At 53.9% G+C, this 138,183-nt stretch overlaps 6 protein-coding genes and 1 long non-coding RNA gene across 16 annotated transcripts in view; 4 read left to right on the top strand and 3 right to left on the bottom strand.

Annotated features, from left to right (window-relative positions):
* Positions 1 to 20,383, top strand: part of IL2RB (interleukin 2 receptor subunit beta) — a 25,334-nt gene extending 4,951 nt beyond the window's left edge. For both annotated transcript variants that reach the window (XM_082351416.1, XM_082351415.1), the window contains 6 exons: positions 2,650 to 2,755; positions 4,221 to 4,369; positions 5,710 to 5,875; positions 6,433 to 6,553; positions 7,981 to 8,065; positions 11,062 to 20,383. In XM_082351416.1, coding sequence (XP_082207542.1) covers positions 2,650 to 2,755; positions 4,221 to 4,369; positions 5,710 to 5,875; positions 6,433 to 6,553; positions 7,981 to 8,065; positions 11,062 to 11,820 — 1,386 coding nt within the window. In that variant the 3' untranslated portion in view covers positions 11,821 to 20,383. The remainder of the gene's footprint in view (positions 1 to 2,649; positions 2,756 to 4,220; positions 4,370 to 5,709; positions 5,876 to 6,432; positions 6,554 to 7,980; positions 8,066 to 11,061) is intronic.
* Positions 20,384 to 32,206: 11,823 nt separating this feature from the next.
* On the top strand, positions 32,207 to 64,609 carry TMPRSS6 (transmembrane serine protease 6; the record flags this gene model as incomplete). Its single annotated transcript, XM_082350812.1, is given in 18 exon segments — positions 32,207 to 32,224; positions 32,227 to 32,443; positions 37,232 to 37,365; positions 38,588 to 38,655; positions 39,228 to 39,412; positions 39,681 to 39,722; positions 42,717 to 42,921; positions 45,690 to 45,826; positions 47,180 to 47,292; positions 47,596 to 47,705; positions 56,172 to 56,317; positions 56,688 to 56,786; positions 57,744 to 57,857; positions 59,214 to 59,330; positions 59,658 to 59,826; positions 61,194 to 61,465; positions 63,144 to 63,280; positions 63,799 to 64,609. Coding segments are annotated over 18 exon segments (2,442 nt in total). The 3' UTR covers positions 63,958 to 64,609.
* On the bottom strand, positions 62,321 to 63,234 carry LOC309609394. Its single transcript, XR_014233413.1, has 2 exons — positions 63,119 to 63,234; positions 62,321 to 62,761 (listed from the first exon to the last, which is right to left on the bottom strand). It is a non-coding gene; the product is annotated as an uncharacterized lncRNA (long non-coding RNA).
* Positions 64,610 to 67,225: 2,616 nt separating the features above from the next.
* On the bottom strand, positions 67,226 to 78,192 carry KCTD17 (potassium channel tetramerization domain containing 17). 5 transcript variants are annotated; one of them, XM_082350814.1, is made up of 7 exons: positions 77,846 to 78,137; positions 76,550 to 76,658; positions 74,151 to 74,242; positions 73,095 to 73,190; positions 71,204 to 71,329; positions 69,735 to 69,822; positions 67,226 to 68,099 (listed from the first exon to the last, which is right to left on the bottom strand). In XM_082350814.1, exons 1-7 carry the CDS (start codon positions 78,086 to 78,088, stop codon positions 67,657 to 67,659), a joined length of 1,197 nt encoding a protein of 398 aa, XP_082206940.1. In that variant the 5' UTR covers positions 78,089 to 78,137; the 3' UTR covers positions 67,226 to 67,656. The 5 variants fall into 5 exon arrangements, with proteins under 5 accessions (XP_082206940.1, XP_082206943.1, XP_082206942.1 ...); XM_082350815.1 differs by having other exon boundaries at positions 67,956 to 69,545; positions 77,846 to 78,143; XM_082350817.1 differs by lacking the exon at positions 69,735 to 69,822 and having other exon boundaries at positions 77,846 to 78,123.
* Positions 78,193 to 94,830: 16,638 nt separating this feature from the next.
* Positions 94,831 to 102,066, bottom strand: MPST (mercaptopyruvate sulfurtransferase). 2 transcript variants are annotated; one of them, XM_082350374.1, is made up of 3 exons: positions 101,929 to 102,066; positions 97,651 to 98,275; positions 94,831 to 95,417 (listed from the first exon to the last, which is right to left on the bottom strand). In XM_082350374.1, the coding sequence occupies exons 2-3, from the start codon at positions 98,243 to 98,245 to the stop codon at positions 95,119 to 95,121; spliced, it is 894 nt and encodes a 297-aa protein (XP_082206500.1). In that variant the 5' UTR covers positions 98,246 to 98,275; positions 101,929 to 102,066; the 3' UTR covers positions 94,831 to 95,118. The 2 variants fall into 2 exon arrangements, with proteins under 2 accessions (XP_082206500.1, XP_082206499.1); XM_082350373.1 differs by having other exon boundaries at positions 101,833 to 101,971.
* On the top strand, positions 98,332 to 109,886 carry TST (thiosulfate sulfurtransferase). Of its 4 annotated transcripts, none has more exons than XM_082350366.1 (3): positions 98,332 to 98,571; positions 102,966 to 103,581; positions 109,417 to 109,886. In XM_082350366.1, exons 2-3 carry the CDS (start codon positions 102,987 to 102,989, stop codon positions 109,713 to 109,715), a joined length of 894 nt encoding a protein of 297 aa, XP_082206492.1. In that variant the 5' UTR covers positions 98,332 to 98,571; positions 102,966 to 102,986; the 3' UTR covers positions 109,716 to 109,886. The 4 variants fall into 4 exon arrangements, with proteins under 4 accessions (XP_082206492.1, XP_082206491.1, XP_082206489.1 ...); XM_082350365.1 differs by lacking the exon at positions 98,332 to 98,571 and adding an exon at positions 101,678 to 101,807; XM_082350363.1 differs by lacking the exon at positions 98,332 to 98,571 and adding an exon at positions 102,212 to 102,308.
* Positions 109,887 to 121,934: 12,048 nt separating this feature from the next.
* Positions 121,935 to 136,415, top strand: CIMIP4 (ciliary microtubule inner protein 4). The gene is given in 5 exon segments (XM_082350382.1): positions 121,935 to 122,577; positions 122,579 to 123,125; positions 124,983 to 125,127; positions 134,135 to 134,245; positions 134,441 to 136,415. Coding segments are annotated over 5 exon segments (975 nt in total). The 5' UTR covers positions 121,935 to 122,497; the 3' UTR covers positions 134,533 to 136,415.
* Positions 136,416 to 138,183: the final 1,768 nt, after the last annotated feature.

Genomic DNA, 138,183 nt, shown 5'->3' with positions numbered 1-138,183 from the left:
GGGCCGGTGGGTGCAGAGGGGCGTCCTTCCAGGGGAGGAGCTGGGGCCCAGCAAGCCCAGTGCCCAGGGGCTGCGGCACAGCAGGCTTCTGGGACTGAGGAGGCAGAAGGAGGGAGGTGGCATCCAAGGAGAACAGAGGCCTGACCTGGGGGTTGAGGGATCCGAGGTACGTGAGGCATCGGCCACTCTGCCTCTGCTCCTGCTGTGTCCCCCATGCTTTGTGGAGCCTGTGACACTCCTGTGTTCCTTATCAAGTGGGGAGAGCACCTACTAGTCATAATAACCCCCATATCCGACTCCTCCCGAGGTCTGGGCAAGTACAGGGTGGGGTGGGGTTAACAGTGTGGATTGCACAGCTGGACGGTCCGGGTTCCATCCCTGGCTCCATCCTATACCAGCTGGGTGACGCTGAGCATCTTCTGAGTCCCAGTTACCCCTTCTGTAAAAGGGAATAATAACGATCCTTACCTGGTAGGGCTGTTCTGAGGATCAAGCGCTTAGAATGCCACTCAGAACAGAATATGCACTTGACACGATTGCCAGGGGATCCTTACGACTATGCGTGGGTACCAGCACTGTCCCCTTCTTATCAATGAGGAAACTGAGGCTCAGAGAGGTGAGGTCCCTGCCCAAGTCACATAGCCAGGGAGAGGCAGAGCTGGGATTGAACCCAGGTCTGTGAGACCCCCAGCCTGGGCCTTTCAACCTTACACTAGGCTGCCTCTCAAAGAGCAGGAGGCTGTGTCCATGTGGGTGTGCATCAGATTATTGTCTGGCAAACCTTTCTTGGCAGCGGTGGGCACCAGGGATGCCCAGACCACATTTTCCAACCCTTATCAGGTTCTGTACATTCTCCAGGAGCAGGAGAATGTGGAGACGGGCTCACATGACACAGCGTAGCTGATAAAGGCAGAGCCCCTCGAACCAGATTGCTGTGCCTGTCCCCTTGAGCTCTGCAGATGGTCTGGCTTCAGATCCTTGCCTCAGCTAGCTGTGTGGCCTTAGGCAAGTCCCTCAGCCTCTCTGTGCTTCAGTCTCCTCAGCTGTAGGATGAGAATAGCAATTGTGCTCGTCTCATTGGGTACTGAGAGAATTAAATGAGATAATATTCATGCGGTGCTTAGTAGAGTGCCTGGCACAGGGTCAGTACTCAGCAGAACGTATTATTGGCATCTTTGCAACAATGACAATTATATTAATAATAATACAGTAAGTCCCCTACATACGAACCTTCAAGCTGCAAACTTTCAAAGGTGTGAATGTGCGTTTGCATGTCCAATCGTGTAAGTTAGTTCACGTGTCTGGCGTACATTGTCACATGCGTGCATCCTCTACAAGTGGTTGTGCTTTTTGCACTTTACTGTACAGTACTGTATAGAGTACAGTAGTACAGTGTCTTTATTTCAAGCCCGGGACGCCTGGTGGAAGCAAGTGTAAAAGCAGTGGTATATAACCGATTGTGTTAGTTGGGTACCTAAGCTAACTTTGTTGGACTTACGAACAAATTGGACTTACAAACGTGCTCTCGGAACGGAACTCGTTCATATGTAGGGGACTTACTGTAATAATGTGATGATACTATTATTATCTGGGAAAATCTGGCCCCCATAGCAGCTGGTAGGCGGCTGGGGCAGGGTCCTCGGGGTGGAGACGAAGCAATTGTTCTCCGCTCCAGGAACTCTGATGATCAAGTTCAAGGTTTGTTCACAGTGGGCCCTGAGGCAGGTCAGAGGGGCTGTGCCCGGGGTCCTGGGCCTGAAAACACCACCCCGGACCCTGGAATGCAGATGCTAACAGGGTCTGCACCAGACCCTCCTCCTGCCGGGCTGCAGGGCTGCCCTCCGCACAGGGAGGAGGCCGCCGTAAGCTTTCACTTGGCCAGGGCTACAGTCTCTGTGGGGCTCTGGATGCAGAGGCCTGAGTTTGCATCCAGGCTCCCCTGCTGACCAGTTGTGTGATTTGGGGCAAGTCCCTTAACCAATCCCAGCCTCAGGTTTCACACCTGCAGTGTGTGGATGGGCAACTGTGAGCATCAGCCAGAGAAGCGCCTAAGGTACCTGAACAGTGCCTGCCCACAGGAGATGCTGGTTCCTAGCCATTTCCTTCCAGAAAAGTGAGGATGCGGGGGTGGAGAGAGATGGGGGAGAGGAAGCTTTCACACTCAAAGCTATAATGCAAGCATAGGTCCAGACCTGCACCTTCTTGGGGGCTCATCCTGCTTGCACACCTCTTGTGACGGGGAACTCCCTCCCTCCCAAGGCAGCTCACTTCACTTGGATCAGGGATTGACAAATTACTATGGCCCATGGGCCAAAACCAGCCTGCTGCCTGTTTTTATAAATAAAGTTTTATTGGCACACAGCCAAGCGCATTCGCTCTCATGTTTTTTCATGGTTGTTTTCATATGACAACGGCAAAGTTGAATAGTCGTGACAGAGACCATATGACCTGCAAAGTCAAAAATATTAACTAACTGACCCTTTTCAGAAAGCTTGCTGGGCCCTGCCTTAGACGGAGGGGCCCAGGGAGGGGGTCCAGCTTGTCGCGGTCGTGGTCTCCCCTCCTGTCCTCCCCCGTCCTCATCCCAGCAGCCTCCCCCTCCCCGCACCAGCTGCCGGCAGCTACATCCCTGGCCTCCTTCCCTTGCAGTCTCAGAAACTGACCATAGTTGACGTCATCAACTTGACCGTGATGTGCCGCGAAGGGGAGAGGTGGAGGAGGATGATGACCCAGAATTTCAAGCCCTTTGACAACAGTGAGAGAGGACTCCAGGGTGGGGCTGGGAGGGGGTTGGAGGGGTGGGCACTTCCCTCCCTGTCTCCCCCTCTGGGATCACCCTGCTCCAGTCTCTCCCCATCAGCTTCCATGCCCACATCTGACCAACCCACTGCCCGCTGAACTTGGGATGAAGTCCCGGGTCCCTACCCTGGCATTCAAGGCCACTTGGCCTGGCTTCCCTCTCCAGCATGCCTCCTCTCATGGCCTATATTCCTGCCACACCAAAGCCCAGTTCTCCAGATTCAACTTGCCCATCCATGCCTCTGAGTCCTTGCACGCGCCGGCCCCACTGCTTGGAAGGCTCTTCCCACCCGGAAAATTCCCACTCACCCTTCAAGGCTCAGTGAAGAGTCACCTCCTCCAGGAGTCCTTCCCAGACTCCCCCACCTCTTTCAGGGTGTTTATGTCCTGGGTCTTTGCTGCCTGATTATGGGTCTGTCTCCCTCATTGGGCTGTGAACTTCCCTGAGGGTAGAGCCTCTGCCATCCCTATGTCTCCATTCTGAATACTCAGCATCAGGCTCGATCTGGGCAGTGCTCTGGGCAGGTTTGTTGAACGACTGAGTGCCCTGCCCCACCCCCAGGCTTCACCCCCCTCCCTTCCCGAACTTGGAGGTCATCTCTAGGGAAGAGATGGGGGCAGAGGGTGAGACCCAGGGTTCTAAATGCAGCCCTGCCTTAATCGAGTGCAATCTGACTGGCAGATCATTTAACATGTCTGAGCCTCAGTTTCCTCATCTGTAAAGTGGGGATAACCAATTACCCACTGCCCGTGGTTGCTGTAAGTAGTCTATAAGCCAAGACACAGAAACTGCTTAGCACGTGCTCAATAAACATTTGCTTATTATTATTTGTGTGGTTCTACAGAGTCTCAGATGTATAAAAATTTAGAACAATTGAACTTCAGAATCATACAATCTTACAATCATATAAGGTTGATGAAATAGAATTAAGTAAAATAAATGAGATGATCCAGGTAAAACTCTCTGATCAATTCTGAGTGCAGAGAGAGGCTGCCTTGATTCATTCATTCAGCAGGTATTTAATCAAGGGCCTACCACGTGCCAGGTAATGTTCCAGGCACCAAGGATACCCGAAAGAATCAAGTCATTGCCCTCAACGAGCTCAGAGTCTGGTGGGGGAGACAGAAAATGAATAAAGGACCAGAAGTAGATATTTAATATGTTGGGTGTTGATAAGTGCTAGGAAGAGAAATGAAACAGGTGAGGGGGACAGAGAGTGGTTGGTGGTTGGGGAAGGCTTCTCTGAATATGTGATATTTGAGCAGGGACCTGCCAGTCTCCGGGGAAAGGGAACGCAGGGAGGGAGGAGCAGCACGTGCAAAGGTGGAGGTGGGAGCCCGGCACGGCTTTCTCATCTCAGCATCAGCCTCCGGTGTCCCCCAAGCTTTTTCTCTCCCCTTTTATCTCTTCCCGTCTCCAGTTCGTCTGATGTCCCCCCACTCCCTCCAAGTCGTCCACATAGGGACCCACAGATGCAACATAACCTGGAATGTCTCCCAGTTCTCCCACTACATTCAGAGCAGTGTGGAGTTTGAGGTCCGGACAAGGTCCCCGGGCTGCAGCTGGGAGGTGAGTACCTAGCTCCACCCCGACCTGCCCTGATTCCTTCCTGTCCTCGTCACCCTGGCTGTCCTTCATCTCAGCAAAGCCACAGAAGCCCCTAAGCAGCCGCTGCCGCTCCTCTGTACTGCCTGCCCCGCTTCCCCCTCCCTCCGTGTGTCCCCTGACACCCCAGGGGTCCAGCTGGTGGTGGATTCCAGTCAAGATTTACAAAGCCAAGAAGCAGGCGACTACCCTCTCTGGAGATTTCAGAGGCCCTGGGCAACCACCCTTCCCTCTTCAAATCCAGTGTGGTCCAAGTCCACGGGAGCTGGGACTTCCTGACGGTCCAGTGGTTAAGACTCTGCCCTTCCCCTGTAGGGGGCGTGGGTTTGATCCCTGGTCCGGGAAATAAGGTCCCACATGCCAAGGGGTGCTGCCAAAAAAAAAAAACAAACTATAAAAAAATAAGTCCACAGGGGTTGGTTGCTTACTCATTCACTTATCCATTCCTTTATTCTCTCACTCACTCACTCACTCACTCAACAAACATTCACTGAGTACCTACTTCGTGCTAGATGCGGGGAGAGAGTGGAGGGCGGGCCTGATGAGCTGCCTGCTCTCAGGAAACTCACATGGGGGATGGGGGCAGACAGCCGGTGCCCAGAAACAGGAGACTATGGGATGTTGATACATACTGTCATGAAAATTAAATGTGATAACGCAGTTGAGAAGGGCTGGGCCAGGCTACTTCAGACTCAGGTGACCAGGGAAGGCCTTTCTGAGATCTGGGGTTCAAGCAGGAGCTGACCTTTTGAGGATCTGGGGAGGGTCTTCCAAGCAGAAGAAAGAGCCATTGCAAAGGCAAGACATGGCCTGTGTGTCTAGGGCACCGGAAGAAAAGCAAAAAGGGTGATGCAGAGGTGGGAGAAGTGTTTGGGAAATCCCTCTTTCTGGTCGAGTGGAGAATAGACTATAGCAGAGCACGGGGTTGGGGGGAGGGGAAGCAGGGGGACCTTGTATGGTGCCCAGAGGTGGTGGGAGCTCAGACCTGGAGGAGGAAGGAGTGGAGAGAAGGCGGAAGGGTGCAGAAATAGTTTCCAGAGGCGGAACCAGGTTCTGGACGTGGAACCAGCTGATTGGCAGATGGCTTTGGATGTGGGAGGCGTTTAGGATGACCCTGGAGTTTTGGGCCCCAGCAACTGGGTAGTCAGGGAGCCTTTCTGTAGGATGAGGGGACAGTGGAGGGCAGGTGGCTGAAGGGAAAAAAGGAAGGTGTTGTTCTGCTCGGCGTCTCAGCCAGCCCTGCCACGGGAGGTGAGGTGGGCAGTGGGGACCCCTCTGGTCTGACAGCCCTGTTTCTGCCCCAGGACACCCTGCCGCTGACCCTCAGGCAGAACCAGCAATGGATCTCCCTGGAGATGCTGGCTGCAGACACGCTGTATGAGCTTCAGGTGCGGGCCAGGCCCCAGCTAGGCCACCACGAGGCTTGGAGCCCCTGGAGCCAGCCCCTGGCCTTCAGGACAAAGCCTGCAGGTACTGATGGGGAGCTGGGGTGGGGATGCAGCTCCGGCAGGAGGCAGTGGCTGGTGCGGGAGGCTTGGGGTGTAGGTATGGAGCCCTTTGGCCATCATTAGCTCACTTGATGTGACCCACAGGGTGGGCAACATGGGCGTGTTTTACAGATGGGAACAGGGGATCAGTGAGGGGGTGGGACTTGCCATTGGCCTTGTGAGTTAGCGGGGAGGCCAGCGAGGCGCCTTCCACTCTCTCCACCCTGAAACTTCAAACTCTTGGTTTCTGCCGAGGTCAGGGGTGGGCTGTTTTCACCTGTTAGCCTGTTTCCTCATCTGTAAAGTGGGTACCATGGTAACGAGGCAGGGATGCTGTGACGAAGCATGTCGGCCGCGATGCCCCATGTCGGCTGGGCACACAGCAGGACTGCTGGACCAGCTGGGACCCTGTAAAGGCCTTGGGTCAGAGGTCGGCCTGTCCCTCAGCACCAGGTCATGGGTGGGGGATGCTGGATTGAGCCAGGGTGGGTGGGGGCACTTCTCTAACCCCTCCCCTTCTCTTCCTCCCACCCTGGGCAGCAACCAGGAAGAAGACCCCGACCCTTCCTTGGTTGGGCCACATCGTGTTGGGCCTCAGCTGCGCTTTTGGTTTTGCCCTCTTGGTTTACTTTCTGATCAGCTTTCGGTACAACAGGCTGTGGTAAGAGCGCTCCCCTCCCTGTCCTTCATGCTCCTGTCTGACATGACCCCCTCCCCGCCAGGTCAGGTTCTGGGCTGAGCCCCCTGCTCTCACTCTCCAGTGCTCCCTCTGCCCTCCCAAGAGCCCTCCCTGCCCAACACCTGGCCTTTCTGCCAAAGATGGAAGCGCATGGAACCAGCCCGAGGGGAGTGGGGCGGGGAGAGCCCCACGGGAGCCCTGCCCAGAGCATCATTCCCAGGACTTGAGTACGTGTGTGTGCACTTGCCAGCTGCCTGTGTGTTGGGGGGTCCTCATGTGTCTGGGCATTCATTTGTTTATTCCTTTATTTACTGAGTCCTAGCTCTGGGCTGGGTACGGTGCTGACTGCTGGGAACGCAAGGGCAACCACAGGCATGTCGTCCCATCTTCATGGACCCACAGTCCCATGGGGGAAGGCAGATACATCTTAATCATGCACGTTTATAACGACACACGTGATTAGGCTGGTGAAGGAAGGAAGGTACCATATGTACTGGAAGCAGGCAACAGGGAAAGGAACCTCAGCTAAGGGGTGGCCGGGGGTCGGGGGGGTGCTTCCCTGAGGAAGTAATGATTGATTCCACTGAAATCTGGAGGAGAAGTGAACCAGTCAGGGAAGGGTCGGGGAGCACATCTCAGGAGGAGGAAATAGCTTGTCCAAAGATCCTGGGTGGGAACAAGGCAGGAGCATTCCAGGAACTGAAAATGCAGGGAGGTGGGTGTGGCCAGAGACCAGAAAGGAGTTCGGGACCCGAGCATGGACCTCTGGGTGGCAGCCAGGTTTTCTGGGGGTCTTGAGGCTGTGGCATACAACTTGAGGCAGATGCACACAGATACTGGGGCACTCAGCTTGGCAAGCAGAGCATGGGCTGGAATTCAGCCTCCATTCACCACCGCCCCCCCCACCCCCCAAAAAACCCCAGGTGCCCTTGGGCAGTGCACAGCTTGAACCACCGTCCATGGCAGCCTTGACTAGGTGGCTCACCATCTGGTGTCTCTCCTACCTCCCTCCTCTTGGTTCACTCTGCTCTGTTAGGGCTGATCAGAGCCCTTTCCTCTTTGTCCCCTACCGCTCTGGCTTGCATGGTCCCCCACCCTCACATCCTTCTCTTGCATGGTATTCTGCCCTCTGTCTCCTCATTACAATGAATGGTAAACTTGCACACTTGCTTCACTGTCTGGCTCCCCATTAGAATGTCAGTTCCTTAAGAGCAGGGACCTTCTCTGTTGGCTATTCTTGTGTCCCCAGTGCCCAGCACAGTACCCTCCCTTACTGGGCACACGATCAATACCGACAAAATAAATGAACAGCTCGGCGCCCTGCCCTCAGAGCTGCAGGGCTGATGGCAGGACACTGTGGTCCCCTTCCCTTCTCACCCTCCTTCCCTCCCTTCCTCTCCCCTGTCCAGGCTGAAGAAGGTTCTGAAGTGTCACATCCCAGACCCCTCGGAGTTCTTTTCCCAGCTGAGCTCTGAGCATGGAGGAGATTTCCAGGTAGGAGTCTGGAGGTGGAGGACAGAGTAGGCAGTTGGCACGGGCTGGCCGGAGGGTGGGCAGTGGTGTGGAATGGATGGGGAGGAGGTGCAGGAACAGCGGGGTTTTGCCCTTTGTGGAAGAAGAAATGTAAAGTGAGCTGCCTCGCGGATGGACACGGGCCCCTTTCCCCAGTGTTCTCAGGCTGAATGGCAGCTCCCATCTGAGCCAGAATGCCTGGGCTCTAACCCCGGCTCCACCACTTCCTGGCTGTGTGGCCTTGGGCAAGTTATAGAACCTCTCGGTGTCTCAATGTCCTCACCTGTAAAATGGTGGGTGGTGGGGGGATAATGTTACTATGTGTACGGTCCCAAGGACATTGCCTGGCACACAGCAAGTGCTCACGAAGCTCTAGCCAGAATTACTGGCACCAGGCTGTTGATGGAGCAGGATTTGCCAGGTGCAAGTTCTCTCCACCCCGCTCCCTGTGCAGACCTGCCCCGTGGGGCTAGTGCTTTCCCTGCTCTTGCAAAAACTCCCTGGCCAGGCTCCGTGACTTATCACAGACGTAAGCAAGGCCTCTAGGCATTTCTAGTTACAAAACACAGATTCATTTTAAAAGTGCACACCCACATGTCAGAACACTCAGCGCCATTTAAAGTTTAGTCGTCTCCCCTCCCTCAGCCCACACATGCTTCAGGAAGGAAGTTTCAAGGGGGTAGGGGGATGTGGTGGGCTGCTTCTACCACCCCACCCCCGCTCTAGGCTCCCTGGATTGGTGTTGGTGGAGGGGGGGGTGAGGTGGGGGCGGAGAGAAGTCAGGAGGAATGTTGAGGGGCTGGAAAGCCATGCTGGACCAGAGCTGTCAGGAGCTGGCTTTGGTGTTCTCTATCAGGGCTGATCAGAGTCCCTTCTGGAATTCTTCGGAAAACTCCCATGACTGGGGGTAGCTTACCTACAGCACTCTTGATGAGGGGGAATGTATCTCCTTAAAATTCCTCCTTCAGCCCTAAATGTAGTGAGCTCCCCATCAACAGAGGTATTCAAGTCAGCCTTGGCTGACTATGTGTCAGCCACATGGCAGAAGGGATTCCTACATTGGAACCGGCTGGAGGCAGGACTAGATGCATCCTCAGACCTCTTCTGCCTTGAAGTCCTTCTCATTCTATGGGCTTAGGACATTTTGAGGTGGGACTGGGGTCCTTTCTAGAGAGTTGCAAGCCACTCCATCTTCCCACGAGGTCATCCCCAGGTCTAGATGCCTGGCCCAGGCCTGCTGTGTGGAGGGGGTATCCTGAGGAGGCCCTGGGGATGCATGATGTGACTGGGGGCTGGCCAAGAGGGACCCCACCCTCTCCTCTGCATGTGGGTGACAGGCCAGCTGCTCTCTCTCTCTCTGCCCCAGAACCCCCGGCTCCAAGACCGCAAGGCCCACTGCCCTGCCTGTGGGACCTGGGAATGCGTGTGCCAGTGTATATGAAGGGGGATGAGTTTCTTCCTGTGCCCCCCGCCCATCTGCGCTTCAGGGCATTGTGGATGGAGGCCTAGGCCCAGGAAGTGCCTGACCACACACACCTCTGAGGGCGGCCCAGCGAGGCCCAGCACACCAGTGCTGGCCCCAGGCCTGCCCTCTTTTTCTTCTGGCCCCTGCTCAGCACTGCTGCCTGGTCCTGCCCTCTGCTGCTGCTTCTAGCGTTGGAGCCACACCTGACCCGGCTCTTTCCCTGCCTCCCTAGCCTGCTATCCCTCTTTGCCATCCTTAGCTTGCCCTCGCTCTCCCTCTCTCTCGGCCTTTTCTCCTGTAACATGAACTCCTGGTTTGGGGGAGGGTGTAGATTTTGTCGAGTGGCTCAGCCCCGGGAACTCACTCCGGGAACGGAGAACCAGGATGTTTCTCTTCTGGTCCATTAATTCATCTGCAGAACATCAACTGGGCCCCTAGGCCCTGTGCTGGGCACAAGAGTGCAGGGGGCCTGGTCCCATCAGGCCTGGTCCCTGTGCTGGGGGGACCACAGTCCAGCTGCAGAGGGCTCCCAGGACAGAAGGCTGTTGGGGGTTCTCAAGGGCACCCTCTTGAGGCCCCATCACCCTGCCCTGAGGGGTGAACACTCCCCTACACTTCTGCTGGGTAGTGTGCGGTTTACCTGTGCCAGGTGTTTCCACCTTCATTTTCTTCTTTAACATCTCTCTGCTGGCCCATAGTGAGGAAGTCAGGAAAGAGGCAGCTAAATGTTGTGGAATTGAGGCTCAGAGAGGTGCAGTGACCTGCCCAGGGTCACACAGCTAGAGAGTGCCAGCGCCAGGGCTGGAACCCAGGTCTCCCTGTTCCTTGCCAGGGCTCTGTGGACTCCAGAGCAACTGAGAAGTGCTCTGATGGGTGCTTTCCTCTCTCTGTGCATGGGGGGTGGAGGGCTGCAGGGCACCAGGAGGGAGTGGTCAACTGGGGGACAATTAGCTCCCCACTGGAGATGGTTCCATGGCAGTGTGAGTGGGGAACCTGGGACCCAGCTCTTCCACCTGCTGGCTGTGTGATCAGGGCCCGGGCACAGGCCCTCTCTGGGCAGCTGTATGGTGACTGTGATGTGCTCTCGGGACCCTTTCTGCTTCAGCAGTGGTTGGTTGGTTCACACACTCTCACTGGTCCCCACCAGACACTCTGAGGATTCTACCAATTGCTATGTTCCCGGGACCGAGAGCGGCACCAGGCTCACAGGAGCTGCTTGATAAACAGTCACACATTGAACCAAGACATCCCCTGGGCACCTACAGCGAGCCAGGAAGGCCTGTGCTGGGCCTGGGAAACAGCCACACCCCCTGGGCTGATGCAGAGGGTTCCCCAAACCAGTGGGCAGGGTTTGTGTGTGTGTGTGTGTGTTTGGGAGGTGGGGGCTACAGTCAAGGAGGGCTTCCCGGAGGGGGCAGCCCTGAGCGGACTGCTGAAGGAGGACAAGTTAGGGGATGTTGCTGAGTCTGGAAGAGGTGGCCACTCACCCTCCCGCTGCTCTTTCTCCTGGCAGAAGTGGCTCTCCTCGCCCTTCCCCTCATCCTCCTTCAGCCCCAGCGGCCCACTGCCCGAGATCTCCCCACTGGAGGTGCTGGACAGGGACTCCAAGGCCACGCAGCTGCTCCTTCTGCAGCAGCAGGACAAGGGCTCGTCATCCTCAACCGAGACCAGCGGCCACTCGGTGACCAGCTGCTTCACCAACCAGGGCTACTTCTTCTTCCACCTCCCAAACGCCCTGGAGATTGAGGCCTGCCAGGTGTACTTTGCCTACGACCCCTTCATGGAGGAGCCCGATGAGGGTGGGCCCGGGGTGCCAGAGGGGGCTCTTCTCCCACCCCTGCCACCTCCGCCAGGGGAAGAGGATGCCTACTGCACCTTCCCCCCTGGGGACGACCTGCTGCTCTTCTCCCCCGGTCTCCTCGGTGGCCCAGGCCCCCCGAACACTGCCCTGGGGGGCATTGGGGCTGGTGAAGAGAGGCTGCCCTCTGCCCCGCAGGAGGGAGTCCCTGGAGACTGGGCCCCCCAGCCCCTGGGGCCTCCCACCCCGGAAGCCCCTGACCTGGTGGATTTGCAGTCACCCCCGGAGCCTGCGCTGGGAGAAGCAGGAGTGGAGGTGTCTGTCCCCAGCCCGAGGGAGGGGGCCGGCTTCCCCTGGGCCAGCTCTCCTGGGCAAGGCCAAGTCCGGGCCCCCATCTCCTGCCTGACCCTGAACACCGATGTCTACCTGTCCCTCCAAGAGCTCCAGGATCAGGACCCGGCTCACGCAGTGTAGACAGACGGCCAGGGCTGGGAGGCAGGTGGCCTTCCGCTGCTGCACCAGGCCCAGCTGAGGACTCTCTGTTTGTGAGGCTTGTCCACTGCTGATACGCGGTGTCCAGCTGCCCCCGGTCATCTCTGGCCAGAGGGCCCTCACCCAGCCCTGCACACTCGGCTGTTCACTTCCACACCTCATTTGCTGCTCCCTGGTCCTACGGCCCAAGCCAAGAACTTTGCAGGGAGAGGCACTTTGACTCCCCACTCCCTCATCAATCGTGGAGTCCTGCGGGTTTTGCCTCTGAAGCGTCCCTCCTCTCCAGCCCTGCAGCTACTCTTCAGGGAGAATTCGTGGTTCTCCACGGGCCTTCACCCTGGGCTCCTCACAGGGCTTCCTGCCCCAGTCACACCCCCTCGCACCCACCCACCACACGACAACCAGAGTGCTCTTTCCAGAACGCAAATAGGGCTACGCTACTCCGGGTTTAAAACCCTGCCTTGGCTCCCACTGCCCTCAGCACCACTTCTTGGCCCTCCCCTTGCCCCTCCAGCATCGTGTTGGGACATTCCCTTCTGGTAGCCTCCCAAGAGTCCTACTGAGCCACTCGGAGCTCCCTCATTCCCCCACACCTTTACACATGCTCTTCCCTGTGCCTGGGGTGCCCTCTCCTCCCTCATCTAGGTGACAAGCTCCCTTTATCCTGCAAGTGTCAGTTCTGCTTCCCTGGGAGGGAAACACCACCTCCTTCAATGTGCCCAAACTTTGAGATTTGGTGCTGGAGGGACAGGTTCTCAGGGTGGCTGGACAAAGTGGCCCTGTCACTTCCCCTTTGGGATCTCTTGTGACCTTTGAATGCTTGGCTACAGCATCCTTAACACTGTGGCCCAAGTATGGACACAAATGCCCCAGCAAATTGGACACCGGCTGGATCTTTCCACAATGGCTTCACAGTAGCATGCGGCTGGAAAGTAAACCCCTCCTAGTGGCAGGTCCTGATGCTGTCACAGGGAGCCCTCCCTTGGGCCCCTCCTGCTCCACCCTCCACTGGTCTTTTCTGCAGCTCAGGGGCTGGCACACCGCCTCCAGATGGCAGCTCCACTCACTACACTTGGCACAGTGCACTTGGCACTCCATCATATTCCCTGGGTGAATTGATGAACTATCTGGCATCACCTTGCCTGGGCTCCCTGCGCCCAGCTGCCTTCATGCAGGGGGTACCATCCACCTCACAGGAGCACCCCTGGCGCCTTGACATTTCTGAGGTCAAGACTTGGAGAGGTTGTGATCCAGGCCCATTATATTCCAGCATGCCTGCTTCAGCGAGAGGCTCATCCCCTCACGTGGCAGACTCCCCCGCCACACACAGCTAGCCCCTTCCTTCTCGGTGCTCCCCACCACCCATCCACTTCTCTTCCCTCTGTCCCTGGCACTGATCACACCTGTGATGCCTATCACAACCTCCCTTCTTGACTGGAGTTCTTTGGAAGGCAGGGACCCCAGCAGGTCCCAGCTAACCCCAAGGTGTGAAAACACAGTGCCTGCACTTATAGGCCATGCTTGCAGCTGATTGGGCACCTGACACAAGCCCACCCATAGGTTCATCAGCAGCCTATGAGATGGCTTAGAACAGAAGCTCTGTCCAATCAGGGAGGCTGGGCCTGAGCTGGCCAATCAGGTGTCTCTCATTCTTGGGCATTTGAACACAGGGCGGGAGGGTGGCCCCAAGGAGCAGGTGCATGTGGAGAAGAGCCCCAAAAGGCTAGAGAGGAGTTAGCAGAGGGGCCTGGGCTCCTATTACTAATACTCCTGCTCTCCAGGGGGTTACTGCATTTCACTCAGGATTCCTGTTTCTTCTATGTCCAAAATAAACTCCCTTTTCCTGAGGTTGTCTGAGTCTTGGATCCTTACCATGGAATAGCTTAATTACCGGGCCATCCCACTTCCCACCTCCTGCCATATGATGCTGTGTGTTCTGGGCCATAAGTCTCCTCAGTCCTGAGGAGAGCATCAGACCCAAGCTCAGTGCCCACAGCTTTGCTGTGTGTCCTCGGGCAAACCAGGAAATCTCTCTGCAAGTGAATTTCCACTTTGTAGAATTCTTGGGAGAGTTACATTTCTCAGGCTTTGGTCATGTGTGTGTGTGTGTGTATATATATATATATATATATATATATATATATATTTTTTTTTTTTTTTCTTTAATGATCTGTGTGTACCATCTTTGTTATTGTTTACTTAATATTTTTCTTTAAATCAATTCACTTTTTGTTTAATACTTTTATTTAAAGAAAAAATTTTATATTGGTTCTGTAAATGGGAAAACTGATATTCACTGTAAATAAAAGGTAATGATACAAAGTAAGTACAGTAAATCAAAATGTTTCAATATATTGCCTCCTGGAAATCTGCTCTATCTCTTAGTTTAAAGGGGAGATAAGCAAGTGCTGGGAAGCTGATGAAGACATGCCAGAACCAAACAGAGACTTCTTCCTTGAGAAAATGCAGAAGGATTGTAAGGGAAATATCTTTTTCACTAAAAGGAGTCAGATTTATCTTATTCGGTGTCCAGGCACCATCTGATATGGTCTCATGGGAAAATATTGCTCTTGATTTTATATCTATCTATCTCAAGTATCCTTGACTCTGAAAAGTTGGACCAGATCATGAATAGCAATATCTGGCATTCATAAATCTGCACTCACGGCAGACATTGCTAATCAATTGCAGTGGTGCCTGGCAGACATTGCTAATTGACCATACTCCTCCTTTCTCTGGAGCTTGGATGCAGCCTTAGTTTCTGTAGGCAGGCCAGATTGATCACAGCTGGTACCTGGTGACATGTCTAGGCCAGATAATCCCTCAGGTTCTTTCCACAACAGAAACTATTGTTCCTGACTCCGATTTTCTAGGCAGGGAAAACTGAGGCTGATATGGTGGAGACTGGAAAGCTGAGAGGGCCCTATGAGCAGGTACACCCAGGGAATCCAGCTGTCCTTATTGTGTCTGATGGGAGACCTGAGCTGGTAGTGAGTGGCATAAGGGACTGCCTTACACCAAGTGGAGATGGACTGATGGGCCAGAAGCCACAGTGTGAATGTCCAGTGTGGATTAGAGTATGGGCCTTGGGAGATGGAGCAAGGAGGGAGCAGCTGGCAGGGGTGGAAGGAATGAAGGAGAGACAGGCTTGCCTGGGTCAGATTGCAGGAGAGAAGAGTGGCACCAGCTGGGGACCAGGCAGCCTAGGGCCTTGGAGAGCTGTCAGATGCAGAGCAGGAAGCAGGAGGCAGTCAGGGCAGATCGGGGTATAAAAGAAAAGGGAGGAGAGGTGGGAGGGCCTTCCAGCCCCTCAGGTCTCCAATTTCTTGAGCTGTATTTGTTCCTTCACTTCCTCAATCCCCCACTATCTCTGCTCTCCTCCTACCTCTCAATTCCCATTCTAAGCAACTTCCAATGTCTGCAGTTACCAAGCAAATTACGGTGAACCAGTTCATAGCTAGGATGAATAATTTACCACTGGCCTCCTAATTATTGGGGACAACCAGGATAACTTCAAAGATCATCAAGAAGCACATTTAAAAAGTGGGAAGAAAGCTAATATTTATGTTCCAGACACTTTTCAAGCATCATTTCATCACCTGACAAGGACCTTGTGAGGCAGGTGTTATACTCCCCATTTTGCAGATTAGGAAACTGAGGCTCAGGGAAGTTAAGAAATGTAGCTGATTGTTGGTGGATCCAGGATTCAAGACATGGTCACATCTGGCCATGCCACACCCTTGCCTACATCCCCAGGGAAACCCCCAGTGACTCCCTAAACCCTCAGGACACTGGCTGAACTCCTTAATGAAATAGTCAGTGCCGCGGGGACCTCAGGCAGGTCTCATCTGCTTTCATGCCTCAGTCGCTCCATCAGTGAATGGGGTAGTCAGACTGGGTGATTTCTAAGTGCTCTCCTAGCCCTGATAGTCTGTGGTTTCAGGTGCCACATGGAATGTGGCTTGTGGCCATATTTCACTTCAAGAGTGGGAGGCTGGGCCTGCGGGGGGTGGGCATGAGAGCAGGGACCGCAACTGACTCATTTGCTTTGGCACATGCTGCTCCCTGGGTTTGAAACAGTCCTGCCACCCAAACAATCCACTCCCGGACTCCTACACATCCCTCAAGACCTTCAAGCATCCCCACTTGTCGGAGGCCCTCTAATTCATTCCAATTAGGGTTAATTACTTCCTACTACTGTCTCCTCCTGAGACTGCTCTTTTCGAACCATCTTTTGTGCTATGGGCCAGATCCTGTGCTAGATTCTGGGGATACAGGGGTGATAATAATGGCTATGTAAGAAAATCAGCCAGAGCCCCATTAGCACAAGCTTTATTTGGGAATACCAGGCGTAAGAAGACTCTGAAGGAGCTTGTAACTTGGGGAAGGAAGACAAAATTTTGTGCAGGGCTGTAGTAAGGGGCAGCCAGAGTTCGGCTTGTATTGGAAATAATTGTTTGAGGATGGTTCTTGGAAGAGAGAGAAATTGTTCTTACAGATCAGTAGCCACCGTTTGGCAATTTGGATTTTATCAACAGGCAGTGGGGGAGGGACAGCTATGGGGACGAGGACCTGTGAAGGCCACAGTAGAATGTTCTCCATCCTTCAGAGTCTCTTCAAGAGGGGCATTTGAGCACTTAGCAGGCATCCGGCTCTGCTCTAAGTGCATTGTGTTATTAACTCACTTGATCCTTACAACAATGCCACAAGGGAGGGGCTCTTCTTACCCATTTTACAGATGAGGAGACTAAGGCACAGAGTGGTTAATGACTTGCCCAAGGCCACACAGATGGAACACAGTGGAGCAAGGATTTGAACCCAGACAGTCTTTAGCACTCACGGGGGCAAGCTCTTTACTGCTTTAAAGTGTGGTCATTCAGGGATCTCATACAATCTCTCAGCGACCTGGCAAGACAGGAATGACCAAGATTCTGGGTTCTGCGTCACAGATCTGGACAGGCAGCCCTGAGAGGATGGCGCCCTGTACAAGGCAACACAGTAAGTGTGGGTGGAGGGATGACTAGAAACTTGGGGTCTCACCCCTACATCTTGCTGTCTCATGGCCACTGTCTTTGGGGGCAGGGAGGGGGGGTTGGGTTGTTGATTAAACTTGAGCTCAGCACCAGCAGCCTGGGCCTGGCCCCTGTGACAGCCCCGGGACATCCCCTTGGCTGGCTCTGAGACATTTTCCACCACCGCAGATATGACACACATCCCATCGCAGAGCCCAGGAGGGAGGGTGTCGGACAAAGCTGTGAGAAAGCAAGGCCGGAAGTGCTGAGTGGGGGGAGAGTTGCTTGTGGGGAAAAAAGGTACCCAGTCTACAATTCCAGGAAGTCAGGATGCAGAGGGGAGGGAGGAGCTGGCGGGAGATGCATCATCTTCCATTCCTCTGTGCACCTGGCTACACGCCAAGCCCTGGCCACAGAGAGGAGGCTGGCAGCTGCCTGGTCTGCAAAGAGCCCCCAGCCCTGTGGGGGAGGGCATGACCACGGAGGACACAGATAAGCCAACTGACCGTCACAGCCTCCTGCCGCGGAAGGCAGTCAATCAGAGCCTCTATTGAAAATGGTCGACCTGGGAAGGCTCTGGAGTCTCCTAACTCAGGCACGGAGGGTGGAACGTTGTACGGGGCTTTAGCAAGAGGGGCTCAGCCGCATTCGACTAGTTTCAGATACACACATAGTAGTCTCTGCTTATCCGAGAGGGACACAGTCCAGACCCCTAATGGATGCCTGCAACCGAGGATAGTACTGAATCCCATATATACTATGTTTTTTTCCTATACCTACATATCTATGGTAGATTTTAATTTATAAATGAGGCACAGTAAGAGAATATCTGAACTGCCAGCGTCAATAGTCTTGAGTTTTGGGGCCATTACTAAGTAATATAAGGGTTACTGGACCACAGCTCTGAGATACCGCGACAGTCCATCTGATAACCAAGGTGGCTATGAAGTGACTGACAGGCAGGATATGCTGGACAAAGGAATAATTCACGGCCTGGGTGGGGCAGAGCACAATTGGAAATTTAGGAATTGTTTATTTCTGGAATTTCCCGTTTCATATTTTTGGACGGAGGTTGACCGCGGGTAACTTAAACCTCAGATAAGGGGGGATTTCTGAAGTTGGTCGAGGTTGGCTCTTGGAAGAGGGAGGAATTGTTCTGAGATTCATTCATTCACTCATTGTGCATTTACTGAGAGCTTATTATGGGCAGGGCACGGTGCCAGTTGCCTGGGATGCAGCAGTGGAAGAAACACCATCCAGCCTGTCCTGAGGCCCCTGCAGCCCCTTTGGGACAACCGGGGTGGTGGTTAAAGCACTAACTCTAGACCTAGTGGCCTGGATTAAATCCTGTTTCTGCCACCTACCAGCTGTGACCTTGGGCAAGTGCCTAAACTTCTCTGTGCCTCAGTTTTCTCATCTGTAAAAAGGGAGGAGTACCAGGACTATGGTGAGGATTAAAGAAGTGAGTGCCTATAAAGTACTTAGGAGAGACGAGCTGGCTTCAGGGGAGATGGGACAGGGACAGGGCTGTGACCAGGGGAAACCCAAGGGCCGCAGGTGTGAAGGCAGCTGGCTTGCTGGGCAGCGTCTCAGATGTTCTCTGCTGTCTTGGTGGTGCTGTTCGGGGCGGGGCTGAGCTGGATGCCGCTGCAGTGTCTATCTCCCCCCAAGCACCTGCGTAGGTCTCAGGGGATAGTGGTCTAAAGCGTGACCCTCCCTATGGGTACTCAAATGCCCAAAGGGATGAATCTCTGACAGGGGGATTCCGGGAGGTGTGAGAAAGGCAGAAGGAAAGCTACTGCATATTCTGCCTGCCTCTCAAATCCATCCATGTGAGCTGCCACCAGCCTAGTCCAGAGCCAAGGGCACTCAGGCTGTCCCACTTGTCCCAACTCTGAGCCACTTGTCCCCTTTGAGGCTCAGTCTCTTCGTCTGTAAATTGGGGTGAAAGGTGTGGGCGAGGGGAAACTGTCTTACCTTGAAGCTTCCTTCTGGCTGAACCAGTCTGTTCTGTGGCCTCCGGAAGGATTGGGATGGGGTCTCCACTCACTCGGCTAAGATGACCCAGAAAATCTGCCATTGCAATTTTCCTCCCCGATCCCCACCTCAATTTTAAATGCCTGGCGGAGCTACTAATTAGGTAAACCTCATGTGACATGATTGGTAGCCCACTCTGCAGCAGGCAACCCATGCCTCATGCATTCTGATAAACTCGTTGAGCTCCTCCTGTGTGCACGGCATTGTTCAAAGTAGACATTTGGATTGGAGGGAGTTGCGATTGCTTGGGTCAGGGCTTGCTGTTGGTCAACCCCAGTGTTTGAGAGGGTGCCCCTGGCCGAGGGTCCAGTGACTCTTGTTAAGATAGGTGCAGGAGAGCGCCAGATGCGGCAGGCAGAGCAAGCAGCCAGGAGCTAAGTCAGCAAGTGAAGTCTGTTGCTTGTGATTTATGCAAATGTGAAACTAACAATGAAACCCATTACCGCTAGGATCCCAACCCAGATGCTGATGTTGATGTGAGAAGGAGAGGGGGGCAGATAATAGCAACAGTAAAGAAGATGATGCCAGCAAAGTGCAGTGAGCACTTAGTAGGTGCAGGCACTGTTCTAAGTTCCCCAAGTAGGTTATCTCTTTCAATTTTCACACCACTATGGTTATTGTCTCATTTTATGTATGAGGAAGCAGAGGCACAATAAGATCCAATAACTTGTAACTCAAGGTCATGTGGCTTATAATAAGAGTCAGAGTCAGGACTTGAACCCAGGCTGCTGACTTCAGTACCTGTGTTTTTAGCCCATACAGTGGAGACAGTTGAGAGTGGTGGGGTCTGTGCTGTACTGAAATCGCTCAGGGCAGCCACCGCTGATGGCTGCCACGTTGGGAGGTCGACCAGATCTTCGAAACATTTAAGGGAAGCTGGAAATTCAGCTTTTTATGTGTAGTGTCCTGATTTTTAAATATTGGCAACTAACTTTTAAAAAAATTTTAAACACAAGCAGGCCAAGCAAAATGTGTCTGCGTAGGAGGAAGAAAGGAAAGCCATCCTCTGGGATTTATGGCAAAAGGTCGCTTCCCCCTGACCTCGACGGGGCTGGGTGCTCCATCCTCCTGCCCCTGTGCTCTGAGCCACTCTGTGAGCCTTTGCTGGCCCTGATCCTCAAGGTCCCATCCATCACGCATCCCAGCACCTGCCACAGGATGTTCCTTGAGTGAAGGTGTAGACTGTGAAGGGGAGAGGGGAGGGAGGGGCAGTTACATAGAGGTTCCAAGAACTTGGACTTGCATAGAAATCAGAAACCAACGTGGATGGCCAAAAGGACAGAGCCCACAGGCATTAGGACCTCACGCAGCCCCACCAGCACGAACAGCTGCCCTGATGACATGGAGTATCAGAAGAGAGGCACCATCCAAGGCCGGAGCCAGTGCTGGGGCTGCCTCTGAAGGGCAGCAGGAAAGGGGCTCCTTGGAGAGCAAGGTCCGGACCCTCAAACTCAACTGCCTGTAGGGAGGAGCTCCAGCTGCAACAACATTTGAGGCAAAAAAAAAAAAAAAAAAAAATATATATATATATATATATATATATATATATACATACACACACAGAAAAATATATACATAGAAATATATATATAATATATATATAATTGGAATTCTGTGTGCCTTGGCACTTTTTGTTAATTCTCCACCTAAGGACATGCATGTTCAGTAATGATATTGCCCTTCGACTTTATTTTTAAACGTTTAGTTTTGGACAGGATTCAGGGAGGAGCACAGGACTGGGAACCTGGTGATGTGGGTTCCAGCCCCACCCCTGCCTCAGCCTTGCCACATGACCTTGGGTAGTTCCCCACAACCCCCTGCCTGGAACCCCTCCTGCGGGGACCCCACGGTGGAGGAGGCCAGGCTGAATGACACATGGAGAGTTTCCATTCTGGGTCCCCAGCGGCCTGGCTTGAGGCGGCGCTTCTCAAACCTCAAACCCCCGATAAGAAGCCACTCCCCTGATGGCCCGCTGCGAAAGCAGCGAGAGGGCAGGCCAGGGGCCTGTGAGTTCTCCGCCAGCAGACAGAGGCCAGAGGCCAGGGCCCAGGAGGGCCGGGAGGGGAGGGGTGGCAAGCAGGGAGGGACACACACCCAGAGGGGATGACGTCAGAGGGCTCTGAAGTCAGGGGGTCCTGGCTGTGTGACCAAGAGCAAATGACAATTGCTTTCTGAGCCCCACTTTCTCACCCGTCAAATGGGGTAAATGGGACCATTTTTCTTATTAGGGGACGAGACCAGCCCTGTGTCTGGTTAGCAGTAGCATAAAGTCACAGAGTCTTAGCCTCTGTAAGGGTCTCGGAGGCCCTTAGGACCTTGAATCCTTCTGCAGGTGAGGGACCTCAGGCCACCGAGGCGGTGACTCCTGAGAGGTCTCGCATTTGAATAGATGGTAGCCCATCCTGACAGATTCTCCTTCCCTGAGGCACTAAGGAGCGTCCCTAAGTCTACCGAGGACCCTGTCCTCCGTCTACTGCTGTGATGACAGAGTGTCTGCCGTGTGTCCCACTGCCTGTGTCCCCCCGGGCTGGGCTGCATCCCTCATGGGCAGACACTGAGACTTGCTTGTTATCATGGCCTTGGGGTCCACATAGGCCGGCACCGCGTAGGTGCTTGACACCTGTTTAAAGAAGGAGCAAGCGAGTGGACAGAGGTGACAGAGGGTCCCTGGAGGGACCTGCCTGGGCAGCCTCTGAAGGCTTGGTCAAGGCAACGGGAAAGGTGTGTGCAGCTCACGGGGTTTCCTTTCCTCCCAGCCACATGGAGTCTCCAGAGGTCGCACCTGTGTCTGTGTAGGAGAAGGGCGAGGAGGGTAGGAGCTCAGGCGTAGAGAGAGAATAGGCTTCGGAAGTGACGTGAGGACTCAGGGTGACTCGGACCTTTGGAACAGCAGCCCACAGCATTGTCACTAGCCAGCTGGCTCCCACCCTCTCACCCTGCCTGTAATAGGCTGAACTGTGTCCCCCAAAAGATACGTGGAAATCCCAAGCCCCAGTAGCTCTGGATGTGACCTTATTTGGATATAAGGATCTTTGCCGCTGTGACTAGATGAGGTCACTAGCGTGTGCCCTGATCCAATATGACCGGTGTCCTTGCAGGAAGAGAAGAGACACTGAGAAAGATACACAGGGAGAAGCCCACGCAGTAAAGGAGGCAGAGGTTGAAGTTACGTGGCCACAACCCAAAGCAACACCAAGGAGACCAGCAGCCACCACAGCTGGAAGAGGCAGGAAGGGTCCTCCCTTAGAGCCTTGGGAGCGAGCGTGTTCCTGCCAGCACCTTGATCTTGGACTTGTAGCCTCCAGAACCGTGAGAGAATGAATTTCTGTTGTTTTCAGCCACCCCGTTGGTGGTACTGTGTTAGGACAGTCCTAGGAAACAACTACTCCACCTCGGGGCCTAGAAGAGCTTGGTTTTCCTAGACACTGTCTAGACGGCGTCTGGCAGGGGCACCCGGAGCCCGCCCCTCACCCCTCACCGCAGCCCCAGGGCTGTGAGCCCTGTGCTTCCTCAGAGGGTTTCAGGGGAGGCTCAGCTGGCTGAGATCCTTCTCCAGGGTGGGACCAGAAGGGGAGCTCTCCCGCTGTCTCCCAGCCTGACCCCCCTGGAACAGCACCATCACCCCTGTGCTGGATTGAACAGTGTCCCCAGAACCCATGTCCACCGGGAACCTGTGAACATGACCTTGTTTGGACGCATGGTCTTTGCAGATGTAAGCCAGTGAAGATGAGGTCATCCTGGATTAGAGGGGGCCCTAAGTCCTCTATGACTGGTGTCCATATCTGAAGAAGGAAATTTGGACCCAGAGACACTGACACACAGGAAAGAAGCCACATGACGATAAAGGCAGAGTTTGGAAGGATGCTTCTCCAAGCCAAGAAACGCTAAGGATTGCTGGCAACAGCCAGAAGCTAGGAAGAGGCAAGGGAGGATTCTTTCTTCCTTCAGAGAGAGAATGGACAGACATTTGATTTTGGCCTCCCCTCCTGAATTGTGAGAGAAGAGATGCCTGTTGTTTTAGACCACCCAGTTTATGGTAATTTGTTATGGCAGCCTAGGAAACCGATACACCTCCCATCAAAAAGACCAGTTCCACCCGCCCTGGGCGGTGCATCCTGGGGCAGGCCAACCTCCCCTCTCAGAACCTTGGTCTCTTCTTCTGCTGAGTGGAGACACATAGTCCCACTTCCAAGCCTGGACCTGAGGCTTCACTGTGAAGGGCCCAACTGGGGGCCCAGAGCTCAAAATACTGTGTTATCATCAATGGAGTAGACAGGAACTGTTATTTGTTCACTCAACAAATGTTTGCTTGTCCTGTGTGCTAGGCAGTGTTCTAGGCTGGGATCCAGCAGGGGACCAGACAGACGAACGCTTTGTCTTCACGGGCCTCACGGTCTAGGGGTGGAGAGAGCAGGGGGAGATAATGTCAGAGACACGTTGTGATGCGAGCTGCATCTGGGCTGCTGGAGTTCTCTCTGCGGGGCTTTCCTGAGTTCAGACCAGGTCAGCTTCCCCAGCCTCCTCCACCATGACTGAGCTCAAGACACCACTAAAAATGCAGATATTTGCCTCTTCAGCCTCTCTGGTGGCCAGCTGTGAGCACTTGCTGTGTTCACACAGCACAAACAGAGTTGCCGTGGCATTTGCCCAGCACCTTGTGTTAGTTTGCCTGGGCTGTGTAACAAAATACCCAAACCAGGCAGCTGTTCCGGCCTCGTGGCATGTGGGATCTTAGTTCCCCAACCAGGTATTGAACCCATGCCCCCTGCAATGGAAGCGCGGAATCCTAACCACTGGACCGCCAGGAAATTCCCGGAACTGAGCAGCTTAAACAATGGCAATGTAATGTCTCACGGTTCTGGAGGTGAGAAGTCCAAGATCAGTTCGCAGGGTTGGTTCTTTCTGGGGGCTGTGAGGAAGAATCCATTCCATGGCTCTTCCTTACTTTCTGCTAGTTTGCTGGCGATCTTTGGCTTGCCTTGGCCAGAAGAAACATCATCCTGATCTCTGCCCTCATGTTCACGTGGAATTCTCTGTGTGTGTGTGTCTGTCTCCAAATTTCCCCTTTTCATAAGGGCATGAATCATATTGCACTAGGGACCCACCCTTCTCCAGTGTGACCTCATCTTAACTGATTACATCTGTGACAACCCTATTTGTAAATAAGGTCATATCCGGAGGTACAGGGGCTTCCATATATGAATTGGGGGGGAGGGCAACACATCACAAGCATCTTCTCTGGACTACCAGGAAGGCAGGCAACACCCATCCCTCTGGGAGGCACCCATCCCGCTGGGAGGCACCCAGGGCTGAGGTCAGGGTTGTGACTTGCCGCCCCCTGGCCTCCCTCTTGGAGTGTCAACTCATCTTCAGAATGTCTTATGAAGGGGGATGCTGATGTCCAACTGTCTTCCTTTCCAACCGAGGACTTTTACCTAACATCCAGCTCTGTTGAGCAGATGTCAGACGTGTCTCCTTCATGTCCCTGTCCCCAGTACCCAGCACAGCCTGACACTTTGTAAGTGCTTAATACATTTGCGTGATTAACAAACCAGGAGTCGTGAGTTCAAATTTCACCAGGGCCTCGTCAGTTTCTGCAAATTGGGGCTAAAAATGGTATCGACAAAAGGGTGGTTGTGAGAAGTAAAGGATATAATGCAAGAAGTGCTGGGCACAACGCCTGGTCCATAGTGAGCCCTCCTCACAGCATCGGCCAGGACCTGGAGGGTGAGGGAGGGTGTAGCTGCCCGCCCCTGCCCCTGACTCCACCCTAAGCTTGGATGGAAAGAAAGGCAGCTAATGTTTTTTAAGGGCCTCCCGCATGCCAGGCACAGCGTCTGCCGTTCACATCCAGTTCCGTCTTTCTGCCTTCCACAACCCAGCCTTATCATCCCCGTTCCACAGGTGACAAGACAGCAGCTTGGGGAGGTGATGTGTCTTGCCAGGTCACAGCAGGTGGAAGAACTGAGATTCGGGCCAGGTCCTCTGTTCTCCAGCCCCCAGCTGGATCCTTGTCGCCTGAGTGTGGTGCACATGCTTAAGCCTGTCTCTCCCTGTCCTGCTGGGTCAGCCTGCTGTGCCCCGTGGCCTCCAAGCCTCACCAGCCAGGCCTCCAGGTGGTTTCTCTGTCCCTGCAGACCAAGGGGAGCCAGTGTTAGTGTGAAATGCAGATTCCCAGGGAGCAGAAAGGCCTTCATCTCCTGTTTGTGACCGTGTCCTGCTGCCTCAGGGACGAGAGTCTCCAGGCCATATGGTTGCCCCGTTGACAGAGGGCAGCCTGTCTCAGTGGCAGTCGCGACCCACAGCTCTCTGAGCAACGGGGGAGTTGGCACCCTTGCCCCTGCTTTCAAACGCCTCCCTTAACCCTTTGCTGCCCCCCCCATGCCAGCCCTCCCCCCCAGGCTGTGGCCAATCGATGGCTGGGCGGCAGATAAGTACAGAGGACGTGATTGCACAAGATCTTCTGCTTTTCAAAGACTGTCCAGCTACCAGCCTGCCTGGTCCGGGGGCCTGGGCTGCTTTGGAGGTGGACAGAGGCAAGGCTTGTGGGTGTCTCTACCTGCCCCCCAATGCTCCTTGCTCCCATCCTAAGCACCCGTCCCTTGGAACGTTTGCAGGGGGGCGGGGCCAGGGCCTGAGAGGAGGGGAGACTGGAGGCAGTAGGGAGAATTGTACAGGGCTGGGGGCAATGGAGGGGGGGCAAGGCTGGGGTCCTTGGTCTCAGGTCAGGGTTAGGCCCTGGGCAGGGCTGAGGGGTAGTAGAAGAGGGGGAAGGTGTTCCCACCCACCGAATCTCTAAGGTGTTCCCCACCCAGCCCCTCAGTGTGCCCCCTGCCTGAGCCTGAGCCCAGCCATTCCCCTGCCTGGAGGTGGCCATCAGTCTGTACACACCCAGAAAACCCTGGTTCCCAACACGTACTTTGGAGCACGGTCATGTCTAAACCCACCAACTCTGCTGCAGCTCCGTTCAATACCACACTTGTGATCCCAGTGTTCTGTTTTGGACAAATGTGATATTTTTTAAAAATTTTATTGAAGTATCCAATGTTCTTGTAGTCACATTAAAAAACATAAAAATAAGCAGGTGAAATGAATTTCAATAATATATTTTATTAACCGTATATAGCTAACATGTTATCATTTCAACATGTGATCAACATAAAAAATGCTTCTTGAGCTTATATTACATTCTTTGCGCTCAGTCTTCGAAACCTGGTATATATCTTGCCCGTGTGGCACGTCTCAGTTCAGACTGGCCACATCCCAGGGGCTCAGAAGCTGCATGTGGCCAGAGGCCACCAAAATGGACAGTACAGCTCTCTAGAATCAGGTAGAAATTCAACTAATTTCCAGTTAAACAGAAAATAGCACCAACGTCACCCCAACTCCATTTTTCTCCCCTCCCGTCCCCAGAGCACAGGGGCCCAGCCTCCTTGTCTCTCTCGGAGGCACTGGCTTCTCTGGTCTCACCTGTCCAGGTAAGGAGACCCGCGTGAGCCCCTGCCCACCCTGCACGGGCCCCCGCACAGCCCCCAGTCCTTGGTCACCCCACTTCATGCTCTAGGGGACCAGGGGCTGTAACCAGGCAACGGGCCTCGGGGGAGAGCTCAGATCTCCTGCACCTGCCCGCCAGCCTCCGGGGTGCCCATGGGGCGGGGCGAGGCGGGGCGGGGCACTGCCTGCCTCCTGCCTCCGGCCTGTTTACGTGCTCAGTCGCAGCGCTGTCCCCAGCCCAACAGGAGGCCCGTGGAGCCTGGGGCCACAGGCCACAGGGGACAAGGGCCAGACACCCCGGCCATGGCTGTGGGCCATTGATCCAGCCCAGGCTGGCTGGGTAGGGGGTGGGGAGACCTTGGTCTGGACAAACAGAGGCTCCGAGGTCTGCGTGCAGCAGGCCCGGCACCCACCTGCCACTCCCAAAGGTAAGCGGGGACCTCCAGGCCAGGGGACCAGGATCTATGAATGACCCGGTGACAGCGTCTACCCGGAGAGCCAGGCCTGGCTCCCTGGGGCTTAAGCCAACTGCCCTGCTCCGAGGCCTGGTCTGCTGGGCCTCACGGGCCAGAGAGTGACCCAGTGCGCAGGAGGCGAGGGGTCCACAGGGCTGGGGTCAGAGGCCAGGTGTGTGGACAGGCGCGGGGCAGTGGAGGGGCTGCAGGTTCCGGGGGCTGGGACGCCTGGGGCTCAGCTGGGGCTGGTGGACTCTGGGGCAGGGACGGGGCAGGGGGGAGGCCTGGTCTGCCAGTCTGAGCACCCCATCCTGATTCTGGGCTGGACAAGCTGCCCCTCTGTACGCAGGTACCCCACCTGGGCTTTCCGGTGCAGGAGGCAGGCCCAGAGCCCCCGGCCACTGCACTATACAGGGGGCAGGCTCAGAGTTGAATGCGGCTGTGTGTGTGTGTGTGTGTGTGTGTGTGTGTGTGTGTGTGTGTGTGAGCAAGCATGCATCTAGCAGTTTGTATGTCACAGATAGCTGCGCGTGTACTTCAGCATGTTTCCATCTATGTACATCTGTGTGTGAGTTTATGAGTTTGTGTACGGCAGGGACTTTCACCCGTTCCCCCCAAGCCTGGGGACTCAGAGTCAAAGCAGCTCATGGTAGGGATTGACTCTAGGCCCGAATGGCCTCCCTGGTAGGTCCTAGATAAGAATCTCAGCTCTACTCCACTCTGCTCTGCCTTACCCTGGCTGAGTGACCTCGAGTACGTCCTTTTCTCTCTCTGTACCTCAGTTTCCCCAACCATTAAGTAGAGACAGCAAGGCTGCTGGAGGTTGACATGGAATTCAGCTGTGGCGACAGCCAGCACGGGCTGGCACGCGGGAGGAGGAACGGCTCTGCCCCAGTGAGCTCAGCCTCCTGCGCACAGACCGAGCACCCACCAATGGTCAGAAGGGCAGGAGGGGGTGAGGAGCAGGTGCCAGGCTGGGGTCCAGGTTCTTGGATCAGGCGAGAAGCCTCAGGCCCCTGTGGAAATTGGGGGTACACCCAGTCCCTCCCTCCAGGCGCTCACCTTCAGGGGGACACGGGGGACAGAAAGAATACCCCCAAGATGAGCTGTGCATTGATAGGCGTGGCCCAGGATGCTTCAGAGAAGCAGCCACCCCTCCAGAGGCACTCTGGGAGGGCTGCCAGGAGGAGGTGAGAGCTGAGCTGAGGTGTGAAGGGGCCAGGTCAGGAGGTGGGCGGGCCGGGTCAGGAGGTGGGCAGCCCAGGCAGAAGGAAGAAAGCAGGTGGTAAGCAAGAACTTTCAGGGTTCAAGAAACAATTGTGTGATGCTCTTCATCTAGCGCAGGCTAAGAACCCTAGATCTGTTAAAGGTTTCTACCATCTTCATTTTTAGAATCAGTCACCGAGAAGTCCAATGTTGCTGGGGTGCAGCAAGAGAAGAGCGGGAGAGGGGAGAAGGAGGCAGAAAAAGTTGGCCAGGCCACACGTGCACCCAGCGCCCTGGCCCAGCAGGAAGGAACCACTCTCTGCTCTCAGTGCAGGGCACACAGGGCAAACAGAAGAAAGCCCCTACTCTGGTGCAGCTTCCAGCCAGGGAGGACACAGACCAAGGACACGGAAGCATATCCTGCCATTTTAGTCTTGAAAAGAGCGATAAAGAAAAATGTAGCAGAGAGAGGGGAGTGGTCAGCGCAGGTCTCACTGAAGAGGTAACATTTGAGCAAAGACTTGAAGGAGGTAAAGGAGCAGGTCATGAGGCAAGACTGAAGGAAAAGCATTTCTGGCAGAGGGAACAGCAAGTGCCAAGGCCCTGAGGTGACCTGTACTCCATCTGTTGAAGGTCAGGAGCTGGGTGTGGCTACAGTAGAAGGAGGGAGAGGACAGAAAGGCGCACAAGGGCCATATCACGGAGTCCCTGGTGGGCTGTGACGAGGGCTTTGGGCTCTGGTCTAGGCGGGGCTTGTGAGCAGGGCACGTGGTGAAGACCCCTCTGGCGGTCACGTGGGAATTGGCTAGTGAGGGTGGCCGGACCGGAGTCAAGGAGACAGATGATATTGACTTGGATGATGGTGGGAGCCACTGAGGTGTCAAGAAGAGGTTGGGTTCTGTGGGTAGTTGGAAGGTAGAGGCACAGACTTTTCTGGTGACTAGACCCTCAAAACAATGGGGGGACCATTATATAATAAGAATAAAAGACAGGAGCTTGGGGTCATCTTCACAACTGTCAGTTGTCACAACTGTCCACCTCCTGCTGGGCTATCAGCCACAAGAGGATGGGAATGAGGTCTCTTATATTCACCAGTGTGACCCCCGTGCCCAGCACAGAGCCTTGGCACCAAGCAGGTGCTCAATAAAAATGGAGGGGCCTGGTGACTGAATCTAGGACCCCAGAGACCAGCACCGTCTTCCATGCCCTTGCTCCTGAAGGCAGCAAGATGTAGGAGAGAACACTGCACTGGGAGTCTGGGGCCCTGGGGGCTCTACTCACCCATTCTTTTTTTTTTTCTAATTGTATGTTTTTCAATTTTAATTCAGTTTTTAAAGGTGACTTTCTACTCATCCACCCTTTCCCGGAGGATTCGTTCACGTGGCAGGCCCTGTGCTGGGTTCTATGGGGATCCAGAGGTGAATAAGACACAGTCCCGCCTTTTTTGTGGGGGAGAGAAATGAAGCCAAAAGCCAGTCAGATTGTTGATCTGACCAAGGGCTGCCTAGGGGAGGAGGTGGCTTACTCTTCAGGGCCCAGAGCCCCATCGCTAGGCAGGTGGCCTTGGAGCTGGCCTTTAAGGGTCCCACCGTCCTTTAGGCAGAGGGTGTGTCTGTACAAAGGTGCATCTGGTGGACCTGCAGGGTGATGTGCGTGACGGAAGGTAGGGCTCCAGGGGCGAGGGCAGCAGCCTGGCCATGGAGGGTCTTGGGTGCCACGGCAAGGGGTTTGGAGGTGGCTGGGAACTTTGAGGGGATTCTGAGCAGGTGAATGGCTGGAGGTGGGCAGGGAGAGCTCTCTGGTGACAGCGTGGAGGAGGGGCTGGAGGAGGAGCTGGGAGGCAGGAAAGCAGTTGGGAGGCTGCCCCAGGAGTCCAGGTGGGAGGCAATGGGAACCCCAGGTGTATGGCCCCCCCACCAATTTGGGCTGTGTCTAATCTTAGGTTTTCTGAAAATGGGACCTTCTGTAATACTCAAAGTTCTCCCAGATGGATGTGAGAGCCATTTATGAGGGAGGCAAAATCCATGGAGTGAAAGCCTGGCTTGGGGGATGGGGAGAGGAAGGGTGAGGCGTACTGAGCATCCTACCTGGGACTGCTCTCCTAGATGCCTCCTCTAATGGACCTATGACCTTCTCTGAGCCTCAGTTTCCCCTCGTACCCTGTGAGGCAGTAGAGCATAGTGGTCAAGGCGTTATTCTGGAGACAAACTGCTTGCGTTTGCAGCCTGGCTCTGCTGCTAACCAACTGTGGGATCTTGGCCAAGTTGCTCAATCTCTCTGTGCCTCAACTTTCTCATCTGTAAAATGGGGATAATAAGAGAACCTATCCCCCCCCCCCAGGTCTGTGGAAGGCTTACATGAGACAGTGCGTATAAAGCAAGGGAAACAATTCAAATAAATGTCAGCTGTGATCACCTCTGTGCTCCCCGAGTCCCCAGTATCTCCTTGGTGATCCAGACTCAGAGTAAAATAGGGATGTGCCTCTCTGGCAGAGGGAGTGGACCTGGGGCTGAGAGAAGGCAGAAGCCGGCCCGTCACTGGGATCTCCCGGCTCTAGCCACCCACTCAGCTCACGGGGGACAGCCAGTTTCACCAGGGGTACCCTGGACACTCTGGACAGTGGGCAGGGATGGTGGGGCTGCCTTACCCATCGCAGGATCTTTCCCATCCGTGGCCCTGGCCCCGTGAAAGCCAGCAGGGCCTGATACAGATGTCCAGATGTCCTCTGGTTGGGGTGGAGGGGAGTCCTATACCCAGGTGAGAATCACCAGCAGTCGCCTCCCTTCCTTGCATCCATGGGGGCCACTCAGGAGATCCCTGTGGCTGGAGCCAGAGATCCTTGACTGAGAACCTTTGAGCATCACAAAAGATCCCCGTTTTCAGAAACCCTCTGTGTGAAAATCCAAGACTCAAAGCAAAGGACACCCCACCCACCCACCCACGCACACCTGGGGATGTATTTTAAAGCCGCAGTGGCCTTTTGGGATGTGGTAAGAGGAGGCTAATTTCCCACTTGCTCTGCTGGTGGGTGGGCGAGTGAAGGACCTTCTCTGGACTGTGGGAAAACCTGCCAGAGAAGCCAAATAGCACTCAGAAGTTTGCCTGAGGGTCTAGAGACACAGCCGCAGGTCTGGGGCACTGACCAGGGTGGCATTCAGGTATTATTTCATCATGATTTGTTAATTAACAGCTCATTTACAGGAAGTAGCCCAGAGTAGTGGAAAGAGCAGGGAGTCAGACACCTGGGCTCGACCCCCACTTACCTGCTGTGTGATCTTTGGCGAGTGGCTTAGCTTCTCTGGGTTTCAGTCTTTCCATCTGCAAAATGGGGCTGGTTGTCAATGCCAGACATTCAAATCACATTGGGAAAATGAGGCTAGGAAAACCCTGGACTGAGTTGCTGCTAAAACATCCTGGGTCTTAGTTTCCTCATCTGTTCAATGGGTGCAGAACCTTGAAAGGCTTTTGGAGGTTAAGCAAGATAATACATGTAAAGTGTCTACACAGAGTGGGCTGAGGAAGAGCACAGGGACAATGGTCCCCACATCCTGGTGACCAGAGGATTAAATGGGGTGATATCCGTAAAATGTCTTGCACAGACACTAAATAAATATAGTTTTTGTCTCCTTCTCCTTCCTCTGCCCCTAAGAGACTTTGGGGCAGTGGGGAGACAAGAGGAGCGGCGCCCCTTGGAAGGCAGTCCCTGGCTCAGCACAGAGCCGGCTCAGGGCTTCTGGGTGAGGGCGAAGTGAATGGATTGAATCGATGTCGTGGAAGCTTTGCTGTTGAGAAACAGGAGGAAGGAAAAAACATCCCCTGAATGGGAGGGAAGCTGAGGGCAAGAGGAGCTGGTTTACAGAAACGTGTGCTCCATGTATGCACCCCAGTTCCATCTGCGGGTACCTTGGGGGGTGGGGTTCAGGCAGTGAAACCTCCATCTCTCCTCTGACCGCAGATGCAAAGGTGGGGATTCTGGAGCCAGACCAGGTCCAGCTGGTCATCTGGGCGAGTTGCTCCGAGACGTGCTTCGCTCCTCTGTGAGATGGCTCAGTGCTCACTTTCAATTACTGCTACCTGGCGTTATTCTCCTCCTCCTCTTCCAAAAGGCAGGGGTGCCGTCTTACTTCTGTGCAAGGTCGGCGTTCAGTAAAGGCTCCCTTGCAAATGCCAGGCTGTTTCCAACCCTGGTCTGTTTCCTTGCCAGGATGCCCATGGCCGAGGCCCCCCAGGCGGCTGGCGGGCAGGGCGATGGAGGTGATGGCGAAGAGGCAGAGCCGGAGGGGATGTTTAAGGCCCCTGAGGACTCCAAGAGAAAAGTCCGCGACTACCTCCGCCTGGCTCCCCTGTGGCTGGCCCTGGTCGTGTTGGCTTCAGTGGGGGTCCTGCTCTGGTACTTCCTAGGTAAGTGCAGGGCCCTTGGGAGAGGTACCTGGGGAGGACTTGGGGTGGTCGAGGGGGCACAGCAGGACAGATCAGGATTCCAGGCTCAGCAATGCCTAGAAACCACTGTGCGACCTTGGACATGCACTTCTCTCTGAGTCTCCCTTCCTGTCCTGTGAGATGGGAGTGCAAGTTCCTTGCTGGGGCCCAGTGCCCCCAGTTCCCAGCAGCTGCGGAAGGAGTGCTCTCCCAGTACCCAGTTCTTGTCAAGTGACAAGCTGAAGGAGTGTAAACATTGCCTCCCCTTGCCTGCAGCCCTCCTGGGTTGCCCCTGGGGCTTGGAGCCACCTGGCTCAGCTGGAGGAGGCCCAGTGGTGCCGGTGGTGCTTGGCACCAATTAGTGCTTCTGTTCACTTGAGCCCGACCTGGGAGCTCTTCTAGGGTGGGGACCATAGTTCTATCACCTCTGGGTCTCCAGGGCCCAGCATGAGTGGGAATGAAGGGGAGGGAGGCACAGAACTCAGGTGTCCAGGGGGGTGTCCATGCACACAGATGGCTTTATACCCCAGCATGGGCACATGTGGAATTCAACCCAGAGGGAATGTGGGCGCGGGGGGCAGGGGAGGGAGTCACAGAACTCAGGTGTCCAAGGGGGTGTCCATGCACACAGATGGCTTTATACCCCAGCATGGGCACATGTGGAATTCAACCCAGAGGGAATGTGGGCGCGGGGGGCAGGGGAGGGCAAGAATGTCCAGGGCAGGTAGCTCAGGCGTCTCCCATGTCCTGAATTTTGGCCCTCCCTCTCTGGTATCACAGCCCTCAACCAGTCCCCTGGAACCCCAGGAGCAACTGGCCCATGTTCTGGGTCCATTCGTCCATCCTTCTATTCATTCATTCAGTACTGAGGACCTCCTATATGCCAGCTCTGTGCCAGGTTGTAGAGATAGTTCTGCTCTCACCATAAAGCTTGGCATGTGCTAGGACAGAGAAAGCTGATGGGGCCCCAGTGGAACCCTAGCAGGGACAGCCCACCTTGCCCAAGTGATCAGAGACCTCCCATTAAGCACTCTGCAAAAGTTAGATCATTTTCTTACTGACTGCATCTCCTGGTGGAATTTCAGGTCCACTGAAAGGAATGGGGACCCATTTTGGAGCAGCCACTGGGGAGATCAGCCTCGGCCCAGCTCTAAAGGGGGTCGAGGTGGGGGGTTATTCTGGAACCCCCGGGTCGAAGCTGTTAGGAAACCTGGGTCTGATGAGGACCCACCTGCCGTGATGCCGGATGGATTGTGATTCCGTTCAGAGCCAAGCAACACAGGCCGGGAGTGGAAGCTGTGTGTATTTCACCACCGGCAGGAAGCCAGTGCCCCAGATAACACGGGGCTGCCGAGGCCTCCTTAGGCTGCGAGATAATTAGTCTTCAGGGGAAACCATAGAGAGTCAGGCTGGAGGCCCAGGAACTCACCTGCCAATTGTCTTTCTTCTCAGAGTCTGATTTCTCCTGATTACACTCCTAGAGTGAATCACTCCCCTGGGGGTGGGTGCTCCGCGGGGCTGAGGACCCAGGGGGTGAGTGCCCCAAAGCCTCCACTGGGGGAAGCCAACCCCTTCCCCAAAGGGATGAGGACAGAGGAGGCACTTTAGGAGATATCTGAACGATTCCTCCCGCGCTGGGCCAGGCTGGGCTCCGGGTACCGGGCACTGGGTGAGGAGATGGATCAGAGACACGCCGTGTCTGGTCTGGAAGGGGAGCTGGACAAGAGGCCTGTTACACTGGAACAGGATAAGCCTGAAGGAGCGAATGACTGGTTAAGTGGCAGCCTGACCCAGAAAGTGGCCCAGGAGAGGAGAGGGTGGGGGCCGGCTTCCCAAGGCCGGTGGGCCCTGGGCTGGTCCACTTGGAGCCCTGTAGTGGGGCCCTTCATGCCGCCCAGCTGTATTTCCCTGGTCTTCTCCTTCTCCTGCTCTTCTGGGCCAGTTTTATGCTTTCTTCTCAAACCTCCCTCACCCCCCCACCCACTTTGCCCCCTGCTTCAATGAGAAAACGGAACCACTCCGAAGAGAAGCCCCATAGATACCCTCCCAGCTGTACCCACGTGCTCGGCGCTCCGCCCATCCCCACGTGTGAACCAACCCTGCCCCATCTAAAGTCAGCTGTCCTCCTGGCCCAGATCCCACTCCCTTTGTCCTCGTGGTGGCCGGGCTCCAGCCATGTCCCCTCTCTCCTCCGGTGGCATCATCCGTCCCTGTACAGCGCTTCTCACTGCTCCTGTACCGAATCCCTCTCGTGCCTACACACACACACACACACACACACACACACACACACACACACACATATACACACACACACACACACACACACAGCCATTTCTCTGCTCCCCTCTGCAGCAAATCCCTGTTGTTTGAAAACGCTTTGGTCTCCCGTTCCATGCCTCTTTCGGGCACCCTTTCCGATCTGACTCCCTGCCCCTCACCCCCGAAACTCCAACAGTGCTTGTCAGGGTCACCAGTCCTCACGTTGCAGAATCCAGCGGTCAGTCCTCGTTGCATTTGTCCCATCGGCAGCACATGACCGGGTGCCTCCCTGCCTCCTCCTTGACACGTTATCCTTACTTGGCTTCCAGGGCGCCCACACTTTCTTTTCCCTCAGTTCATGGTGGCTTCTCCTCCATGTCCTTTCCTGGTGGAGGGACCCTCCTCCTCTCTGCTCCCCTCGCCCCGACATTCCCTTATCCCCGGAAGATTCCCAAATTTTCATTTCCAGTCTGGGCCTCTCCCTTGAGCGCCACTGTATCACCAGGGCCTGCCCCTCCTCCAGGATGTCTAAGTGCATCTCAGACCCCACTGACAGTTAACTCTCTTGTGAATTGTCAGTCTACCTTTTGAGTATATTTTAAAGGGGCTTTCATTTTTAATTGATGTTTACCAGTTGTTAATATAAAATGATATTGAACTATTGATTTTCCATGTTTCAGAGGCACTGTGTGTTTATATATAAGATTTTGGAAGTTCGAGATGTTGAGAAAATGGTATATAACTTTAGGGTATCATCAATAGTGACCTAAGAAAATCCTTTAAAATTGAAAAAAAAATGGAGAGAACATCCCAGGTGGTGGCCATTCCATCCTTCCCGTTGCTCCCCTAACTGCTCTCCTTCTTTTACTCCCCAGCCCCAATTTTCCACCAGCACACCTGGTCCTCTCTAACCCCAAAATATACCCTGACTCCAATCACTTCTCTCCCTCTTCACTGTGCAGCCTGGTCCAGTCTCCCCTGGACCACTCTCACTCGGACGACTGCAGGAGCCTCCTGTAGGTCTCTCTGCTTCTGCCCTTGCCTCCTTAGGGCCTGTTCTCAACACAAAGGCAGAGGGGTATTTTTACAAAGCAAATCAAATCATCTGACTTCTCTGCTTAGAGCCTCCCAGGGCTCCCGTCTCACTCAGAGCAAAAATCAAAGTCCTCCCAGGGTCGCAAGGCCCTACGTGACCTCCCCCTCGCCCATGTCATCTCCTCCTGCTCTCCCCTAGCCCACTCCTTGCTGTTCCTCAAACATCCAGACAAGCTCCTGCCTCAGGGCCTTTGCACATGCCGGTCTGCTGCCTGAAATGCTCGTCCCATAGATTGACATCCACATGGCTGATACCATCTCCCTCTTCTCTGGCCTCCAAGTTGCAGCCCACACCTGCCCTTGATTTCCACGCCACTTACACCTCTAACGTGTCATGTCCTATGTTTGTTGTTTATTGTCTGTCTTTCTTGTTAGACTACAAGCTCTGAAGGACAGGCTTGTTTTTTCTTTATTATTTTGTTCATTGTTATACTGGTATATTCCCAAGTGCTCTAGGCCAGTCCCTAAACATAGCAGGTTCTCAATAAATATTTATTGAATGAATGAATAAATGACTGAATAGGGGTATAAACCCTGGGCTGTGAATCTATTGTCTTCACATCAGCCAAAACAATCTTTGCAAAACGGAAATCTGATGACATCATCCCTGATTTTAAACCTTTCATGGTTTCCCTTGCTCATTAGGGAAAGACCAAAATCTTGCCCTGCTGATGTCTCAGTCTCTTATTACCCCTCCCCGCTAACTGATTGCTCCAGCCAAACAAGCTTTTGGCCGTGGTCTTTAGCATGATCCCTCTGTCGCAGGGCCTTTGCACATGCTATTCCTGCTGCCCTGAAGGCACTTCCCTCTTTCCCCTCTTCCCAGTTTACTCTCCACTCCTCCCATCTCAGATGGAGGGTCACCCTGGCCCAGGTTTTCTTTGTCATGTCCCCCCCTCAATAGCACCTTGTGCTTCTTCAAGATGCTGCTGGCAGATGAATCCCACAGGTTGTATGGTTACTGGGGGAACATCTGCCTTACCCACTACTGTCAGCTCCACACAGGGAGACCCATCTGTCTTGGTTTATTAGTGTACCCCACATAGTAGGTGCAACCTGAACAACCCGCTGGACAACACAGAGGTGCTAAACCAAGAACTTGACCTTCTGGGCCCATGTGGGTTCCTTGGCATCTATGTCCTGGACTGATCACTGGGTCAGCTTCTGCCTGGGAGCCTCTGGGACACCATTCATCAGTGGGCCTCTCTCCTCCCTGGCGTTGTGGGGCCAGTTTGTCACTACACAAACTCTGAATGACAATGACAAAGATGATGATGATGGTGGTGGTGCCTTGGAGGCCCAAGATGCTGGAGGCTGAGCTGGGGGTTCAGGGTGGCAGAAGAAGGTGTGGGGGACACAGGAGCCGTCCCCATCTGCTCCCTTGCTTAACTTTGCTGGTTTCTTCCTGGGTAGGGTACAAGGCGGAGGTGACGGTCAGCCAGGTGTACTCAGGCAGCCTCCGCGTGGTCAATCGCCACTTCTCCCAGGAGCTTGCCCGCCGGGAGTCCAGTGCCTTCCGCAGTGAAACCACCAAAGCTCAGACGATGGTAGGAAGGATTGCGGGGACGGGAGGGAAGGATGGTGGGGACAACAAGGGAGAGGGGAGGGGCCTGATCACGTCAAGTCAGTGGGTTAGTCCATCCAGAATATTCACTGGGATCAGAGCCCTGTTCCAGGCACGATGGAATGGAGGTGATGTAGGGTGGTGGGAAAGTTAATGGGCTCTGGGGTCAAATGCACTTGGACTAAATCCTGATTGTGCCACTTACAAGAAGCATGACCTTAGGAAATTAGGGCAGTGCAGGGATGCTGCCAGGACCCACCCACACACCCTCTCTTGCCGGGCAATGGCTTACTTCACTGGGATGGTCTCCCACGGCCAGCACCTGCCACTCTTAGGCCGCAGGACAGCACCCTGAAGGGCGGGCCGGAAGTGCTGAGGAGTTATTCCCAGCAGCAACCCTCAGACTTTGAGAGATGGAGAAGGTGGATAAATACCCCGGCTCCCTTGGCCCTTGGCGGGAGCAGTTCTGAAGATGCCCCCGCAGTCACTCAGAGGTCCCTGTCGGATCGCACCTCAGTTGCCCACAGCTCTGGCCGGCGCCTTCACAGCCGTGAACGGCTGCCTCCCTGCCCATCTGTCTTCCCCACTGGTGTTCCTTGGAATCACCTCCAAATAAACCACCTGCCTCAAGACCCGCTTCTGGGAGACCCACCCAAGGCTCTCTTTCCTTTCGTGTAAAGTGGAGTGATAACAACAGTGCCTGTCTGCAGGGTTGTCGTGGGGTTGAAATGAGAGAGGAGAGAGTGTGGACATTACCTCTGTGCCATTCAGAGTGCTTTAAGAACCCACGGTCCTGCCATTCCACCCTGCCAGCGGCACTGCCACTGAACACGTGCAAAGACCAACCAGCTGAGCTCCCGTGGCTGGTGGCTGGGGCTGAGGAGGGGAGCCCAGTGGGGTTTCTCAGAGTCGAGGAGTGACTTTTGATGAGGGGGAGAGGCCACCGGTGGTCTGACTGAGGTCAGAGCTGGTAGACGTGGAGGTGTCAGGGGCAGCGCCCGGGTGTAGGGGGAGGGGTAAAAAGATGGAATGAGGTTTGTTTCCCGGTGTGGCCACTGCCCACTGTGTGACCACGGGCAAGCCTCTCTACCCCGTAGGCTCCTCTGTCAAGCAGGGCTGCTGGGAGGGGCAAAGGGCATCCCAGGGCAGGAGGGGGTTTCTACAGAGGGTCACCAGGAGGCTCTGCTTGTTTCCCCTCCTTTTAGCTCAAGGAGCTCATTGCCAGCACCTGCCTGGGTACTTACTACAACTCCAGCTCCGTCTACTCCTTTGGGTGAGTCTCCCGGGCCCCACGACCGGCCTCTGCTAGAACCTTAGACTCAAAGAATGAAAGACACTGTAGGCTTCTGAGGCAATGGCTTCATGTTTTAAAATGGGGAAACTGAGGCACGGAGAGGAAACTTGGCTTCCTGTGTGTGACCTCCCTTCACCCAGCTTGGCTTTCTCATCTGGAGAATAGGCACAATGGTGTGGTAGGGATTACCCTAGACAGTGGCTGTGGGGCCCTTAGCAACGGCCTGACGGGTATCAGGTGAGGACATGATAGGCATGATAGGAGTGGTAGGCAGCTGTCCCATTCACTTATGACAGGGTCTGCGGCACACAACCTAACCTCTCGTGCCTCAGTTTTCTCATCTGTGAAATGGGGCTGTTGACAGCCCCTCCCTCAGAGGTTGTTAGGAGGCTTCCACGTGATAGTGGAGAGCAGAGCCTGGCAAGTAGTAAGCGCTCAATGCGCATGAGCCACAGTTGGTGTCCTCCCCCAGCTCCCATCACGAGCAGGGGTCTGGGAGGGGCCCGCACTCCAGGCTCCGCCCCCAGCCCCTCTCACTGCTGCCACATCAGGGAGGGACCGCTCACCTGTTTCTTCTGGTTCATCCTCCAAATCCCCGAGCACCGCCGGCCGATGCTGAGCTCCGAGGTGGTGCGGGCCCTGCTGGTGGAGGAGCTGCTGTCCACGGCCAACAGCTCGGCCCCTGTTCCCTACAGGGCCGAGTATGAGGTGGACCCCGAGGGCCTGGTGATCCTGGGTCAGTACTGGGGACGGGGAACGTGGGACGGTGTGGCAAGGCCTGGGAAGGCTGCCGCCAGGGCTGGGATGCTCTAGGGGATGGGCCCCCCACCGAGTGGCCAGGAGCCAGGACTGAGGGGCGGGGCATGCGGGAGGGTGGGCAGTCAGGGTCAATGTCAGACAGGCTGGCTCTGATAGTCTCTTCTATTTTTATTTTCATTTTGTATTTCATTTTATTTATTCATTTTTGATCTCTGTTTATTTGTTTGTTCGTTTCCTTTTAACAGAAGCCAGTGTGAAAGACATAGTTGCACTGAATTCCACGCTGGGTACGCGACTTTGGTTTTTCCTTCCCACTTTCCTTTTGAGTTGGTGTTTTCCTTGGTTTGGTTGAGTGTCAGGGGTCCACATGGCTTCTATGGGTGCAGGGGGCATGGTCTGGGGTTACCCAGGGGGCACCACGGTGGCCTCAGTGATGGGTCCTGAGCAAGACTGGGAGCTTGTGGGGGGAGGGGAGGAGGTGTTGTGCACGTGTGAACACGTGTGTGTGTGTCTCTTGTACAAAAGTGTGTGTGTGTTGCGTGTGGGGGCTGTGAGCGAGTAGCAGATTCATTTGCACATCAATGTGACCCTACTTTTCTATCATGGAATTCCATTTGCCCACAATCTACCATTTCCACTGATGATAGAAAATAATCTTGCCAATTCGAGGTATATCAATCACCTTGGCTTTAAAACTTGGTCTTTGGGAGATATTTCTGTCACATTCAAGGATACTCCCTCCACCTTTTCCTTCCCTTTCTCAGCCAGCCAGGCTAATCTGCCCCCTCCTCCCACCCCACCCCCATGCCCTATTGCTAGAGTCACCTTGCTTTTCTCCAAGGGGCTCCAGTCTTCCCACTGAACCCTGGGAAGCAAAGCACCAGCAGGGCCACCATGCTGCACCTCACCAGGGAGCACTGCCCCCATTATGGTCTGTGTGACTGGAGACTCCTGCACTTGTGCAGTGTATCACCTAGGCTACTGTACCCTGTGGCTCTGAGCGTGAGCTCCAAAATTCCCAGATTCTTCCTAGACTACCTAGGGAGGCAGAGTTGAAATTCTGGTTATACCTTTTCTGACCTTCCTCTCCTCCCATGTGGCTGCTCACATGCTTATTTCCTTGGTGAATGGAGGTGATGGAGTCAAAGGACAATTTTCAAATACTGAAAATCATGATTCTCATACAAAGATATGAGCACATGTCAAAGATTTATTTAACTCACTGATGAATGGACCAGTAGGATGTTCCCTCCTTGTGTCCAAAGGAGAGCACAAGAAACAGATCTTGTGCTTATCTACCATCTGTCTATCATCTAACACTGCATTGGTGCACATGTTGCCCTGACCCTTGGTCTGGAATGGGCCTTTCCATTGCCCTTGCCTGTGCTGGGTGTCCACGTGTCCCCAAGTTTCTGGCAGTTGCTTTATAATGATTCTTATTTAGTTCAGTGCATGTCCAGAGCCCCTGCCCTCCTGGAGCGCAATGTCTAATGGGGCGAGGATGACAATTCAAGTCCTCTAAACGGGCTTTTGGGGCAGTTTGTCCATGCCAGGCCCCACGCCTTCTCTGAAGACACCAGCTGACCGTGTCCTCACCCCTGCCCTCGGATGAGCTCTGAGCCCCATGAGGGAGACAGACACGTAAACAGAATCTCACATCACCAAGTGCCAGGGCTAGAATAGAGGTCCCGGAGGCAGTGCAGGAAGGGAATCGTTCTGCCCTGGGGACAGAGGTGGACCCTGGGGGCTGTGACCCAAAGCGGAGGAAGGGACGCGCCTCTAGAGGGAGGAAGGAGTTGCTCCTGACCGGGGGGGTCCTGGAAGCCTTCATGGAGGAGGGGGCAACAGACTCAGGATTGGGGGATAGGTAGGAGTCTGTCAGGTCCAGCGGGGAGGGGGCACTCTGGGCAGAGGGAGGAGCATGAGCAAAGGCCAGGTGAGGAGAACACAGAAGGCAGGTTCATTTACTTTCTCCCAGGCTCCCCAAAGATGTTTCTGATTATCAACAGAGACCAGCACATCCCTCTCCACTTAATTTGCTTCACAAAAAAAGTAATTATTAACATGGAAAAAGCAAAGCATCAGCTTGGAGCAAGATTTAAAGAACATAAACACCTAGGAACAGCCAAGCACCTTTCCCCAGGGGTCCTGACCCTTCCCCTTGCAGATGTCAGAGGTCTCTCCCTGGGGAGGTCAGCTCCCCAGCTGGAGTCAGGATGGCCAGGGAAGAGGGAGTTGAGCAAGAGGCCGCAGTATCAGAGCAAAGCCTGTTCATTCACCTCCATTCCCTTCCTGGTCCTCAGAACCACACAGAGAAGGAGGTGGGACAGGGGTTAGTACTGTGTCCATTTGACAGAACTCAGGGTGGCTGAGTGACTGGCCCAGAGTTACACAGCTGATAAGAGGTGGTGCCGGGACGACCATGCAGAGTCTGGTCTCCCCGCATACCGGGCTGCCTCCCACATCCGGGGCTTACTCCGGAATCCTTACTGCTTCCTGGCAGAGCACCCATCCTCCCTGCTTCACAGGCTCATGATGAGGTTTAAACGACATACTTAATGGCAGCATACTAGCTTGAGCTCACTTCCTCTACCCGGGCTGCCTCCCAGCCCCACTGGAACACACTCCCTTCTCTCCACCTGACATGAAGCCCTCAGCCTGCTCCCCTTATTGCTTGGCCATCCCACTGGTCTCCCGGCCTCCTCAGCTTTGCTCCCAGTAGCCAGAGGAGTCTGTGATCCAAGCCCGACCGTGTCCCAGCCCTGCCTAACCTTCCATGGCTCCCACGGCCACAGGAGGAAAAGGCTTCTCTCCTGGGTGTGATCTGGGCCCTGCCTCCCTCCTCCCACTTGCCCTCCTGACTCAAAGTCCCCTGTCCGCCCCGGCCTGCGGCCCTTTCCTCACTCTGTGACCTCCCAGGACTTCCCTGGGAGCCCTCCCTTCCGAGCTATTCCGCCCAGTACCTGCATCTTTCCCTGCTACTCTCGTTGCTCCCGGGAAGTGACGGGACCTTTCTCTGGCACTCGCCTGGCATGGAGAGCTCAGTGAGTGCTAAGGGAACGAATGAATGAACCAATGAATGAGTGCATGGTTGAGGAGGCTGGGGATGGAAGCAGGAGGGAAACAGAAAGCTGGGATAGAGCATATCTGGGCTGATCGCCATCCAGCTGCTCTCCCCACCCCACCCCTGCTTGCGTGAGGACCTGACAGGGCTGGGCCCACCGCGGGTCTCTCCTCCCAGCTAACAGGGGTCAGGGGGCCTGTCCCTCTCCCCACTCCAGGCTGCTACCGCTACAGCTACGTGGGCCAGGGCCAGGTCCTTCGGCTGAAGGGGCCCGACCCCCTGGCCTCCAGCTGCCTGTGGCACCTGCAGGGCCCCGAGGATCTCATGCTCAAACTCCGGCTCGAGTGGATGCTGGCTGACTGCCGGGACCGGCTGGCCATGTATGATGTGGCTGGGCCCCTCGAGAGGAGGCTTATCACCTCGTGAGTCCCTGGGAGGGCAGTGGGGGGAAGGTTGGGAAGGGGGTGACGGTGTGGGGTCAAAGCCACACCCAGTGTTCTGAGACAAGGGGCTGTGTGACCCCAGGCCCTGGTATTTGGTATCCGGGAGACAGGCCAGCCCAGAGGGAGATGGTGAGGGGAGACTGGAAATGGCTATGTGCTGTGAGCAATCCCCTTCCCCTCCCCCAGCCTCAGTTTCCCCATTTGTAACAAAACAGGTGTGCTAGATGACCCCTAAGGTCAGCTCTGGGAGGCGACGTGATCTTGTTAGAATGCTCCAGAGTCTGGCAGCCCCAGACTTCCAACCATACTCTACTGCTTTCTAGCAGTGTGCCCTAAGCCAAGTTACTTTGCCTCTCTGCACCTCAGTTTCCTCACCTGTAAAATGGGTGCACAGCCATGCCTACCTTGCAGGGTTATTGTGAGGAGTTAAATCAGACCTGCTGGGCCAGGCTCCTCACACATAGTAATGCTGTCCATTATTACTATACATTAAATGTATCCATTAAACATTCAGTAACTGCTATCCATTACTACTATCAATATATATAGTCGAGTTGGGGCTGGGTCGCGAAGGGCATGGAATGCCAGGAGCAATCTGAACTTTAATACTTGCTAAGTGAGGAACTAACAGAAAGTTCTTGAGCAGAGGAGAAGGGCTTTAGGATATGACATGGAATGCAGAAGGCGGGCAGGTGGTGGGCCGTGGGGAGACCATGAAGGGGCTGGAAATGGCCTTGGCCTCCAGGAGCCTGATCACACCCCCACGGGGTGGGAGAGGGGTGTAGGTCTGTAGGAGGTCAGGCGAGACCCTGGTGCACCGGGTTGCTGCCTTCTCTGTCTTTCTCAGGCACCCAGCTTTCAGCTTTCGGGATGGGGGTGGGACCTGCATGTTCAGATCAAGGGCAGTCCTGAAGGGCGAGCTGGGTGAAGATTCTCCCTGGCCCCCTCCCCCGGGGCCTCTCTGACTCTCCAGGGTCTGAGGCTGCGCTCTCATCTGCAGCCACCCCCACGCCCACCCCGCCCTGCCACGTGCTGACCGCAATCTGGCATGTGCGTGTGCGTGGGCTGGGTTCCTGGAGGGCTCTGGGGAGCGCAGAGAAGCTAGACACAGCTCATTTCCAGGCCTGATGAGGGTGGGGACGCTTCAGCCCTTTTCCTGGGGCTTCTCCAAGTGCCCCCTGCAGCCTGCTGTTGCAGAGGAGACCTGACTGCCGGCTCAGCTCTGTCCCTACTCACTGTGGCACCAAGTGGCTCACTCCGTCTCAGACCCTTGGAGAAGGTGTAAAAATGATGGGTCAGACAAGACTAGGGGGTCCTCAGACTTGCACCCCAGACCATGAAGGGGGAACTTCGGTGGTAATGGGAAGACGGGGGGCGGGGGTGGAGGCTAAGTAAATAAAAGGAATCCCCAATATTAAAAGCAACCATTAAAGGCGACCTCAGGTCCCTCTTAATCCGAATATCTTACCTACCACCTGCTGGAGGAGAGGCGCAGTGGAGGCGGGGAGGGCCTGGTACCGGAGGGTGGACCCCTCCCCTCGCCCCCCACAGTGAGATCAAGCCAGCGGTGGTCGAAGCAGGAGGACGAGGAAGTGGGGACCAGTGCCTGGGCAGGCGGAGGCCAGGGGAAATGCCCCTTCGCAGGCCCCTGGGGCACCAGGACCCTCGTGGGGAAATTCCTGGGATTGCTCAGTCTTCCCTCCACAGCAGCCGGGGTTGCCAGGGCTGCTGTGGGTGGTGTTTTCGAGGCTGTGCTTGGACTTCTCGCACTTCGCTGGGTGCCTGCAGTCCCCCGCATGGCTGCCCACTCCCACTGGTCAGGGCCAGAGCCTCAGAGCCGGCACCCGGCCAGGCAGTACCTTGCAGCTGGATGTTAGCGTGCCCCCTGCGGGGGAAGCAGGGTTATTAGCTTTCTGGGAATTGGTCTACTGATTAGCAAGGGCTCCAGAGAATTCTGTCGGAGGCAGGGGGAAGTTTGGCAGAGGTTGGCAAAGAGTGAGGGAGAGGGAAGCCAGGAGCACCCCGCCTGAGATGGGCCGACCATGGGCATGGACACAGCAGGGGTGCCAGGCGCTGTCACAGGCGGTGCCTAGCGTGGGTCTGTCTCTGCTGTGGACCCAGGGTGGGGCCTTGGCACGTTCATGAGCCTGGGTTTCCCCACCTGGAAACCAAGCTGTTGACCTTGACAATCTCTGAAAAGCCTTTTCAGGGCTGACATTCCTCTAAGAGTCTAGAATTCTAAGATACTGCTATTTCCTCTGTGCCTTCCCCATGGCAAGCTCTGGGTAGAATCCTGGGGTGCCCAAGGGATCACCAGATGGCACACCTGTCTTCTCTCTATTCCAGCCCAGAACAGGGCCAGGGGTCAGGTGTGGCCAGCCAGCAGGCATAGTGCCAGTCTGGTCTGCCTGCTGGGCACTCAGGGGTCACAGGGATTCTGAGGGGGTGGAGGGGTGCTATGGGACTGGAATCAGCCATCATAGTCGAATTGTAAGCTCCAGAAGTCTGGGTAACCTCTTGGCTTCTCTCCCCTGAGGAGCTGGCCTGACCCTTACAGGGCCTCCAGTCAGCCCCCTGGGCCAGAGACGGTCAGACACCTGCCTGAGGACACACAGCGGACTAACCGAAGACCCAGATATATAGGCTGCCAGTCCCTCCTCCTCTGCTCCTCCCGGAAACCCGCTGCCCTCCCTGATGCCTGTCTCAGACCCCGCCACCCCCCTCGCCACCTTTCTCTGTCCCACCAGGGTCTATGGCTGCAGTCGCCAGGAGCCCGTGGTGGAGGTCCTGGCATCGGGCGCCATCATGGCGGTGGTCTGGAAGAAGGGCCTGCACAGCTACTATGACCCCTTCGTGCTCTCCGTGCAGCCCGTGGCCTTCCAGGGTGAGGGGTCAGGGGTCCCTAGGGGATGGGAGGGGCACAGTGGCAGAAGCCAGGGGTGCTCCTCGGGCTTGCCTTCACCCTCTTTGCTCTGGTTGGGGATGGGATGGGGGAGGGAAGATTCTGCAAGCGCCTCTGCTCTCCAACCTCACCCCCACCCGTGGACCCCCTTTATCTCTCTCTATTCTCGCTCCATTTCCCCCACCTTCTCCCTCCCCCCCTCCCCTGCCCCTCTCTCCCTCCCTCACTCATCACCCCTCATTCTCTCTCCTGCCCTCTTTCTGATTCTCTTTCCTTAGTTTACTGTCTGTCTTCCCTCCTCTCTCTGTCCTCCCCTGCCCCTCTTCCCTCTGCACCCACCCTGGCTAGGCCTGGAGCGTGGGGTCCGCCAGACAACCCTCTCACACCAAAGGTCAGCCACACAGTCGTCCCTGGAGATGGTGTAGGATGCTCAGGGGAGGGCGGTTCACAGCATTCCTTGGGAAAGGGTCCCCCAGGCTGCCCCACTGAGACTTCCCCACTCTCCTCCTGCTTCCGGATTCCCCCTCCTCCACCGCCTTTCTCAGGAAGAGCACGTCCCACCCTTCACACCCGATGGCTGGCTGCCCTGGGCTGTCCTGGGCTGTCCTGGGCTCAGTGGAAGGGAGGGTTACAAACAGGAGCTACACAAAGAGCCTCTCCCCGCCTCTGCCGTCAGTCTACCTCTTCCCACCGGCTTTCCCCTCCCTCCCCTGGTGTCCACCCCATTGGTCTCCTGCTAGTGACCCAGGTCCACAGGTGACCCCCCCTGGGAGTCCCTGGAGCTAAAGAGGTGCCAGAGCTGCCCGTTCTCATAGGCGTCTCTGACATAGCTCTACGGGGAGGGAATGGGGGGCTTTAGGGCCCCTGACTTCCATAGAAGGTGTTGTGGTAGCTGGGAACACACCTGCTCCCCATGCCTCGCCCTCTCACTGTGTGACCTCAGCCAAGCTGCTCCTCTTCCCCAAACCTCATCTTTGAAAAGGGGAACGATTCTCCCTCCCCAACCCCCATAACTGTGAGGCTGGCGCAGCAGTGAACACATTCAGTAAACCGTGAAGGGTTGCACAGCTGATGTCAGTAGTGAACATTTATTGAGCACTTACTACATACCACGTCTGTTTAATCCACTCAACTACCCTATGAGGTATGTACTATTATTGTCCCTGTTTCACAGATGAGGAAACTGAGGCCCAAGGTCACACATTCACACTCAGTCATCAGGCTGTACTGTTTAGTTGTAGTAGGGGGCGTGGGCTTCAGCTGCCCCCCACCTGCTGGCAGGTGCAGCGGGGTGGGTCCAAGGCACCCTGTGTAACTTCTGTTCTCCGGGCCAAGCCTGTGAGGTGAATCTGACCCTGGAGGGCCGGCTGGAGCTGCAGGGCGTCCTCAGCACGCCATACTTCCCCAGCTACTACTCACCCAGCACCCACTGCTCCTGGCACCTCACGGTGAGCCCACCTACCCTCTTCCCAGAGCACCCTGTAGACCTCCGGGGATCCCAGCTGGGAGGGGAGCACTGTCCTGCCTCTGCTGAAGCACCCACAGGCTGAGCTCTGGGTACCACTCCTTCCAGGGTGGGTGGGATGGCTCTGTTGCCATGGCGATGCCTGTTTGCTGAGTGACTGACAGACCTCAGCCCCAGCTGGCACTCTGTGTTGGCAGGCCTCTTCCCCGCTTTGTTGTCCTGGGGGGCGGGACCACCGCCTGGCCACAGCCCATGGGCCACCTGGTGACTAGCTCCTCTGTCCCAGGTGCCCTCCCTGGACTACGGCTTGGCCCTCTGGTTTGATGCTTACACTCTGCGGAGGCAGAAATACGACGTGCCGTGCACCCAGGGCCAGTGGACCATCCAGAACCGGAGGTACCCGCCCGGAACCCCCTTCCTGTCCCTGCAGGTAACCCCCCTTGGGAGCCCAAGTCTGGGACCTCAGAGGGGCATCATGAGAAGAGAGCAGAGGTCAGGCCTGTTGCCTCACCCTTGACCCAGTCCCTGTCCCGGCCCCCAACCCGGGCCTCAGCCTCCCCTCCTGCCACCCAGAAGTCTCAGGCACACATTTGTCATCAGCCACCTTAGATGTTGATCCTAGTTAGCGTGAAATGGTTTCACTTCCTTGGGTGCTGTCACCCCAAATCCTTAAGTGAGATGATGCAGAGCCACAGGACTCAGCAGCGCTAGGGTGCCTTTCCCTAAACCCACCCAAGTGCAAATGGAGGCATCTCTTGCCTGCTCCCTGCTGTTGGCCAAATTCAAGCGGCTTCCCGACTGTGAAGCTGCAGAGCCGGTGTCCGTGCCGCTTTTGCTAACCTGACCGCTTCCCAGGGCCATCCTGCTTCACCCGTGCCCCCTGTGGGGCGCCAGCCCTTGCTATCTGTCCTGCCCTTGGCCCCCCGGTGACAAAGTTCCTGAGGAAGAATTGAGTCCCTTGGGGAGGTGGGCAGGACACAGCGTGCCCAGGCCATCCTCTGGTCAGCGTGCCTGCATTTTGATCAGTAGGATGAAGGCTGGGAAATGCCCACTGCGGCTGGCACTCTGCGGGCCACTGGTGGTCCTGACGGCTGCAGAGGAGTGGGGTGGGCAGGGAAGCAGGGAATGGGGGCAGTGCAGACGAGCTTTCCCTGGTCTGGGGAGTGAAGGAGAGAACTAGGGCATTCAAGGGAGGGGATATTTACAATGGGAGGGGCTCTGTGTCTAAATGCTGTGGGGGAGCGTCCCTTAGAGGCAGAGAGGATGGGTCAGGCACAGGGGATAACGGGGCGGGAGGGGAGTGGGAGGCATGGAGGGAAAGCAGGACACCCTCCCATGGCTCCATTTTTGCAGGGGGGCAGAGGCTTGGGGAGAGAGAAGGGATCTCAAAGTAGCCTTGCAAAACTGGGGAGACCCCTCCCCACCTGCAGTCCAGAGATGCTGAAGAGAAGATTCTACATCTAGTAGCAGATTGGGCCTCTGCTCGCCTTCCAACCCTGAGATCCTAGGGGTCTAACAGAGGCTGGGATTCTAATATGCAAGGTTCTTGATTTCTTGGTTTCACAGATTTTGAGTATCCAAGATTCCAATACACTAAAATTGGAAAGTTCTAGGACTCTGGAATTCTTGGATTCTGGGGTTGGTGTCCACGTTCACCAATGCTTGTATTTTTTTTTTTTTATAAATTTATTTATTTGTCTTTTATTTGTGGCTGCGTTGGGTCTTTGTTGCTGCGCGCGGGCTTTTCTGTAGTTGCAGCGGGTGGGGGCTACTCTTCGTGGCGGTGCACGGGCGTCTCATTGGGTGGCTTCTCTTGTTGCAGAGCACGGACTCTAGGCTTGCGGGCTTCAGTAGTCGTGGCACTCGGGCTCAGTAGTTGTGGCGCACGGGCTTAGTTGCTCCGTGGCATGTGGGATCTTCCCGGACCAGGGCTCGAACCCGTGTCCCCTGCATTGGCAGGCAGATTCTTAACCACTGCGCCACCAGGGAAGCCCAACGCTTGTATTTTGCTTATCGGTTGATCCTTTTGAAAAGCATCAGCCAGACGAAAGGGGACAGGGATTGATGATGCTCGTCGACTCGTCATCATCCTTTCCAGGGATTTTGCAATTTATCAGGGACCATGATTAAAAGGAAAAAGAAGACATGCTGAGGGTGTGAGTTCAGGCCTGTGCCGTTTGGGGGTGATGTCAAGTGGTGTGACTCTGCCCCGGTGCCTTTTGGAGAGCAGAAGGCATCTTGTTGCACGGGTCCCAGCATGTGGGTGGCATTTCTGGGCTTGGCTGCCTTGATCCTCTGTGGTGCTCCCTCAGGGCCCCTCCCCACCTGCCTGGGGGCTGCGCAGACTGAGGATGGCTGGGCTCACCCCCCAGTGTCAGGAGCCCAGAGTGACCCTGAGAGTGGTCCTTGATTCACGGTTCTCCACATGATGATAACGTTTTTTCCCGCCACCCTCTCAACCCCAGAGCTGAATCTGATATCTCGACGAGGGGCTAGGAAGGGGTGAGAAGGGCCTGGGTCTGATGCTCCCACACTTACCCCCCACCGCCATGGCTATTCCATTAGCTGGGAGCCGGGCTCTGGCACCAGGCGCCCCATTCCACCTGCTTGGTGCTCAGCACAGGGCATCAGTTCATGGCCCGACAGCCTGTGATGTCAGAGGCATCATCATTCCATTTCCCAGAGAAGGGAATCGAGGCTCAGTGGGATTAAGTAGTACCCAGATGGGTCCGCAGTCAGGGCCTCTCTCCCATGCCCACCACTAGCCATGAACAGCAGGACACACGGTGGTCCACAACGTGCTCCCCTGCAGGGCCTTCTTCCTGCCTCCCTGACGTAGCCAGGAGGGTCGGGCAGAGGTGTGGGCACTGGGTGCTGGGACTTCATGAGCTACCCTTGGGTTTCAGGTGTGGACCGCAGATGGGGAGAGTCTTCATCAGAAGGAATGATAGTGCGAGGGTGAAATTTCAGGCACTGTGACAGAGTCTATCGGGGTTGGAGGGGTCTCACCCTCCCCACTGTCTCAAAGCACCGTTGAGCTATAGAAAGTGGGCTGGGCTGATAATCGAGCCCTACCCTCACCCATTGTACAGGTGGGAAAACTGAGGTCTAGGGAGGACTAAAGACTTGGCTTCTTGTCCTTGTCTTTTTGCACTTTTGAAGTGGTGGCGAGGGACCAGGGTGCAGCTGGGTGGCGGGTGGGGTGAGAGGGTGAGGCTTGACAAGGCCCGGCACTCCCACCCCCTCCTCTCTCTTCTCAAGCCTCCCCCACCTGCTGGGGGGTTGAAGATGTGCTTGTGGGAGTCTGGTTACCTGGTTTCTGCATGTAACTCTGGGTACACCCCCTTCCTCATCTGTAAAACAAGGGGGTTAGGCCTGCCCAGGGTCCAGGGCCCCAACTTTTTATTATTTACCCATCTGAAAGATGTCTTCCAATAAGTTGTGTTTATTAGCTCCTAATGAAATGTCATTCCAAGTTGGGCTGGAGAGGTGGAAAGAGCTTAGCTGTTGAAATGAGACACAGCAGTGTTCAAACCCTGGCTCCTCTTCTTCTATTCAGCAAGGACTCACCCCTCTCAGCCTCAGCTAACTCATCTGGAAAGTGGGCATGAAGCAGGTCCCCATCCAGGGAGGAGTAAATGAGATCGTGGGTGGAGGACACCGGCTCCTGCAGGCCGGGATAGGCAGGAGCTCCAGAAGGCACCGGCCATGAGTTCGTAAGTGGCTCTGGACTCTGCACCAGGCAGGCCCAGAGCTCAGGTGCCGTTTCCTTCATCCTCAGCAACGTGGTGAGGAAGCAGGCCCCGCACTGCCTCCTTCATAGACCGATGAGGGACTGAGGCACAGAGAGGCAAAGGCATTCACACAAAGTCACCCAGCTCGTGACTAGAGAAACCAGAGTTGAGCTAGGCAGTGTGATCCAGAGCGTGTGTGGCGGCGTGCAGGCCTGTGTGCGCACGTCCACGCACGTACACGTGCTCATCTGTGTGCTCACACTCAAGCAGAATCTTCCTGCAGAGCCTCCGAGCAGCTGTGCCGGCTGTTCCCTCCCTTGGCCAAGCCATCCCGACTAACGCACTGGCATCCTGCTGAGGGGACAGACAGCTTCTGGGGTTCTCCTCTCGCCAGCTCCGAGAGCAGCCTGGGAAGTCCCATCCCTGTCTTCTCAGACCTTCGTTAAGGGTCCGGGGTCCCCCGGTGGGGACTCGTGGCCCCCTGGCCCCAGGCTCCTGCCCGTGTCTGAGTGTGGAAGGGAAGGCAGAGGTGTACCTCCAGACTGTAAGCGCCGGACAAACCATTTCCTCTAGTTCTCATCTTTTTTGATAACCATCAGCCTATGTAGTTGCTGGGAAATTCTTTGAATAAGCATTTGTTGGAAAATCTGCTTGTGTGGGTGGCAAAGACACAAGAGGTCTGGGGAAGGGTGTAGATTTCCAGGCACAGGATTTGTAGGGAGGGGGAGGCACAGTCCTGGGGCCCAGAATGGCCATTGACGAGGAGCGACAGAGGGTGGGTGTGGGGAGAGGGTGTCTCAGCCCTCAGGTGCCAGCACAGTGATCAGGAGAGGCTGGCCCGGGTTCCCTCCACGGACGGGGCATCCTTGGGCACGTCACCTCACTCCCCTGAGCCCTTTCTGCCTTCCCCCCACCTCCCTGTTTTCTCCCCAGTTTCTCCCCAGCAGAGACCTCATGCCCTTTGAGTGGCCTGGGGGTGTGGGAGGGAGCTGACCTGTGAAATCCGGCTACCAGCTGCTGGGTTTCGCGGAATCCACTCTGGCTGGGAGTCAGTGCGGCACAGGGTTCCCCCTTTCCGGGAACCTGCCTCCTGCCAGCTTCCTCCCCTGTGATGTCACTTTTCTTGTGATCAGCCCAACCATTTCCACTTCACTGATGAGGACAGGCAGAGCCACTGGCTCCTCAGGCCTGCTGGAGCCCCTCAGGCCCGGCCTGGCTATGGGGCGGCCCTTCTGCTCCTTTGATCCCCTGGGCGGCCACAGAGGCTCCTCGGGCACTGCCGGGTGCTGGCGATGAGGACGGAGGAGCTCCAGCTGCTGCCCTTGGTGAGCTCACAGCCCTACGATAGCAGCTGGTTTTCAAAGAAATTATTTCTCACACATGCCATAAAACATCCTACAAGGGAGCTATCACCCCATCTTACAGACGTGAAAATGGGAGCTTGCTGAGGTTGAGCCAGATGCCCAAGGTCACACAGCTGGTTCATGTGGCAGAGCCCAGCCTCAGCCTCAGCTCTGCAGCTTCAGGTCCACCACTCTGGCCACCAAGTGAGACTGCTATCCTCCCTTTTTTAGTGCTTGCCTTCGCTGACTGTCTTTCCCATTTAACCTGTCTTTAGGGAAGGCAATGAATGTATGTGTGTATCCATCCATCTATCCTTCCATCCATCCTTCAATCCTTCCTTCCATCCATCTATCTATCCATCTACCCATCCATTTATCCATCCATCAATACACCAACCCACCCTTCCTTCCTTCTATCCATTCACATCCGTCCATCTACCATCCAATCTTTCTTGAACTCCTCCCTGTGTAGAGTTGCTGACATGCAAGGTTGACCGGATCCCTGCTTGCTGTCTAGGTGAGGCAAGAAGGAAAATTCTCCAAATCCAGAAAAGTGAGAAAGCAAGGCAGGCCCCGGTGCAAAAATGTGCCGTCAGACCCCCAGCACTTTGTAGTTGAGATGAGACGTGGACTCCACAGCTTTCAGACTTCTGGTGCTCCTTGGAGAGGGTTTGTGGGGAGGGGCCAGCATTTGGTGGATGGGGAGGGACTGGAGAGCCAGAGGACGCAAACCCTCATGCAGAAGGCACTGCGGCAAGAACCAGAAACGATGACGTGCAAAGGGGCCAGGCCAGTGCGTAGTTCCTCGAAGCAGGCTGCGTGGGGGAGAGGGAGGGAGGGAGGGACCTGGTTAGCTGGGCCACACGTGCCCTGCCTAATTGGGGCAGCCTCTGATCACTTCCAGCCAGTGTTTCTAGGGCTTATTTTTCAGAAGCAAGAATCTAAGATGTTATGTGAAATTAGCTGGCAACTACATTTGAAAAAAAGTTTTTAATACTGCATAGGCTAAATAGATCATCTTTAGGCTGAGTGATTCAGCCTGAGTTGCCAGATTACAGCCTCTGCCTTGAATTCTTTTCTGGCTCCTGATAACGAAGAGCCTTGCCCCAGGAATTCTGCCACCTCCTGTCTGCCCCAGGCCTCCAGGGTGAGAACTAATGCTGCCCAGGCTGAGCAGGTTCTTGAGTACCAGGCTGAGCCACAAGCTGATCCTGGAATCCTCTCTTGGATGCCAGTAGAGAAATGTCCTATCGGCAGACGCTGGTGCCTTAGAGCCTCTGGCCAAGGCTTGAGGTGACCAGGCAGCCCTCAAATTCTTATAAACTGAAACATTCCACTGCCCTCCAACCCGGCTCTGGTTCCTTCCCTGTCTCTCCACAGTCTCCCGTGACCGTCTGGGGACAGTGCCCCAGGCCCCTGAACCTTAAGCATGTTCAGGAATGCACCTGATTCCTCATTTCCCCCTGCCCGGTATTTCCCAGCCCCCAGATCCCCTGTCCACTCCCCAGGGCAATTCTCTGGGGATAGTAATCCATGATAGCATTTGTTTATCTACTTTAAAAACAAACCACAACCCCCCCCCCCCCGCCCCCCGTGCTTCCTTAGTTTTAAAAGGATAAGGACGAGGCTTGTTCAGGAGCGCCCCCTGGTGGCACCTCATCCCACTCTGGTCCCCCTGGGCTGCAGAGCAGTGGTTCTCAAAATTTTCCATCTCAGAACCCCTCTATATTCTTTAAAATTACGGAGCACCCCAGAGAGTTTTATGCCTTGTATAAAAACTATATTTGTAACCTATCTTTACAGTATTAGAAATGAAAACTGAGAACATTTAAAAATATTTATCAGTTCATTTAAAATAATAAGAAACCCATTACATTTTAACATAAAGGCCATATTTTATGAAAAATTAATTATATTTTCCAAAACTAAAAACATTTGGTGAGGAATAATATCACTGTTTTACATTTTTGCAACTTTCTTTAATAATTGGATTAGTAGACCACAACTGAATCCCCACACCTGCTTCCGCATTCAATGGGTTACACATCACATAGTCTCTGGAAAATTCCACTCTATCTTGTGTGAGAAGAGAGTGAAAAAGGCAAATGATACCTGAGAATTATTATAAAAATAATTTTTACTTTGGACCCCAAGGGGTCCCCAGACCATACTTTGAGAACTGTTTCTTGGTGTGGGGGCAAGAATATATGGTCACTGCAGGCAAACAGTATGGGGAAACTAAACCTTAGGCCGGGTCTGAGGGGGTCATGGGGAACATGAGGGCTCAGCCCCCAGAGCTCATGTGGCAGTGAGGGTCAGGGTGCACCTCCCCACAGTGGAGGCTGGGTGGAGCCTCCTGGGTCCTGAGGAGGCTGGATTCTCGTCCAGCTCAGCACTTCCCTTCCTGAGCCTCATCTGCAGAGCGGGAGGAGAACAATTCCTCCTCACAGGGTGGAGTTGCTGTGAGGACCTCAAAATCCCCATGCAATGAGGCCTCCAACTATTACTGACCTATTAAATGCTTGCCGTGTTCTGGAAGTTCTGAGGAAGCCTCTGGCCCCTGGGAATTAGGGGACCAGCTCTGTGGGCTGCTGCATCTGCTGCGGGATGTTCCCATCATGCTTTGGGGCACTCCCACTTGCTCTCTTGACTTCCTCCTACCTTCTCTGCCGGGGGCATTTTCACCTCTCTCTGCAGACCTTTCCACCCGTGTTCTGGGTGTTTCCCTCACCTGTAAAGGCATTCCTGCTTGCTCTGTGAGGATACTCCCTTCCCTGTGGGAGGCATTCCTAGGAGCTGATGGGGCCGACCCATCTGTTCTGTTGAGGGTGTCCCGCCGGGGAAGGCAGGGAACCCCAGGCTGCGCTCTGGGGAGGGTCCCGCTGCTTGGGGGGGCGTGGCTGCGCCTGCTCCACGAAAGCATGGCCTCTTGCTCTGTAAGGCCAGGTGTGCCCAGGCACTGTGCGGGTGAGCCCCGTGCCCCTCACCCTGGAGTCGGGAGGATTCTTACCTGCTCTCTGCGGGGAATTTCACCTGCTCTGTGGGAACAAGAGCATCATTGGTGGGGACTGGGGGGGGTCCAACAGGGATGTGAGTGTGCGCCCACAGTTGGGGGATGGTCCCACCCGAGTGTGGCCACGCACGGAGAAGGTGCTGCCCGTCAGCATGGCACTGCGGACCCTGGGAGCGGGACTGGTGCCTCCCTCAGGCCCAGAGGGTCACAGGGAAGCCACCAGGGCTGTGGAGGCTTCTCAGTGGGAGCGAAAGGCCTGAATGGGGAGCGAGGCTGCCTTCTCACTCCACACCGAGCACAGGAGGAACATCCCTTCCTCTCTATGGAGAGTAGACCCGTCAAGGACTATTGCTTCCACTGACACGTTGGAGCCTTTTGTCAGATGTCAGGTCAACAGAGGTGATAATTTCCCTTGTTTTACAAGGGAGGAAAGTGAGGCTCAGAGAAGAACTCTGACTTGCTAGACTCTTACAGCTCCTAGGTGACTGGAGCTAGAATCCAGATGTTAAATTTTATCCTGCAGGCAATGGGGAGCCATTGAAGGTTTTTGAGCAGGGGAGTGACATAGCCAGGCTGCTTTCTAGATGACTCTGGGGGTGAGTGGCCACCCAAGGGAGAAATCAAGACAGAGGAGGTGGGGGTGGGCTGGGGTTGTGGCTCCCCCTTCCTTTCCGACTGCCTTGTCCTTGCCTTGTCTGTACACGGGGACCCAGGCTGTCCCTTACCTTAGACCAGACCGTGTGGCCCTGAGTCTGTCTCTGGTCACTCCCAGGCTGTGTGGCCTGCGCACCCTGCAGCCCTACGCCGAGAGGATCCCTGTGGTGGCCACCGCTGGCATCACCATCAACTTCACGTCCCAGATCTCCCTCACCGGGCCCGGCGTGCAGGTGCACTACGGCTTGTACAACCAGTCAGATCGTGAGTGTGGCAGGCTGGGGATTGGGGCGGGGACCCCCTAAGCCCCCGCAGCTTCTCTCTGCCTCTTAGCTGTCCCTGGAAGCACCAAGAGGCTGGTCAAAAGGAGTGTGTGTGTGTGCATGCGCGTGCGCATGTGTGCACGAACATATGCAGCTTTGTGTGTGCTCACGTGTGCAAGGCAGTCATACGTGTTCATGAGGTATATACACTCATACATACCCGAGTGTGTGCTGCGTGCATGAGCCCGGACATGTATGCCCACATGGACCATGTACTCAGGCGTGTGGGTACACACGTGAGCACACGGGTGCCTCGTATCTGCACGTGTTTTCATGATGACGCATGTCCTAATGGCTCCTTCCCTGTCCAGCCTGCCCTGGAGAGTTCCTCTGCTCTGTGAATGGACTCTGTGTGCCCGCCTGCGACGGGGTCAAAGACTGCCCCAACGGCCTGGATGAGAGAAACTGCGGTGAGCAGCCCGCCCACCCCGTCGCTCCTCTCTCCTCACCTCTGTGCTGGGCTGAGCCCACCCTTTCGAAACCTGCCCCCCACAGGCAGCTCCCATTAGCAGTGTCCAGGAAGTAAGGCTCCCTCGCTGTGCTGAGATGGCATGGTGGAAGCACAGCGTGAGGGCCACCCAGTGGGGCAGTGACAGGGACAAGCTGGGACCCAGGTGTCCTGACTCCCAGCTCAGGGCTTCTCCCCACCAGGCCATCACCCCCAGCCTTCTGCCAGGACAGCTGTCCAAGAAAGAACAGAGCAGATGAGGGAGGGTAGGACCAGAAGGGGGAAGACTGTCAAGCAGAGCCCAGCAGACCCAGGTTGGCCAAGGAGAGGATCCTTTATCTGCCTCCTTTGAGTGGGGTCCTCCACTGCAGGGGTTCAGACTGGAGCTGCCAGCTCTTCCTGGGGTGTGCTCACACTGCCCAGCCCTGGCAGAAGGGGCTCAGGGTCCTGATGGTCCCCAAGCCAGGGCTCTCTCGGATTAATACCTCTGCCTCTGAATCCTGGCTTCTGGCCCCCAGAGTCACCATCAGTACAGCCTGTTCCAGTCTGATCTCCCCAGACCACCTGCATCCCATCAAAGTTTTACATATGTGGGGAGAGAAGCAGGAGGGAAGGGGGATGTGCCTGCCTCTGGGCTGATCCTGCCTTCGTACTCGTGAAGGTGCCTCATATTTGGAACCAGACATCTGGTTTCAAGTTCTGGCTCAGCCAGGTGACCTTGGAAAAGTCACTTCATTTCTGTTTCCACCGATGAAATGGAGTATCTCACAGGGTTGCAGTGACACTCAGGTGTAAAGTAGCTGAGAAAGAGATTTGTGATCATGACATGCGATACAATGCACAGTCACAGGCGGCGCAAAGTCCCAGCCTGGTGCCTCTGGCTTCCTCCCACCTGTCCCCTCCCTGTGTCCTCATACAGTTTGCAGAGCCACATTCCAGTGCCAAGAGGACAGCACATGCATCTCACTGTCCAGGGTCTGTGACCGGCAGCCTGACTGTCTCAATGGGAGTGATGAAGAGCAGTGCCAGGAAGGTAGGGCGGGGAATGACCAGGTATCTAGAGGGAAACCACAGAATGGGCTCAGCCAGATAGCCCGGCCCTTCTGCATGCTTCTTCCGCAGAGGTTTCTGCCCTCTTGTCCAAATACTTACCAACCCATTTATAAGTATGCCTATATGTCCGTCCATCCATCCATCCATCCATCCATCCATCCATCCATCCATCCATCCATCCATCCATCTATCCATCTTCTGGTCTCCCCAACCATCTTGTCTGTCCATTGATTCATACATCCACTCACTCACTCATCCATCGGCCTGTCCAACCACCTATCTCCCTATCCACTAAGCCATCAATCTACTCACTTACTGGTTTACCCAACTGCCTCTCTGTATGTCCATTGTTCCATCCTCCATCCATGCATCCATGGATGTCTCTAACTACGTGTTTGTCCATTGGTCCTTACATCCACTCATTTATCCATCCAAATAGCTGCTTGTCAGTTTCTTACCAGACCATCAAGTCACCCATTTGTTGGTCTGCCCAATCTCCTATCTGAGTCTCCAGTGTTTTATCCATTCGTCCATCCATCCATTCATCATCCATCCATCCATCCATCCATCTGACCAACCAGCCTTCACTCACAGACTACCCAGTGATATGCAAGGCAGAGTTGAGAAATGGGAATAAAAGACACCAAAGTGGTCCCTGCCCTCTGGGGATTATCTGATAGTAGAAAAAAAAAAAAAATGATGGGTGACTCTCTCTGGCCCAAACCTTCTGGACATCATGTCCAGTAGCATAAGAAGACTGGAGGAGGAGGAGGAGATCAGGCTGAGAAAGCTTCCTAGAAGAGGTAGGCTTTGAATTGGACCTTGAAGAAGGGTAAAATTTAAGTAGCGAAAGGAGACCAGGCGAAGACTGGTGGAGAAGAAAGCCCTTCACAGTGAAGGCGGTGAGGAGCTGCTGTGTGGTTGGGCGGGGCAGGGCCTGCAGGGCTGTGAGGCTAGGAGGGGAGCTTAGTCTGACGGGAGGGGCATAGCCGCGCTCTTGGGAGCCTCGCTGGGCTGAAAGTGGAGGCGCGGGTCTGCCTTCAGGTACCATACCTGGGGGGAGGCAGAACCTTACGGTCAGAAGCCCAGGTCTGAGAGGTGAGACACTGCCTTCTCTTAACAGACCAGCGTAGGGGGCGAGGGGTGTGGAGGGGACATGGCCTGCCTTTAGGGGACCTTAAAGGAGCCTCAGGGAACCCTTTAGTGCGGTCAAGAGACCCCTCCCCGGTCGCCTCCTGGCCTCTTCCAGGCTCTGTCTTCCCTGGCCTTGTTTTGGAGGCTCCTTTGGGCTCAGGGACCCACGCTCTAAGCCCTGCCCCCACCCCCTCTATCCCAGGGGTGCCTTGCGGGACCTTCACTTTCCAGTGTGAGGACCGCAGTTGTGTGAAGAAGCCCAACCCACAGTGCGACGGGCACCCCGACTGCAAGGACGGCTCGGACGAGCAGTACTGCGGTGAGCCCTGGGGGCTCCGACAGGCTGGGCTGGGCGGCATTCCCCTCCACCTGCTGGGCCCTCCAGCGGGGGAGGGAGGGAGGTGCCCGCCCTGCGGAGCTGGAGGGGGAGCTCACCGTCTGTCCACCTGTCTCTCTACCCCGCCTCTGCCCCTGGTGTGGGCCCTGCCCGCCTCCCTCCCTCCCTCGCCCTTTCGTTCTCTTTCCCCGTCCCCTTCATGTCGTTCCTCTGCTCTCCCTTCATGCCTCCCCCTTCTCTTTTTCTCTGCGTCTGTTTCTCTGCGGCCTCTCGCCCTCTGTCCATCCCTGCCCCCTCCTCCACCCCTAGACTGTGGCCTCCAGGGCCCCTCGGGCCGCATCGTGGGCGGGGCTGAGTCCTCGGAGGGTGAGTGGCCCTGGCAGGCCAGCCTCCAGGTTCGGGGCCGACACATCTGTGGGGGGGCCCTCATCGCCGACCGCTGGGTGATCACAGCTGCCCACTGCTTCCAGGAGGACAGGTGAGGGGGATGGCACGGGGACGTGGGCCGTGAGAGGTGGGGTAGGGAAGGCTGTGACGGGGTACAGTGTGTCTGAAACCTAAGCAGACAGAGGGGAGGGCGGTGGGAAGCCCCTCAGACCGGCTGTTCCGACACTTGGGTTCGGCCCTGGCTCCACCACGAGCACACTCTGTGCCCCTGGAGAGGCCGCTCGACCTCTCTGTGCTCTACTTTTCGTATCTTGCTTCCAGCTGGGTCAGTGATTCATTTATTTACTCATTCATCCATTCAACGATATTCGTTGCGCTCCTACTATGTGCCAGGGGCTGTGCTAGACACTGGGGTACAGTAGAAAACAGAACTGCCTGACTTGCTCATAGGTCATGAACCCCCCTCCTCCAGGCATGCCTGTCTGTGATCTGGGGCGGGAGAGGTGGGGCAGAGAAGGCCACAAGAAGGGACATCTCACCCTGCCCCACAGACATCGTCCGCATCTCCGTGGTGGGCTGACAGCACCCCCTCTCCACCCCTAGCCTGATGTCTGGTGCCCCAGACCCGCCCCAGCACGGCCAGTCGCGGACTCTGTCCCCACACCTTCTCCTCCGTCCTGGGTCTACAGGGTCCGAGCCAAAGGCCTGGAGCCACCAGGGCACCCCTCCCCCTCCCCTCACACTCAGCCAGGCCGCAAGCCCTCCCAGTGGTCTGGACGCATCTTTGGCCACTGCCTGTCCACGCTGCCACCATCACCGCTGGGTCACCCCGGCAGCCCAGAGCCCAGCTCCCTTTTGCATCCTCTGCCCAGGTGCCCGGGTGCCCTTCTGGGTGCGGTCTGACTACCCAGCTTCTTTCACTTCATCCCTGGCTCCCCACTGCCCACAGGTAGAGAAAGACCTGGATGCTGACCTGGCCTCCAGGGGTCTGCACAGCCCAGTCTCTGCCAATTCCTCCACACTCAACTCCCTCCCCCTCCTCCTGAGGACCAGCAAGTTGCAGGGTGTTCCCAGCTGCCCCATCTAGAAAGTGCATGGGAAAAAAGGAGAGAATGATCTGCCAGCGCCTGGCACTGTGCTAATTTTTTTACGTACACAGTTTTATTGAATTCCCTCAGGAACATATGAGTAGATGATGCTATTCCCATTTTGCAGATGGGGTGACTGAGGCCTAGAGAGGTGCACACACACAACTCGGGAGGGATGACGCTGGAGCTGGAACCCAGGCAGGAGGGCTCCAGGGCCAACACTGAACACCGTACCACCAGCTGCCTGGCCTTCCAGAGCAGGGCGGGGATGGGTTGGAGGCTGGTGTCCCGGGGGAAAGCTGGCTACCCTAGGGATCTGGGATGGGATCGGGGAGGCGGCCGCTGAGCGAGTCCCCCTCCCTGCCCTCAGCATGGCGTCCCCGGCGCTGTGGACCGTGTTCCTGGGCAAAGTGTGGCAGAGCTCTCGCTGGCCGGGTGAGGTGTCCTTCAAGGTGAGCCGCCTGCTGCTGCACCCGTACCATGAGGAGGACAGCCACGACTATGACGTGGCCTTGCTGCAGCTCGACCACCCCGTGGTGCGCTCGGCCTCCGTGCACCCCGTCTGCCTGCCCGTGCGCTCCCACTTCTTCGAGCCGGGCCTACACTGCTGGATCACGGGCTGGGGTGCCCTGCGCGAGGGTGGTGAGCTGGACTGCGGGCAGGGAAGATGGGATGGGTCCCCCTCACGCAGCTTCTGAACCTGGAGGTGAACTGGCAGGGGGCCCTGGGGCTCCACTCCAGAGGCCCGCTAGTCCTGGGATTAAATTGCGCTGGATTTCATGGAAAAAAACAACCTTTAACTATGGCCGTGGGCCTCTCCCCTTCCCTTCCTTCCAGAAGGGCATTTAAGGAGAACCAGGGTCATGGAAGGATATCCTAGGGGATATGTGTGGAGTGATGGGGCAGGCCAGGGACCCCACAGCCCGTGGGCAAGATCCAACCCTCTGCTCCTTGGACAGTGGGGGGTGGAGGGGTATGTGTCTGTGTTGGGGGGAGGCTCTTAATTATTAACACCACATGGAGGTTAGATTTTAGGGGAACATGATTTCATTTAATCTATCCAATAACCCTAGCTATTGGTTATCATGGACCCCATCTTAAGGATGGGGAAACGGAGGCTCAGAGACATTTAGCTGTGACTCAGAGTCACACAGCCAGAGAGGCTTGGAGCAGAGACTAGAACCCAGGACTATCTGACCCCAGAGCCCCTGCTGTTTGGCCACTGCCTCTCAGAAACATGAGTTTCTCCCCTTCCCTCCTACACTGACCGGAGCTGGCCATCCCCAGAGGCCACCTCTCAGTTCTGTACATAACTACAGCCATGCCCTGCACCCTTCGCGGTGGTGGCTTTAAAAATGCGTCCTGTGCTTTACAGTCTGGAGGTGGGCAGGACTGAGGGATAATTTAAAGACAGAGAAACTGAGGCTCAGGTGAAAAGTGACATGTCCAAGAGGATGATAGAGAATAGTGTCAAACAAGGATTGGTCCACTTCCTCATTCATTCATTCAATGACACATTTATGAGCACCTGCTATATGCCAGGCATCGAGTTGGACAAAGGGAATATAAAGACAAACAGGAAACACTCTTTGGGGAGCTGACACAGATGGGGAGGTACGGGGGGCAGTGGCAGCCCAGAGGAAGGGCGGGCTGAGCTCAGGCTTGAAGGATAGGTCAGCAGTGTCTCAGCGAAGGGGAAAGGCATTTCTGATGAGAGCGCAGGTGGCAACCCAGGGAGCCCTGAGAACACACAGCACCAGAGGGGAGCCGGTGGATCTGGGTGAGGATCTGGAGCCAGGAGTCCTCCTCCTGACCTGCTCGAAGCATCAGGGCTTTGAGAAAAAGCACGGATGTCTGGGCCCACCCCAGCTGAACAGACCGGATCTCCGGGTGGGACTAGGCACGGTATCGATTGAAGCTCCTAGGGAGAAGTGCTGGCTGGAGAGTGGGGAGACGCTGATGAGTTTTAGGGGGGAGTGAAGGGGTGGGATATGTGTTCTGGAAAAATCCCCCAGGGCTGTCACAGAGCGGAGGTGAGGCAGCCAAGAAGCCTCAAGCAGGAGGGGTAGGGGGAGGGAGGACCTAAGGAGGACCCTAGTCCAGATAGGCCCTGGGCAGGGTTGGGGTGGGGTCTGTCACCATGAGCTACTCGGAGAAGGAGCCAGAACAGAGTGATGGAGGTGGAGGGCGGGGATGGGAGGGTGGGCAGAGCAGGAGCGAGGAAGGGGGCTCCTGAGCTGCAAGAGGAATAGCCAAGGGAAGAGTGGGGGCCCCGGGCACCTCAGATCTTCTCACCTCTGTCCCTGACCCCACCGGGCAGGCCCCACCAGCAACGGTCTGCAGAAGGTGGACGTGCAGCTGATCCCGCAGGACTTGTGCAGCGAGGCCTACCGCTACCAGGTGACCCCCCGCATGCTGTGCGCCGGCTACCGCAGGGGCAAGAAGGATGCCTGCCAGGTGACTCCTGCGGGGTGGGCCAGATCGGGGAGGGAGGGCGCTGCTCACGTCACCCAGGGCCTGGCCTTCTGCCCACAGTAGCCTGCTGCAGCCTCACGGCAAGGTGGGCTTGGCTGTCCCCACTTTATGGATGAGGAAACTGAGGCTCGGGAGGTTGAGAGACTTGCTCCAGGTTGCAGGCCCCAGATCAGAAGAGACCCCAGTGGGGCAGGTCTGAGGCCCAACCCCAGCTCTGCTCCTTGCTCTCCGCGAGGCACTTTGCCCAAGTGACCCAGCAGAGAGGACTAGACGGAGCCCACAGAAGGCAGGCGGAGCTGGGCAGGGCATGGGGACACACATCCACACTTCCACGAAAGCCAGGCCCTGCTGGAGGCCAGGCTGGGCTGGTCTGGGCTCCCTCCATTTATCGGAGGCTTCCAAAGGGGATGTGTCACTCAGAACATCCCCAGCAGTCGGGACCCTTGCCTGGAAGGGGCCGCCTCTACCCTGACATGGCCCTGTCTCTTCCCCTCTTACAGGGTGACTCGGGCGGCCCGCTGGTGTGCAAGGAGCCCAGTGGCCGCTGGTTCCTGGCGGGGCTGGTCAGCTGGGGTCTGGGCTGTGGCCGGCCCAACTATTTTGGCGTCTACACCCGCATCACAGGTGTGATTGGTTGGATCCAGCAGGTGCTGACCTGAGGAGCTGCCCCCCCGCAGAGCAAGGGCCCACCTCTTGGACTCAGAGAGCCCAGGGCACCCACCAGGCAGGGGAGCAAGTATTCTGCCGGTGGCAGGGCCCCGTGGGGACAGGAGGTGGTGTCTCTCCTCTCCCCCAACCTGTTGCCTGACATCTGCCCCAGTGAGGACACAAGGAGGGAGAAGGGCCATCAGCTGGTGGTCAAGACTTACCCTGAGGGCCTGGGATGGTCACCAGGCCCGGCTGGGGGGGCTCGCGTCCAGCCTGTCCCCTCCTGATTCTCTCTTCTCCTTCCCCTTCCTCCGCTGCTGACTTTGGTGGGGAAGAGTTGAGCAGCAATCATGTGGCTGCCGGGCCCCCCGCCTGCCCCCGCCCCAGCGCAGAGGCTGCTGGGACAGCATCCTCTCCAGACAGCAGATTCCAGTCTTTGAAGCCCTTGGCCTAACTTGAGGGGTGGGGGAGGAAGGTGCCCCCGCAGGAAGGGCCCTCAGAGCCCTGGAGACGGCCAAGTGGGCCAGCCGCCACTGCAGGCCAAAGGGTGGGGAGCCCCAGGTCCAGGGTCCTCCCACGCCTACCTGTTCCTTGGGCCTTCACTGCCCATTCTCACCTGGAGGTGAGCTCAACTGCCCTGTGGAATAAAGCTGTCTGACCTGAGGTCCTGTTCTGGGGATTGAATGGGGCCCTGGGCACCAATCTCATGCCTTTGACTGAGCAGCCCCTGTTATCTGCTCAGCCTGTTGGCTAAGCGTCCAGAAGGCCAAGGCGGGGGGGGGGGGGGGTCAGTGGGGACAGCGGTGGCCTCCAGGGCAGCTGCCTAGGTCCAGGGAGCAACCCCAGGAAGGCAATGGTTTGGTGCCCCTCAGGTCAGAGTGAGGGCTGGACAAGTGATGCGCTCCTTCTGGAAGCTTGGAAGGAAGCTGAGGGGCAGAGAGTCTCATGATCGCACCAGGGAGGGGTCAGGAGTGGAGCCTGGAGCGGAAGCCCTATCTCCTGATTCCCAGGCTACCACTTCCCCTCTGGCACGGCACTGCCTCTGCATTCTGAGTCATTTATTCAGCAAGCAGCTCACAGGCTCCTACCACGTGCCAAGGGCCGCACTGGGGTCACAGAGCTGCACAGAACTTGGCTCCTGATCTCGGGAGGGGTGGGGACGCTGATCCAGGGTGAAGGGGCTTTGGGGTAGCCTGCAACTCGGGAAGGCTGCCTGGAGGAGACTTGAGTTGGGGTTCAAAGGTGGCCAAGGTGGGGAAGAGCATTCCAGGCAGGGGAACAGCATGTGCAAAGGCAACAGTCCCCAAAGTCAGTGGCCTGTTAGGGAATAGTAAGTTGTTTTTAGTTGGAACAGAGGTTGGCAGGGGTGGTGGTGGGGCTAAAAAGGAATGCATGGGGAGGGTCAAACTGAGATTAGATGGCAAAGAGCTTGGAATGGAGCTATGAATTGACCCTGGGCGCTCTGGGGAGCTGTGGAAGGCTCTAGAGCAGGGAAGTGACACAGGACGGATTCCCATCTTAGAACCACCACCGGTACCAGCCTGGAGGAAGTGGGAGGCAGGGAGGCCAGTAAGGAGGCCACTGCAGAATTCCAGGGAGAAGAGGATGGGGCCTGGACCGAGCAGGGCGATGGGGATGGACATAGGGTCGAAGGACCCTTACTGTCCTCCAGGTGCCTCAGTTGATGGGGTGATGTGAGGGAGGAGTCACCCAGGACCACTCCCACCCAGGGCACCTGGGGAGGGAAAAGCTCTGGGAAGGTGTCATGAACTTGGGATGCTTCTGGGAGGGAGGTGTCCAGGAGGCAGGCGGAGCTTGAGAGAGGTTTGGAGGAGGGATTTTAGAGCCACCCTGCAAGGAAGGTGGTCCAGGGAAGACCGAGGAGGTGGGGGAGACACAGACTGCAGACGTGCGGGTCCGGAGTAGGAGGCTGAGGGGAACTGAGGGGGGTGGAGTCTTAGGGGCCAGGGCTGTGGCCTGAGTGGGAGTGGTCAGGGAGGCCTACAGGGCCGGGCCCTGCTGGAGGCGAGGAAGGGGGTGTCAAGGGCGGACAAGTCTTTCTTGGAGCCTAGCTGGGAGGAGAAGGAATGGGGGAACCTTGGAGGGGGCCTAGTGTCGAGAGGGTTTTCAAAGGTAGACAGGGAACGGCCATCGCATCCATGTGTGGGGAGCCCTCCACCCGCTGGGTCCGGCCTGTGGAGATGGAGCAGACGCTATGGGGGGACACCTTTGGGGTGGGGGCAGGACTACCCCGGGTGGCCTCTCAGGGATCTCAGAGGGGGAGCAGAACACTGCTGGAGGGTGCTTTGCTAAAATGCAAATTCATGGCCTTACCCCAGTCTTAATTAGTAGGAATTAGGGGGGAGGGGGTAATCTGTCCTTTTAACAAAGCTCCTGGTGACTCTTTTGCAAGCAAAGCTGGACACAAAAAGCAAGGTCAACTTCAGAGAGCCGAGTGGCCCCAGGGAGAGTGGTGAGGTCCCCCCGGACTGCTGAGTGGGCTGGGGAGGACCTCGGTCAAGAGGAGCACTGCTTTGCAGAGATGTCCCCCGGCAGCGCTGAATTGCTGGGGGGCGGGGCTGGGGAGCAAGGCAGACACTCAGTAGGACCCGGGAGGTGAAGGAACTGGCCAGGTGGGGTGGGGGTCCAGTCAGACTCTGAGAGAAGATGGAGGGGAGACTGGGGGTTGTACTTCCTAGGACTTGGGGCAGAGGGTGGAGGTGACCCGAAGGTATCACAGCAGGAAGCAGAGGGGACGTCCTGCTAGGTTAGGAGGGAGCAGAGGTGGCAGGGTGAAGCCAGGAAGCAGAGCACCTTACCTGAATGGTGAGGTGAGACTGGGAATTGGGATGCAGGGAGCCAGGCTTGGGAGGACCTGGTATTCTGATTCCCAGAGGCCCAGTTGCCTAGCCCTCAGTACCCCAGCTAATCTAGGTCTGCCTGGAGGCCGGAAGAGACCTGCGTGACTCCAGGGGGCGGGGCCTTAGAAGTCACCTGGTCCAACCCCTCACTTTACTGTTGAGGAAACTGAGGCCCAGAGAGGGCAAGGTACTTTCCAGAGTTCACCCAGCAAGGCAGAGTTGGTACCCTCGGTGTCCGGCCACGGGATACAGGATCCAACCGGGATGCTCCTCCCCCCAACACACCGGGAGAGTGACAACAGGGCAGGGTCCCTGGGCTTTATGAAAAAGCCCCATTACCTCCGGGTTGTCTGCACCACCTTAAGTTTAGCCTCTGTCCCCAAACGTGGCCCAGAGAAAGAGAGGGAGACAGCCAGGCTGGCTGTTTCTTCAGGTTTTATTACACGGTGGGGTTGGACACCGCCGAGAAGCAAGTATCCAGCTGGGGAGGCCATAAGCGCAGGAGGTGCCCCTTGCTCAGCCCCTGCCACCCCAGACTCTCCCTTGGGCAGAGGGAGGAGTGTCCCCCTTTCCCTTGTGACCGGTCCTGGGTGGCTCCGCTGCCCCTGCTGAACCAATGCCTGCCCTCCTCCTGGCCAGGGCACTGTGCACCCAGCAGTACAGACAGCAAGGGGGTGGGGAGCAGCCAAGGTGAAGGCCGAGTCACCCATCCCCTCCTTCAACAGGGCTAACCCCACACCCTTCATCCCCCACCAATCCCTCAACCTCCATCCTGGGCCAGGCAGGTCCGAGTCTGCGCTTTGTGCCCTCCCTGAGGGCTTTCGCGGACCTTTGCTCCTCTTGGTAACCTCACAACAAACCTGAGGTAGGTAGGGCAGGAAGTGAACCCATTTGACAGACAGGGAGACTAAGGCTCAAGGAGGTGATGTGACTGGGCTGGTGGGGGAGCGTATCTGCCATGCAGCTGGGGGACCTGGGGGATGGGACGTAGGGGCCTGGGAGATACAGCTGGACAGCGCCACACTCTGGCCACCGGCAGGTGGCTCTGCCCAGGGGTCCCAGGGCCCACATCAGGCCTTGCGAGGTACCAGTGGGCCCCCACCCGGCCCCCGGAGGCAGGGGTAAGTCACAGCCCCGCAGGTGTAGACAGAGGTGACAGCGGGGAGAGCTCTTCCTCCGCCTCGGGCTGGGGGCCCACCCCGTGGTACAAAAATAAAGGATTTCAGAACGGAACCCCAAGTCCCTGGAGGCGATCTGGGGCCTCACATCCGGGTGCCTCTGGCTTGTAACAGCTAGAAAATAAGAGGGGGCAGGGAGACGGGGTGGGGGGTGGTCAGAACACCGGGAGGAGGATGAGAGGGTGAGGCCGGTGAGGAGGGGGTAGTGCAGGGCCAGGAGAAGGGCAGAGAGGAGATTGGAATGGAGGGAGGGAGGGGTGGGGAGAGAGGGAGAGAGAAAGAGTCAGGTGAGTCACGAGGTCCTTTCTGGGAGGAAGGAGGGGGGCTGAGGCCCAGAAAAAGTGGATTCAGAGCTGAGGAGGAGGGGGAGCAGGGAGAGGCCCCGGCTCGCCCATCCGGGAGCCCCGCGCCCTGTCTTGGGCCGGGGGGTGGCTGCCTAGGACACGTTCTGCCGAGACCCTGGCCAGCGGGTCAAGGCCCAGAGGCTGGTCAGCACTGTCGCAGGCAGAAGGTCACAGAGAGCAGCCGTCCGTTCCCATTTTAGAGGTAACTGTGGCCCAAAGAGGGACAGTGAATTGCCCAAGGTCAGACGGCAGGCAGATAAGACTGAGTGGGGGCTTGTGGGCACCTGGCCAGGGCTTTTTCTGCCACAGCCCGATCCTCAGCCAGCTCCGGCTGACTCCTCCTAGGCCAAGGGAATCCAAGTGTGGCCTGTCCTTCCCACCCCCGCAGAAATAGGCAACCCAGTGCCTCGAGGCTGTGACGCAGAAGCTCCTGAGCGTGCAGGGATGAGGTCAGGGCCCCTGGCTTCCGTCTCCCTTCCCTCCTTCCCAGCGTGGCTCTGATGCTGATGGGCAGGTGGGAAAGAATTTCCTCCCCCTTTTGTCTCATCTCAGAGCTGCATCCCCAAGGCCAAGATAGGCTGAGAAACTTGGGGGAGGGGAGAAAATCAGCCGGAAGTCCGGCTCAAGTCCAAAAAAGAAGAGCTGAGCACCCTCTTGGCTTCCGCCCCTCCCTCCAGCTCTGCCAAGCTACAAACCAGGCATGGCAGCGCTGGGGGCGGGCGAGGGGCCCGGAGAAGCCCTTACTGCAAGCGCAGCCTCAGGTCTGAGGGGGTGCAGACAGGAACCTGCAAGGAGGAAACGTGAGGAGGAGGCGAGGAGGTGAGGCGCTGCAGCAGGGCGGCCCGACCTCAGATGTGCCCGGCGGGGTCGGCGGGCACCAAGGAGGTGCAGCTGTGCCCCTCCTCCCCGGGCCTGGAGGCGGGAGGTGCCAGAAGGGGTGCAGGAGGCGGCAGGCGGGATGCTCTGGGATGCGGGGCCGGGGCACCTGGGTGGAGGGCACAGGAGGCTGGGACCACAGCAGCCCCGGGATGGAGGTGTGAGCAGGCAGAGAGAAAACCCGGACAGGGGCAGAGAGGGAAGAGGCAGGGTGTAGATGAGATCCAGGAGGAAGAAGAGGTGGATGAAGATGAGGCAGGACCTCCGGCGGGAAGCGGAGGAGGAGGAGGAGGCGGTGGTGAGAGGGAGAAAAGGTTAGCGGGATCCTGAGATGGCTGGGCTGCAAAGAGAAAGTGAGAGAAGGGATGGTTATGCAGGTGAGGCGCCAGGCACGCGGCTGAGCTAACCCTGGTGGGCCCGCCCCCCTCGGCCGTCCCGGGACCCCAGGTTCTGCGGCGGGCTCCAGCCGGGAGCGGGCGGGAGGCACCGGCTTTTATTAGCAATCGTTCTCCTTGGGGGTTGGCTGCACCTTTCTCCTGTGCATCTGCCTCCACCTGCACCTGTGCCACCTCCACCTCCACCTCCTGCTGTCGCTCCTCCAGCTGCTCCTCCGCGCGCTGTGAACCAGCCGGCAGACCCAGGGAAGAAAGAGCGCAGAGCTAACGAGGGGGCCAGGGCCCGCTGGTGGCCGTCCCCGCAGGCCCCCATCTCAGCGTGAAGGGGATGGGCAAGGGGGACCTCCCGGGGAGATGAGCGCTACAGCCACAGAAGCTGGGGCATCTTGTCGGATCCCTTGGGAAGCCTGGGAGGGGCCTGGGGGAACCAGCAGAGCGTGGGGTCCTGCTGAGGATGCTCCCGGATCGGCCTGGCTGCTGGGACGTGGAGCAAGGCTAGGTGAGGGGTGTAAGAGGAAGGGGGTGGGTGTGTGGCTAGGGTAGCCTTGAGGGCTGCCTGGGTAGGCCTCGTTTTAGGAGGACCGACCCAGAGTCAAAGTGAGGCCAGGGAAGGCCCAGGGCAGACACCAGCCAGATCTGAGATGTCAGCACCAGGCTCTGGCATCCCAGGTCCTGAGGTCTCTCCCAGAGAGGCAGGAGCGGGAAGCTCACCTTGCACCCTTGCAAGGCCGTGCCGGCCACTGGCCCCGATGGGGGTGGGGTGGGCAGGGGAAGTCAGCCCAGGGAGGCAGACAGCCAGACGGGAAGCGGAGTTCCTAAGTCTCCAGCACATAGGGACAGGCTCCTAAGAAGGAACGGTCTCCCTTCTTCCCAGCCTGCCTAGCTGCCTGCCCCACTGGTCCTACCAAAGGCCCCTCAGGCTTCCGATCGGCTCTGGGTCCAGGCTGGCAGGACCTCCGATTAGCCCCCTCCCCCCAGCCAGCTGATACTGCCTCACAGGCCAGGGTGGAGACACAGGGCCGGACCCCAAGGGCTCCAGGCCCCTCTGCTGCTGAGTCCTAGGAGGGAGCCTGCGGGAGGGGCAGGATTAGCGGATTCGGCTTCCCTGCCCCAGCCCAGGCCCCTGGGAAATGAATTGGCCCTTTGGATCCCAGAAGTTCCAAGCTGGTGGTCCACCCCTCTCACTTCTCTGAGAACACAACCAAGGTGCCCAGAGGGGGCGGGACTTGTCCTAGGTCACACAGAGCGCTCACACAACGCCCAGACCCCTAGTCCGGTGCACTCCCCCTTGTGCCATGCTGCCCCGTGGCCACCATGTGACCACCATCCAAGTGGCATCTAAGTCCACTCTCGCCGCGCCCTGGGGATAATCTCATCTCATTGCCCCCCAAGTCTGGGCCTGGGTAACTGGCGTGAGCAGGCAGGACGGTGGGTGGCATGGGATGGATGGCATCGGCTGTGACCAGGGGATCAGGCGTGTGCAGCGGGAGGGAAAAAGAAGCACGGATGGCTAGGTGGAGGGCAGCGAGGGGAGGGAGGAAAGGCAGGGAGGCCGAGGTCGGGGCAGGGAAGAGGCTGCCCTTGGTTTTGGCAGAGGGCTCACCTTGGTTTTGCGGCTGGACTCGGAGCTCAGCCCGTGCGGGGAGCTGTACAGCTCCTTGGACACCACGCACAGGAACTCTGCCTGGTCCTCGCTGCCGTAGTTGTAGGAGGAGCCGATGTTCACCAGCTGGAGGGGCGGAGCATGGGGAGAAAACGATAGGATGGGGTTGAGGGGACGGGGTGGGCGGACACTGGCACTTGTCAACTGTGCCCTGATCTTGCTGTTCCGTTCAGGCCCATCCCTGGGTTTCCAGAGGACACCTCTGGCGCAAAGTCAGAGTCCTCTCCCCCAACCCCCCCCCCCCACACACCTATGCCTCTGGTCTATTTCCAGGGCCAGCCTCCCCACATGGCTTGGCTGGACCTGATCCTTAGAGAAGGAGGATTATCACTGCTGTTCCTCTCCCATATCTCGCAGGCAACGTCCTAAAAGCAGGCAGAGGCCTGTAACGGGCAGGCTGTCTCCCTCTGTCCCAGATGTGGCTGAGGCAGCCCCAGAACCAGGTTGCAGGATGGGGTTGGCATGACCTGGTGGAGCTCCGTAGAATATTCTGTTCACTGTTGGAAGCAGAGGTAGAACAGGTCGCCCGTTCCTTACGCCAGTGGTGCCTGACATGCTTGCTCAGCCTTTGAGAGCCCATGCGATTGCCAGAGACTCCCTTAGGCTTTCAAGAGTGGCCCCACCTTTGTTCTGGGGTCCCTAAAATAACCACACCTGCAGGGCCCCTTCTGGCTGATAAAGGCCCTGCACATGATGGGTCTCATTCGGCCCCCAGGAACCCTCATCCTGCAGATAGAGAGGAAAAATCAGCCCCTTTGGCAGATGAGGCTTGGAGAGGTGGTAAAGTCCCACAGCCAGGAAGAATCTGAATTTGAATGCGGATTCAAATTCAGGATTTGAATCTGGGACCCCGAGTCCTCTCAGGGGTCCTATAGACTTAAATGCTTCTAATAATTCACAGGATGCTAGCTAGCTCCAATGTTTAGAGCCCTACCCTGGGCTAGGGACTTTATCCATGGTCTTTCTAATCTACACAACATTCCTGCAAAGGAAGCACTACTGGTCCATGTCACAGATTAGGAAAACTGAGGCCCAGAGAGATACGACTTGCTCAAGATCACACAGCATGTCAGTGGTGAGACCTAGATATGAATCCAGGCTTCCGGCTCCTGGACTGGGCTTGTTCCTCCATCCTGCCCGGCCATCCTGGGAAGCCTGGCCTTCTTCAACCTCCAGGTGCAAGGGAGCTTGTATGGATAAAGGGTAACCCAACCCTTCCCTTTCTCTAAGGGCAAATTTGACCTTGGGTTAACTTGCTGGCTCTGATCCTCTGGAAACCTGAGAGAGGTGTGACGTCAGCTGCATTACCAGGGCAACACCGTTTATGATAAAAATCTCTCCTGGTGGTAAACTACGTAGGTACTGGGAGGAAGTACAGGTCACCATAAATACCTCATGGGAAGCCGCTGCTCTGGGCTCCCCTGAATGTGGCAATGCTTGGAACTGGGCATGTCCCTCGCGGGGACCTGGAATCTATGCCTATGGAATTGTTACACGAGGTGTGGCCCCAAGGGGACCTCCACTCTCCTATGTGGATCTTGTCTCCTCGCACCAGAGCTGTCGCTTGGGGGCCAGAGACTCACACACTACAGTGTAGACCACTACCTGGTTGCTGGGAGGACTCCCATTAAAGATGATTCTCGGGAGCTGCCCTGTGGCCAGCGGGGCTTCCCGCCTCTCTCCTTCCTGGTCAGTCTGCTGCCAAGTGCGGCCTTTCTTAATCTTGTTTAGTCTCTCTTAAGACCCCGGGTGGGGGCTGCAGTGGGCACCCCAAGGCTGGGGCTGCGGGAAGGGAGGGGCCTGCTTTGCCTGGGGGTGTGGCCCAGCCCACCTGCTCGAAGCGCCAGCCGTCGGACATGGTGGAGACCATCTGCGTGAGCTCCTCCTCCTGGCACTGCAGCACGCGGTACACGTGCTTGGGTGGGACCTGCAGGCAGAGGGGCGACGTGGAGGGCACCTGTGGGAGCGCCAGGCACCCTGGGGGTGGGAAGAGCACCTGTCCTCCCCCCACCATCTACCCCTAAGAAGGACAGAAGTGGGGGAGGGGAGATGGGAGCCATGTTCTGAGTACCTACTATGTGCCAGGCACTCGACGTGCATGTTCTCACTTAATGCCTCCAAAAACCCTTGGAGTTATGGGATGTTCATGGAAGTTCAGAGAGGGTCAGTTACTTGCCCAAGGTCACCCAGCTAAAGAGTAGCAGAGCCAGAATTGGAACAGAGGTGATACAAGTGGGAAAGGAGGAGGGGCTTAGGGGACATCCTGGGGCAGGTCCTCCAGGGGACGCGGGGCACCCTCTCTTCAATCTCCTGGGGCTGGGAGACGGTGCCTCACGACCCATTTCCCACCCTCCACGTCTCCCCCAGGGTGGGCAGAGAATCTCTCCAGCTCCTCCTACAGCTTGGCCACTTAGGCCTAGGGTCCAAGCTCAGAAACGCCAGCTCCAGAAGCTTGTGCCATGACTTCCAGGGGACCACCTGAGCCCATGAAGTGGACGATGTAATAATCCCACATTGCCTCCCATAGGGCCCCCTGTACCTCCACAATGACCCCATTTTGCCTGGGAGGAAGGGAAGGGTGGGCAGTTCTCAGCACCTCTATATTCCACAAGAGGAAATCAAGGTCCAGAGAGGGGTGTGATTGGCCCAAGGTCACACAGCAAACAGAGCCGAGGCAGGGAAAGAACCCAGAGTCCGTCTCCCAGTCTGGGGCTTTGTTGAACGGTTTGGGAGCTGGACAACCACTCCTCCCCTTACAGGAGAGCTTGGCCTCCCCAAGGAAAACTAGCTCTGCCTCTCCCAACCTTCCTCCTGACCCCCCTCCCCCGTCCCCGCCACCCCCTGCCCTGGCCAGGGATGCTGGCCCGCTGCCCTGCAGCCCCCCGACCTGTGTGACGGTATAATCCTTCTCCTCCATCCGGTCTTTGATGATGCGGATCAGCGGGCCGATGTTGTAGAACTCCGCTTCCTCCAGGACCCCTGGCACAGACAGAGCAGCACCCCACCCCCGTCACTCCCACTGCCCCCGCGCCCCGTTCTCACCTTGTCCCCTCCACCTCCACCCCCTGCTCCAGTCACACAAGGGTGATAAGCCTCTGAGTTCAGGGGTCAGGCAAGAGGGAACACGTCCTTCCTTGGGCCCCACACTCTCTGTAGCAGGACTGAGAGGCTGCCATTCAGTGGCACTATATCCCCGCTGTGCTGAGCACAGTGACCCAGGGGTGGCTGCCAGTCCTCTAGTCTGGGGCTAGCCAGAGGCAGTGGGCCCGCTGGGACTGGACCCTATGCCACAGTGAGAAGGGGCTTGGCTGGCCCCCGATTACGTGTTCCCATTTATGAAGCACACGTTAAGTGCCAGGCACCGTACCAGGTATGTTACACTCTTTACCGCAGTTAATTCTCATCACAAGAAGTAGGTACTTTCATCACCCCCACTGAACAAACAGGGAAACCGAGGACCAGGCAAAGCAGCAGCTGTGCAAGGCCACACACCTGGCACTCGGCAGAGCTGGGATTCACACTCAAGTTCCTCTGCCTTCTAAATGCATGATCTTTGTGCATGTGCATCTCTCCAATCACTACACTTCACAGTTTGCAAAGCCCCTCCTGTGCTCGCCACAAGCCCCAGGGTCATGGAGGAAGCAGGCGTTATTGTCCCCATACAGTTAAGGAGACTGAGAGTCTTAGAGACTGAGCGAGTGCGCTCTCCAGTGAAGGGGACAGCCCTTGGCCTTCGGACTCCCCAAAGCTCCTGCGGGGCAGAGACACTTCCTGTCCTTTCCATGACTGGACTCTGGGCTCCCCGGGGACAGGGCCCATGTCTGATGTCCCCGGCGCCCACACCCACCTAATACAGAGGAGGCAGTGAGTGAGTGCTACCGCCAGGATGCCCCCCGTGGAGCCCTGCAGATGACAGACAACTAACTCTGCATCACGGGTCCTCAGTGCCAGGCACCGTGCTAAGTGACGCACTTGCATTAGCTCCTTTTATCCTCACAGCAGCTCAGCAAGGTGGGTGCTATTGTCACCCCGTTCCACAGATGCGGGCATGGAGGCACAGAGGGATAAGTGACTTTCCAGGTGTCACACAACTAGTCAGTTTCCTCCTGGATCCCCTGGCCCCTTGGATCGGGGCTGTAGCCCTGTCTAAAGGTGCTGGGAGTGCCAAGGTTTGACAAACCCAGAACCTGTAAACAGGTGTTGGCCGTGACGCTGGAGTGTTTACCTCCCCTCCCCATGGGACCTACTCCTGGGCCCAGGCCACGCCCATGGTAGCTGCTGTCCCAGGGGCTGCCGGGAAAGCTGTGGGGCTCCGCAGAGACGACGCCTACAGCGGGCTCTGATTTTGAAGCTGTGGCCTTCTGGGGAGCTACCTGGCTTCTAGATCACTGTGTCCCACAGGGGTCAGGAGGGAAGACCGTGGGCCCGAGTGAGGAGGGAGGGGCTGTGCTAGACACCGCCAGGGTACAAGCCCCGGGACTCATGACATCTGTTTTCCCAGAACATGTCCCTAATGTAGATCACCGCCCCTCCTTTATATACACAAGTGGAGACTCAGAAAGGAGAAGTGACATGTCCAAGCTGGCCTGGCTGGGTCAGGTGACCCAGAGCCACACTCTGTGCCCTAAGGAAAAGTGGACTTGGCACCCCTGCTCCTGGCAGGGGCTCTGCCAACAAGCCTTTCTCCCAGGCATGGCTCCCCACTGTCTGCTGGGCCCGGAAGTGGGCATCTACAGGGCCTCAGCCAGCCAGGCCTGGGAGGGACCAAACCCCTGCTGGAGAGCAGGCTCCGCCCACCCCTGCCTCCACCCACAACTGTGCTGCAGGGGCTGCCGGATCTGGGCGAGAAGTCACCCACTGCACCCACCTGCTGACCGTGAGCCCTCACCAGGCATCTGAGATACCCCATCACCCAGAGAAAGAGAGCCACACCTCTCCCCATGGCCATCTCCACCCACAACTGGCTTCCCAGAAGGCCAGGGGAAAGGGCATCCCTGCCCAGCCTCACTGGCTCCCTCTATCCTCTGCTTCGGTGTTTCTGTCACCTCGCCAGCAGCACCCAGTGGAAGCATGGGCCAGTCACCTTGGCACAGTCCCTAGGCTCAGCCTGGGCACAGGCTTTGGGATTCAGTCCTGTCAGGAATGAGAAGAAGCAGGAAACATGGAAGAAAGCAGATGTCCCCTAAGGACGGCAGAAATGGCTTTGGACCTCCACAGGAGGCCCTGGCAGACTGCAGAGGGCAGGGCTAGGACGTGGGCCCCGGCCAGCCCCCTGGACCAACTCACCCTCCTCAGCCATGTCCTTGTCCAGCACCAGCTTGCCATGCCGGAGGAAGTTGAGGATGGGCCCGAAGTAGGTGGGGTCACGGTCGATGAGGTAGGCCCCAGTCTCATCCTACAAAGGCGAGGGGCACAGGCAGTGAGAGAAGAGTGAGCCCCGCTCCCCTGCCTGACCTCTCACTTCAGTCCCAGTAAAGGATCAGAGGGAGGGCGGGAGGGGGCGGAGTGTCTGCTCTTCCCCAGAACAGAGTGTCCTGATGGAGTAAAAAGGCTTTGGGGTCAGATACACCTAGGTTCAAATCCTGCCTCTGCCTTTTCCTGACTGTGTGACCTTGGGCCAGTGATTTGGCCCCTCGGAGCCACCCTCTTCTTTCCCATACTGGGGAGCACTGTGAGCATCCAGTGAGGTCTGAGTGGCACCTGACCCAGCGTAGGGCTCAGGAATTGTCCCTCTTAGAGGTTATTCCCTGAAGCCAGCCCTACACTGTCTCCACCAGATCCCCTGTCATTCTGGGGATGTTTACAAGTTTCCAAAAGAGCCACTATCTCATTGGATACCCTCAGCCTGCAGGGAGGCAGAGCAGGCATCAATACAACTCTACAGAGAGAAAACGGAGACTCCACCAGGTGAGGGGACTTGCCCAAGGTCACAGCATCAGAGGTTCCGGAAACAGGAGAGAGGGGACCTTAGAGGTCATCGCCAGGCCAGCCCCCTGGGGTTACAGACAGGAGGCTGAGCAGGGAAGGGTTTGACCCAAGGTCATGCAGGAGGTTTGCAGCAGAGCTGAGATGGGAACCCACAAATGGTGCCCCAGGCCAACGCTCCTACCTGATGAAGCCCAGCTGAGAAGGCACCCCGGGATTTCTCCACCCAGCTCCCTGTACCCCAAGGCTACCCATACCCCAAAGGGCAGGGAGGTGGGGAGAAGCAGACTCAGTAACTCCTTCCGTGGTGCAGGAGTCCAGTTTGGGCAGGAGAGAATGCCCTAGGTGTCTGTCTCTCCCCACAGCCCCAAAGGAGGGGGAGACTCCCCATCCATCAGCCTCCTGGGTTGGGAGCTCAGATCAGCGCTCAAAAACTCCAAATGGCCGCAGCCCGGCGTTGTCCTGTTGCCACGGCAATGGGCACATCCCTCACTCTCCGATCCATTTCCTTCTCCCCTCCTCCGGCCAGTTCTTCCCGCCTCCAGCTCTTCGGAAATAAACCCAGCCGGGTTTCCAGCCCCGCGGGGGGGCCAGGCTGGACAACCAGATTCCGGCGAGCTAAGGATCCCCGACCGCCGCCCACCCCGCGGGCCTCACCCGGTCAGACTGCAGCTCTTCCCCCTGGCACAGGCGGCTGAGGAAGGACTTCTGCTCGCGGCACAGCGTTTGCCGGGTGGTCAAGAACACCGTGCCCCCCACGTTGAGCCTCACCCACTTGCTCCAGCCGCCCGCCCCCGCCGGCGGCGCTGCCTCGCGGGCCTCCATCCTCATCGCTCTTCCCAGCGTCTGCATCCTCCCGGCAAGGCGGCTGGAGGCGGGCATGTACCGCGCGCTGGGCATGCCGGGAGTTGTAGTCCGCGCCTCCCCGCCTACAGCCCCTGAGTGTGGCCAGGGGTGAGGGTCAGCCAACGCCCTCTATCCCGCCTTCTCCAGCCCCACCCTACTTTGCCCTTCCTGGGAGGCCTACAAACGGGAGTTTCTTAAAAAGCTCTTTGGCCAAGTTATTCTGTGTTTGGGGAAGGTCCAGTTCGAGGTCACTGGGAAAATAGTGATACCCCAAATCAGCGATCCTCCCATTTGGTCTCCACATTGTTTTCCCTTTGTCCAGTTTGGGTTATCAAACAGCTGACAGGAAAAGAAACTTCTCCCTCCCCAAATTCCTATAGCATTTACCTGTATCTGTTTTCTAATATTCTTTCATTCTGCCTTTGGGGGTGGGAGGGGGTGAGGAGAGCTGGGTTCTTTCCCCACATAAATTCTTTGAGGACCACACAGTCGGGCTTGAAAGTTGGCTCAGCACCTTCTATATTCCAGATGCTTTATGCATCTATTATATTGGCTTGGCCAAACAGTTCGTTCGGGTTTTTCCGTAACATCTTACGGAAAACCCAAATGAACTGTTTGGCCAACCCAATAGTATTCATTGGTGCTCTTAGCAGCGCTGTGAGGTCGCTGTTACTGTATCCATTTTACAGATGAGGACACAGAAGTGAAGTGACCTGCTGGGCTCACACAGCTGGTGAGTGGCAGGCTGGCATGAGCCCAGGTGGGTTCCAAGTGCATTTCCACCACCAAGGCCCCTTTCCTGCTCCTTGGGAAAGATTTCTCGGGAGGAAGAGTCAAGAGGGTGCTGGATGAATGTTTGGAGAACTGGGGTTTCATCCTGGCTTTTGTAGGGTGAAGTGCTGGGAGAGGTCTCAGTTTACCCATCTGTAATTCAGGAGGGGGAAGAGGGATTGGTTCTGTGGGTGCCCTTCTGAGCCAGATAACTCAGAGGTGGGACTGCTATCGTGGGCCCTGCAGGATGTGGGAAGGCAGCGGCTCCTCATGTGGTTTGGGACCAGGGAGGGACAAGGGCTGAAGGGAAGCTGTCCTCCTTAACTTCCTTTCCCTCTCACTGTTTCGGTGCTGGTCCGGGATTAAGGGGGGAGGGTCTGAGGCTCCCCTCAGTGATCTCAGTGTCACACACACAGGCCCCACACACTGGACAGCCTGGCCCTGCATGGCAGTGGCGGGGGGCGGGTTCTCTTACCCCTCGGGCTCTGCTTTCTCCATAAACCTTTCCCCTTGGCAGGGAATGGCTCACAGCTGCTAGACTCCTGCTGCTGGGAACTTGTGTTCTCTTAAACACAAATTCAAGTGTGATCTTGAGCAACTTCCTCCCTGGACCTCTGTTTTCTCTTTTGCCAAGTGGGAATTAGAATAGTTGCTACTGGAGAACATTGTTGTTAAGATTAAATTATGTCGGTAAAACACCTGGCATAGTCCATGGCTTTTAGTATACTGAGTAAATGAATGAGTGAATGAATGAAATGGGTTATAGGATATGAACTGGCCTTGGAAGATCAGCGGCACTCCTGGCACTTGGTGAGTCCTCAAGCATTGTCAACTAAAACAAAACCAGAGCAGGGAATATTTCTTTTCCACTTAAGGGGTGTAGGCAGGGAGTGATGTGGTCAGATACGTAACTTGGATCACTCTGGGGGCTGCAGAGGGGATGGTTCGAAGCCCCAAGAGACCAGCCAGGAGGCCACCAGGGTGAGAAGTGGGGAAGCCCCCACCAAGGCGCTGTCAACTGGGCCAGACAGGAGTGGGCGGCTTCAGTGGATACTTGGGAGGCGGAAGTGAAGGTTGAAGGGACTGGGAAGGAGGGAGGAGGAGGAAGGAGGAGGGGCCACTCTGACAGCCCTGGCTTCCGGCTTGAACCAACAGTGTTTCCCTGAAGCAGGAGAGGCAGATATGGGGAGTGACCAGCGTTGAGGAGGTCGGTTTGGAGCCTGTATTTGCAGTGCCTGTGGGCCAAGCAAAAATTGTCCTAGTAGGTGTGATACTCAGGAAAGCAGCATGGACTGGAGAGGAGAGGCGGGGCTGTCCCGAGCCTAGGGTGGGGAGGAACCTAGGAAGGCCCTCCCCGGAGGTGGCTCCAGTGGATGAAGAGGATGGGGCAAAGTCTGGAGAGCAAGGAACAAGAGCCATACTCCAGAGACCAAGAGGGGGCCAGTTTGAATGAACAAGTTCATATGAGGAGTGAAAGCTGAGAAGGCAGAAGTGTAGCATCATGGAGCCGCAGGAACCCAGGGCTTGCCTGACCCAACGTGTTGCTGCAGATGTGACAAAGCCGGGGCCGGAGGCATAGAAAACTTGCACGGCGTTACTCAGCGGATGTGGAGCAGCCCCAGGTTTCTTGGGCCAGCCCTCGCCCACCTGGGGCTGCCTCTCCTGGCGAGGAGTGTGGACCACGCAGCACACTTGGACAGCATGGAGCTTTTAAGCTAAGGAGGCATGTTATCCATGTGGCACGTGGGGAAGTTTAATCTGGCGTTGGTGCACAGTCGGGTTGGGGTGAGAGCCTGGGGCCGGGAGGGAGAAATGGGGGTGACCTGCCCAGAGCCCCCTCCTCCTCCCTGCTCATACCCTGTTTTCTTGTGTTTCCCCCACTGCTTAGTGATCATTCTGAGGACAGACACCACCCCTGGGCTGCTGTATCACGGGTGTCACTGGTCCTGGCTCAGGAGGGGCGAATGGAACAAAAACCCCCCAATGCTGGGAGTGTTTTTAGGACAGGGATTGGTCTTCTTCCTTCACACTGGCTTCCGTTGTATTTTAGTTCACTGCTTCAGTGCTTCCTATGTGCCAGATGCTATTCTAAGCGCATCACCCCATGTAACAGGTGTGCTCAGGGAGACAGGTGATAGCAGGAGCTACCCTTTACTCATCTAACATGCCAGAGACCATGTCCCAGGCATTCTGTAACAGCAGCAGCAGCTGTCACCGATGGAGGGTTTACTCTGGACCAGGTCAAGCCCGTGCATAATTCTCACAGCAGCCCCATGCAGTTGATCCTGTTCCCGCCTCCATCTTATGGAAGATGAGAGAGGCTCCAAGACCATGGGCCTCGCTAAGTGATGCTGGGAATGGCTACCAAGGGCAGAGCCGGCCCCCGAGCCTGTCTCATTGACTCTGAAGTCCAAGCCAACATGGAGTCCCGATGCACCCTTGCACAGGCGTTCTTAACCTCGCCAGGTACAGATGAGGAGACCGCACTCACGTGGGTGGTCCAGGGCAGACCCTCTTAGCCCAGTGCCAGGGCTCATCACCATCGTGGGCTGGGGTCCTGAAAGTGTCGGGGAGGCTAGGCCAGCACTTTTGGTCCCAGGGTGGAGGGGAAGGCTTTGGATGAGCCAGTCATACCCACCTCCTTCCTCAGAAACCCCCAGCTATCTCTAGACACCAGCATCCCCTCAGTAAGCATCTAAAATGTTCCCACCTGAAGCAACACCCTCCCTCCCACCAACCATCTTTCAGTGCCATGACTGTTTGTTGAGCACCAACTAGGTGACAGACATCGAAACACAGAGATGAAGGCGCCAGAGGCGGTCCCTGCCCTAGATGGGGCTTCGGTTTGGGGGAGGTGAGTCTGAGAGGTTTTGACAAAACATGGAATCCCAGACTGTTCTGCTTGTAATCACAGACTGGTACTCTTCATAGTTTTATGCATGTATTCTCCATTTAGAGGGTAAAACCAAACATCCCTTAGACACTTTCTCTGGAGATTGGTTACCCTGGAGGAGAGCCGAACTTCAAATGCCGGCTGGTTGTACTTCCCGCTGCTGTCCTCTTCTGGGAAGAGCAGCTCTCTCGGATGGTTTTTTTGTTTGTTTGTTTTTAAATTAATTTATTTTTTTTAACATCTTTATTGGAGTATAATTGCTTTACAATGGTGTGTTAGTTTCTGCTTTATAACAAAGTGAATCAGTTATACATATACATATGTTCCCATATCTCTTCCCTCTTGAATCTCCCTCCCTCCCACCCTCCCTATCCCACCCCTCTAGGTGGTCACAGAGCACCGAGCTGATCTCCCTGTGCTATGCGGCTGCTTCCCACTAGCTATCTATTTTACGTTTGGTAGTGTATATATGTCCATGCCACTCTCTCACTTTGTCACAGCTTACCCTTCCCCCTCCCCATATCCTCAAGTGCATTCCCTAGTAAGTAGGTCTGTGTCTTTATTCCCGTCTTACCCCTAGGTTCTTCATGACCTTTTTTTTTCTTTTTTCGTAGATTCCATATATATGTGTTAGCATACAGTATTTGTTTTTCTCTTTCTGACTTACTTCACTCTGTATGACAGACTCTAGGTCCATCCACCTCACTACAAATAACTCAATTTCGTTTCTTTTTATGGCTGAGTAATATTCCATTGTGTATATGTGCCACATCTTCTTTATCCATCCATCTGTTGATGGACACTTAGGTTGCTTCCATGTCCTGGCTATTGTAAATAGAGCTGCAATGAACATTTTGGTACGTGACTCTTTTTGAATTATGGTTTTCTCAGGGTATATGCCCAGTAGTGGGATTGCTGGGTCGTATGGTAATTCTATTTTTAGTTTTTTAAGGAACCTCCATACTGTTCTCCATAGTGGCTGTATCAATTTGCATTCCCACCAACAGTGCAAGAGTGTTCCCTTTTCTCCACACCCTCTCCAGCATTTATTGTTTCTAGATTTTTTGATGATGGCCATTCTGACCGGTGTGAGATGATATTTCATTGTAGTTTTGATTTGCATTTCTCTAATGATCAATGATGTTGAGCATTCTTTCATGTGTTTGTTGGCAATCTGTATATCTTCTTTGGAGAAATGTCTATTTAGGTCTTCTGCCCATTTTTGGATTGGGTTGTTTGTTCTTTTGTTATTGAGCTGCATGAGCTGCTTGTAAATTTTGGAGATTAATCCTTTGTCAGTTGCTTCATTTGCAAATATTTTCTCCCATTCTGAGGATTGTCTTTTGGTCTTGTTTATGGTTTCCTTTGCTGCGCAAAAGCTTTTAAGTTTCATTAGGTCCCATTTGTTTATTTTTGTTTTTATTTCCATTTCTCTAGGAGGTGGGTCAAAAAGGATCTTGCTGTGATTTATGTCATAGAGTGTTCTGCCTATGTTTTCCTCTAAGAGTTTGACAGTGTCTGGCCTTACATCTAGGTCTTTAATCCATTTTGAGTTTATTTTTGTGTATGGTGTTAGGGAGTGTTCTAATTTCATACCTCTACATGTACCTGTCCAGTTTTCCCAGCACCACTTATTGAAGAGATTGTCTTTTCTCCACTGTACATTCTTGCCTCCTTTATCAAAGATAAGGTGTCCATATGTGTGTGGGTTTATCTCTGGACTTTCTATCCTGTTCCATTGATCTATATTTCTGTTTTTGTGCCAGTACCATACTGTCTTGATTACTGTAGCTTTGTAGTATAGTCTGAAGTCAGGGAGCCTGATTCCTCTAGCTCCATTTTTCGTTCTCAAGATTGCTTTGGCTATTCGGGGTCTTTTGTGTTTCCATACAAATTGTGAAATTTTTTGTTCTAGTTCTGTGAAAAATGCCAGTGGTAGTTTTTTAACATGGCTCTGAAGAGGGCTTGAAAGTGAGACCGGACAGAGAGGTGATTAAGGGGCACAAAGCTCCCAGATAAGGATGCCAGCCCAGGCTTTGTGGCTTGCTAGCTGGGTGACCTTGGGAAAATTACTTAACCTCTCTGAACCTCAGTTCCCCATATCTCAATTGGGAATAATAGTACCTAGCTCATGCAGTTGTTGTGAGGATTCAATAAGCTAACACGTGAAGCCACATGAAGAGCACTCAGCACACTGTCTGGGCAAAGCCTCAGTAAATACTGGCTTTCGTGAAACCAATCCCGCCACTCTGTCTATGGTCGTTTGAGCCAAAGATCAGAGACTGAGCCAAAGGCTGCCCCTTAAGATCCATTTCGGATCGGCCAGGGATGAACCAACCCAACAAACACTTCCCTGCTGGGGTCGGAGGGAGAGGCAGAGAGAAAGGCCACCCCAAATCACCCAGCTTCCAGAACAGATCGGCTGCCATTTCCTCCTGCTAAACCCGCAAGACCTAAACGGACCTGGGAAACTCTCTACTGCCAGATAGAGCTGAAGGAACAGAAAATGCATCCTGAAGTTCTCACCTGAGCACATCACTGTGTCCTATTTTGAACATTTTCATCTTCTAATCAGCATCCCCCGCATCTGAGGGTTTTGTTCACATCTGCTGTCAGTTCCATGACTAAGATGTCATTCATCCCTGCTGGGTTTTTTGGATTCGGTACTCCTCTTCCCCACGTTCAGAATGTCAGAACATTCTGATTAGTCTCAACTCTTCCTTTTTTGTGTGTGGTTTTTCTTTTACATCAAATCCAATCCTATCACTGCTTGGCTGACAGTTCTGCCTCTTATCTTGGAGTGGAGGTTGTTGGTTCTGAGTCAGCACCTTTTCAGGTCACCTGAGCAGAAGAACAGCATATCCAGTGAAAGAGAGTGTGTCCTGACCAGCCAGAAGTATTCAAACACGCTTCCAGAGGCCCATGGTCCAGAGTTTGCATCTCTGCTCCATGGTTCCCTGGCTGTGAGACCTCCCTAATTAGTTATGTAACCTCTTCAACTCTCACTTTACACCATTTGCAATATTTACATCATAATATTATTCATACTTCTTAGTGTTATTACATGCAGTAAATGTTAGCTATTATGACTGAGCACCTACTATGTGCCACACCTGGGCTAGAAGTATTCCAGCCCAGATGGGTATTATTATACCCATTTTACAGACGGGGCTCAGAGATAACTGGTCCACAGACTTGAATATCTATAAGATAACAAGTATGCCACAATGCATTTACCTGGAACTTCCTCTGATTTGTCAACAAATATTCACAGAGCCTGCCCCAAGTGCTCGATTTTAGCGTTTCCAAAATGGAGATGCGGACCCTACTCCCCTTGAAGAGCCCGTACTGTGGGCCTGTAATGTCTGCAGACTCCAGGGGGCGCCATTCGCATCGCGGAAGGGCAGCCAAGGGTCTGGAGGGAGGTATGCCTTTCTCCAGTTTGCACAAAAGTGCAGCTGGGTTTGAACGTGCCGCTTTCCCAGCCTGGGGCCCGACTGGAAGCCCTCAGCCTGCACGCTGCTCTCTTCCACCAGCGGGCGGGGGCTCAGTGGGCTCCCGGCCGGTCTCGACCCTGCGGGACTGTGGCCGGTGATTCGGCTTCACCGGCAGGGGGCGCACCAGTCTGCCCGGGTCCTTGGGGGCCCTAGCACTGTTACTATTATTCGGTATTTTGATGCCGAAAGTCTAAGAGTTGGTCAATAGGAACTCCTCGGGCTTCCCTGGTGGCGCAGTGGTTGAGAATCTGCCTGCTAATGCAGGGGACACGGGTTCGAGCCCTGGTCTGGGAGGATCCCACATGCCACGGAGCAACTGGGCCCGTGAGCCACAATTACTGAGCCTGCGCGTCTGGAGCCTGTGCTCGGCAACGAGAGGCCACGATAGTGAGAGGCCCGCGCACCGCGATGAAGAGTGGCCCCCGCTCGCCGCAACTAGAGAAAGCCCTCGCACAGAAACGAAGACCCAACACAGCCAAAAAATAAATAAATAATTAATTAATTAATTAATTAAAGGTGCTAATAATTAAAAAAAAAAAAAAAATAGGAACTCCTCTAAGCTGGCTCCTGTATCCTTTTTTAAAAAAATACTATCTTAAATAAAATGCTTCACCTTTTAAAAAAATTGTGGTAAAATACACTTAACATAAAACTGACCATTGAGGTGGTCCAGAATATGCCACTGTGGGAGAAAAATTATTTTGAGCTGAAGGCATTTGAGAGTAGGCTTTTTCCTGAACTACTTTATCAGCCTAAAAGCAGAGACTCCCCAGAATCTCAGAAGAACTTGTCGTAAATCCCCTCTCCAGGAGCAACCAGGGAAAACTGACTCTTATCCTTGGAGACTGCAAGTCCAAACCACCCCTTTAACAGACATTGTCTCAAAACTAAGGACCCATTTATCTTTCCTAAAAGTAATTTGTGGGCTTCCCTGGTGGCGCAGTGGTTGAGAATCTGCCTGCCAATGCAGGGGACACGGGTTCGAGCCCTGGTCTGGGAAGATCCCACATGCCGCGGAGCAACTAGGCCCGTGAGCCACAATTACTGAGCCTGCGCGTCTGGAGCCTGTGCTCTGCAACAAGAGAGGCCGCGATGGTGAGAGGCCCGCGCACCGCGATGAAGAGTGGCCCCCACTTGCCGCAACTAGAGAAAGCCCTTGCACAGAAACGGAGACCAAACACAGCCATAAATAAATAAATAAGACTTTCTCTCTATTTCACTGTCTTTATTTAAAAAAAAAAAAAGTAATTTGTTTTCCCTTCCCTTTCCCTTACTAAAATAGTATTTAAGCCCCAAATTCCCTCCTGGAGTCACACTTCTTTGTGAACTCCCATATGTATGTCTCTGATTAAAATCTGTCTTCTTTCAGGAATTCCCTGGTGGTCCAGAGGTTAGGATTTGGCATTATCACTGCCAGGGCCTGGGTTCAATCCCTGGTCTGGGAACTAAGATCCTGCAAGCCATGAAGCAAAAAAAAAAAAACAACCAAAACTCTCTTCTCTTCTCTCTTGCTAATCTGTCTTGGCCTCCAAAACACAAACCTGAGAGGGTAGAGGACAAGTTTTTCCTTGGTACCATCTTCACCATTTTGAAGTGTATAGTTCAGTGGCATTAAGTATATCCACATTATAGCCATATCATCACCACCATCCTTTTTCATCTTGAAAAACTTAAATCTGTATCCATTAAACTAGCGGTTCCCAACCTTTTTGGCACCAGGGGCTGGTTTCCTGGAAGACAATTTTTCCACTGACAGGGTGGGGTTGGGTTGGTGGGATGGTTCAGGCGGTAATGCGAGTGATGGGGAGCGATGGGAAGAGGCAGATGAAGCTTCACTGGCTCGTTCGCCGCTCACCTCCTGCTGTGCCGCCCAGGTCCTAACTGCGGCCCAGGGGTTGGCAACCCCTGCATTAAACAATAACTCCCCCCCCCCCCCACCTTTTCTGTAACCTTTTGACACCTGCCCTTCACTCTTGCTGTGCCAAAACTTCCTTAGCTTCTGGCACAGCAAAATGATCCAGGCTCACATTGGACTTTCCCCACCCTAGCACCTCCAGTTCCTTTCGATGGTAACAGTATTTAGAACCAAAGTAAGCACTAGCTAGGCTCTTTGGACTAGGATGTCATTGCTTCCAGGCTGTCTCATGGAATAGTTCCAGTTAGGAAACATGTGCGCATGCGTGCACGCGTGCACACTTGTCTATTTGTATCTCTATCTCAGAAATCCTGAGTTCACACTGATACCTCCAATTCCAATCCAGCACCACGGATTTCATTCTAGCCTTCAGACTTTCCATGTTTGTTTTCCTCTCTCCAATAGGGAAAATGTCAGTTCCCCGTATCTGCAATATATTTACTTATTTGCTCAGTTGTAATAGTTTCATAACTGGTAACCCATAACGTTGTGAAAAACAAACTTACTAACAAAAGTTCAATATTTATTTTCAGGTTTTTTTTTTCTTCTGTCTTTTGACTGAGAGGATATATATAGTCGAAATAGCCAAAATACCATATTCAGGGAATTCCCTGACGGTCCAGTGGTTAGGTTTCGGTGCTTTCACTGCAGTGGCTCATGTTCAATCCCTGGTCGGGGAACTAAGGTCCCACAAGCCACGTGGCACGGCCAAAAAAAAAAAAAAAGCCATGTTCAAGTTACTTGGAGGGTGGGGGGAGTTACTGGGTTAGTTCTCTTCCCCTATGCAGTGTGGTTATATTATCCATTTGAAGTAGAGGTAGGTTTACTTGTTCTATTGGTATTAACATTTTATTCCACCCATACTTGTTAATCAAATTAAGTTTTTTTTATATAAATTCAATTTCATTATTTTTCCAAATCACTATCCAGTGTCCCAGTACTAATTATTTAAAGGTCTATTTTTTTACCTAGTGGATTGAGTTGACACCTTTTTTTTTAACTTTGGGTTTATTTATTTATTTATTTATTTATTTATTTATTTATTTATGGCTGTGTTGGGTCTTCGTTTCTGTGCGAGGGCTTTCTCTAGTTGTGGCAAGCGGGGGCCACTCTTCATCGTGGTGAGCGGGCCGCTCCTTATCGCGGCCTCTCCTGTTGCGGAGCACAGGCTCCAGACGCAGAGGCTCAGTAATTGTGGCTCACGGGCCTAGTTGCTCCGCGGCATGTGGGATCTTCCCAGACCAGGGCTCGAACCCGTGTCCCCTGCATTGGCAGGCAGATTCTCAACCACTGCGCCACCAGGGAAGCCTCCAAATTAATTTTTGAGTGTGCAAAACATAACATAGTTCTTAAGGTCAAAACAATGCAAGAAATCATATACAGGGGCCGCAACAAGAGAGGCCGCGATAGTGAGAGGCCCGCGCACCGCGATGAAGAGTGGCCCCCACTTGCCACAACTAGAGAAAGCCCTCGCACAGAAACGAAGACCCAACACAGCCAAAGAAATTAATTAATTAATTAAAAAAAAAAAAAGAAATCATATACAGAAAAGTAGAAAGTGTCCCCCCCATCTGTGCCACACTGTTCCCACCCATCCCCATAGGTAGTCAGTCTCATTAAATAAAGTTTCTGGTTTATTCTTCCTGTATTCTTTTTGCAGGAATTACAGATACATGCATATTTTCTTATTGCCCCTTCTTTCTTACACAAAAAGTAGCATCTTTTCCACTGCTGTATTGCACTTAACAATACAGCCTAGAAATCAGGCCACATCATTTTGTAGAGATCTTCCTCACTCTTCTCACATCTGTACAGCTCTCCACTGTATGGAGGTACCAGAGTTTATTCAACCATTCTCCTATACACGTATATTTAGGTTGTTTCCAATATTTTACAATGACAAATACTGTATTGCTGTAATAAGTAACCCAATTATGCATGTGTTTTCATATTGTTGGAGGTGTATCTTCAGGGAAAATTCCTGGAAGTGGGATGACTGGTTCACAAGGTAAAGGCATATAGTTTCATTTAGTATCTATGTGATTTTTCAAGCCTTTCATGGTTCAGAAGTGGGGAAAAGCCGCAAGAGGCAGGAGTGAGAGGGAGTGGAGGCTGACAGGGGAAGAAGGTGAGAAGAAAGAGTGGACAGGAGCCAGCCTCCCTAGGGGCTGCACCATTGCACTGGTTCCCAGAAGCCTCCCTGGTACTCAGCTCACCTAGGAACTTCTGGAAGCCCCTCCCACCTCATTCTGGGCCACAGAATTCTGCAGTTTATCACATGCTTGCACCTAATTATTGTGCATGGTTTTTAGCACTCAGTGATTGCCTCCTTCCTTGCATTCTTCTCTGCCAACTGCTACTATGTTCTTTAAAGAGAGGAAGTACATCTTTTTTAAAAAAAATTATTTATTTATTTGGCTGCGCCGGGTCTTAGTTACAACACGTGAGATCTTCATTGTGGTCTGCGGGATCTTTAGTTGCGGCATGAGGGCTCTTAGTTGTGGCATGCAGGATCTAGTTCCCTGACCAGGGATCGAACCTGGTCCCCCTGCATTGGGAGCGCGGAGTCTTAACCACTGGACCGCCAGGGAAGTACATCTTTTATAGAGTCCTGGAGAAACGTATCAGAGTGCACATGTAGCCTGGCAAGCCAGTTAGGCTCTGGTTCCATTATTCCTCACCTGTGAGCAGAGGTGTGAGCATGTGTGCATGTGTGAGTGCGCTTGTACGGGGCTTCTGAAACCCCCCCCCCCCCAGATAGAACCCCCACTCCCGCATCTATGACCCCCTCCCCAGTTCTGTCTCACAATGTTGAAATCATGCCATCCAGAATTCCAATCCCAGCCCTACCCTTCCTGGGACCTCAGGCGAGTCACCTGACCTCTCTAAGCCACCACCTTCCTTACCTGTAAAATAGGGGAAATAATAACACCCATTTCTCGGGGTTGTTGGATTAAGTGGGTACAAAACACTTAGCATCCTCCCTGGACATGGAAAGTGCTAGGTAAAGAGGGATTATTAGGGTCTTTCTTAGCCTGGCTGGGATATTTATGTATATGTCAAACAGGGACTTTCCTGGAGGTCCAGTGGTTAAGACTCTGTGCTTCCACTGCAGGGGGCACAGGGAACTAAGATCGCACATGCCATGCGGCGAGGCCAAAAAATAAATAAATGAATATATACGTCAAACATCTGTGAAGCCCTGACCCGTCACTGTGCTGGGCCAGGAAGAGAACCATGAATAAAATATGTTACTCTCAAGGGCGTCCAGGCTAGCACAGGGAGGCAGGAGCGACCTGAGTAGGACAGAATCTTAGCAATGAATAATGCATGTATGTAGGGCTTACTGTGCAGGCTCTGTTCTCAGTGCTTGTATGAATCTGATCCTGTAAGGTGGGTACTGGATTATTCCATTACAGATGAGGAAATCAAAGCACACTCACAGCCAGGGACCTGGAGGTCCAGATGCCTCCAGAGGCTGGGCTTTAAACCCTACCCCCTGCTGCTTCTCTACATGGAGCGAGGGGGAACGGTCCAGGGGATTCAGAAAGGGGCTACTGGCCTGTGCAGAGCTGCTTCTCAGACCCAGAACCACCGACTCCACCCTCTCCTGTTCCGTTTCATCTCTGATACCCCTCGCCATACCTGCCATGGTCTGTCTGTCTGTCCGCCCCTCTCCACTAGGACAATTCCCCCTCTCAGAGTCTGTCTTTATCCTCCATGCCCCAGATCCTGGTACAAGGCCTGTCCCTGAGGGTGTGTGCTGGAATTAACGACTGGACAGGTTGCATCTATGTGTCTTGGGCACAGGGCCGGGGGACGGGGTGGCGGTGACTCGGACCAAGGCAGTGGGAATAGAGGCAGAAATCACAGGCCTGGGTGTTGATTGGCTGTGGGGAAGGGAGACCAAATCTGGAGAACTGGCTGCCGGGTCTGGGCACAGGTGACCCCTGTGTGGTGGCCATGCACACCGAGACAGGGGACATGGACAGAGGACCAGAGTGAGGGGCCCAGCAGGCAGCGGACACCGGGATCTGAGCCCAGCGGGCTGCTGGAAGCCCTGGTTCAACACAGTGGTTTAAGGCCTAGAATAGGGGGCATTATCCAGAGAGAATGGGCCCACCTAGAAGCAGGTGGAGACTCTGCAGAACACAGATAGTAACTGGGAAGGACAGCTGGCAAGGATGATTTGGAGTTGCAAGGATTCGAGGACTGGAAAGTCACAGCAATGGGGGCCATTTAGCTTAGGGGCAAACTGCCCCCACAATAAAGTGATGAAACAGAGCTACAGAGAGTTCGGGTACCCTCAGTACACTGTGCCCCACCCTCTGTTAAATTTGGGGGTGCTTAAAATTATAAAGCTTCAGTTAACCTGAAAATTTCATCTTCTCCCGAATGACTCATTCTCCATGTGTTAAGGATAATAAAGCTCCATGCTGCTTATATAATGACTAGTTGGGGTTATTTCCAGTAGGAATGACCTACAATAGAAAACGCCTTAGAGCTTTCCCTTATCTGACATCACACCCACCCTGTGTGTGACAGGGCAGTTTGCTCCCGTTTTCCAGATGCGATGACTGAGGAAGGGTCTGGAAGGCAGAACTTCTGGGGCCTCGAGAAGTGCCAGGACCAAATAAGCACATCGCTTTGTTGTTCAGCCCACTGCGTGCGGTGGGGGCTTCTTCGGGCCATGATCCCTGGAGGCAACGAGCCAGGGAGTGGACATAATCCAGTGCAGCTGGTGAGACAAGGTTGGCAATCTTCCAACTGTTCCTGACACAGAGGGGGTGCTCGGCAAATATTTGCCAAGTAGACAAAAATTTCATCATCCCCGTTGTCCGATGTTGCAAGTTCCTGCCTGGAACACATGGGGCGGGTGGGACAGGCGCTGGCAGAGGCCTGGACTCTGCAGGGAGTGGTTAATTAATTATTCTGGGAGCTCAGACATGCAGGAGGCAGGGCAGGGCTCAGGGCGGCCCTGGGTCTTTCCTAGCCAACTCCTGCAAAGTTGAACCAACCACAGCTCCGAGAAACCTAGAAAGGCACGCCTCCATCTCCCTTCTCCCGCTTCTGAACCTGTCCAGATCCATGGAGAACCTTCCCAGGAGGAAAAAGCCCCAGCTCAAATCAGCTGGGGTTCCTTGCTAGCAGGGTAGGGATGGTGGGTCTGGGGAGGGGGGTGGGAGCCTAACCAAATCTCCTTGCTTAAATCTCACGACTCAGCTCAAGGTGTCCCCTTGTGGAGCCGGGGAGACACTTGGCCACCTTCCATGAGCTTGCCATGTGTGTTTCCAAACCCTGAGTTCCACTCCCTTCTCCCCTTGATCCTGAAATTGGGAAAACCAACTCAGGTTTTCCTAACCCACTGGAGAGGCTCCTACCCTGAGAATTCTAACTCCAGTTAGGCTCCTCTCTCAAAATAGCTGTGTGCCCTTAGGCAAATCACTCAACATCTCTGAGTCTGTTGTAAAATAGATCATTTCACTATTTCTCTCTAAAAATATACCACGGGCCAGTTTCTCCTTCCTGGCTGGGAGGCTTTTCCAGGGCAGGGACACAATTCTCATACTCATGTTCCCCGCCCCGCCCTCCACCCCCCCACCCCCCCACTCCCCGCCACAATGCTGGAGGTACAGGAGGCACTGAACATGATGAATAAGTAAAAGCCCTTTAAAAAATAACAAGAACACTTGATATTGACCCTGTGCCTGCCACCAAGCTAAACAGTTTCTATGGATTCTGTCACTGAACCCCCATATTGCTCAAGGAAGGTACGATTACTCCCATTTTAAAGGTGAAGAAACTGAGGCTCAAAGAGGCTCAGCCATGTGTCCAAAGTCAGGCAGCCTTGCATGGGGCAACAGAGCCAGAAGCCAGATCAGAGCCTCACATGTGTTTGCTGACAAACCAAGCTCCTCGAAGAGGCAGAGACATTTCCAGCAGAGAAAATGAGGTCTGTCTGAAACCAGCGCGAAAGGAAGGAAGTTTCTAAACTGTTAAATTCAGCCCCCAGGGGAAGGGGTTTATGACGGGCAGACAGGGGTCCCCTCCACGTGGGGACCCCTGTCTACACTGGTCCTGACTGCTGTGGTCAAGTGTGGCCACTGCTCCTACAGCACTGGTGCTTAACTGGGGGGTGATTTTTGCCTCTCGGGGGATATTTGGTCATATCTGGAGACATTTTTGGTTCTCACAACTGGTTGGTGCTGCTGGCATCTAGTGGGTAGAGGCCAGAAACGCTGCTAAACATCCTCCAATGCACAGGACAGTCCTTACAACAACAAAGAATGATCCAGTCCAAATGTCAGTCGTCCTGAGGTTGAGAAACCCTGAGCTGGAAAGATGGGGCTCAGCACGGGGCTCTTGGCCAAGTCCTTGTCTGAAATCCCTTCTTCTGAAGTACGTATTATTCCCATTTTATAGATAAGAAAGCTGAGGCTCAGAGAGGTGGGGCCTACTTTAGACCTCTTATTCAGAAAACCAGGATTCTGTCCTGTTGGTCCCCCACAAATCCTGTGGTCTTGGGAGACACAACTCAGCCTCAGAGGAAATGTGATGGGGACTGCAGGTGAGAAAGAGTCAATTCTGAGAAATCTGGGTCTGGTTCCAGTTCCGTTGTGAACACATCACTTGACCTTGGGTAAGTCACTGCCCCCTCTGGTTTTTTTTCCTTCTAGGGTTCCCCCCAGTACTGGCTGTCACCTGGCCCTTTGCTACCAAGAGGTGCCCGGGGAGCTGGAAGATGGGGAGGGGTAACCCAGGTTCTGACAGGGGGAGCCTGGGGCCTTCTCAGACACCCATGTCTACGTCTGCACAAAGACAAACGCAGAGGGAGGAGAACTGAGGCCCTACTGGGGAAGCCTTGGGGGAAGGGTTCTCCTTGAGCAGAAAGGATCAAACCCCCAGATTGCCCACCCCCAGGTAGCTCCCAGAGGTTAGTCTCCAAGTGTGACTCTCAGAGTCGAGAGCTAGATTCTCCTCCAATTTGGCTAAACTCTGCCCTTCTCCAGAACATCCTGGCTGGGCTGACACAGTACTCCACAGCGTGGGATAGCTTCCCATTAAGTTCTGGAACCATCTCTGTCTTTTTTTTTTTAGAATGTTTTTTTTGCTTATCCCTTTTAAATTTTATTTATTTATTTATTTTTGGCTGTGTTGGGCTTCGTTTCTGTGCGAGGGCTTTCTCCAGTTGTGGCAAGTGGGGGCCACTCTTCATCGCAGTGCGCGGGCCTCTCACTATTGCAGCCTCTCTTGTTGCGGAGCACAGGCTCCAGACGCGCAGGCTCAGTAATTGTGGCTCATGGGCCCAGCTGCTCCGCGGCATGTGGGATCTTCCGGGACCAGGGCTCAAACCCGTGTCCCCTGCATTGGCAGGCGGATTCTTAACCACTGCGCCACCAGGGAAGCCCCACCATCTCTGTCTTGAAATGAGATGTATGGCTTACCTGCAGTGGGGGGTTTGGGTGTGATTCTAGACAGAGCACAGCAGATTCACCTTAAACAGCCCAAAAGCCAGAAGGGAGACCCCAGCCATAGAAGTAGAAGTAGAAGACAGTTCGCTGGGAGACATTCAGTCACAGGACTGGAAGGGCTCTGGGACCCCAGCACCGCTCAGAAGGCAGGGACAGCGTCCTCAAGACCCTCCGGCTCCACGAAGCTCCCTCGCTGGGCATGTTGGAACCACTGGCTAAGGAGCCGAGGAGAGCTGAGGCAGCCTCAGTTAGAAGGATTTAGCACTTGACTGTTTTATTTCTCAACAGAGGGGAGGTGGGGCTCCAGCTCAGCACCACGTGGGCAGCTCCCCTCCCCCTGCTCCCACCACCACCTTCTCTGCCGCCTCCACTGAGAGCCCGCGAGGCAGCGGAATTGCTGGCCTCTGGGATGTCACCCTAAGCGCCACCTGGGTTGGAGGAAGAAACCCTATACTGGTCAAAGCAGAGTCAGAACCAACAGGCTGGGCACTGCTGGTGGCTGGGTGTCACCCGAGCTTCCTGTGTCCCGCCACGCCTCAGTGGGTCTTCCCCCGGCCCTCGGAGATGACATCTTCGGGCTGGGCGCGCATGTACCACTCCACCCAGGAGCCGTCATAGAGGGGCACATCGGGCTTGCCGCAGAGGTAGGCCCCCAGTGCCACATGACAGGCTGTGACGCCGGAGCCGCACGTGGCCACCAGGGGCTGGGACAGGTCCACCTTCTTGTCCTGGAAGAGGAGGCGGATCTCCTCGGGGCTCTTCTCCAAGCCCTCCTTGGTCAGGAATTCCGTGAAGGGGATGTTGATAGTGCCGGGGATGTGGCCGGGTTCGATGCCTGCAGCGGGAGAGCAAGATGCAGGGAACAAATACAAGGGCAGTATGAATGGCCCCTGCAGTACTGAGAACCTTCCACGCAGCCACGGTGCTAAACCCTCTATAAGCATCGTCTCATGCAGTCCTCACCGCCAGGAAACCTGTTTAGAGGAATCCCCGTTTTACAGGCGGAGATGCTGAAGTTCGCAACTGTCCAAAGTCACGCATCTAGCAAACTGCTGCCTGGAGTTTGAACCCAGGCCTCAGCTCTCAACCCAGGGTGGCTACTGTCAGAGGAGGGCTGTCCCCATACCTCGAATCCCCCCAAGCAAAGCACGCTTCCCCTCCCTGCCGGACCGATGTGGCACATTAGAGGAGCGCTTGGCCAGGTCTGAGGCTTTGGAGTGGGGACGATGGGGACGGTGATATTCTCCACTGATTTAGACGGAGCCTGTACCCAAATCAGTTCAGCCACCTTGACAACAGGCCTGCTGGGTGTTTACTGTTACCTCCCATTTTACGAATGAGCAAGCACGCTTGAGGTAAGCATTAAGCACCCCTGTAAAGAGCCACAGCCAGGGAAGCACATGTTAATTTTATCACTTCCCGTTTCTTGAGTGCATCCTGTGTGTGCAAACACGGAGCTAAGTGCTTTACACACTTGCTCTCATCTGACCCTCACCGCATCCTTTAAGCTCTGTGTTCTGCCCTGACATTGACATGCAGAAGCTGCAGTTCAGAGATTAGGTGACCTGCCAGATGTCACACAGCCGGTGCAACCTGGGGCAGGGCTCTGAAGCCAGGTGTGGCTCTGGCTCGCTGCCCTATGTTGCTCCACCACCCAGGGGGCTGAGCTGAAGTACCCCACAGGTTCAAGGCGGCATCCCTATTAGGCTGAACCATCTTAAACTGCCACCGATGTAGGTTCAAAACTGGTTGGCTAGCATAGCACAGGGAGATCAGCTCGGTGCTTTGTGACCACCTAGAGGGGTGGGATAGGGAGGGTGGGAGCGAGGGAGACGCCAGAGGGAAGAGATATGGGGATATATGTATATGTATAGCTGATTCACTTTGTTATAAAGCAGAAACTAACACGCCATTGTAAAGCAATTATACTCCAATAAAGATGTTAAAAAAAAAAAAAAGGTTGGCTATCAGCATTTTCCTGCCGTTTGACCTTATGTCAACAGCTCTGCAGGGTTCCGTGTAGCAGGGACCTTGTGAAATCACCAAACATCTCTGGGGTATTGACTCCGTCCAGCTACCGGGTTAGTCTTCAGGATGTGCTGGGAGCGGGGATGGTCCTTGCCCTCAGGTCACCCCAAACGGTGCCAGGACAGGGTGAACCCAAGCTACTCTAGAAACAAAACAGAAGCTCCATGCAACCCTGACGCAGGGGAACGGGGGATGCCCTTCAGGGAGCGCTTCCCAGAGGAAACGGCAAGATCCTTGCGCCCTCCTCGAAGCAGACACGAGACAAATGGCTGGGGGATTACTGGCTGTTCACTGCAGTTAAAGGTACTGGAGTTCAATGCCTGGCTGCTTCCTGAGATCTGGGGCAAGGTAGCCATTCTAAGGTTCCATTTCCCCTTCGGTATGATAACAGTACCCATCTTGTGGTACCCATCATTAAAAAGCTCACACCAAAGTGGCCACTGACCCACCCGCGTTGTGGGGACCCCTCCCCACCTCTGCTCCTTGCCCGGGGAACCCAGCCCAGGGGCAGAAGGCCCTGCCCCAACCCAGGCGGTCAGCCACACTCTATTCAGTTTCCGCTCCAACCTGGGGCAGCTACCTCCCTCTCTACTTAGCGCCCCCCTATCCTGCCCTCTGCAAGACTTTGGTCCCTCTGAGGGCCTTTCACTCTCCACCCCAGACTCCTCTTCCCCGGCTTCATCCACCTCAGAGATGGTCCTAGACCTGATCAAGCCCCCTCTCTTTGGGGCTCTTCCCCAGCTGGGCCTGCCCACCCCTCCTATTTGGCAGTGACCCCTACATCCATAGTACTGGGGTGGGGCTATTTGGGTTCTCACACTTATACTGGGCCCCCTGGGTTCCCAACTAGTTTGGGGTGGAGGTGGGACAAGTATTATTGCCCCCACTTTAGAATAAAGCCAGTGAGGCGACTAGAAACCAATTCTCGGCCCCTACCCCACGCGGTGGCCTTTAAAGGCAAGGGCGAGGCGAGGGCAGTGCTCAGGGTGCGCCTGACCCCGCACCCCAGGGACCTCCCGGGCTCCTCGCACATAGGTTACCTTCTCGGGGCTCGGGCTCGGTGCCCCGGAAGCGGCCAGCGGCGCGGGCATCCACCACCTGGAAGCGCCGGGATTCGAGGTTCTCCTTGATGTCCTCGTACGCCTTGACGTAGGCGGGGTCCAGCACCGCGTGGAACTCTGCGGGCTCCGGGCGGCTCTTGCCCGCGCTCAGCGGGAGGCCCTGGCGCAACCAGTTGCGGAGGCCGCCGTCGAGAAGCGACACGGTGCGGTGGCCGAAGGCGCGGAACATCCACCAGACGCGCGGCGCCGCGTAGAGGCCCTGATCGCTGGCGTCGTAGACCACGACGTGGGTAGAGGCGCTCACGCCCAGGCGGCCCGCGTAGTCGGCGAAGTGCGCAGCCCTGGGCAGCATGTGGTCGTAGGGCGACGTGCGGTCGCTGCACTGGTCGATGTCAAAGAAGGCGGCGCCCGGGATGTGGCGCTCCTCGAACTCGCGGTGCGCGTCGCGGCCCAGCTTGGGCAGGTACCAGGAGGCGTCGAGCAGCCGCAGGGGCTGCCCGGCCCGCGGGGCCCGGAGCGCTTCGGCCACCCACTGCGCCGACACGAGCGCGCGGAAGAGCTGCTGCGAGGCCATGGCGGCGGCGGCGACACTGGGGCTGCAGGCCTGGGCGACAAGGAGGATGTCAGGAGGGAATCGAGGAAGAGGCCGGCTGGGCCGGGGGTGGGAAACGCCTGTGCCGCTGGGACTGGGGCGGGGCTGGGGCCAGGGCCGGAAGGGGCGGTGGAGCCCAGGGAGGTCAGAGTCCAGGGAACCCGGAAAACCAGCGGTGGTGAACCCAGAAGCAGACGTCGGTCACCGGGACCTCCCCTCCGTTTTCCTGCTAAGCCTTGGATATATACACAGAGCAGTGACCGAATGACCGTGACCCCTTGGAGGGGGCCAGGCGGGGGCCCTCACAGGTACTTGCTGCGGGGTGGATAGGGAGAGGGCCCAAGCAGGGGAAGGCCCCGCTGGCACTTTAAGGCAAGTAGGGGCAAAGTCCCTCCCTAAGATGTAGCTCAGCTTTGCTTGCAATCAACCAAGGTCCCTGGTGGAATTCACTCATTCATCAATCATTTATATAAGCAGCCTCAGAGGAATAGCAGCTGGAATTTACTGAGTCCTCCCTATGTGCCCTTTAATTCTCACACCTTACACCACTGCAGGACACAGGGTAGGCTCTCAATTATTTGCTGCATGAGTGGCCTCGAGAAGGTTGCTTTTCTCCTCACTGTTTCACAGAGGGGACACTGAAGTTCACAGAAGTGCACTAACTTGACCAAGGTCAACAGCTAAGAAGTAGTGGTGGTGCCAGGCTTCACACCAGGCAGTCCAGCAAGGTCAGGTTTTGCCCCTGGAGTTTCCTCTCTGGAAAGAGTGACTTAGGGCCTCACTCCCCCCCCCCCCTCCTCTCCCTTGCGGGCCAGTAGCTCAGAGTACAGCAGTTCACCAGCACACCGTGACAAGTCAACTCACGGCCTTCCAGGGCAGAGATGCTCCAGAGATGCTCCAAATGTGCGGAGCGCCTAGGCAAGCCCCTCCCCCGACCCCCCCACCCCGCCCACCGTCCGCCCTGTCCATTAGGTGCCTTTGGGCAGGGTAGAGAAAGGTGCCCCTTCAGCCAGGCAGAGGCAGAGCCTCACCAGGGCATGGGGCTAGGTGAGTGGAGTGTAAGCTGCAGGTCAGCTCCACTCACCCCCCAGCTGTGCACCCCCCGTGCAGGGCGCAACCTTGCATTCATACCACGCAGCCCTGCCGCCAAGGGGAAGGGGGTGGGCAGAGAACGGAGCGTGTTGTGGAGTGCCCCTGCGGGCCATATACTAACGAGCACCACAGCCTTCAGTAGTGACTATGTGGGGCTGCCTGTTTCTGAATAAGACCACTGGTGGCTAGAGATATAAATGCCTTGCCCTCGGTCACAGAGCTGGTCAGGGGCAGCCTCAGGATTTGCAGCCAGGTTGCAACTTCTCAGGCTAGACCTCTTCCCCAGCCCCGGGTCAAGGACGACCAGGGCCTAAGGAGTCCACGGAGGGATTACCTGGTGCCCAGCGCCCTCCTGCAGTCTCGCTGCAGCCTGGCTTTTAGGAACCATGTTTTCCACGTGGCCAGGCCCTATGCTGGACACTGAGAAACTCTTGCCTTTGTCTGGCCCTGGGAGTTAAGGCAGCCACAGGCCTGCTCAAGAGACAACGTAATTGCAGAATTTCTGGAGTTCAGTGGGAGCACAGGGGGGCCGCTAGCTCAGCCTGGGGTGGGAAGGCTGGGGAAGGTGGGAGGAGGGGAAGTCCAAACTGATTTGATGCGCTCAAACTGGAAAGCACAGTTTGACCTTCAGGGTGAGGCTGCCAAAGAGGCTTTGGCTAAGGGGCGGTCCCAGTGCCTGTGGATTCCGCCGCAGCTAGACAATTTTGGGGGATACAGCGGGCCCCTACTTGAAGACTCCATTGTGAACCACAGCGGCCCCTGCCTCCTCCCCATTCTTGAGGCTCCTTGGTGTTTTCCCCAAGGATCCATATAGAGTGGAAAGAACCCTGATTTTGGAGCCAGAGCCCCTCCAAATCAGTGCAAATCCCACTCCCCAGCTTAACTAGGAGTGTGAAAGCGGGCATGTGAGGGTCCCTGCGCCATTTCCATTTCTTATAGTGGAGCTTCCAACCTTCACCTCTTACAGTGAAGGTTAAATAATGAACGTTGAGGCACCACCATAATGCCCTGCAAATGGCTGGTTTTAATCATCATTAAAAACAGCTTCATAAAAATCCCATTATTTCTTCAAAGTTACTTCATAGGTGGCCTTTGAACCATCAGCAGCAAGTCTAGAATCTTAGAGTTTCAGGATTGAGTGGGACTTCAGAGGTCTGAGGTCATCCTGCCACACACACACACACACACACACACACACACACACACACACAGCCCCCTATGCTGGATTGGCAGTTCTCAGAAAGGACCGTGGGAGGTAGAGGAGGTTCCCGAAGAGCAGGCTGTGTGTGTCACTGAAGGGTGTGGACCAGGTCCCCATGCGCTTGGCAGGCCTGGATGGCTGTAGATGGGACTGCTCCGGGAGTCGAGGACCCCAAGACAAGCAGGACAGCCCCAGGCCCATCTCCAGAGTGTACACAACTGTGCTAGGGGAAGGGTGAGTCCCAGGCTGCCATCTGGGGTGGGCCCTGGAATAAGAGGGCTCCAGTCAGACTGGGCATTCTGCAAGGCCTTCCCCAGTCTCGTCCTTCCTGGCACCCTCTCTCCCTTGACTGCAAAGCACAAAGCTCAGAGGATTCCCTGGGTAAACGCTTAACAAAGTATGAATTTTTGCAACTTTCGGTGAGAATATAATTGTTTTCAGAATAAAAAGAATTTTTTACAGGGGGATGAGAAGAGCGTTCCGGGCGTGCATAACAGCACATGTAAAAGCTGAGTAGGGGCAGTGGTGTCCCCGCCAGCTCGCAAGAACCAGTTGTTAGATTTTCAGGAATTAGGCCAACTGGTTGTTAAACGCAGCCACTGTTAAAAATTAAATTATATACATTTACAATGAAATAGGTTAAATTAAGGACACAGGCAGTTTTTTAAAAGTCTGTGGCTTCTGGGATGAGCAAGGTAAACAAAAGCAGCCCCTGCCAGGTGGGTTTCCGATCCGGGATTAACAAACAGCCTGGCCTCAATGCCACCGCAGGCCGCTAGGCAACTCGCTGGGCCTCTCTCTCCGGTCTTTAAATAAGTTTCTGGCCTACTCCGCAGGGTTGTCGTGGGAAGTAAGTGACCCCCATGGGAGTACCCAGTAAAGTGCCTCGCCAAGCAGGCCTTGACAAATGTTAGTTTCGTTTCACTCTAGCAAGTTCTTTGCCAGTTTGTCCTCCTGGAGCCTCTGGGTCAGCTGGCCTCCCTGGCTTCTCCGTCAGGCTTTATTAGTCCTCCTCCCTCCTACCCTCTCTGCTGGCACCAGATGATCCCGCCCCCCCCCCCAGGTCCCCCTCCCCCTGCCACTCACCCCGACCCCACCCTGGGGGCCGCCCCCAGCTGCCGCGGACAGCCATCCTTAGGGTGAAGCCAGGGGTGTGCCTTCCCTCCGAGACTGCGGCCCCCTGCGCCGCTCAGGCCCCGCGGGGGAGCCCGGCGCCGCGCACCCCGATGATCGACCTCCCCCTAAAGAAAGGCAAGCGCAGCGCCGCAGCAGTTACCCCAGTCTCGGGCTCCCGGCTTCCGGGTTCGGCCATGGCCCCGCGCAGAGCGCCCCCTCCCCGCGCTCTCAGCTGTCCCCCGCTCCCGCCACCAACCTGTGGCCGGCCAAAGGGAGGAGACTCCGGCACAGCCCACCGCCGAGGCCACTCGGAACCTCAGCTGCCGGCGCCTTCCACTGGCCAGGCCGTGGCGGGGGGGAGATGCCCGCGCCGACCAACCCCGCTCCGCGCCGTCCCCGCACCGCCCGGCGCCCCCGGCGCGTCCTCGGGGGTCCGAGAGGCGCCACGAGCCCGGGGGGTGGCCGGGGGTGGGCGCGGCGCGGCGTCGGGGGCGCGGGGCAAGGCGGGCGGCGCGCGATCCACCCCCGGGCGGCGGCGCGATGGTGTGGGCCGGCCGGGGAGTTGTGGGCTCAGGGTTTGAACCTGCCAACTTCTCCAGCCGGCAGGGGCGAGCGCCGGGGCGGCGGCGAGGGCGAGTGAGTGCGGCGGCGTGGGGCGGAGGCAGGCGCCCGGGCCGCTCGGGATTGGGCCGCCGACCGGACCACCTGCCACCCAGGGGAGGGTCCCGGTGGCGAGAGCGGGGCGGGGTGGGCGGGGTGCCCCGGGAACCCTGGACCCAACTGGGGCAGAGGGCACTGGACCGGGCCGGACTCAGGCATTCAGGAAGCGGGCGAGCCCAGGTTGCTGAGAGGCCGCAGGAAGGTTTGCTAGACGAGAGGCGGGGGCGAGGGCGTGTGCGAACCCTTCCCCATGCGCCCACTCCCCTACCCTCCCAGGAAAGGGGGCTCTTAAGCCCAAGATGCCTTCTTCCCCCATCTTGGACATCTTTTCGCCGCACTTTCTGGCAGGATCCTGAGGGCGAGTATTGTAGCTTCTGGGGCCAGACACCCTCCCCGCCAGCTCCCCCATCTGGAGCCCGCTTGCCCCACCCCCTTCTGCGCGGGAGGGGGGCGCAGGGAGCGGCGGAAGCAGGCTTTCCTTAGGGAATCTGCAAACCTAACCCCACTGCCTGATTGCTGTAAACACGACACCCGTGGGGGAGTGCAGTGGGCAAAAAGCTCCTCCTCCCAGGCCCCACCCCACTGCACCCACAGTCCTCATGCCGGTCTCTTTCCTGGTTCCACCCGCGCCAGGTGATACGGAGAGCTGAAACCATGGTTCAGCAGGTGCTGTACCGGGCGCTGGTCTCCACCAAGTGGCTGGCGGAGTCCGTCCGGGCTGGCAAGCTGGGCCCTGGCCTTCGAGTGCTGGACGCCTCCTGGTACTCGCCGGGCACCCGCGAGGCCCGCAAGGAATACCTAGAGCGCCATGTGCCCGGCGCCTCCTTCTTTGACATAGAGGAGTGCCGGGACAGAGCGTCGCCCTACGAGATGATGCTGCCCAGCAAGGCGGGCTTCGCCGACTACGTGGGCAGCCTGGGCATCAGCAACGACACGCATGTGGTGGTGTACGATGGTGACAACTTGGGCAGCTTCTATGCGCCGCGGGTCTGGTGGATGTTCCGTGTGTTTGGCCACCGCACCGTATCCGTGCTCAATGGTGGCTTCCGGAACTGGCTGAAGGAGGGCCACCCGGTGACATCTGAGCCCTCACGCCCAGAGCCAGCTGTCTTCAAAGCCACACTGGACCGCTCCCTGCTCAAGACCTACGAGCAGGTGCTGGAGAACCTCGAATCAAAGAGGTTCCAGCTGGTGGATTCACGGGCCCAAGGGCGGTACCTGGGCACGCAGCCGGAGCCAGATGCAGTAGGTAGGTGTCCCCGTGGTGGGGATGGTCCCTGGGGAGCAATGCCCAATGGAGAGATGGGGAGTAGGATGTCTGAGACCCTCTCCGGGTTTTGCCCTCAGTACCCCCATGCGGGCCTCAGTCTTTCCATCTGTAAAATGAAAGGGTAGAGCCCAACCTAAAGGCTTTTCAAGCTCTGATGCATGAGGACGTACACATGTGTTCCCGTAGCCACATGCTAAGGCGCGACCTAGCATCTGTATGGAGTGGCATCAGCAGAGGTGACTGATGACATATCCACCCACATCCATGCCCAGGCACTAGCTCCACCACATGCCCAAAAGTGTCCGTGAGCCACACATGCGTCGCTGAACAGAAGCTTCCTCAGGACCTCTCTAGTTCTTCAGAAATTCTTAGAGACGTGAACAATGCTCTTCCCCAGCACCCCATCCCTCCCTCCAGCTCTCCTGGACCCCCTGACCTTCCTTAAGTTACTTGCTCAGTTAAGTGGCAGAGTTAGGATTTGAACCCAGTGCTGCCTAGTTTCAAACCAGTGCTCTAAACCAGGATGCACCATCATTCTGCCCACTCCCCACCTCCCAGGGCCAGCAGGGAGCCCCTCCGCTAGGCATCTTTAGGGAGATGGCTCATGAGTTCTCTCCTTTGGACAAAGGGTGTGTGTGGGGGGGGAGGGTTCTACACTGCTGGAGGTGGGGGGAGTCTCAGGAGAGGAAATGCTGCGTTCTAGCTAGAAACTCCTAACAGAGAGGACCACAGAGGTAATGCCATCACCCCTTCTGGGCGCCCTCCAACCCCTGCCTGGACACCTCTGGTGGCCAGGACCTCACTGCTCTCAGGGCCTCTCGGGGCCCAGACTGGCTGAGTCCTCAGGATGGCTGGAGGGGGCTGCGGCTCTGTCCTCAGTCAGGGCGCCTCTGTGGAATCCAGCTGCTGTGCAACGTTTGGACTAACTTGTTGAAAAATCCCTTCCTTTCTGCGCCTCTGAGGAGAGAGCGCTGTGAAAGCTGCTTCCGACACTCTTAGAGCTGGAGGGCCTGAAAGGTCACCTCATCAGTCAGAAGAGAGGCTGTGGTGCACAGAGGAAGGAGTAGGTCAAGGCCACTTGGGTAGTTAGTGGAAAGCGCAGGGCTCTGCCCTCCCCATCGTGGCTTTCTCTGAGCCCCGTGTTCTTCCTGCCCAGCTTGCTCTCTGAAGTTCTGGAGTTGAAGATTCAAGTTTGTTTAGCACCTTCCAGAGACTCCTGGCACGGAGCTCCTGCAGCCTCCTCCAGGCCTTGGTTCAAGGCACCTTCTCTCCTTGGGACTTAAGCTGCCGCTGGAGGGAGGAGACGTGGAATTGTTTCTCTAGCTGCTCCCCAGCTTGCTCTGAAGCAGACAGAATAAGTAAAGGGAGAGTTTAGAGATGCCAGATCCCATCTCCTTACTCCCATTTTAGAGATGAGGAAACTGAGGCTCAGAGAGGGGAAAAGCCTGCAGCTGCAGGTAAAACCTCCTGGAAGCCCCGAATTCTAAAGTCCCTCCCCCTCTCTGTGGCCCGCTTCCCCCCTCCTCCAGTTCCCATCTGGAGACCAGGGAGCATGGACCCCAGTTTGAGCCCTGCTCCTCCTTTGTGCTGGGACCTCAATCAGTTAATTGCTTGGCCTCTTTGGGTTCCCTTATAAAATGAAAAGAGTAATGCCAGCCCTACCCACCTGGCTGTGTATTTATTAAATGCAGCAGTGGCTGGAAAGGTATTTTGAGAAGGGTGAGGAACTGTGCAAAGGCCGGGCCACCTGGAAAGCCTCCCGTACAAGACATTTGGGGAATATTAGGGCACGTGAGGCTCTGCTGAGTTCACAGTCCCCCGCTTGTGGTGGGATCACAGAGGCCCCCCGTGGGCTCAACTGTCCAGATGTAACACCCAGGGGAGTGTGGAGGTCCCTGGAAGGAATGACCCCCAAGAGGAGCTGGAAACAGGGCCTTAGAAACCCGACAGCCACTTCCTGCCCCTTTCAGGCGAGTAACTTCTCCTCTGGCCTCAGTTTTGTGCCCCCAGTGCCTTCAGTCCTGTTTGTAAGGGGCAAAAGGTGAGAGTCAGACAGACCTGAGTTTACATCCTGGTGTGGCCTCGGGCAGTTCCCTTCACCTCTGAACCCTCCTCCTAATGAAAGGAACACCGCTTACCTTGTAGAAAGAAGCCTTGGGGAAAGGGAGAGAACAGAGGTGGGAGTTGATCCAGCTCAGTGTCTTTATAAACCTTATTCTCTTTTCCTCCCCACCGCCCACCCCAGGTGGGGGGGTCCATGAGGGTGAAGAGGGAGGATATTGACCCCCTAATGCATACTATTATTTGCAGGACACTTTATGTACATTCTCCCCCGGGTACCTACAGCAGCCCGACAGGGGAGGCAGGCGCGGGTTCAAAGTGGTCCCACTTTGCAGGTGGGGAAAGGGAGCAGAAACTTCTCTATCCAGACACAGAGGCCAAGACTTGACCCCAGTCGCAGGATCAAAGTGGCGTTATTTCCCAAGGCCACTGCTGTGTAAGCAAACACGGGGATGGTGTTGGGGGGGGGGTTGGGGAAAGGTCATAGCTTCGAGGTGTTGCTTCACATTGCATCATGGGGTTGTATGGCTCCTGCCTGTGTCTCCTCCCAGGGGTGGGGACTGGGGTGGGGGTCGGGGGGAGCGCTGAGCAGCCTCCCAGCCGCCAGGGTTGGGGGCCGCCCACTGGGGCTGCCTGCACTGGGTTCCTTAGTGTCTTTAGGACGAAAGCAAGAAAGAGCTACACAGGTTTTCCTGGCCTTGAAAACCCATACCTGTCAGTGACCTGAGGGATGCCAGCTCACCAACTCGACTAGCATCTCCTTGGCCAAAGCTGGAGCATCACGTCAAGTCCCAGACCTCTGAGCAGGCGTCAGGAGAGGTCATCGCAGCCATTCCCCTGCTTCAGCCACTCTTGCCAGGAAGGCTCAGGGTAGTCAAAGTACACAGGCTTTGGGGTTGGGCACACCTGACTGCACATCACACCTGTGCTGTGTGTCATGGGGCAAGTTACCTCACCTCTCTGGGCCTGGGCCCCCCCATTCGTGCCAGGAGGCTCATCTCTCTCCCCAGCTCTGTGAGGATTGAGGAAGATAAAGTTCTTGAGATAGCCCATAGGAAGTTTTGAGCTTGGTGGCACACCTGCTGGGGCCAGGGAGAGCCACAAGCCTGCAACCGAAGCTGAACTTGGAGGAGCAGGAGGAGCCCTGGCTGCCAAGCGCCTTTCCCCTCGTCGGCTGTTGCCTGTTCTCCGAGGTTCTCTGGCCAAGTTCATCTCAGCCCTCCCCCCATGAAGGCGGCCAGTTCCTGCTCATTTAAATTCCTCAGACAGGCCCTGAGCCTTCGCTGGCAGAAAGGGAAGGCTCCCACCTCCCCGATGCTGGCCCAGTGTGGGGGGCTGGAGTCGGCAGAATGCCCTGCCCCCAACTTCTTTACTCAGAGAGGTGCCTTTTATTAATTCGAAGAAAACAATAAAGCTGTTTCATCAGGGATGGGTGGAAAGAAACAAAACAGCGTTCAGGACTCAACAAACACTTGTGCTCTTCAATGCACTTAAATCCAGCCCACAGCCTGGGTACTGAAACTTTGTTTTTTTTTTTTTTTGCGGGATTTCAGTTCCCCGACCAAGGATTGACCTGGGCCCCAGCAGTGAAAGCATGGAATCCTAATCACTAGGCCACCAGGGAACTCCTTGAAACATTTTAAAGTTGGGTTTCTTGGAAAAGAACACCTTTGAAGCCAACAGACCAATTGCCCTTCATCGGTAGGGTCAGTACACATCTGATCTTAGATCAAAGTTTCCAGACAAAAAGTGAAATCACAACAGGAAGAAATCACTATAATTTTATAAGTCAGGGGACTTCCCTGGTGGCGCAGTGGTTAAGAATCTGCCTGCCAATGCAGGGGACATGGGTTCGATCCCTGGTCTGGGAAGATCCCACATGCTGCGGAGCAACTAAGCCCGTGCGCCACAACTACTGAACCTGCGCTCTAGAGCCCGTGAGCCACAACTACTGAGCCTGCGTGCCACAACTGCTGAAGCCCGCGCGCCTAGAGCCCGTGCTCTGCAACAAAGGGAAGCCACTGCAATGAGAAGCCCGCGCACCGCAACGAAGAGTAGCCCCGCTTGCAGCAACTAGAGAAAGCCCGTGCGCAGCAACGAAGACCCAATGCAGGCAAAAAAAGGGAAAAACTTAAAAATAAAAAAAAAAGGAAATCCTTTTAAAAAAAATTTTATAAGTCAGGACATCTAGTCAATCAAAGGAACTCTTGATTCGTGCCAGCAAGTTTTGAATCCTCTTTGGCCTCGGGGTGAGGAGAATGGGACTTTGCTGGCATGATTGCTCACCTCCTGGGTGTCCACGGTCATTAGGGGTTTTTATGTGCAGAAGTTGACTTCCCAACAAGCCTGTGAGGAAGGTGGGGTTATCTCCCCATTTCAAAGGTGGGGAACTGAGGCTCAGACGTGCAGGGCATGCCTGACCGCACGCTGGTGCCCTGATTACCCCCGGTCAGGTCCTTTCCCTCCCACTGCTGCCCAGTCTGGTCCTGCCCTGCCCCACAGTCTGGGTTAAGTGGGGAATTTTGGAGGAAGGGGAGCCCAAAGAGACACCCCAACCTTCCTCGGGCCCCACTCCCAGTGCCCAGTCTGCCAGGGTGTAGGGCGCTTGAGGACAAGGAGTGACCTAGGCCTTGGGTCTGCACGTGGCACCAGCTCTGGCCATGGCCCAGCCCCATTTGCCCCACATGCTGGCTATTCTGAAGCCAGATTTGGCAGGGGGCCTTACTGGGTGCAGAGAAGGTTCTGGAATGGACCCTGGAGCTAGCCTAGACCCCCATTCTGCTTCCGTCAAAGCCTCTCAGGGCTGCTAGGAAGGTCCTGAAGGGACCACACTGCCCCCATTCTCACCTGTCCCCCATCGTAGGTGGGGAAGTGGTAGAGAAGCAGCAGCGTCTGAGGGTGGCTTGGCCAGCTGTAGTACGTCGGTGCTTTACCCTATACAACAGCCCTTACACACACAAACACGCATTCCCACTTAACCCATGGGGACACTGAGGCTCAGAGAGGTTAGTGACTTGCTTGAGGTCACCTTGCCAGTAAGTGGCAGAGCTGGGATTTGAACTTAGTCTAAAACCAAGTCACAGGCTCTTTCCACACTGTGTGCTGGACAGGAAAACCACGGGACTCGGTGTAATCCTGGGTCTGCCTTTACCTCTCTGTGTGGCCTCAGGCTAGCCTTTTCACTTTGCCAAGCCTCAGTGTACTCATCTGTAAAAGGGAGTGACATTATATTTAGTGAATTATGTGGTTATGTGTTTAACCTCTATCTTCCTTGCTAGACTGTAACCTCCCTGAGAGCCTGGGCTGTGTCTCCCCTTCACCACCGTGTTCTCAGCAATAGCCCATAGCATTTGCAGTCATCGTCCCATTTGCTGTTCTCCACAACCCTATGAGATAGGTACGTACCACTGAGCCCATTTTACAGATGAGAAAACTGAGGTTCAGAGAAGTGAAGCAATTTGCCCAAGGTAAAGGTTAGTAGATGGTAGAGCCAAGACTCCTCCCTGTCCTCTCAAGCAGGTAGGACATTCCTACTTCAAGGCAGATTTTGGCGTAGGGGGGTGGTGTCATGAGCACTGGATGTAGGTAGGGCTGGAATAAATTGAGCTCTGAGAAGGGCAAAGCTGTTATTTTTATTTGCAAAGCTCCCTCTCCTTATAGCCACGGTTGATTGTGACCTCCAGGCCCCACTTACCCCCAACCACCGTGTCGCTCCTAACCCTGTCCTTCCATTTGTCCTCTACCCCTGCCCAGGACTGGACTCGGGCCACATCCGAGGCTCAGTCAACATGCCCTTCATGGACTTCCTGATGGAGGATGGCTTTGAGAAGAGCCCGGAGGAGCTCCGTGCCATGTTCGAGGCCAAGAAGGTGGACCTCGCAAAGCCCATCATCGCCACGTGCCGAAAGGGTGTCACTGCCTGCCACATCGCCCTGGCCGCCTACCTCTGCGGCAAGCCCGATGTGGCCATCTATGACGGCTCCTGGTTTGAGTGGTTCCACCGGGCCCCCCCGGAGACCCGGGTGTCCCAGGGGAAGGGCGGGAAGGAGTGAGCAGTGGCCTCTCCTACCCTCGCCCACAGCTCCTGCCAGTGGAGTGACCCCAGTGTGGCCCGCCGCTGGTCCATGCCTCATCGGCTAAGGAGATGAACAAGTTTTTAGAGTTAATGTGTAGAGCGCTCCTTTTCCCAACAACACTGGAATAAACCTGGCCTTTTCCGAGTAGCTGTGTGAGCCCGTTTCTCCCTTGGTTCCATCCTTACCCCATGTTCCCTTCTCCTTCAGATTCCTTAGAATCCACCGAGGAAGGGAACCTCCACACCCACCCACACTCTGGGGACACCGCTTTATTATTTAGTTTTGGCAAAGGAAGCCGCCTGTTGCCACCTGTCAGATGGAGCACGCTGGGACCTTTCCTGGAAGGGGTACCAGGAAGCCAGACAGAGAGTGAAACCTAGACTAGCCGGCGCACCACCCCTTCCTGCTGTGGGCCCAGCCCTCTAGGAGGAGGGGGTGGGAGGGGAGACAGCTGGTCTTCACTTGAAATGAGTGTTCAAAGAGGTGTCCCGCAGGCCCTGGGGCCTTTCAGAAGAGGCGACGCTCAGAAGCAGGTCAACTCAGTGTTCGCTGCAGCTCTATTCACAATAGCCAAGACACGGAGGCAGCCTAAGTGTCCATCCACAGAGGAATGGATAAAGAAGATGTGGTACATATATACAGCGGAATATTACTCAGCCATAAAAAAGCATGAAATAATGCCATTTGCAGCAACATGGATGACCTGGAGTTTATCATACTGAGTGAAGTAAGTCAGACAAAGACAAATATCATATATCACTTATATATGGAATCTAAAATACGATACACATGAACTTATTTACAAAATAGAAACAGACTCACAGTCTTCGAAAAGAAATTTATGGTTACCAAAGGGGGAAGGTGGCGGGGGGATAATTTAGGAGTTTGAGATTAACATATACACGCTACTATGTGTAAAATAGATAATCAACAAGGACCTACTGTATAGCACAGGGAACTCTACTCAACATTCTGTAATAACCTATATGGGAAAAGAATCTGAAAAAGAATGGATATATGTATATGTATAACTGAATCACTTTGCTGTACACCTGAAACTAACACATTGTAAATCAACTCTACCCCAAAATAAAATAAAAATTCAATTTAAAAAAAAGATACAACATTGTAAATCAACTGTATGCCAATAAAATAAAAAAAAAAAAAAAAAGAAGAAGAAGTAGGCCAAAGGAAGGTGGTCTCTACCTTAGGTGCCCTTCCTGGATCAGAATAAGACCCTTTGGGGAATGATGGGGGGAGGCGCTGGAGAAGCAGCTTCAGCCCTGGGAGAAGGTCTTCGAGCTCTGGCAGTGGGAATCAGGAAGCTACAGGAGAAGAAAGTAACCTGGTAGACTGGGACCTATGTGACTGGATTTGGAGTTTCCCGGAAACAGGCTGTCTAAACCCTCCTTTGGGGCTTCGAGATGATTCCAGGCCCCACCTAATGGGGATTCTCTGATCCCAGCTGTCCAGTCTTCCTGGGTTAAGTTTGGACAGGAGGAGTAGGGCCAGGGACCAAGGTTGTCAGTGACGGACCCCAGCCCCTAACCCAGCGTTGGGGCCATCAGGTGCTCTGTTACTGCTGAGGGTGTTGGGTTAGTGGCAGGGGGCTGAGGGCCCATGGCGTCTGCAGTGGAAGAGGGCTAGGGCAGTCTGGACAGCTGGCCCCTCTTGCCTCCATGCCATCCTTCTCCTACCAGCGTTAGGTCCCTTATTGGAGCTTTTAGGGGCCAAAGAGCCAATCTCAGGGGATGAAGACTCTCCCTCCTCCCCCTCCTCCTTCTCCAGTCCCAGAGCTGATTCCATCAACATGTTTACTGAGCACCTACTGTGAGGTGGGCACTGGTCCAGGTGCTGGTGACATGACAGTGAACACAATCTCCCTCCTCATGTGTGCTTCACATCCTACATGGGGGAAAGAACAAATGTATATATATATATATATATATATATATGGTGTAAGATGGTGACACAAGTGCTGTGGGAAAAAAGAGTAAGGGGAATGGGGAGTGTGGGGTGGGTTAAGATTTGTTTTTTTTAAAGGGTGGTCTGGGAAGGTGAGCAGAGTCCCAAAGGAGGTTGGAAAAGTAAGTCACGTAGATATCTAGGGAAAGAAAGTTGAAGCAAAGGGAATGGCCAGTGCAAAGACCCTGAGGCAGGACTGGGCTTGGTGTGTTTAAGAAACTGAGGAGACCAGCATGGCTGGGGCCAAGGGAGTGACCAGGAGAGGGGGAGGAGATGAGGTCAGAGAAGGGGGTGGACATCTATGGTAGGGCCTTGCAAATCAATGGAAGGACTACAGGTTTTACTCTGGTTGAGATGGGAAGCTACTGGAAGGTTTTGATTAGAGGGGTGACATGATCCAAATAAGTTCTAACAAGATCACTTGGCTGCTGAGGTGGGAAAGAGACTTGGTGGATAGACTCTAGGGTTGTCCCCATAATCTCCGCCTCCTGATGTCCACCCCCTGTGCAATCCCCTCCCTTGAGTGTGGGTGGAAACTGCAACTTGCTTTTAACCAACAAAATATAGCAATGGTGTGGGATGCTGTCTTATCTTGAGCTGCTATAACAGGACTGGCTGGCGTAAACAGCAGAGGTTTATTTCTCACAGTTCTGGAGGCTAGAAGTCCAAAATCAAGGTGCCAGTGGATTTGGTTCCTGGTGAGAACTCTCTTCCTGGTTTCTCATTGATTGTGTCCTCACATATTGGAGAGAGAGAGGGGAAGAGGGGGAGAGCAGTGCTCTGGTCCCCCTTTCTCTTCTTCTAAGGACACCAATTCCATCGTGGGGACCCCTCATGACCTCATCCAAACCTAATTACTTCCCAAAGACCCTACCTCCAAATACCATCACATTGGGAGTTAGGGCTGCAACATATGAATTTAGGGGGGACACAAACATTTAGTCTATAATAGTTGACACTTCTGTGATTACAGTACATGAGATTATAATGCCCATCTTGTGCTGGGCATTTTCCTTTGCTGGCTTGGATGAAGTGAGTGATGTGTTGGAGGCCCACCTAGCAAGGAACCGAGGATGGCCTCTGGCTGAGGCCCTCAGTCCAACAAACCATGAGAAACTGTGTCCTGCCAACAACCTCATGGTCTTGGAAGCAGATCCTTCCCCAGTCGAGCCTCAGATGAGAGCACAGCCCCAGCCAACACCTTGACTGCAGGCTTCTGAGGCTCCAAAGCAGAGAATCCAGTTAAGCCATGCCCAGACCCTGACTCACAGAAACTGTGATAAAGTATGTTAGGCTGCTGAGCCTGTGGTAATGCTGTTATGGAGCAGTAGATAATCAATGCAGGGCACAAGAGCAAAAGAAGGAGACCAGGGAGGAGGCAAATGTGTTAACCCAGGCAAGGGGTGGTGCTGGCTTCTACCAGGGGCCAGGGGGGATGTGGAGGTGGGTAAAGGGGTCTGAGTCTGGTGTATTTTACAGGACTTGCTGATGAATCACTTATGGGGTTGGCTTAGAATTACAGGTGACACCTCACTCTGTGCCAGGCAATGTGCTGGGCATTTCACAGAAATGACTAATCACCCTCTCTACTTAATGCTTGGTAATCCCAAGAACATCCTTCACACTTGATGGCATCTGAGCCCTCTCTGCCTGGCACGGAACCTGGCCTGTGGTGAATACTCAGGGGACGTTTTTAGTGGATGAGAGAGTAAACAACACCTGAAGGCCCCTGATGCCCACTTAGTACTGGCTCTCCCTGGCCTCTGTTCCCCAGGGTGGGCCTATCATTCCTATGAGGTAACAGAGCCCTGTGTACAGTGATTGCCATGGCAACTCCAATGGACGTGGGGGGCTGCCCCCCAGCAACCATCCACTGGTCTCCAGCAGCAGTTGTGCTGCGCAGATCTGCACTCCTGGGCTTCAGCACGCACCAGGGTGGTTCACGGTTTTCTGACATTATGAGAGAGAGTGGAGAGGTGAGGCAGGGACCTTGAGGTGGGCCAGGGGTCTGCCAGGACATGGGGCTTCATCTTCCTTCTCTCTATTCAGAGCTGCTTGTGAGTGGAATGCTCAGACCGTAACAGGATCTACTTTCCCTCCTTCTTTGCCTGACGTCTCTTGGGATTTTCTCTCCAGGTCAGAAACTGACAGTGAGTCTACACTTCTCTTCAAGCCAGTCCAGGCCACTCTGGACCGAGGGTGCTATTAGGGCAGAGGGGCAGCTCCTGTGGACGCATCAGGTGGGTGGCTGGGGATGGGGAATGGGGACAGGAGCAGAAAGAGAACTTGAAGGAGATAGAATTGGGGCTGGGTTTCAGCACCACCTGGGTGAGGTCCTATTTCTTTTCTCAGCCTCATTTTCTCCAGCTGTGAAAGAGGGTGAGTTAATACTTTCTCCAAACACCTCACTGAGTCCTTGTGAAGAGAGACTAATCTACTAGATGTGAGAATACTTAACACATGAGCTGTATTTGTCATCTCCTGCTGTATAACAAATCACCCCAAACTTAGTGACTTAAGACAACATTCATTATCTCATCGTTTCTGTGGGTCAGGAATACAGATCTAGCTTCAATGGGCCATCTGTCTCAGGTCTCTCACAGCCTGTGATCAAAATATTGGCCAGGGCTTCAGTCTCATCTCAAAGCTCAACTAGAGAAGGACCCTTTCCATGGCCAGGATTCAGTTCCTCAGATTGTTGAACTGAGGCCCTCAGTTCCTCTTGAGTTGGTGGCAAGAGGCCCTCAGTTCCTTGCCACGTGGGCCTCTCCAGAAGGCAGCTCACAACAAAGAAACTGCCTCCATCAGTGCAAGAAGAGCCGAGAAGAGCCAGAGAGAGTATGAACAAGACAGAAGTCACAATCTTATAACCTCATCTTGGAAGTGGCATTCCATCATTTTCACCATATTCTACTGGTTAGAAGCAAGTCAGTAAGTTCAGCCCATACTCAAAGTGATGGAATTACACAGGTGTGTAAATACTGAGGAATAGGGGTCATTGGGAGCCATGTTACTGCCCACCTCAGTCCACCCTCTAGCCCCCGATGATAAATATCCTTTCCACATGCAAAATACATTCATCCCCTCCCAAGAGCTCCAAAAATCTCATCCTATTACAGAATCAGCTTCAATTTTAGAATCTGGTCCTATAAATCAGGTCCAGGTGTGGATGAGGCTCCTTGAGTGTCATTATTCTCTATCAGTAGATCTGTGAAACTAAGCTATCTGCCTGAACACACCCAATGTACAATGGTGTGGCAGATATAGGATAAGAGCTATAGATATTCCTGTTCAAAAATGAGGAAAATTCAGACATGAAGTATTCACTGGTTCATAGCAATTTTGAAATCCAGTCAGGCAAATGTTGGACTTTCCTTGATTTGGTTTCAAGGTTTGGAGATAATTGTCTATGGCTCTCTGCTCTGCCATATGTATGGACTCTTGCTTTTACTTGATACAATATCTTTTTTTTTTCTTTCTTTCTTTCTTTTTTTTTTAAGGGAACACATGTTTGCAGCTGAGTAGTTTTCTCAGACTGCTTTCTGCCAGTAGAATTTGGGAGTTCACTGATCTCTTTTCCTTTTGTACTATCTCTGTCCCTTTCACTCCATGCTGGCAGTATTTTCACCAACATACTTTTCTCAAAAGCTGTGAACCTTATAGGGATTCTTTCCATTAGACAAAAGTCACATTCTTTTCCACTGGGGCTTCTGTTGAGGGATAGCATCCTTAAGCTTCTGAGAGGCCCTATTGTTCCATTAAGAGGATTTGTGAGGCATGTCCTTATCTCTTTAAAGGGCCTTTTGTGGGACTGAATAATACTCTGATCTTTCATCTTTCGAAGGATATAACAAACAGTCACAGCTGGCTACATTTTACCAACAGTCCTCTGAAGCTATTTCTTAATTTTAGCGTCTTTTGACATCTGGAGAGGATGAGAATTTCCAAAATGACTAAGTCCTGCCTCATTTTTATTTAACAGTCCTTCCTTCAAATTTCTCTCTCTCTTCTCACATTTCACTACAAGCATCAAGAAGAAACCAGGAGGCACCTTCAATACTTTGCTTGGAAATCTTCTTCACTGGATCACCCAGTTCATTAGTCACTTATTCTGCTTTCCACATAACTGCTGATGACAGGGTCACTATGTTTCTGCCACTACATAACAGGAACCAGTCCTCCTCCAGGATCTAAGAACATCTGCCTCACTTCCTTTTGTGCCTTCACTGGCAGCGTCCTCTAAGACCAGACTTCTACTGGTAGTCTGTTTAAGGCAATTTAGGCTTTTTCTATCATGTTGCTCAAAATCCTTCCAGGCTCCACCGACTGCTTGGTTCCAAAGCCACTCCCACATTTTTAGGTGTTTGTTACAGCAGCATCCCACTCTTGGCACCAAAATACATATTATCTATTGCTGCATTTAAAAAATCACCAGAAAGCTTAGTGGCTTAAAATGGTGTGCTTAAAAGAATATACAAATTTATTATCTCACAGTTTCTATGGATCAGGATCCTGGGTGTGGCTTGACTAGGTCCTCTGGCTCAGGGTCTACCATAGGCTACAATTAATGTGCCAGGTGGGCTGTATTCTCATATCAAGGTTCAACAGGGGAGGAACCATTCAGGTGGTAGGATTCATTCAGTTCTTTTTTTTTTTTTTTAATTTTTATTTATTTATTTATTTATTTATTGGCTGCATTGGGTCTTCGTTGCTGTGTGCAGGCTTTCTCTAGTTGCAGCTAGCAGGGGTTACTCTTCGTTACAGTGCGCGGGCTTCTCATTGCGGTGGCTTTTCTTGTTGCGGAGCACGGTCTCTAGGTGCGTGGGCTTCAGTAGTTGTGGCTCGCGGGCTGTAGAGTGCAGGCTCAGTCATTGTGGCGCACGGGCTTAGTTGCTCCACGGCATGTGGGATCTTCCCGGATCAGGGCTCGAATCCATGTCCCCTGCATTGGCAGGCAGATTCTTAACCACTGCGCCACCAGGGAAGTCCCTCATTCAGTTCTCTGAGGACTATTGGAATAAGGGTCTCTGTTCCTTACTAGCTTTGGCCAAAGGCTACCCTCAGTTCTTGCCACATGAGTCTCTTTGTAGGGCAGCTCAAAACATGGTACTGCATCCATCAGAGCGAACAAGGCAAGGAGAGCCAGAGAAAGAGTGTGAACAAGACAGAAGTCAGTAACCTAATCCTGGATGTGACATCCTCTCACTTCTCTCATATTCTTTTGATCAGAAGCAAGTCACTAGGTCCAGCCCACACTCAAGTGTTAGGCGGGGAACATAGTGTATGAATACCAGGAGGATAAGGATCATGAAAAGTCATATCAGAAGCAGCACAATCACCAAACAAGTCAGAATTAATGGATTGTTTTGCCTGGTGATTTTTCAAAATTCATCTGATTCTTAACCTGCTCTGAGTTTACCAGCAGACCAACTTGCTGGGTGACCTCAGACAAGTCACTCCTTCTCCCTGGGACCTCAGTTTCTTTACCTGTAAAATGAAGGGACTGGGGTTTCCCTGGTGGCGCAGTGGTTAAGAATCCGCCTGCCAATGCAGGGGACACAGGTTCGAGCCCTGGTCCAGGAAGATCACACATGTCGTGGAGCAACTAAGCCCACACGCCACAACTACTGAGCCCCCGCACCACAACTACTGAAGCCCGCGTGCCTAGAGCCCTTGCTCTGCAACAAGAGAAGCCACCACAATGAGAAGCCTACGCACTGCAACGAAGAGTAGCCCCCGCTTGCTGCAACTAGAGAAAGCCCTTGCGCAGCAACAAAGACCCAACACAACCAAAAATAAAATAGATAAATAAATTTTAAAAATAAATAAATAAATAAATAAAACGAAGGGACTGCATTAGCTAATCTCAAAGATCCCTTCCAGCTCTGACTTGCTGCTTCTATGCTTTCCTTATCCAATTATACAATAAATTGTTTTATCCTAGTTGTATTACAAAATTCACAGAAGCCTTTAAAAAACACATGCAATAAAATAAGAGAATATGAATAAGAAAAAGATCATCTAGGAAAAAGGAACCCAAACTTGAAAGCTGCAGAGGCTTTTGAAGATGCCAGAGCTGACACTCTAATTTGCCCCAAAGGCCTGTTCTTTGGAGGAAAGGCTGAGATTATCCCAGAGTCGGTTCCTGCTCTTGGCTCTCCTCCACATTGGCCAAGCTGGTTCCTTTCCTTGAATGACCAGCTGGTAAAAGAATGGGTAAAATCCTATTTGCAGAGAGGCAAACAGTCACCAGGATGGGGGGCTTGGGGCAATGCCCCTCCCAGCAAGGGGTCTGCTGGGGGCTCCTAGGGGAGTGTTGGGTGGTACAGATGGGGAAGAAAATATTATAGAAGAAAAGGATTGCAAAGGAAGAGGAGGAGTCCCAGGCCCCCAGTCTGTTTGAGAAGGGCCTTTGAGGCACAGGTGATGGGGGTGACCAGGGCTTTCCACAGACGGCACAGCCTGCAAGGGTCCAGGAAGCAGGTCCAGTGCCAGGGGTGGTGGGTGGATGGGGCGGGGGTTCCTTGGTGCCTGAGAGCACTGGAAGCAGCACGGAGGGACCTCTGGTCAGGGGCTGGGCAGATGGTCACTGGCCGCCCTGTTCAGCCCTCTCTGTCATTTGAGATGACCGTGTGTATTTCTTTGTCTGCAGGACTAAGTTTGGAATTACCTGTCCCAGAGCAAGAGCGGATGGAGCTGGACCACCGAGCAGGTAGGACAGGTGAACAGGGACATGCTGAATGCACATGCAGGACTTCTGGAGGGACCCCTTGGGGACAGCAGAGACTAGCCCCCTCCCCCTCTCCCTCAGTCTTGCTTTGGCCTCCAGACCCACTATGTGGCCCTAACTTCCTCGGGGCTTCTGTTTGAAGACAGAAGGAAAAGGGAGGGTATGGAGTATTGCTGAGCCTCTCCCATCTGCCAGGCCTGGGGATTATGACCCCACTGCAGTGTCCCCTCTTGTAACCGAACACAAGTTCATGTGCCCGAGGCACAGTGAGGCCAAACAAACCGAAACATCGGAGTTTGGAGCAGAGAAAGCTTTATTGCAGGGCCAAGCAAGGAGAATGGGTGGCTCATGTTCAAAACCCCCAAATTCATTGATGGTTTTTGGGGAGAAGTTTTTATAGGCAAAATTTAGGGTGAGGGCTGCAGGGTGTGTGGCTTCCTTCTGATTGTTTGGTGGTGGGGTAACAGGGCGGTGCTCCAGGAGTCTTGTGCTTGGCCTGAAGTTACCATCCTCCACCTGCGTGGACACCTTAGTTCCTGAAGAAGAACTGGAAGATATTGTTATGTATATCCCTTGAGGAGGAACCAGGACCCTGCTTTAATCACTGCACTATTGCTTTTTTCTTTTTTTTGGCCGCACCACGTGGCTTGTGGGATTTTATTTCCGGGCCAGGGATTGAACCCGTGCAAGGGTGCAGAGTCCTAACCACTGGACCGCTAGGGAATTCCCTGCACTATTGTTTCTTGATTGTTCCTCTTTTGTTTCTGCATTCCTTCCTGTCCCTGAGTAGCAGCTGTTTGAATCTGCCCTTAGGAACTCAGGGAAGGTCAAGGGAGACTGAAGCCTTTAACTTGCAAATAAGAAATGGGGAACCCAGAAAGGCTTTTATGCCCAGGAGGGCCCTACAGGGTCCTGATCGGCTTCACTCTCAAGGCTCAGAGGCAAAGCAGCAATGCTTTGTGCACCAGAAAGGCAGGATATGGGAGAACACAGCAGGGGCCTGGTCTCTAGGAGTGGAAGGTCCATGTAGGTCCTGAGTGAACCAAACGCAGGGAGCCGTATGGCCCAAGGAAGGGAGGAAATCGTGTCCCAGGCCTGGGGAATAGTGCGGGCAAAGGTCTGGAAGTGAGAGTGGGCTGGTGCTTTGGTGAAGCTGAATGAAATTCAATATGGCTTGAAGGCTGGAGAAGGGAGGTGGGTGAGGAGGCTGGGCTGGGGTCCTGGGACCGATTCCAAGGGCAGGGCCTCTGCCCTGAGGACGAGGGGAAGGGTTTCCATGTAGGAATGACTGGGTCAGGTCAGCTCTGAGAAATGTCCGCACCGGTGAGGGGCTGGCGTCTGGGGCTGGCGGGTGGGATGTGGAGAGAGGCGCATCCAGGGACGCTGGGGCAGGGCTCCTGCTGGAAGCTCTCTCCAAAGACCCGAATGACCTGGAGGCCTAGTTAAACACTCAGATCCCAGCCTCTCCCAAGAAGATTCTGATGCAGCAGCTCTAGGAGGGGCCCAGGAATCTGTATTTCTAATGACTGCCTGCAAGGGATTCTGATAAATGACCCAGCTTGGAGAACTCTGATGACTGATCGCTTGATCCTCACAACAGCAAGTAAAGTAGGATGAACTCTGCCCGTTGTACAGGGGAAGGGAGTGGAGGAAGCGTGGAATTGCACTGAGATTCTTGGAATGCCAGCTACAGACATTCATTCATTCATTCAACAGACATGTAAGCCCAAGAGGACGGGGGTTGACCCACTTAGCTCACTGTTGGGGCCCCAGTGCCTAGCACAGCACTGACACACAGTAGGTGCTCGCCTGATGGCTGAATTGGTGAAGGTATTGGCTCTCTGAGCCAGGGGACACGAGACACGGTCCTGGCCATTACAGCGCTCCTAAGCCCAAAGGCCAGGTGGAAGGTGAGCCGACAATTACATACACTGTGTTTAGAGGCGGGCAGGAGCACAGCCTGGGAGAAATGGGAGCACACATCCTGGAGTCCTGAGCCCTGAGACCTATGGGCTCAGGAGCCCAGCCTTGCGCTGGGCTTCACTCTCCCCACAAGTACAGGGAGGGGCCGTGGTTGATCAGGCTGGTGCTGAGTGCTCTTAATGTTCTCTGTCTCCATTCTTTTGAGAAGGGTCGCTGTCCCCATCCTGGAAGCCTTAGTTGTCCCCAGAAGCGCCCCTTTGCTTGGCTGTCTGCTTGTTGGGGCAGAACCCAGGACGGGAGGGAGGGTAGGCAGTCTGGTCTCTGGGGAACAGGTTTTTCCTCTTTTGTGTAGATGACGAAAGGGCAGGAACAGGATACTCTGACTTGAGCTCCGTGGGGTGAGGATGGTGAGGAGGAGAAGGGCAAGGAGGAAGCGGGCAGGCCTGGACCTCAGCTTTCTCTGTCTCTACTGCCCTGGGGAAGGGTCTGCAGCCCCCACGGGTGGGCAAGGGGGGCTTGAAATAAAAACATCTGAGGCCGGCAAAACCTGCCATTTCCAGCAGCTTTCTCTGAAAAAGAAACCTGGAAACATCTGAACATCCACCCGCAGGGCAGCGGCTAAAGCCTGCATGGTTTGAAAGGAAAGTTAGGTCTGTGTTTGTGGCCAAGAATAGATCCCCAAGGCACAGTGTTAAATTTTTAAACAGCAAGTTACAAAGCAATACATGGAATCTGATCGCATTTATAAACCAAAGTGAAGCCAAACTATGCATCTTTCAAGAGCGCTAGGACCCATCTAGAACGTTTTGGAGGGAAGGTCATCAGACAAGCTTACAGTTACAACCTGGGACTGAGGATTGTGGAGACAGAGGCAAGTGCGAGAGGGTGGGGACTGACTCGTTTTCTATATTTTGCCCAGTAAGAAAGAGTTTACATATTACTTGGGTATTATAACGTGTAAAACATTATTCAAAATGTTTATTTTAAGTCTCCATCCAGTGGGTTGTAAGACGCACTGTTACTTACCTGTCACTAAGAAAGAAAACATCGCTGGTTAGACCAGGGCCCACTGATTGTCAGACACAGCCTGATGTCAGCGATGCTAACATGAGAAGAAAGGACGTTTTAGAACTGATGGGGTGCAGGGTGACCCTGGGTCTGACGCCCCTGCAGCCATGTGTTCATTCACTTGCTCACTGATGGGTGTCACCAACATCTCCGGTACACAGGGCTCTGGGGGATGCTGAGGGAGGCCCAGGACTGACTCACCTGTGGACCTGCCTCAGTGACTCCCCTCCTGCATGGAGGAGAGAAAATGAGAGGGTTTGTAGCTCACAAGGTTGGAGAAGGGGAAAATCCAGAGAGTGGAGCGTGCTGGGGACAGAGTTGTGGAGCTGAGAGGAGGCGATGGCCCTGGCAGCTTGGGGTGGGTGTCAGGGAGGACTTCCTGGTGGGGCTGCATTGGAAGGAAGCAGTAGGATTTTGACTTAGGGAAAAAGAGGGGCTGGCCTTCCGGGCAGCGAACTAGCCTGAGCTGACGCTGGGAGGTTGGACATCACAGGGTGTGGTGCGGAAGAAGTGGCGGTCTGTTTGGCTGGAGCCGGGGATGGGGGAAGAGAATGAGGAGGAGACCTGTAAGCTGGGAGCAGGAGATCCTCGGAACTGGGAGTCAGGGCAGGAGTGGGGTGGGGGGAGGGGAGGGGAGTGGTCGAGGTGTGAGAGGCTGGAAGCAGCTGCGGTGACACCGCTCCATTAGCTGGAGAACAGAGGAGGCAAGTGGGGTTGGGGAGCAGCTCTAAGTGGGGAGCAAAGGCCGGCTCAATCCAGCTCTAGTACTTTTCCAGCCGTGCGACTTGGCCAAGCTGAGGGATGCCCTCTGCCAGCTTCCACAGCTGCTGGTTTTCCTGACTGGATTGCTGGGGGGATTCAGGGTGGGGAAGGGAACTAACCAAATGCAGCCAGGTTCACTAAAGCACAGAGAGGTCACAGCCCTTGCTGAAGGTCACACAGCTAGCCTCAAGGCTGGTCAGGCTTGGGCTGCAGTCCCTACTGGCAGAAACAATGAGGGCTGCCCTGTCCAGTGGGAGGCTTGGCAGGCTGAACTACCCTCTCCCTTGGTCTCTCTCCTGATTTCTCACCCATGCTTCTGGCCCCCGTGACTTCTTTCTGTCCCTGTCTTTTTTCCTGCTCTGGATCTCTGGGGCTCCGTGTCTGTCTGTTCCCCCACCCCACCCCCATCCCCGTTTTCCTTCCTGCCCTCCACTCTCTGCATCTGTCTGTCTCCTCTCCTTCCTTCCCTCTCTCTTCCCTTTTTAGGTACAACCACTTTGACCGGGGCCCATCTGAACAACAGCAAGGAAGGCCAGCAGGACACGGACCCCTGGAGAACTGCCCGTAGCCCACTGGATACCTCCAAGTTCAAGTACCAGCTCCCAGTCTCCCCTCAGCCGTCCATGTACCGAGGAGACAGCCCCCGAGGCAGCTCCCTCGGGCAGGCCTCCCTGGAGGAGATCCGGCCTCCACCCCCGAAGGCTGTCAGCCGGGACTCTCCCCAGAGGAACTCACAGCCGGGGTCCCTGAAGAAGGAGAGCTACAGACCCTCCTCGAGGGAGAGCAGGGCCTCCTTCCGAGAGGGGGCTCAGCCGTGCCAGGGGCTGGAGGAAGACCCCAACTTGGGGGCACAGGGCCAGAGTAGCAGCAGTATTCCCAACAACATTCGTCACAAGTTTGGGAGCAACGTGGTGGACCAGCTGATCTCCGAAGAGCAGGTGTCAGAATGGGGCACAGGAGGCTAAGGGCGGCAGGAGAGTCATGCATGGAGACTGACAGTGAGGACCCCTAAGGAAGCTGCTCTTGAGTACAGAGTCCCTGTAACAATATCATCAGAAAGTAGTGTTTACTGAGCACTTGCTCTGTGCCAGCTCCTGTGCACTGTTTAGTCTTCACATCTAACTGTTCAATCTTCCCAGTGAGGGAGGTACTATAATTATCCTCATTTTACAGATTAGAAGCCCAAGGCTTAGCAGGCTTAAGTAAATTAACCAAACTTAAAGAGGATCCAAACTGGCTAGCAGATTCTGGAGCCTTGGCCCATAATGACTTTGCAGTTAGAAGTCTTGTGTTTGAATTAGATGCTTTTAACTCAAGTCTCCTAAAGGGGACAGGATTGACTGGGAATCAGAAGACTTGGGTTTGAATCCTGGCTCTGCCCCAGAATACTGAAAGACTTTGGATAAGTTACTTCTCCTCTCTGGGCTCTAGTCTCTACATCTCTAAAGTGAGGCAGTTAGACTAGATCAGGCTGGCAAATACACAGCATGCATTCCATAACTGTCCTAGCCTGCATTCATGGCAGACATCACTAATCGATTCTGGCACTTTTTCGTACTTGGTACATCATTCTAGGAACTCAATGCTGATCCACTGAAAGTTGAAATGAAACTTATCTGCCATTTCTGGTCAAATGGTCACCTGCTCTGGCATCTTGAGTCATATTTTCAAAGCCACCGTCTCAACCCTCATGGTGACTACATTGAGCAGCAGGCCGGGCAGGAGTCATTGTTTCCTTTTTTAACAGATGGTAAATCTGAGGCTCAGAGAGGTGATATGATCTGCCCAGGGTCACACTGAGCAAGCAGGAGAGCCAGGGTCACAAAGGCTATGGGCGGGACCCCTTTACATTTTGTCATCTTAAGGTGGGGATACTCCCCCCCTCCTCCCCACCAACCTGCTAGTCTGGGAGGTCACAATCCTAAATTCCCTGCCCCACTTGGAGGATCTTGTCCCAACTTAAGGTTGGCTGTATGGTCACTATCTCTCACTGCACCTCCTGGCTTTGGGAAGGTGCCATTTCTCTCTTTGGCCATCGTGGTCCTGGGCTTAATCAAGAGATCTGTTTTGTTTTTTTTTTTAATCCAGCTTTGACCCAAATCACAAGGTCATCAGGCCAGCAAATATCAGAACTGGAAGCTACTTCAAAGGCCACCCAGTTCTGCCCCCACCCTCATTTTATGAGTAGGGGAACTGAGACCCTGAGGCCCAAGCAAAGACTTGCCCAAATCAGCAGCTGGTATATAGCAGAGTTGGGACCCAAACCCAGGTTTAATGGCTCCTAGGCCTGAGCTCAACCACTCCGGGCCTCAGTTTCCCCATTGGTACAAGGAAGGAGCTGCCCCTGGTGAAATATAAGGAGCCACCTAGAGTTGACTTGTGTGATGCTTCCATTGTAGCAGGCAAGCCAGGGCTTTGTTCACCAGCTGTGTGATGGGCAAGTCCCTGCCCTGAGGCACAGTTTCCTTATTTATAAAATGTAGGAATAATATCATCTTATAAAGATGTCCCCTGGTGATGTTCTACAGTATGTACCCAATGTAGGGAGAAGCTTTCACGATCATTCTCATCCTTGATGCCCGAGGCCTATGTGGGAGGTGGGGTGGTGTGGGAGGGTGGAGGGACTTCAGCTATGCCAGCTCCCAGGCCTGGGAGTTGGTTGAAGGCTGCAGGCTAAGGGTGGGGTGAGGGTGGTGGAGGCAGGTTCAGAGGGAGGAGAAATTAGAGGGGAGATACGGGACTTGACTCTGCTTCTCTACCCCTTGTCTCTCCTCCCTCCCTCCCTCCCTACTCAGGCTCGAAGGGCCATTGGTGAAGACTTGGAGGGCCAGAAAAGGGCAAGCTCATGGCCCAGCAGGATCCAGAGGCCCGCCGAAATCATCTCCGTCTTTTCAGACTACTATGATCTGGGCTACAACATGCGGTCAAACTTGTTTCAAGGTCAGGCTGAAGGGCAAGGGTGGGGGCTGTGAACACCCATAGTCCCCAAGGCACTGGGCAAGGAAGGACTTGGACCCGCAAAGGAATCTAAGACCCCAGGATACATCTCCAGGGACACTCATTTCACGGCCACCAAGGGCCTCCTCTGTGCCAGGCTCTGTGCCGAGAGCTGGGAATGTCCAGTCCCCTGGCGAGTCTGTCCTCACTGTACAGATGGTCCCTCCCAGTTGGCAGTCAGCCCTTACTCTCCCTGTACCTCTGGTGTCTTAATCTGCCAAGAGGAGGCCGGGGCACCCCTGGTCTGGCCACCTTTGGCTACAGTGACAGTATCAGGCTTCCTGTGTTCAAAGGTCAGCTCAGCCGATGGGTGTGGCCTCGGGCAGGATCCTTAACCTCTGAGCCTCAGCCAATCTTCTTGGTACAATGGGGCTAACAACATGGCAGGACTCTATGGAGGAGCTTGGCCTGCAGCCCCCAGTGAGTCCTCTTTTTTTTTTTTTTGGCTGTGCCTTGAGGCTTGGGATCAAACCTGTGCTCCCTGCAATGGAATTCCACTGGATCGCCAGGGAATTCCCACAGTGAGTACTTAGTAGCTGACAGGCCAGCACTTTTCTTTCTCGGATCCCACTGGTGGCACCTCTGGGCCAAAGTGTGGGTCAGAGGCCCGGACATCTGCAATGTGTCCTGTGGGTCCCCCTCGGTCCTGTTTGTCAGGGGAGTGCTTCTAGCTCCATATCACAGGCAGATGGGAAACAATTTGCCCAGAGTAGTAGGAGGTGGATCTGAAGCTCAAATCCAGGTTTTTCTTCTGCCTCCAAAGTCCCAGAGTCTTTTCCCGGCACTGGATCACCTCCCGAGCTAGGACCCTGTTCCCAAGCGTTTAACCGATTGCTTGGATGCCGGTCCTCGGTCAGCAAGGGGTGGCTTCTCTGCGGCCCCACGTTCTAGTTTGACCTCATTGCAAAAGGTCAAGTCTTTCTGGCCCGCTTCTTTCCTCCATCCTTACTCCATGCCTTCTCCAGTGTCCCCAGGGCCTGTTAAACCTCCTACCTGGCTCAGATCCCCATCACCCGAGGAACCAGACAGCCACTGGAAGCCTTTCTGGGTTTTTCTTTGAGCTTGAAGAAGGGGTGGTGCTTGGGGAGAGACGAGAGAATACAGCTCAGATTGTCCTGTTCTGGGCCTCAGGAGTCGGCCTTCCACTTGTCTTTAACAATGATCACTCAGTATTTCTTACGTAGGCCTTTATATGGTGACGTCTACATACATTTAAAAGAATGATATAGAAAGCGTCTGTGTACCCCTCACCCAGCCTGAGAAGCACAGCTGTGTCAAGGGGGCAAACCCTTGGAACCAGTGCAAACCAGCTTGCTCCAGCTTCTAAGAGTCGATTGTTAAATTTTACTGAACTGTTGGCATCATGAGAGATCTTAAAATTGACCGTGGTCGTGCAATGGACCTTTGAACAACGGGGGAGTCAGGGGTGCCACTTATCCCCGCCTCCACTGCCCCACAGTCAAAAATCCAAGTACTGATATCTTTGACTCAAAAACAAAAGAACTGATAAATGACTCATCCAAGGCCAGGAAGCTGAGATAGTTTGGATAGAATCAGGACTCAAACCCTAGTTCTTTTGATCTCATGTATTGTGACTTCCTACCAAACACAAACTTTCCCCATGCCTAGTTAATTTTTAAAGATCTGTAAAAGGAAAATACAGGTACTATATTTATTGAAAAAAAATACACACATAGGTGGACCCGAGCAGTTCAAACCCATGTGGTTCAAGGGTCAACTGCATTGACACTCCACAAATTGGCGAGTGCTACAAATTAGGGCGTTGCTTTCTGCACCCAACTGCCAGTGTGCCTCACCCATGTGTCCCCCTCCGTTTCCATCCGCCCAGGCTGATCTTGGCATTTGCTGCTCCGGGTTGGGGAGGCACTTGTGGCTAGACAGGAGTGAGGGAGGGGAAATCAGAGAGGAAACGGGCTAGGTGGGGAAGGCCACAGGAAGGTCTTAAGCAGAGAAGGGCATTGTTTGACTTAGGTTAAAGGATCACTACTGTTGATATGCTGAGAAGAAAAGTAAGGGAGCTGGGCAGAAACAGGGAAACCAGTGAGGAGGTGATTGCAAAAATCCAGGTGGGGTTAATGATGGAGGCTTGGTCTCGAGAGCAGGGTTGGTGCGTTGCACGACTCTAGTGGATACTATTGTGCAATATGGTGGCACAGGGAGATAATGGTAAAGGTGACCTGATGCAGGAGGAGTCTGGCTATGTGTGTAAGGCAGAGCAAACAGAATGGGCTAATCAGTGGATTTGGGGTGTGTGAGAGAGGAATTAAGGTTGATGTCAAGGTTTTTCTTTTTTTTCATTAATTAATTAACATATTTTTTTGGCTGCGTTGGGTCTTCGTTGCTGCGCATGGGCTTTCTCTAGTTGCGGCGAGTGGGGGCTACTTTTCCTTGTGGTGCGTGGGCTTCTCATTGTGGAGCATGGGCTCTAGGCGCGTGGGCTTCAGTAGTTGCTGCACGCGGGCTCCATAGTTGTGGCTCGCGGGCTCTAGAGCGCAGGCTCAGTAGTTGTGGTGCACAGGCTTAGTTGCTCCGCGGCATGTGGGATCTTCCCAGACCAGGGCTCGAACCCGTGTCCCCTGCATTGGTGGGCGGATTCTTAACCACTGTGCCACCGGGGAAGTCCAGATGTCAAGGTTTTTGACCTGAGCAACTGAAAGGATGGAATTGTTATTTACTGAGATAGAGAAGGTTCCAGGAGGAGTGGGTTGAAGAAATCCTATGCCATGCTGAGTCATAAAGATAATCTTTTACATAGTCTTCTAAAATATTTAGTTTTGCTTTTCACATTTAAGTCTTTAATCCATCTGGAGTTGATTTCTCTTTTCAGTGTGAAGCAGGGATTCATTGTTAATTCCTCCTTTATGTGGATTAGCAATTGTCTCAGTACCTTCTATTGAATAATCTCATCTTTCCCCACAGTGACCTGCAGTGGTACCGCTGGTATCCATCAAGTTTCCCTATGTGCATGGATCAGTTTCCAGGCTCTCTATTCTGCCCACTGGTTTAATATTACACTTTTAATTATCAAGGTATTATAAGTAGTCTGATATCTGGTTGGGCTGTCCCCACTCCCCACCCCTCCATCACCAGCAGCAGGAGCAGCTAATGTCTTAGCTATTCTAGGTTCTTTGCTCTTCCATATAAATTCTAGAATCAGCTTGTCAATTTCCATGAAAAACCCTGTTGGTATTTTGATTGGAAGAACATTGAACCTGTAGCTCAATTTAGGGGCAGCTGTCAGCTTTATGATAATAAATTTTCCAATCCATGAGTATGGTCTACATCTCCATTAATTTAAATCTTCCTTCAATATCCGTCAATAACATTTTGTAATTTTTTTCTATAAAGATCATGCAGCTTTTTGTTAGACTTGTTTTGAAGAGTCTCTTATTTATCTATTTTTTTTGCTGCTTATTGCAAATAGTATCTTTTTAAAAATCACATTTTCTAACTTTGCTGCTTGTATACATGGAGGCAATTTTAATTTTTGTTCTTTAATCTTATATCCAGAAGCCTGACTCAGCTCACCTATTAATTCCAATAATTTGTTTGTAGATTCTTTGGAACTATTTTTAAATAATAATAATGGCTACATTTATGCATCGCATGTAACATTGACCAAGCCCTGCTCTAAGTACTTCATGTACATTTTAATTCTCACAAGAATCTTATACAGTGAATGCTATAGTGCTATAATTCCCGCCCCCCTTTTTTTTTTAAAGAAAGAAGAAATGAGGCATGGAAAGGTTAAATAACTTGCTTAAGGGCACACAGCTAGGAATAGTCAGAGTTGGGATTGGGATTTGAACTCTGGCAGTCTGGGGCCAGAGTTCACATTATTACCAGGAGGCATTTTTTTTTTTAATAAATTTATTTATTTTGGGGTGTGTTGGGTCTTTGTTGCTGCACGCAGGCTTTCTCTAGTTGTGGCGAGCAGGAGCTTCTCTTGTTGCAGAGCACGGGCTCTAGGCGCGTGGGCTTCAGTAGTTGTGGCGCGCAGGCTCAGTAGTTGTGGCGCACGGGCTTTGTTGCTCCGCGGCATGTGGGATCTTCCCGGACAAGGGATCGAGCCCATGTGCCCTGCATTGGCAGGCAGAGTCTTAACCACTGCCCCACCAGGGAAGCCCACCAGGAGGCTTTTCGCCACCTTTATACCATCTGTTCTGGTTGGCTTGTCAAGGACAATGGTGCAAATAAGCAGGGGAAGCAGGCATCCTCCTCTCCAATTTTTTTTTTTTTTTTGCATGCGGGATCTTATTTCCACACTAAGAGTCTTAAACACTGGACCACCAGGGAAGTACGATAGAATACTTTTTTTTTGGTCCAAGCCATGCAGCATGCAGGATCTTAGTTGCCCAACCAGAGATCAAACCTGGGCCCCCTGCATTGGAATCACAGAGTCTTAACCACTGGACCACCGGGGAAGTCCTTCTCTCCTTCTTGATTCTAACATTTTACCAATAAATGTAACATTTTAAAAAGAATTTGAAGACACCTTTTATCAGATTGAGGGTCCCCTTTATTCCTAGTTACCACTTTAGTTTTGAAAAAAATCATGAATGAGTGTTGAGTTGTATTAACTATTCATATAGCTGTTATTTAGATGGTCATATGATTTTTCCTTTGATCTGTTGATGTGGTAAATTATAGTAACTGATTTTTAAATATTAAACCAAACTTGTATTCCTGCATTTAAACCAGTGTAGATGCATTATCTTTTTTAATTGTGAAAACTGCCATGGAGAAGAGTGTATAAAACCTATGTGTGCAGTATAAAGAATAATAATAAATAGCTATGTGCCACCTCCCAGGTCAACAGAGGGTGTTACAGGGACCTCGGAAGCCTCTCCTGTATTTCTCCCAGCTGTGTCACCTGACTTTTGTTTGACCCTTGTTAATGATCCCTTTGCTTTTCTTTATAGTGTCAGACCTCTCTGGGCAGGTGACCTTTGAGAACAGACCAGAAGGATGGGGGCTCAGCCTGTGGCTTGCTGGGGAAGAGTAGTCGGGCACAAGTACCATGTTGAGGATGTAGGCTCTTCCTGGCCTTTTTATTGGGAACCACTGTAGGATTTTGTACCGAGGAGTGACTTATGTTTCCAACGATCCATCTGGCTGTTGTGTCGAGACAGGACAAAACTGCCAGTGGGGCAGGAGTAGAAGCAGGAGGACCATTGAGGAGGATCAGATCAAGGGTAGGATTGAAAATGGCTCCAGGGCTTCCCTGGTGGCGCAGTGGTTAAGACTCCGCCTGCCAATGCAGGGGACACAGGTTCGAGCCCTGGTCTGGGAAGATCCCACATGCCGCGGAGCAACTAAGCCTGTGCACCACAACTACTGAGCTTGCGCTCTAGAAACCCCTGAACCACAACTACCGAGCCCGCGTGCCGCAACTACTGAAGCCCTCACGCCTAGAGCCCGTGCTCCGCAACAAGAGAAGCCACCGCAATGAGAAGCCTGCGCACTGCAATGAAGAGTAGCCCCCACTCGCTGCAACTAGAGAAAGCCTGCGTGCAGCAACAAAGACCCACCACAGCCAAAAACAAATAAAATTAAAAAAAAAAAAAGTTAGAAAAAAAAAAAAAGCCAGGAAAAAAAAAAAGAAAAGAAAATGGCTCCAGGCTGGTCTTCTCTCCACTAGCCCACAGCTGGTCCATGGAAACAGTTGTACATCCTTGCACTTGAGGAAGTATGCCTGGCCCTGGTGCTCTCTCTGTCCCACTCTCTCAGGCCAATGCCTCTTGTTCCAAGCCTTGGTGTCCCCCAAACTCTCGAGCTATGTATCAAGCTCCCCAAGTGACCCCACTGAAGGAGTCTGATTCACAGCTCACTTTAATATCTGATCTCTACCATCCTTAGGGCTTCAGTCCAAGTTTTTAACTTAACATTCTGTTATGTAAGCATTTAAAGCCATAAATACGAAACACCATAAAAATTGCTTTAAAAAAAGGGGATTTCTTTCTTGATAGCATCATCATTAGAGAACACGACCTGTAATGATTTCAGTCCTTTGAAATTGTGGAGCTTTATAACCCAGCAGATGGTCAATTTTTACAGATAGATAATCAATATGCATTTGAAAATTATCTCTTGAGTTCGGGATTCTGTATTTGTCCAATAGAGCAAGCTTGCTAATTACTTCTATACGAATCTCTTAGTTCCTTGTTAATATTCTTTGCTTGATCTATTAATTACTAAAAGATGTACCTTTAAGTCTTTCCCTATGATAGCAGACTTGTCAATTTCTCTGTCAATTTTGCTTTGCCTATTTTAAGATTATTCCAGTGCAGCTAGTTTAGAATTATTATATCACCTGAATGAACTGGAGTTGTTTTTATTTCTTATAGTGCTTTTGCTTTACAGTCTATTTTGTCCGATATTAGTATAGTATGACCAGATTGCTTTGATTTGTATTTTTGTGGTATTAATCTTTTTCTGTATTTCCATGTTTATCCTTTGTGTCCTTTTGCTTTAAATATGCTTTAAATAATATATATCTGGAAAATATTTTCTGTAGCCTGAGAATCTGTTTTTTAATCAGTTGGCCTACTCCATTTATATTTATTTTAATTACTGATATATTCGGATTTATTTTTATGATCTTATTTTGTATCTTCCATTTGTCCTAATTTTTCTATGCTGCTTTCTTTCTCCTTCCCTTGTTTTGGATTTGAGTGAGCTTCCCTTTTTCCCCAATCCAATTTTTGTCCTTACTTTTCCTATTCTGTCAGTGGTTATCTTTGACTTTTTTTTTTTTTGGCCACGCCATGTGGCTTGCAGGATCTTAGTTCCCCAACCATGGAAGCGTGGAGTCCTAACCACTGGACTGCCAGGGAATTCCCTATCTTTGACATTTTTACATGCATAGTTAGCAAATTCTAAAGTTAATCAAGGTATTTCAGCTTTTCTGAACAATATAAGGATGTTAGCTTCACATTTATTCTCTCCACCCCCCATATCAGCTGACATGTTATTATTTTACTGGGTTTTTTTTTACTATACATAAGCAAAGTAGTTTAAACTGTGGATTCTGGAGCCACAGGTCCGGGTTTGAGTCCTCCATCTTTCACTTACCAGCTGTGTCACTTTAGACAAGTGATTTAGCCTTTCTGTGCTTCAGTGACTTCAACAGCAAGATGGGGGTAATAATCACCCCCATCTTCTTAGGGTTGATTCAGTGAGTAAGTTCTGTAAAGTTTCGAATGAAAACTGTGCTTAGCATATGTTAAATCTTCAAACATTCTTATCTATCGCAGTCATTATTTTACCCCATATATTCAACATTGGTACTGTTATCATAATTGATGTGTATTTAGATTTATTCAAGGTTTCCACTTTCTTTGCCTACTATTCCTTCTTTTATCTCACATTTTCCTTCTGGGATTATTTTTTTCTTTCTGAAGTATGTTGTTTAGAAGATATTTGGGGTGAGATTCTGTTGTTGGTAAATTTTAAGCTCAGAAAAGTTTTATTTCATCCTATTCTTGGAAGACAGTTATTGTAAACAGTTCTAGATTGTTGATTTCTTTTTGTAAGCACTTTGATGATGTTAATTCATTTCCTTCTGGCTTTGATGGTTAATCAAACTCATTGTTATCCTTTGTAACTAGTCTGTCTTTTCTCTATGGCTACTTCTAAGATTTCTTTGTCTCTGGTGTTCTAAGTTTTACTTGGTTGTACCTAGGTAAGGAATTCTTTTCACTTACACTCACTGGGGAATTTTTATTCTTGAATCTAAGGATTCATATATTTCATCAATTCTGGAAAAATTCCAGCCACTAGCTTTCCAAATATTGCCCGTCCCTGTTTTCTCCACTCTCTCCTTCAGAACTACAGTTAGACATATGTTAGGCCTTCTCATTTAATCTTCATTTAACAGCTTTTTCATATTTTCCACATCATTATTTCCCCACTCTGTGCTGCATTCTAGTTAATTTCTTTAGATGTATCTACCAGTTTACCATTTTTTCTCAGCTGTATCTAATCAGCTCTTTTACCTGTTCATTGAATTTGTTTTTAAACATTATCATGTCAATTTTCAAACTTAGAGAGAAGAGTTTAATAAATACATGGTGCACTTATCATACAGCTTCAACAATTATCAATATATGACTAATCTTGTTTCATCTTTTTTCCCACCCACCCATTCATTCCCACCCCAGTTTATTTTGAAGCAAATCCGAGGCCTCTTACCATCCATTACCTTTCAACTATTATGTTTCATTTCTGAAATTCCATTTGCTTCTTTTACTAATCTGTCTCTTCTTTCTGGGTAGTTTCTTATTCTTTTCTCATACTTTTATTTATTTATTTAATTAAAATTAATTTTTATTGGAGTATAGTTGCTTTACAATATTGTGTTAATTTTTTTATTGGCGTATAGTTGCTTTACAATGTTGTGTTAGTTTCTTATTCTTTGCTTATACTTTTATTCTCTTTTTCACAACTTCACACATTAAATGATACTTATTTTATATTCTGTAACGGATCATTCAAATCCTTGTTATCTTTTGGAATTTGGTCCTCTGTTTGATGATTTTTCTGACTTTTGATCATGGTAACTTATTTTCTTGTGTGCGTGTTTTAACTTTACACACAGACATAAACATTTTCTGAAAATACAGGTATCAATTGCCACATGCCAGCTGCTCCAATGAATGTAATCTTCCCAATCTTGTGAGAACATTTTATTCCTTTGAATAGATTAAGAGACCAAAGCTCTGAGACGTTAAAATCTTGTCTGAGGCCACACTGTTCATAAATGATGGAGCTGGCATTTGAGCCTAGGCCGGCCTCCCCTTGCCTAACTCTCCCCACACCCCACCCTTCCACAATCCACCATCCATAGGGGAAACTGACATATGAACCCTGGAGTACCTGAATTCTGTTGACTTGGGGCTTCTGGGGATTTCTTCATGGGGTTCCACAGGGGCCCCACAGGAGATGAAGAGCCTGATGAAGGCCTCCTACACCCCTGAGGTGATTGAGAAATCAATGAGGGACTTAGAGCACTGGCATGGCAGGAAGACAGATGATCTGGGTAGGTGGGGAGCTGGGGGCGTGGGAGGGGGGCACTCCCTGGGCAGGGTGTGTTGGCCCCAAGGTCCAGAGAGAAACCACAACAGCAGCTAGAACTCTGGGGTGGGTCCAGAAGACATATGGTTTACCACTGGGGCCTGGACACTCCAGAGGTCCTCTGGGTGATTTGTGCTGGTTCCTTCCCTGCTCTCTGCAGGACGGTGGCACCAGAAGAATGCGGTGAACATGAACTTGCAGAAAGCACTGGATGAGAAAGAAAAGAGCAAAAGCAAGAACTCGAAGTTCTAGATACAACCCAGAAGAGGTGCTCTCCACTCAGAGAAAGTGCTAATAAAGAAAGGCACACATCTGAACCTTCGCCTCTGCTTGGCGCCGCTCTTCAGGCTGGGGGAGGGGGCAATGTGCAGTGCTGGAGAGACCTACTGAGGAAGGATAGACGCTCTAAGGACCCAAACTACCCCCTAGCTCTCCCTCCTGGGGACACACACACACACACACACACACACACCTTTCCCCCGTAATCCCAGGAAAGGATGTGAGACCTGAGTAGAACTTGGCTCAAGCCCAGGGTGCCTTGCCCTGTGTGGAGGGCTCCTATAGTGGACACTGCTGGATCTTAACCCTGCATGACCTCCCTCGCAGAACCCCAATCACTTCCAGACATCCATTCCTTCCCCAAGACCCAGTGGACTTCAGAAGAACTAGCCACGCCCCCTCCAATCCAGGAGTAGTTTTGATTGGTCTCAGGGAATTCTAACCCTTCCCCCTACACACAAAGTGATTGGTTCAGAAAGGGGCATATGACGCAGCTTGGACCAGTAAGATGCAAGGAAAGGCGCGCGCGTATGAAGCGTTCTGGGGAACTCTTTTCTCTACCGGGAAAGCTTGGGAGCCTGCCCTGCGCCTGCTGTAGTGAGTGAAGAACCGTGCAGTGCAGACTGCTCCTGGCAGACACCCTGTGACTGGAGGAACTGCAGACACTGCAGCACAATCTGGGTCCCCCGTGACCTCACTGAACTGCTCCACCCTCCTGGCCAGAAGCGCCCACCACCGCCCACCCTGGACTTCTTATAATGTGCACCTGGGCGTCTTCCTACTGTTTAAGACAAACTTACCTTGAACCGCTAAGGGCCCCTGGTAACAACAGGGGAGGGATCTGGGAATTGGGGCCCCAAGGAAGAATCCCCCAGAGAAGGGGTTCCAGGTTAGACAGTCATGCCTACCATCTGATCCTGAAGCTTATTACCTGGTGGGTCTCCAAGCCACAGCACACCCCACCCCCGGATCACCGACTTGCACTCTCAGAACATGCTCTGTTTGTGGGTTATTTACCATTTGCTGTGTTCCAAACCAACCCAAAACCTAGTAGCTTAAAATGAGCATAATCATTTACCTACTTATGATTGTGCAATTTGAGCAGGGCTCAGTGGGTATGGCTCATTTCTGCCCCACGTGGCACCTGCTGTGAAGATGGCTGCTTTTCTCACATGCCTGGTGCCTCAGCTTGGGGCTGGTTGGACATCACTTTGTCTTCGTCGGGTCTCGCCTCTCCTCGTGGCTAGCTTGGACTTCTTCCTGGCATGGTGACTGCGTTCTAAGAAGGAGCTTCTCAAGGAGACAAGACTCAATGTGTAAGACCTTATCATGTCTTAACACTGGCTTGTTAAGTTCCCTGTGGTCAAAGAGACACAGGGTCAAACCGGGCTCATGGTGGGAGGTGGTTGCACAGAGCATTCCTATCAGCAGGAGTGGTTCACTGGGGACTCACCACACTAACAGTCCGCCACAGCGACCATCGTTCTCCGGAAAAATCAAAAGCACATCTCTGCCAGAAAAAAGGGGGACTGCCCCTCCTCCCACAAAAGGGAATGACTTCTTTAAGGTAGGATTGGAGCAGGATGCAGTACAGGGAGATGAATTTGGCTTGATTTAATATTTATTGAGTACCTAACTGTGTAAAGCATTGAGTTCAGCTCCACTTCTTTTTTTAAAAAATTTATTTATATTTAATTTATTTATTTTTGGCTGCGTTGGGTTTTCGTAGCTGCGCGCGGGCTTTCTCTAGTTGCTGCTAGCGGGGGAGCTACTCTTTGCTGCGGTGCGTGGGCTTCTCATTGTGGTGGCTTCTCTTGTTGTGGAGCACGGGCTCTAGGTGCATGGGTTTCAGTAGTTGTGGCTCGCAAGCTCTACAGCGCAGGCTTAGTAGTTGTGGCACACAGGCTTAGTTGCTTCGTAGCATGTAAAATCTTCCCGGACCAGGGATCAAAGCTGTGTCCCCTGCATTGGCAGGCAGATTCCTAACCATTGTGCCGCCAGGGAAGTCCCTCAGCTCCACTTCTTAATATTGAGTACCTGATTTCTGCAAGACACTGTTCTTGTGCTAGAAAAACCAGACTTCATCTTTATTTATTTATTTATTTATTTTAAAAATATTTATTTGGTTGCATTGGGTGTTAGTTGCGGCAGGTGGGCTCCTTAGTTGTGGCTCACCGGCTCCTTAGTTGTGGCACACGGGCTCCCTAGTTGTGACATGCAAACTCTTAGCTGCGGCATGCACGTGGGATCTAGTTCCCTGACCAGGGATCGAACCTGGGCTCCCTGCATTGGGAGCGTGGAGTCTTATACACTGCGCCACCAGGGAAGTCCCGTCTTTATTGAGTAGCTATTATTTACTCATCATATGTGGCAACTGAAATAAAAATGAGCCATCTAGAGAATTGTTGCTAAAGCAGACCCCACCCTGTTCTGATGTAGAAATTATAATATGCCAGATGCATACAATTATGTGTCAAATGCTTTACATGCACAGCCTTATTTCATCCTTATGCCAGTCCTCAAAGCTATTATCATCCTCTTCATGAAGATGAGGAAACTGGGGCTTGGAGCAGCCAAGGAAATTGCCCTGGGTTTTACCAACAGGAAGCTGGGACGGAAAGTCCAGGAATTTCTGACCAAAGTCATTTTCTGATCTACCAGGAAATCATACTGTCATGTCAACAAATAGGTACTGAGTGCCACAAACACTTGGCCCTATTAGCCACCGTGGGGGACAGTGGTATGAATTCAATACAGTCCTTGTCCTTAAGGACTTCACAGTCTGCAGAGAACTGATGTGGAAGGAGCTGACCTCAAGGCTCATCCACCCATCCGACGAACATGTACTGTGCATCTACCCTCTGTCCAGCCCTGACCAATGAACCAGGAGTTCAGAGATGGTTAAGACATGGCACCTGTTCTCAAGGAGTCCAGAGTCTGCTGGGGAGAGAGATGAGTCATTAGATACTCAGAAGTTTTACACATGCAGTGAGAAGTTCGTACGGGGCCAGTGGAAGCACAGAGGTGATGCTGAGATGGGAGGGAGGGCTGGGGGTCATAGAAGACCTCATAGAGGAGGAAGCTCTGGAGATGAATCTTGGGCCATGAGTAGGTACGTTTAGGTGGCCTGGAAGAGGTACAGCATTCCAGACAGAAGGCGCTGTGTGAGCACAAACCTAGCGTGGCGGAGCTGCAAGAGGCTTGTTAAACTTGGAGGGTAGGGCTCCAAGGTGGGGCACAGAGGTCAGGTGGGAAAGGTTCACAGAAAGAGAAACTATACCTGGATGGGGCTGTGTTTTGGATGTGAGACCCAGCCCTCCCTCCAGGAACTGAGAACTGGATGGAACACAAAGAGTTAATAATGACAGAAGAAACCACGCAGCCGAGTTGAAAAGATGCTCAATATCCCCAATAATCAGAGAGATTATTATGCAAATTAAAACAATAAATTCATCGGGTTGGCAAACATTAAAATGCAAGTGTAGGTGAGGAGAGAAATGAGAACTCTCATACACTATGAATCATGGAGTACAGAACAGCAAGGAAGAATTTAGCAACGCTGAAATTAAATTTTACAAGCTAGCACTTCCACTGCTGCATAGCCTAGAGAAACTCTGAAACATG

The sequence above is a fragment of the Balaenoptera borealis genome (assembly GCF_965194805.1).
Source record: "Balaenoptera borealis genome assembly, chromosome: 13".
NCBI lineage: Eukaryota > Metazoa > Chordata > Mammalia > Artiodactyla > Balaenopteridae > Balaenoptera > Balaenoptera borealis.
This window is presented reverse-complemented; position numbering and strand designations above follow the sequence as displayed.

Excerpts from the sequence above, each read along its gene's own strand:
- KCTD17 (XM_082350813.1), bottom strand. The coding sequence starts at position 78,088 with ATGCCCAGCGCGCGGTACATGCCCGCCTCCAGCCGCCTTGCCGGGAGG. Across the intron at positions 76,659-77,845 it reads AAGAGCTGCAGTCTGACCGG|GATGAGACTGGGGCCTACCT; the intron begins GTGAGGCCCGCG and ends TCGCCTTTGTAG. Across the intron at positions 73,191-74,150 it reads AGGATTATACCGTCACACAG|GTCCCACCCAAGCACGTGTA; the intron begins GTCGGGGGGCTG and ends CTCTGCCTGCAG.
- MPST (XM_082350373.1), bottom strand. The coding sequence starts at position 101,868 with ATGGCCGAACCCGGAAGCCGGGAGCCCGAGACTGGG. Across the intron at positions 98,276-101,832 it reads GCCGGGAGCCCGAGACTGGG|GCCTGCAGCCCCAGTGTCGC; the intron begins GTAACTGCTGCG and ends CTTGTCGCCCAG. Across the intron at positions 95,418-97,650 it reads CGAGCCCGAGCCCCGAGAAG|GCATCGAACCCGGCCACATC; the intron begins GTAACCTATGTG and ends CTCCCGCTGCAG.
- TST (XM_082350363.1), top strand. The coding sequence starts at position 102,213 with ATGGTGTGGGCCGGCCGGGGAGTTGTGGGCTCAGGGTTTGAACCTGCC. Across the intron at positions 102,309-102,965 it reads CGGGGCGGCGGCGAGGGCGA|GTGATACGGAGAGCTGAAAC; the intron begins GTGAGTGCGGCG and ends CACCCGCGCCAG. Across the intron at positions 103,582-109,416 it reads GCCGGAGCCAGATGCAGTAG|GACTGGACTCGGGCCACATC; the intron begins GTAGGTGTCCCC and ends ACCCCTGCCCAG.